At 42.7% G+C, this 144,179-nt stretch overlaps 1 protein-coding gene across 1 annotated transcript; it reads left to right on the forward strand.

Moving 5' to 3' along the window:
* Nucleotides 1-23,759: 23,759 nt before the first annotated feature.
* Nucleotides 23,760-120,541, forward strand: LOC308299735 (uncharacterized protein; the record flags this gene model as incomplete). Its single annotated transcript, XM_080743525.1, has 13 exons — nt 23,760-23,778; nt 40,579-40,652; nt 52,660-52,806; nt 56,213-56,325; nt 70,170-70,228; nt 72,818-72,967; nt 84,791-84,940; nt 101,081-101,131; nt 101,433-101,537; nt 111,133-111,257; nt 111,487-111,643; nt 115,222-115,369; nt 120,513-120,541. The coding sequence occupies exons 3-13, from the start codon at nt 52,787-52,789 to the stop codon at nt 120,539-120,541; spliced, it is 1,107 nt and encodes a 368-aa protein (XP_080599651.1). The 5' UTR covers nt 23,760-23,778; nt 40,579-40,652; nt 52,660-52,786.
* Between the last annotated feature and the right edge of the window lie 23,638 nt (nt 120,542-144,179).

Raw genomic sequence — 144,179 nt, forward strand, 5'->3', positions numbered from 1 at the left:
TCATCACATACAATTTGGTTTACACGGCTCTCCCTGTACTTGGTATGAGTCTCTCTCTTTGACCAGGTAAGCAAGCACAACTTGTGTTAACACTGTAAGAATTGCAGTGGTTTCTAGACACCTGTGTCCTAAATAAAATAACAGCATAAATTCACAGTTTATGTTAGTGTGCTCTGTGTATTGTGTAGACTCACTAGACTGTATTGTATAGTGCTATGTAATAGTGTGTACTTTATGTTTATTTACATGGGACAGTACTGTGTATTATCTGAAAACAACTTAATCTTCTATTTCCCTCTCTGGTTCATCTTCTCTCTCCTCTTCCGTCTGTCCTTTGCTCTCATGTCCAACCTTCTCTCCCTGCTCTCTGGCTATATCTCCCTCCTCGCTCTCACCCTCTCTTTTGTCATATGTGACTGCATGACATAATCTGTCCTCCTAATCTATCATGGCCACTTACAAGGATTTGAATGACCGGTGGAGCTTCCAGTATCCTCAGCTCTACGTTCCTGGGCAGCTGAACCAGTACTTCAGTAAGAAGGCCTTTGTCCGCTGCATGCTGCACAGTGCATACAGCTCCCTCATCCTCTTCTTCATCCCCTTTGCGGCCATGCGTGACACGGTCCGCGACGACGGCAAAGACATCGTTGACTACCAGTCCTTCTCCCTGCTGGCCCAGACCTGTCTGCTCATTGCTGTTAGCATCCAGGTGAGGACTGGAGACATAATAGCCCTCCCCGCAGAACATGGCAGCTCATGCCTGCTGCAATAGTTCTCGAAGTGAGATCTGGGGACCCCCAGCGGTTCCATGTGGTCCCCAGCTAAATGAGGAACAGTTAAACATTTAATCCTTGTTTTATCTTTTGACGGGTGTTGACAAATGTTGGCAAATCTTCCCTTATGGGGGGGGGGGGGTGCCACGTTGGCACACCTGGTGGAGTGCATACTAAAAGGCTTATTAACCTACTTGTGCAGCTAGCTCTGGTTCAAATCTGCTCTGAGTCTCTTTCCTGCTTGTACTTCCCCATCTCTCTCTCCTTGTTTCCTTTCTCCCTCTCAATGTAACTAGTCGTGTGTAGCCAGAAAACTATTCCACAATCTCCGAATGCTATGACCGCAAGTATTAGAAAATTGTGGTAGGCAACAGTCTGGCCACCTGAGATATAACATTGTTTGAAAATGAAGAACCACCACTGGCCTATTGTAATTGTATGTGTCACTCAAGATAGCTGTGTGTCTTGATTTCTTTAAGCTGTGCCTGGACACCCATTATTGGACAGCGTTGAACCAGTTCTTTGTGTGGGGCAGTCTGTCGGCTTACTTCGGCATCACTTTCACCATGTACAGTAACGTCATGTTCTTCATCTTCACCTCAGTTTCCCTTAGGTGAGTAGAAATGTAATTGAAAAGAGTCAAAACTAATGACATTTTCAACTAATAACCTTGGAGTGGTATAATGTCTCTTCCTTTGCTGTGTTTTATTTTTTTATTTTAATGAAATTATAAATACATACATTTTCAGTAATAATATTAACGATACCCCAGTAAACAATTCGCACCATCCATGCATAGAATGTATCCTGAGATGATTTGATTTTATGTGTTCGGAAATACAATACAATATTTGTCGAAGTGTGTGGTATGTACAGTATTCTGTAACCTGTAACCATATATTCTGCAGTAGAATTTTATAAAAAAAAATGCATGTGTACAAGCGGTCACCAAAAAATGTACATGTATACAAAAGTCACCAAACATTAAAAGTTACAACCTGACTTTAAAAAGAGAAATACTTGTAGCTAGTGGTTTTGTTTTAAATACTCCAGTCTTGTTTCTAACTTACCATGTCACCAAGGATAGAGGTGTCTACTTTACAATCTGATCCATTATCAGCCCTGCACCAATCAAAGATTCTGGATTGGTTTAAAAAGAGACTCAACAAAAGACACTGGTGTCTACATGACAAGAAAGAGACTCTGGTGTCTACAGTATATTGACAAGACAGAGACAGAGGAGAAAGTGGTACAGTCAGCTGGGGCATTAAGGCCACTATGGCCTCAGGGAATAACATTTTTAGAGGGGCACACGGCCAAACTGAGGGGCAACGATGGCCATGCATGGCCTTCTGCCCTGGTTGTGAGAGCTTGTAGATCTGAAGACATGAGGCTAACTGATCTGATCTGGTCTTTGTGCTTGGTAAACATTAGGTGTGGCTGCAAACTCTTTGAACCAAACTAACGTGTGGCTGACAATTCTCCTCACCTCCACCCTCTGCGCTCTCCCTGTGGTGGCCTATCGCTTTGTGCTCATTCAGCTGTCACCGACCATCAACGACAAGGTGAGTTCATTAACCACTTAGTTTAAACAATGACATCCCAATTTTGGTCATGTCATTAAAGACGAAAGGAGAAAGGTTTGAAAGAATTAAAAAACAGACATACAATCTCACATACAATCTCACATTATGTCGCAGTGATGATGAGTGGTGAGCTTGAGGTCTTGTGGGTTTTTTAATTCAGAAAGATTGTGTGGTTAAGTGGTTAATCAATAATACACAAGAGGAGGTGCTACAGTACATTGTGAGATATGTTGGCTTTGGTGTTCTATGTTCATTGATTGGTTATAGACCGGTACACTAGGGCTGATCTCTCATGACTTGTGTGTATTATTATATTATACCACCATTTAATATTGATATTTATAATTGATGTCAAGAAAAACTGAAGGTTTATTGCACAAAGAAAAGTTGTTCCTTCATTCCTTTTATTTTCCAGTAGATCCATGTCCTCATTTATAAATGTGAGTACTCCAAACAATTTGGGATATTTTTAGGTTCAGACTGGTCATCCAGTTTTAGATTAATTGTAATCAAAAACTAATTTAATTCTAATTTGTTCCAAGCCAACATGACAACATACATGTTCTCCTAGTAGCAATGAATGCTGGTTTAAGTTAAAAATGTTATGGCAACTGGTATAATAATGTAAATAGAGCGTAGTGATAGATAAATATGATCTTGGGACTATGTAACTGTGGTACACATACATTTAGTAATGTGTGCTATCCCACAGCTGGCCTCACTATTTCCTGAGACGTTTCTCTTATATGTTTCTCCTCTTAGCAACTAACCCTTGCTGAGAATTTTACCAGACCATCTGCAGCAACCATGTTTAGCATGCTGATTCGTCGACTTTTCTCTAGGGAAAATATGTCTTTAGGTTCCCTATTGGTCAACTGCTATATTTCCTAGGGAAAATAGTGCCAGTCAAAACAAGCGTATGCATCACAAACTTGATACATATTCACATTATATAGATTCATATTCTTCATCCCATGGCTGACTTATTTATTTATCTTGGCTTTGTTATTATCGAATGACTATATTTTATTCCAATTTACAAACTGTCCATACATCGAGGACAGCGTACACTGCCCGCTATGACCACTACTGGCTAGCATGTGACAACTACTTGAAAGTTAAACCACATTGAAATACAGTATATTTTCAATTAAACTACAATCTCTGCCCTAATCCCTCTCTAGGTGAGGTACAAGGTACGAAGGGAGGCCATACCAGCTCCAGCCCCACGCAGAATCCCTGTCAGACGGATCAGCACCCGTCGGTCGGGCTATGCCTTCTCCCACACCCAGGGCTATGGTGATCTGGTGACATCCTCACGGTTCCTGATGAGGAGACCTCTAAAGACACGGCTAGCACTGTTCACCCATACAGAATCCCCTCTCTCCCAGAGTCAGCCGCAGCACTACCGCACCATCGCAGAGGAGGGGTGCATCTCTCCACTCCGACATGTCTCCTTTCCGACATGTCTCCATTCCGACACTAACCCTATCTCTAACCCTAACCCTAAACCTAACCCCTATGGGAGTGTCGCCACTCCGACAATAAGAAGTCAATTTCGGAGTGGCGACATGTCGGAATGGAGAGAGCCTCCCGCAGAGGAGCATGAAGAGCCTCAAAGCACTTAGAAAGGGATGTCAAAATAGTATAACTAGACTGCACTCTGTCAAGATACCAACTTGCGCCTTTTGTTCTCTAGCACATGTTTGCTGTAATTGTGCATCAGCACAGTTTAATTTGAAAGTACTGTATGTGTGTGGGCAAGCTGGTACTGAAACCTGAAAACAGTACTTGCGCCTTGCTTAACTGGTTGGCACAAGTAATAATAATATCTCAAATGTATGTAGTGCTTTTCTGAGTAACCAAAGACACTTTACATGGGGCCCAATAGAGAACTAAGAATAAAACAACCTTTTAGAGGGGAAAACAAAACACTAAGACTAAGGAATAAAAACTATAAAAACAATGGAATGAGTTAGAAGGGGAAGTTTTGGAGGGTGGGGGCATCTCTGAGGGTTTGCATTCGCATTCCACAGGGTTGGGGCAGCAAAAGCAAAAGCTCTGTCGCCCCAGGTAGCCTACGGTTTGTGGTCTTGGGAACATCAAGGAGGTTTGTGTCACCAGACCAGGGGGAGCGGGAGGGGACATGAGGTTTGAGGAGATCGAAGAGAAAACGAGGGGACCTATTAACTGACACCCTTGTTTGGCATGTGGATTAGCCGGAGTTGTTTGAATGAATGTACGGTAAGTCTGTTGCCTGGATGTCTGGTATTAAGGCAACACTGTAAAACCAGATTTGATTTAACTTTTTATTTTTTAATGAATGGGTATACAGGAAAACACTGTGAAAAACACATACTAGCCCCTGGACACTTGGATGTTGTGAGATGTATTTGTCTTGTATTTTATTTTTATTTTATTTCACCTGATTGTGTGATTGTGGTTGCTGATCTAGTGATACCAACATTACCACACAGACTACAAAACAAGGACGCCTTTTATATTTAATTTCTCTGAATGCCCAATTGACCTGGCTGTTTGTATTCAGGGCAAAGGGTAAAGCAGGGATTTTATATTTATGCACTGGTGAACTTCTTATATGATTGTCAAAAATGTTATTTTATTTTGTGCTGAAAATCATTCTTGGGATTCATTCTTTTCTAAATTGTAGGCTGGTATGACTTGTTGTAGTATGAATTGGTCGTCATTTTTACATCAATATATTTGCCATCTCATCTCATAAAAATAAACTTCCTTAATTACACAAAAGTAAAACTTTACTTCCATAGTGTATTGTGTCCTTATTTACTGAAATCAGACTTTGTTCTTTGAAAATGTTGCTTTATTGTATTAAACAGGAAAGTTGCATTTAAAATGAAGATTATTTTCATAGGCCTACTGGGGGTCTATCTATGGTATCAGTGAATGAGACCATTTTCAGCTCATCTCTTTTTAAAGCCTACATGTATGCACCCATGAAGGTTGTCATAATACAAAATAAATTATATGTCGTGACTGGCACCGCATTGATATGAATACAATAAATGTTATGTAGAGTGGTGTGTTCTCAGGGGTTCTCAGGGCACCCCTGAGAACCTAGATCCTAGGGGTTTTACCTCTGTACCTGTACAAAATATTTAACAATAAAGTACCCCTTGGGGTGCTTAGCTAAATGTTAACATTGTTTTCTCACTCGACAGTAAGCAGACCAACATACAGTACAAGTGTATTTCTAAAGTGACAATTTAAGGAATTTTAATAGGCTACCTCTAAAATGACAAATTAAACATTGGTCAAATATCAGAGGAAGAAATTGTGAAAATAGACTATCTACATGCACACAACATGTAGATCTGCTATTTTCACAATAAACCGTGTTATAGGGTGTACAACTGTACGTGCCAAATGTAGTTCTAAGAGCGGCCATTTCTTGGGTAAACACAGCCTTACACAGGTGTTCTGATTGGAGTAAAGCATTAGTTCTATGCAATCAAACAATTGAAACACCTGTGTTTTGTCCCAAAAGATGGCCGCAAAGGACTACAATGGCGCAGCCACTGGCACACACTATACAAAATGTAATGCCTTAACTCCTAGTGCTTGTCAGTGTGGGGGGTCCCCAGTTAAAATATGATTATTTTGGGGGGTTGCAGCCTGAAAAGGTTGAGAACCACTGTACTAGGGGGACGGGGGCGCTAGGGAAAACCGGGCAGCATATTTTTGCGATGACTGGACATCTGGACGAGTGGGCACCTGGACAACTAGGCACCTAATCCCCCCCCCCCAAACACCAAGTCAAAAGTAGGCTACAATTGTTATGGTTTCCTAATGACATTTTATAAATGTGTTTTCTATTATTATTATTATAGTGCCCAGATGTGCCCAGATGAAGTGCCCACCTCTCCAGATGTGGATCCTTTTAACACTATAAAAGGTTCTAATTGGTTGTCCAGTTTCCATCAACATGTGGAACGCCCTTCCGCAAGCCTATGCAAATCCATACCCCACCCCCTTTTTTTCTTCCCCTTTGTCTGCTTTTGTAATTGATGTTATCCTATGTAAAGTAGGCTATTATTATGTTCTATCCGTCTGTCTTATATGTTATATGAGAGACATAATAATAGGGTATATATTAGGCTATAATAAATATATTATAATAAACATTATATATATATATATATATATATATATATATATATATATATATATATATATATATATATATATATATAGAGAGAGAGAGAGAGATAATATAAAGTGTCTCCTTTGTAAATAAGCCATATAGGCCTAAAGATGACTAGGATCTCCTTTTAGTTGACCTTGTACCAGTGATAAGTGCTGTCATGAAACTACCCTTTTCTATTGCAAACTGCTAATAAACTAATCGATCAATCAATCAATCAATCAATCAATCAATCAATCAATCAATCAATCACCAGCTTTACCCTTCAACGTGACATCAGCAGCGACAACTTAGTTTTAACTTTACGTATATAAATTATAATATTATAAAGATACTGTACTTTTACTTTTGGTGCTTTAAATACATTATGATGCAAATACTTTTGTGCTTTTACTCAACTACATTTTGAATTCCGGACTTTTACCAGCAGTTATTTCTACATTGCAGTATTGATAGTTTACTTGAGTAAAAACATTTGAGTACTTTTTCCACCACTGCTTGGACGTGGAGTTGCAAGCAGAGATGTAGTTAAGCATTTGAAAATAATACACTGTTATGTCTATGGACACGTTTTTTATTTTTTCACTCCAGCAAACTCGAACATGGCCTTAAGGTAATACAAATCCTGATAATCTGTACTTAAGTACTGTACTCGAGTAGATTTACTTGAGAAATAGCCACGCTGCATTCTGGGAATGTTTGAGTGTTGCCAGTTTGGGTGATTATCCTCCCAATGGGCTAGTTTAAGACCTATTGAGCTAGACAAATTGTATTAAGCAGACACTTAAAATTTGGTCTAGTTTTTAACATATCTGGTGGGTTTTATTAACCTCACAATCACTCTTTTTTTGGCGCAGTGTGTAAAGCCTGGTTTATATCTTCTTCTCATTGCTTTGATCCATCGTATATGGCAACCCTGCCACATGGTTGCAGGAAGCTGAAAACGAAATGCTCCGTAGTTGTCTGACTACACTCTACTCCATGGCTGTCTGAAGTGGTGAGTGGTGACTGTGGGTGGATACCTATAAAAGATAGTTACATGGTAAAATAAATTAGAACAGGGTTAAAGAAAAAAGTGTTTGCAATTACAGGGGAGTGTTTCATTGGACTGAATGATTTAAAATGGTGTAACTTGTGTGGCTGTGGAACTTGTTTTGTTTGCTAGCAAGCAAGCTGTTTGCTAGCTGTAGCATGCTAGCTGTCAAAAAGGCACAGTTGCTATTTGCACAGTTGTGTGTGTGTGTGTGTGTGTGTGTGTGTGTGTGTGTGTGTGTGTGTGTGTGTGTGTGTGTGTGTGTGTGTGTGTGTGTGTGTGTTGCTAAGACACTTAACTAGTGCACTCAATGTGTAAACATCCTGAAGTTACAGGTCTTTCTTTTTTTAACAGAATGAATGACAACAGATCGATTGACAGTAAAAGAAGATCCTGGTAAGCTTTTTGGCTTTATGCTTTTTAGGAACTACTTTATTTATCTCATATAGCATAGATACCTTTATTATCCCAAGGGGGAAACTCAGTTGCCCAGTGGTAGCACAGCAGTATACAGTCATTTACAAAGTTACTGAGAAGTAAGAAAAAGGTACTAAGAAACAAGAACAGCACTGTTACAGTAAAGAGAAGGTGCATCAAAAGGGGGGGGGGGGGGGGGGAAGACAGATGGATAGAACACAGTACTTTGCATAGGGAATTGTCAAAAAATAAAGCTATTATTTTTTTTATAGCATTTTTATAAGATGAAGCGCTGGGTAAGATGAACAACCCCCTTTATTTTTTAAAACTATACACATGAGTTGTCATTTGACCTTAAAAAAAAGAACACAAACATCATTTCCACCTGGCTGTGGAGTTGACAGACACATGGGCAAAGTGGAAAGCATATTTCTACCCCAAAAAGTGTTTTTTGCAGGTCAAGTAACTTTTGGACTTTTATGGTAAAATGATTTTTATGTTAAAACAAATGTACCCAGGTCTAAACTTATATATCATGCATGTTGGTGATATCCCAATGTATGAAACTATGTGAATCATTTAGCTAAAGATGAGCCTTAAGCATTAAGCTAGGAAGGTTTTGTCAAAAATGGTGGCCTTGGGGCAAGATGAACCACATGCCTTGGGGTAAGTTGAACTATGTGAATCACCATTCATATTTTTTATTAGGTCTTTGCTACTCAAATTATGCTGAATGATCTTTCATTTTGATGAATACACTAATTTAAGAGAAGTTTTTAATATTATATTAATAATTGCAAATATTAAATGGTTCTGAATAACAAACTGTATTTAATAGACCCAATTCACAGCCCGCCCACGCATGTGCACTCAGCGAATTTCTCAGCAACTTCCTTGTGCTGACGTCAGCTTTGGAGGGTAAAATAACATAGAAATAGCTGGACTTATAGCCAACAAATCATTATTTCGAACGGTAAAGTAAATTATACCGCTTGGTGCCTTTTACTATCTTGTGTTCCTGATCATGCTAGCCGTATTTTATACATTACTATTCGGAAATTGCATTAAATTTGCGATTTCTGTGTTAACTCTATGGGATATTAGTAGTTTTTCCCCTTCTACCGTGACGTCAGCGCCAGGAAGTTGCGTAACGTGAATTTGGTCAATTGGTTTTAATAGTTTTTCTTGCGGTTTAAATAACCGTAAGAAAGGCAATAAGACTATTTGCAAAAGGGAAATGTGTAATTAAAATATTTCTGATAAATAAATACATTCTTTTTTCAAGTTTAAACTGTTAAAGCTTAGAATATCACGTGGGTCAACTTACCCCTTTACTTGGATCAACTTATCCCTCACCTGGGGCAAGTTGAACCACATGACTCACTTTTTTTAATAAGTCATACTTTGATGGTCCTTTGTCATAGACACTTACTTATAATTTCAAATGATAGCAGACATCCTGAAATATGTCTAGATGTTTTGAATTTACTGCCATCTCACTTTTTCTTTCTTCTGCTGGTGTGTCATGTACTTCTAATTCAGTTCAGTCCAACTACTTCCTGTAAGTAGACTTGCGACACGTGATGCATGCTGTTTGGATAAACAAAACATCATTCACGTGGATTACTGGCAATAGTTTGGCTAAAGTTCATATGTAAGAAAACCATGCTCCTGTGGCTTAAACGATGTACACCGTTTGGAAGTGTGTTAGACCTTTGGGACCTCCGCTGAATCACAGTACGTGAGTGGTGGTGTTATTATTTCATGCTGCAAAGTAATGGTTAAATTGAGACGTCCCCACAGCCTCCGCTCTTATAAAGTTGTCAGGTACACAACATTTAGTTATATTCTGTTTAGTGTTATATTTTATTATGTTGTCTTGTACCAGCGACGATCTGGTCTGCAACTGCAACACGTCGTGCTCCGTTGACATCGGACTTTCATAATCCTCCCAATTGAAATAAGCAGTCTGCCGTCTACTCTAGCCCTGGCCCCTGAATACAGGACGGTCATATACATGACTGTGACCGTCCTGTATAGGTCTGTGTAGGGCTATCTGCCGTCATACTTAACGGATTCATTGCTTTTAGGATGCCACGAATCAATAACACTAGTCCTTACCCGTTTGATGTGCTTCAAATTATGTGCAGTGTGTACAATATATGAGGGATTGAAAGTAGGCTTTCTGTGTCAGGCTGTGTTTGGGGAATTGGTAACGCAATTGTAGATTTGTTTAACCCATGGAGGAGTGCAATGCATGGAGACAGACAGTGTTGGTAAATCTGTAGAGGGGTTGGTTTATTATACATTTGAACATACTTTTTTTAAAACAATATATCTATTTGTTTTTTTCACAGAAAAAAAAAAAATGTATACACTTTCAAAAAACAACAACTCAATTACATGACAGAACAGAAATTTGAACATACTTGAGCAGCAGAAAGGGAACAACAGTACATCATACTTTGCAATTACAGTATCATGACTACCAATGGTGTCATAGTTGTGCAACAATATAGAATATGTTTATGATGAATAAAAGCAATGAATACTTTTTGGAAAGTATGGAAGGCATTATGTATGGGTCAATATTTCTTTGTATACAACATTGGTGATGTCGGTGCGTTTGGTGTTGTCGTCATTGAGTAGCAAGATTCGGAGTTGCAGGGGGTTGCCAACTCGGCTTGCTGCCACGTAGAGTTGTCCATGTGAAAAGAAGTCCTTGACAGAGTATACACCCACGCGTGTCAGTGATTGACCTTGTGACTTGTTAACAGTCATGGCAAAGCATGGGCGTACAGGAAACTGTTTGCGGATGAGAGTGAAGGGGAAAATATTCTCAGAGGGTGAAATGGGAATCCTTGGGATGAGTAGCTGGGCGCCGGCATGAATCCCAGATACCAGCTGTGCAAGGAGAACATGTGGGCAGACTTGCTGCAGGATGTAGCGTGAGCCATTACAATGGCCATGGATTGTGTCAAAGTTCCGTAGGAGCATTATGATCATACCAACCTTCAGTGACAGGCGATGGGGTGGCATGCCTGACGGACAGAGTGTGTTGAGGAATTCCACTGGGTAGTTATGGCTGTCATGTGCTTGCACGGTATCCACACTGTGGAGGATGTGCTCCTGACCTGGGAATTTGTGGGCAATGTACTGATTGACCGTGTCCACTTCTGCATTAGTTGGGCAGAGGATTGCCCTTTCATAAAGCCATTGGTGGTTGTGCATGTTTTGGGCAAGGTTCTCAAATACCCAGTCGACCATATCATGCAGAGTTGATCCTGGTAGGAGAAAGCGATCCATAATTGCAACAGTGAATTCACCCTTTTCTTGAATTGTGGGGATCTTTCCCTCTCCCAGATCAAGGAGAAACTGGTGGAACAACATGTCTTCTTCCATGTTTCCTGCAGTCGCATGTGTTATGCGCATGTTGATTGTGAGTTGCATGGTGTGAACATGGTTCCAAAGAGGGGAACTCTTCAGGCATCGTGAAATGATCTGCGGTCGTGTGCCATGGGGAACGACTGGTAGGATCTGCCGCCAGTCTCCACTGAATATGGTGGTAATACCTGAGGGTGACAAAGGTGTTACATTAGTTACACTTGTTATGAATGAGATTATATAATGTGTTGTTTTTGTAGTTGTTTTTCTTGTAACAATTTGCTGGCACAGATGTAGGGTTAGGGTTAGGGTCCAGAGAATTAAATGGTTGCAATATAGTGTAAATGTAGACATGTCAGAATGTAAATTGTGCCAAATGTAATGAATGGTGCAGGTTTTAAAAAGGCATTACCTCCAAATGGAAGGTTTGGGCATTTTCTGAGTTCCCGGAATGTTCGATCTGCAGCTTCGACAGCACGGCGATCCATCATGGACACCTCATCGATGACGAACAGGGCGCATTGCATGATGAGTTTTGCTGTACTGGATCCTGTGGTGATAGCACACATTGACTCTTCTGTGAGTACAATGGGGCACTTGGTGCGGCTGTGAAAGGTGGTTCCTTTTGGAAGTAATGTTGCAGCAATGCCACATGAGGCTGTTGCAAGGGCTACTTTTCCAGCAGCACGCACAGATTTGAGGATGAAAGTAAGAGTGAAGGTCTTGCCAGTACCGCCACTTGCATCAAGGGCAATAAGCTTTCCAAGTTCAAGGCCTACACTTTCCAGGACATAGTCAGCTACTGCTCTCTGTTGGTCATTTAGAAGGTGTTGTGTGGCCTGAATATAAGCCTGCAGCTCGGGGACATTGTGTTGTGTCTCATGTCTGATGTCGTGGGGGTCTGCTTGTCGAATGAGAGCACGATTTGGCAGAGGGAGATTGAAGTTGACAGCTAGGTCATATCCATGTCGCTCAACATGATCCTGAAGCTCCAACAGCACCTGGTTAATCGATTATGTTGTCATCTGGCTGTGTTAGGCCTGCAGCATGTGTGAGGTCTTCTGAAATGGAATGGTTGTGTCTTTGCCAGAATTGTAAGTAGTCCTTCTTTAACACAAACATTATTATATTTGCGAAGATCTCACGTAGTTGAGGGCCAAATGTAACAGACGCAGCTTCCTCCATGACCTTGTCCACTTCATGGTCATCCTCACATATGCCTCTGGCAAGACATGCAGCCACATATGTTTCATGCAAAACTCCATTGACAGTGCGTAGGTCGTTGTAGCAGGTTGGGCCCTGAACACGGTAGAGCAACATACGCATGAAGTACAGCTCAGCGTTGTGGGGAGTGAAGGCCAGTACAGGAATGCGACCAATCATGTCAGAGAGCTCCTCTTTGTTATGACTACGACTCAGTCTGTTTGTCCTGCGGTTGAAGGTCTTGTTTGTGAAGGAGAAATGCTTGAAGACATCTGGATATGTGATGTGTCTCTTATCAGGATTCTCTTGCATTGCTGTGAAGTAGGCTGTGAGGGTTGTACGTGGTGGGCCGGATGCAACATGATCATGGGCTTCTCCGTCATTGTTGAACATGATGATTTGCTCTCCTTCCAAATGGATTGCCAACTGTTCAACAGGTGGATGTTTCTTTTGGATAGGGAAGTCATACATTCGCCAGAATGCTTCAGAGGCACTGATGTAGCGACCGACTTCATATCGTTCGATTTCATCATGTTGAATGTCCTGCTCTGGGCCTCCAACATAGACCATGCATCTGTCGGGACCTTTATCCAGGTATTTGTAGAGGTACTTTACAGCAGACACAGAGCACACGATTTCAACATTGATATGTGCCTCGTATTGGTGACACAGGTATGGACTATATGGAACAACATACTGATTTGTGACAGGGAGTTCTATGCCACCCTGGATTTTCTTTGTAAAAGAACGGCCTGGTGCTCCATCTGTGTCCTCGCGACGCCTATAGAAAGGGTAGGAGCTTTCAGACATGACCGTTTCTGACCTGTACTGTTTTGGGAAGTCTTTTTTGCATTTGCCATTGACCATACAGGGAGCCTTCTTGTTCAGTGAGCCACATGGCCCATGTATCATCTTTTCTTTGACGATCCTATGCAGTGTAGGGTTAACCGTGGCATCAGGGATTTCTGCTGACACAATGCGATCAATGTCAGCAGGGACGCGAGGTTTGTCAGCAGCCACCAGCGTGAACAGTGCATGTGTATGTGGGAGAGTGCGCTTCTGTACTTCTTTCACTGTGACATATGCATCTACATGGCCGAAAATGTCTTTCTGAAGTATTTCATGGAGCACAGCCTCCCACTTCATGTAGAAGACCCTTGCGACGATGTCAGGACGATCTTCAGACAGTTGGCCTGGCAGGAGTGACTGTTGAATTTCTGGCCATTTTGGATTGCAGGTGAAAGTGATGAATAAATCAGGTTTGCCTTTTTCACGAACAATAGCCATTGCATCTTGGAACTGGCGGGCATACCAACGTGGTGAACCGTAAAGAGTAGAAGGAAGAATTGTGATCCTTCCTGGAAGGATAGGTTCATCAGATGCAATCGCATCTTGTACACATTTGTACTTCTCAGCTTTGATGGTCTTCTGGTTGTAGCGCAGGAATTTGAGTCTCTGGCTCTCAATTTTTGCTTGCTGGTCACATACGAATTGCATGCTTAGTTTTCCTGTAGGAAGAGATGTGAAATAAATGTAAGTTTATATTGCGGACACAATGGCATGATGAAATATGGGGATAAGGATGGAGGGGAATGCAATGGAAATATTGGCAGTAATACGTTTTCAATGGAGTGATTGTATTTGATGGCTTTAATTAAAAAGGAGGTACATGGGTGTTAATGATATTAAATACCTGCACGGAGTAATAAATTGAAGTGTGTTGCTGGGTCACGTATTTGAAGGTGGTAGCGATAGAAATCTGTGACTGAGATCCCCCTTCTACCATCAGGTTGTCGTTGATTCAGTGACAGATGATAGCCATAGTTGCCTTCAGGGTATAGTAGCACATAAGCGAGCGGGTCATACAGTGGGTGAAGAGAGTCGATGTGCTTTAAACCACCACCACGAAGTTGTAGCTGTACGTGGAGACGGCCAAACTGCTGGCTTTCAGTTGTGCCTGGCACAATGACAGCAATATCTGTGCCAGTTGGAAGGTTTATGGTACCTGTGGGGGGAGAAGTTGTATGTATGAGTAAATGTATCATGGTAAAGAGTGGATATTGGAAAAGATGCAGTGATCCTATCTATAAAGGCTATATTTTTTACGGAAAAGCGAAATAGAGCAACAGCAGTAGACTTCCAGAGCAGGGTTTTGGGACGTTAGTGTAGGGAGCATTGTATGTCAAGTTTTAATTTGTAATATTTTAGTTGAGAAAGTGTAGTTGAGTTTAAAATGTGGGCTATGTCAATTTGAAAGAGTGGATTTCTATTAGAGGAAAGCAGCTGTTGGGTACAAACCTGGATGGATGTTCTGTGGAGCGTTGTCATTTAGGTAGATGTGCATCTCTGAAGCAGGATTGTTAACAGCAAGCTCGACAGCTGATTTGAACTGTTGTATGAGATGGTTACAGATGTGCAATGCTTCCTGTGCTTTCTCCAGTAGACTTTCGTCGAGGTGTTGATTTGATGCATGCGCTCTGCGATTGCGTAGTTCATTCTGTGGATCGTACACATACAGTTGTGCAAAGCAGGGGGTTGTTGAATCTGAATCAGGAAGCAGGCTGCCAATAAAATGATGCATCTTCCCTTGGATACGCAGGCCTGGGTTGAAGTCTGATGGTCCTGGTGGAAAGATTTCCTTCATACCAATAGAGGCCATTGCTAGGGCGTTATTGTAATTTCTGGCGTTTTTGACGAATTGTGGGTTTTCAAATAAGTCTCTGATGGTCTGTGGAGGTTGTGGAGGGAGTGAACCTGGTTGGGGATGTTCAGGGTCATAGCGGAGATCGACACGACCGTTTGAACAGCAGAATCCCTTTCTCTCCTCTTTCCAAGAATATGCGCCACAATATGTGCACTTAGGGCATTGGAAAAGACTGACTGTACTGAGTGTGTGTTTTGCAGGATACAGAGTCTCGTTGAAGTATTGCACGTCATCAGGACATGCTGTGCAGCGTTTTTGTTTGGTTGCTTGAGCCAACCTCTTGGAGTAGATTGCTGCTCGCGCTGTGGCTCGTGCAGTGGCATCAGCACGTCGATGTCTTTCCCGTTGGGCAGGTGTTTGTGCTGCGCGTGCTGTAGCTTGTGCAATGTTAGTTGCACGTCGATGTCTTTCCCGTTGGGTAGGTGTTTGTGCTGCGCGTGCTGTAGCTTGTGCAATGTTAGTTGCACGTCGATGTCTTTCCCCTTGGGCAGGTGTTTCCGCTGCGCGCGTCGTGGCTCGTGCAGTAGCATCAGCACGTCGATGTCTTTCCCGTTGGGCAGGTGTTTGTGCTGCGCGTGCTGTAGCTTGTGCAATGTTAGTTGCACGTCGATGTCTTTCCCGTTGGGTAGGTGTTTGTGCTGCGCGTGCTGTAGCTTGTGCAATGTTAGTTGTACGTCGATGTCTTTCCCGTTGGGCAGGTGTTTCCGCTGCGCGTGTCGTGGCTCGTGCAGTAGCATCAGCATGTTGGCGGTGTTGGCGTTGGACAGGTGTTTCCGCTGCACGCACCGAAGCTTGTTTTTTGGTGCGTGAAGAGCTGAACTTAGTTCTTGTCTTTGGCCTTCTGCGTGTATTTGGGGCAGCACTGGATGTTGTTGAGTTAGGGTCACCATCAAAGACAGCATTTTCTGGAAAGAAAGTAGGGAACATTGTAAGGCACAGTAATCGTGGAGTGAATGATATTATTATTATTATTATTTTTGAGCAGAGACAAAATGTCTGTTTTTCTAAAAGTAGGGCTGGACTGTCATCTAAAGGGGTACTGTCACTTTAAAAAGTAATCTTATGTATGATGTCATTGTGAGAATGCGCAATAAGCCAATCAAATTAATTTACTGTACTTAGACTACATACTGTACTGGTTAGCTGTTGTTGGGGAGCGAGGGGCAGATTACACTGTGACATGAGTTTAATAGTTTCAGACCGTTTTCAGAGACACCACATGACCTACTGTATCATACTATTCAAATTTGGGGGCGTGTCAGCGGGCCTTTAAGTGATAAGATAAGGACTTCAGGACTTACAGAGCCAAAAAGTACTAATCTAATTAAGAAAGTATCTCTAAACTAAACCCCCTAACAAAATCAAAATACAATCCACTACGGGCAACCAAAACAAAAATACCAAACATTGGTGGAACAATAAAAGTGATCAATACTAATCAATGAATCAATAATATTCTATAGTAGGCAACTGAAAATTAGGAGGGCTGGAAATTATAAACTAAAAATGCTGAAAATACATCTCCCAGACTCAGTCTGTAGTCAAAGTTCAGAGTTTGTTTAATGAAGAATTGTGTGCAGGATGTAAAGTGCATCCAGATGTGAGGGGACTTGATGTAATTGACATTCTTCTTAAATATTGATTTTGAAAAGAGAATCCTCTATATTACACATTATTCCAGTGTGGCCGTGATTAACCTCCCCTGTGGCAATGTTGGCACCCATGTCTAAGGTTGCCTACCCCTGGTGTAATTGTAGTGCATGCTATTGAGTGAGTGGGGAAAAGAAGCATGTATTGTGAAAGGCAATGACAAAGATATAGTAGTAGGGGGAAGGGGTGATAGGGCTGAAAGAATGTTTATGACACAGCAAGCAGCGGGGGTAGGGACAGTAAACACACATTCTCCACATCGAGTACAATGGGGAGTGCACACATACTAAAAAGTATCTAATCTAGAGTAGGTCTGAGCTAGGCCAAACAGGGCCAAACACTTAATAATGACTGATCACTCACTGACTTTTCATTTAGACCACCAGGATATAGTTGTAATACATGATAATAGATTATATTGTGTTATAACCACTATTATAATCTAGTGTATTATAATTATCATAGTAATATTGTATCATATTCAGAGTACTTTTGTGTAATGGAAAATGTATTTGTATGTGTTGCGGTGTGGTGTGGTGTGGTGTGGTGCTAAAGCTAAAGGTTATACATGCATAGAATTGTGAAAAAAGAAACAGCATTAAACACAAATGCAACCTTCGAATACATTCTTCAATCAATGCAACACATACACGTTCAATGTTGAACAGAATGAAACACATACATGCAAACAGCGCGATACACACAGAGTAAAAATAACGCACATGCTTGTACACACACACACACACACACACACACACACACACACACACACACACACACACACACACACACACACACACACACACCAAAGAGCAGTGAAATGAGTACCTTTTAGTGCTGAAGCTGGGTTTAAGCTTGTCATTTTTTGAGAGGTTGGTTGTGGAGTCTGAAGTGAGTAGATGTTGTCGGTCGTGTCCATGCGCTGTTGTGATGTGTTTCTTTCCATGTGAGCTGAAAGTGTTCTCCTCTGTGGGCAGTAGTCCCGCCCATAGGTGGCCAGAGCCAGTGGGATGGTCCCAGTGGGGGGGTCCCATAGCGCCCCCCCCCCCACACACACACACACACACATGCAAGCACACCCCCCTTCCCACACACACACACACACACACACACACACACACACACACACACACACACACACACACACACACACACACACACACACACACACACACACACACACACACACACACACACACACACACAATAGCACACACACACACACACACACACACACACACACACACACACACACACACACACACACACACACACACGCACACGCACACACAAACACTCACACACATTCCTCAGATAATAGAAGAGACAGCATTCTTGAGTTAAGAAAGGTCTTGTAAATCCTAACAGTTTGATATATAGCATGAACAACATGCTATATATCAGTGGTTCCAACTTTGTCATGTCAAGGACCCCAAGTGATGCGATTTCAGATCAATTGCTCCAGGCCTGTTCAGTTTAATGGCTACAGAGATACTGTGTACCAATCTGCATGATTTTTGGACAACATCTGTAACAGGGCCAGACACCCCACAGGGCCAGACACCCCCCCCTGCTGGTTAAACATGGTGCCTCATGCTAGAAGCAGAATGGATAGTAGATACACCATAAAAATGCTAATATACAGCATATGATTTGTGAAAGTGACAAACGGGCTTCACAGTTATGTCAGGTGTGCGATTTCAGATCAATTGCTCCAGGCCTGTTCAGTTTAATGGCTACAGAGATACTGTGTACCAATCTGCATGATTTTTGGACAACATCTGTAACAGGGCCAGACACCCCACAGGGCCAGACACCCCCCCCTGCTGGTTAAACATGGTGCCTCATGCTAGAAGCAGAATGGATAGTAGATACACCATAAAAATGCTAATATACAGCATATGATTTGTGAAAGTGACAAACGGGCTTCACAGTTATGTCAGGTGTGTTCATATGCTAATGGTGATGCGATTTCAGATCAATTGCTCCAGCCACTGAGGAGAAACGCTGTTTCAGACACTCACTCAGACACTCACTCAGACATTTGGTGAATTATACTCACTCAGACACTCACTCAGACATTTGGTGAATTATATGTTAGATGACAGAGCCTGTGTGTTATCATTTAAGCAGGGGTCTTCAATGTTTTTCAGGCCAAGGACCCCTTAGCTGAGCGAGCCTGAGAGTTAGAGATGAAGCAGGGACCCCCTGTCCATATTGTATATAATTGTGTTAGATCAGTTGTTCTCAACCTGTGGCTCGGGACCCCCCAGTAGGGTCCCCAAATTATTTTGGGGGGTCCCCAGAAGATTAACTTAATGTGGATCATTGTTTTCTCTCTGAACAGTAAACAAACCGAACATTACATAAAGTTTAAGTGTATAGAGGGTATATGCACATCTCTAAAGTGACAATTTAAGGACTTTTTAATACCTCTAAAATGACAAATTAAACATTGGACAAACTGTCAAATATTAGAGGCAGAAATTGTGAAAATAGCCAATCTACAATGTCCAGTAATTTTAGGCCAAAATTAGGCTAATCCTAAAACAAATTGCAATAGTAGCAAACTCAACTGATTTTGTATCCTCAATATGTCCTTAGTGAGAGAAAAAAAGTCCCAAGGAATCCCATCAGGGCAAAGTTTTTAAAACGACCTACCTACCTTCACTTACTATACACTACAATATAAAGGAAAAAATGACTCCCAAAAAATCTGCTTTAAGTGGGATGTGAGGGGTCAAACTAGGGGTTTTTAATTATTCTGAATCCATTGCAAGCATTTGTTTTGCACGAAAAACATTCCTTGGGCAAGAAATGGCCACTCAAAACGATGGTTTAGTGATGAGTCATCAATTTTCACAGTCTTTTGGGGTCCGTTTTTAGCCCAAGGAATGTTTTTCATGCAAAACAAATGCTTGCAATGGATTCAGAATAATTAAAAACCTCTAGTTTGACCCCTCACATCCCACTTGCAGATTTTTGGGAGTCATTTTTTCCTTTATATTGTAGTGTATAGTAAGTGAAGGTAGGTAGGTCGTTTTCAAAACTTTGCCCCGATGGGATTCCTTGGGACTTTTTTTCCCTCACTAAGGACATAATGAGGATACAGAATCAGTTGAGTTTGCTACTATTGCAATTTGTTTTAGGTTTTTTCATATAATGACTGGACTAAGGCATTGTGAGCATGTAGATCTGCTATTTTCACAATAGAACCGTGTAATACAAAAAGTAATGCCTCACCCTCAACTAGAGATGTTACCGATCAATCGGCAATGGATCGGATCGGGCCGATCAAAGCGTGATCTGCGATAATCGGTGGTTTAGATCAAAAGGTAAATTCACCGATCCGATCCGATCGGTGCATCCGATCAACCAGCCGTTCAGTATGCCCACTCGAGGCCATTTTGGGGTATTGATTTCCACAGTGCTGAAGGAATAATTAGTTACTGCTATGATAATAAATACATAGTAATGCTAGTAAATAACTATAAGGCAAATATATAAATGAATTCATGAGTGAATTAATGAATTAAAGTTAAAACATTAACATTTAGAAAATATAAATAATAACTTGATCGGATCGGTGATTGATCGGGATCGGGTGATCAAACTTTTGTGATCGGTGCTCGGTGATCGGTTCCAAAAAACCTGATCGGACCATCCCTACCCTCAACCCTTAGTGCTTGTCAGGGTGGGGTGGTCCCCAGTTAAAATATGATAATTTTGGGGGTCACGGAAAAGGTTGATAACCACTGTTGTTGATTAAACTTTTTCATAGATGGAGTCATAGACTTGTTAAATGGCTCTATCATCAGTGACAGTGTTGTATCAATGAATTCATTTCTATTAATATGTGTGAAGTATATCTGATCAGACCATAATGCATAATACTTTGTCATAATATCAATTATTACAATCTAAGCGTAAGTTGACCAGTCAGACCACCAAAAGGTAGTCTGCCCCCCTCAAATCCTAAGTATGTATTTAAATCTTGCTCTTTGTTTGAATGACCTCCTGGGGACCTAAAACAGTTGACCACAGATAAGTGTTTGTGGGAAGTCATAAAGACAGTGAGAGTGACCCCAGGGCATACTGTAGGTTGATTAGGGTGTCAACAGTTACTTGTCTTATCTTTCTACGAAGACATTCTAAAAATAAAGCGGCTAAATAATCAATAAGTTGGTGAAATGTGGAGTAAAGCACACAGTGGTAGTAGGTAGAGTTAATCATTGCGACCGTAGGTCGCACTTACTATCAAAACCTGCACAAACTGTCAGTCAGTCTGTCTGTCTGTCCGTCTGTCTGTCACACCTCACACGTCACACGTCACACTATTGCCCTGCTCATATCTCCGCAACCGTTGCCCCGATCCATGCCAAATTGTGCACACACGCTCCTTGCCTGCCAAACTACAACCTCCAAGGACCCCCGGAGCTCCACCTGGGGGACCCCCAGATGTAAAAAAAGACCAAATGTGCAAAAATGACCAAATGACCACCCCAACGGGGCTGCTCACGGGAATTCCCGGGGACCACCGACTCCTGGTGCTCCAGAACGGATGCCAAAGTGGTGGCGCCCCCAGTGGAGGACCCCCTCCACTGCAGCTCACATAAAATGCCGTAACTCGGACTAGGAGGGTCCGGGAGAGCCGGGGCCGGTACCTATTCGTCCGCCAAGGCAACGCGGAGACCCCACCCCTCATTTCTCACATGGCCCTCTTCTAGCGCCACCATGAGGCCGATTCTTGCAAAACACATTTTTGGACACTGCTCCTACAGATTTTGCCCTAAAATCACGCACATCGGTACACAGTATGTCTACACATTGCCCACACAACTAGGAACCAATGGCAGTTACAGCCCTCTTTGTGTATACATGTGACCTACAGTCGCTTATCTCCCGATTAGGGAGTCTTACTGGTATCCTATGTGTGATATCTGTGATGCACTCAAGAGACCATATGGAGATCTTGTCCTCTTGACATCTACATTTCTTAAGCACAATATTAATTCAAGGTTTACACTCTTTTAAATTGTAAGATGCAAACACATGGTTTTAAGATCTATATACGTGAGACATATACACATTGAATATTAAAGTAGACATTATATTAATAAGAGACATTTACATGACATTTGCTTGGAGTTAAAAATAGTGAAACAAAGTTTGGGAGCAGAGTAGGTACAGGCCGTGCCTACTTTCTCCAGAGCCTGCAGGGTGTCGACTTAGCGGGGCATCGACAGGCCATTCTATTGTTAGATCAGAGACAGCTGATTAGATGACCTAGGGGTTTTGAACCCTCCTCTGTTTTTTCCCCCAAGGCTTGTAAGATGTATAAAAATGTAACTGAAATGTATCTTAGAGAGAGAGAGAAGCCGCGAGCGCCGGAGGGCTGACGGAAAAGCTGGGAGCTCCTGCTCCAGCTACTATGGAAACTGACCAATACTCACTGTCAATAAAGGAACCAACTCTACAACACTACTGCCTTCGTCTTTCATCTCAAATCCTGCCTGGACCTTTCAGAAATTCAGTCTAATCAGGGAGTCTAATTTAGGAGAATTCCAGGAACCTCAAAAATGGTACCGGAACCCCTTGGAAACATCATGTGCATTTGGGCATTTAAAACCCTAATTTGACCTTTGGCTCTGTTCTTGATCTGCTCTTTTCCCACTCTCTACACCAATTATATCTTTGCAGATCTTCAAGCTCATTGTGAGCCTCATGTGTATAAGTGTATTCCTCTGTTTAACAAACACACTGCTGCAATAAGCACTATGTGGCTGTAAAGCCAAAACCTACAGTAATAATTTTAAGATCTGAGAATTTGAATTGGCCTGACTATAGCAACAGAATGCAACATAACTTAATAAGCTGCTTCTATAAAATAAAGCATGGATTGGCACACACATTCACAGTGAAGGCAGTTGAGAACTTCAGGGAAAAAACATTTTACCACCCCAAAAATTGGTGCGTGCTGGTTGCGCCATCAAACATATAATTTTCCGAATGTCTGAGTGAGTGTCTGTCTGTCTGTAACAGCGTTTCTCCTCCGTGGCTGGAGCAATTGATCTGAAATCGCATCACCATTAGCATATGAACACACCTAACTTAACTGTGAAGCCCGTTTGTCACTTTCACAAAGCATATGCTGTATATTAGCGCTTTATGGTGTATCTACTATCTATTCTGCATCTAGCACGAGGCATTATCTATTCTGCATCTAGCATGAGGCAACATGTTTAACCAGCTCTGTGTGTGTGTGTGTGTGTGTGTGTGTGTGTGTGTGTGTGTGTGTGTGTGTGTGTGTGGCCATTAAACGAAACGGGTATTTCTTACATTGATGCTCCTACATATTATCATGCATGCATCCCTCATATACTGTGTGCACAGTGCACATCCCATAACCCACACACTGCACATAATTTCGGAGCTCATATCTTTGAACGGGTAAGGGCTAGTGTTATTAGTTTTACAGCTCTTACACCGACTTGTATCCCTATTTAGGACAGGTCGGGGGGCTGTCGCTTTCACAAGTCACATATTGGGATAAAATCATTTTCAGTCTTGGGATTTCTTATACCCAACACTTGTAACAAAGGAGATATTTTTCAAAAGCAGCCATAAAAATTTAAATAACATGGGAAAAATAAATAATAGTATCTCCTAATTGACGCCTCATATATGGGAACCTGAGCCCACTTTGAGAACCATTTAACTTAAATACTTTGAATTCATGTTGTTAGTTCTAAGGTGAACTGAAAATGACATTTTCTTTTCTTTTTCACTTTATAGTTGCGAAGATGTGGACCGGGGAAGGCGTCATAATTGGCATACGCTTCAAGGTAAAGTACATAACCAAGCTGTTTATGATTCCTTTCCTCATCACCTCAGTGACGGGGCGGCTGTAGCTCAGGAGGTATAGCTCAGGAGGTAGCTCAGTAAAGATATTATTGAACTCAAGTCTCCATGGCGTGAGTAACTAATAGAAGAAAAGTCATTTTGGGGGTGAACTACTCCTTTAAGCTTTCCTTATGCCTGGTTTTAAGGAAAAGGTAAGTTGTAGGCCAGCAGCAAGGAACAGCCAAGCTGCTGGGAGTAAGCCTTGATGAGACACGGGGACGGGGTTCAACCGCCAACCAGAAGGTTTTGTTAATTTATCCCTTATCCCTTAAAGGAGTGGCGACACCGGCCGAAATTTAACATTATGATACAGTAGGTCACGTGGTGTTTCTTCAAACAGTCTGAAAAGGAGGCGGGGCCGTATCAGTTAGCAGTGAATGTATACTTCGTCCGTCGTGCCGTGCCGTGCACAACGTGATGTGTTGTTGTTAGCGTGTAGCAGCGCCGCACCGCAAGGCTATTTTGGAGAGCTATTGTGTGTGTACACACACACACATGCTACACACACAGAGTGTATGAGCCACGGACCTCAGTCCTCCGAGACAGCAGGACATATGTCTGCTAAAAGGGCTCAAAGCTGACGAGGAGGAGGAGATCGCTGGACGCTCGTTCTAAGCTTGCTCCGGTGTCCCGGCCAGGTCCTCCAGTCAGGTTTAGCGGAAGACACAGCAGGATATGGCCGACAAAACCGTCTCATAGACGGGGAGAAGCGTGTTGACCCTTGTAAGGAATCTGACACCTTTTTTGAAGAAGACATGTACTTTTTTACCGGTCTAACCATTGATTTTATAGCGAATGCTGTATAGTTTTTACCCCTAGAACTGATAGTTTTAAAGTTGGTTTAGAAAGTCGGAAACACACCTCGGACAGCTTTTTTGGGGCAGTTTCAAAAGATAATGATATGGATAATCCACTCCGCCCCTCCCCCCATATTAGCGCAATCAAATGTATTTATTTCAGTTACTGTACAGAAAGTACTACTTTCAGTACAGTAACTACAATAAATTAATTTGATTGGGTCATTTAACATGGGGGTACATGACATCATTAAAAAAATGGCTAATTTGATAGCCTTAATTAGCTGTTTTGGCCATGTCACTCCACCTTCAACTATCTGAATGCAGCCTACCAGTATTATTACTATTATAATATTTATTATTATTGTTGTTGTTGTTTTTGTTGTTATTATTGTTGTTTTTGCTGCTGGTGAAATTGGCTTGGCAATCCTTTCTATTACTGTCATTTGTGGCTTCTAAAAATCTCAGCCAGTTTGCTGGTGTGATTCTCATATACAGTAAACTAAAGAGCCATGCACGACTGTTGCAGGAATTACGGTAAAACTTGGTTTTGAACTTTGTCTGTACAAACGTGTTGCGTGCTAATCTACAAGCCTACAACTGGTCGCATCCTTGGGGCTATGGGGGCTTTTAGATCATCTATATGCTCGCTGATGCTGCACCGCACAACACCGTCGTACCGAAAGAACTTAGAAGTATAACCAGTTACCAGTTCCATGCTTCATCCAATGGTCTCTGCATGCAGTGGCGTGCAGTCTGCTCTGTGCTTTGCATCACAGCAACGGTTCAGATGAACTGTAGCAGAAATTTAGTTATTTATATGAGACGAGCGGACCGTTTGTTTTTAAGAGTTAAATAAAAGACGATTACTGGAGAAAAAAGAAAATACAACGCCACACAGCACGGGAACTGTGAAATGAATGCCAGCTTGCATGGCTGGTTGTGATGAAGTTGATTAGATGAACATAAATAACGTCTTGTATTTTGGAATATATACTGTAGGCTATAGGTTTAGAGATGCCAAAAGTTAAACAAACAATTGATTTAATTACAATGTGTCCTACTCCTATATACAAACCGCTCGTGCTGCTCACTAAACGTAGGCTATAGACCAACACAGAGATAGAAAGGAACACCCATAAACGTCACATCCGGTTTTGGCATGGAGGAAAACATTGCACTTTCTCCCATGTAGTTAATACAGTGTACACAGTACACTATCGTTTTAATCACGTTCAGAGCGATTTTTTGGACGATAGAAACATTGACAGACAAGAAAAATCCATCAGAAGGACATCTGGAACGCAATTGTTCACTCACTGTCGGAAGGTTCACTTATTATTAAGATAACGAGCCTATTAATGGCTGGCTGGCGCACAGCAGTGCTGCACGGAGCTCGCCACCTCATCCTGCCTCTTCAAAACCTCTGGAATAAAACGGGACCCAACTACAATATGCTCAAGCTCGCAATTGGGTTATGTTCCCCCTGGCATGATAGGATATAGAAGTCGGAGTTCAAGTGGTTTGTAGTCAGATTAATATATTCACCGCAAATTACACAAGCACTGACTGAGATGGAGATCTGTCGTTTCTGTAGGCTATCTCCAAGTTACACAAGCATGAGATGAGATCGAGATCTGTTTTTCTCTCTCTCCATCTACTCTACTCCCTTTGTTACAAAAAACATGTTTGCATTATATGCAGTGTTCAATCCTGGTAGAGACACTAATATTATGAGAGATGATCAATTAAACGTGCCACAATATAAAACCAACAGCCAGGCCCATTAGTCATCAATAGATTTGAAACGTGGATATGGGTTTGCCTGTGCTATATGTAAATCCATTCCCATTCCCTAATACATTTCCAAACTATGGCGTCCTCCTCCTGTCTCCTTGGGATTCACTAAAACGTGTTCCATAAACATCATTGATGAATTAATGGCCTTTGTTTTTTGATATTGTGATAAGTGTAATTGATCATGTTCATGCCAATAGAAAATGTGAAAGTGTGTCTCTTACCAGGTGATATCAGTCAGATAACCATGATCCGACCAATCCAATAAGGACAATAACCAGTAAGACTCCCTAATCGGGAGGTAAGCGACCGTTGGTCGCTTATCTCCACAAATATCACAACCTCCACCTCTCACGTCATACGGGCAGCCATAGTTACACCTGGAATGTTGAATCTCCATATATGGAGATAACCTACGCATCACACAAAGTCTGACCTCACCAGCCCATACTTGGGCATGGACGACTTATATCTCCATATACGGAGATGGCCATATATGGAGATACGATGACATCACAGAGTCCACAGCTGATGATGTGGCGTGATGTCATACAATACACATGCCAAACTTTGCACACACACTCCTTGCCTGCCAATCCACAACCTCCACCTCTCACGTCATACGGGCAGCCATAGTTACACCTGGAATGTTGAATCTCCATATATGGAGATAACCTACGCATCACACAAAGTCTGACCTCACCAGCCCATACTTGGGCATGGACGACTTATATCTCCATATACGGAGATGGCCATATATGGAGATACGATGACATCACAGAGTCCACAGCTGATGATGTGGCGTGATGTCATACAATACACAAACAAGCCCTATATAAAGGGGCAATTCTCACCAGGGAAGAGAGCATTCCCCACTAGCTGAGTATAAAGATGGTTGGATGTGATGATAAGCTATAAGCTTAGTTGATCCTGGCGATAAGGTCTGAGTCGAGGAATGCTCTCTTCCCTGGTGAGAATTGCCCCTTTATATAGGGCTTGTTTGTGTATTGTATGACATCACGCCACATCATCAGCTGTGCACTCTGTGATGTCGCCACATCATCAGCTGTGGACTCTGTGATGTCATCGTATCTATGAGTTGGGGAAAAGTGTGACGTGTGACGGCCGGACGGCCGGTGGAGGTTTTGGTAGTAAACTGCTCCCTGACGGTCGCAATTAATCCTGATGGTAATGCATATAGTTTTTTGTCCATTAGCAGCAAGGAATCAATGTAATTAAGCGGTTTATAATCAGACTCAGATTATCCCCCATGCATGCATCAAAGTTGCACAATAAGCACCCGTCGTCCCCCTCTTCCCTCTGTTACAAAACCTGTTTACATTATGTCTTTAATCACCTGGTAGAGATACAATTACAAGATATGATCAATTAAACTTACTATAATATCAAAAACCAACAGTCGTTAAGTCGTCAATGATGTTTATAGAACACGTCGTAGTGAATTCAAGTGAGACCTGATCTTTGAATATATGGCAGGATCGACGCCAGTTTGGCAAAATGCCTTGTTAATTAACATCATGCAGGATTTACACACTACTACACTACTTTACCTCCGTATTCATTGCCATGTTTTAAAAGTATTTTCTGCAGGTTTGAAACTAGGATAGGCTTGTGTTGTGTCGTGTCAGTGTGTAAAAACATGATAACAAGCTGTTAATGCCTGCAGCTTACTGGAATTAAATTAATGTGCTCTAAACATCATTGATTAATTAATGCTTTTCGTTTTTCATATGATAAGTTTAATTTATCATATTAGCTAAGCAGATTAATGGGTCATTTCATCGAAATCGTTCACTTTGTGATACAAGCGTGAAACTTGGTACATATGTGACGGAGAGAGTCGCAGCCCCAGCCTTGAAGCCTCAAACGTCTAGTATCTCCCCCAGACCAAAGAGATGTCTCTTTGGTCTAGTGGTTAAGATATTGGACTTTCGTGTGGGAGACCCGGGTTCGAACCAGGGTGGGGAGGTTTGGATCACCTCCGTTACATTGGTGCCGTGACCCGGATTCGGGCTTCCCCGTAGGAGGAGGTCAAAGGGGGGTGAGTGTGACGGAGAGAGTCGCAGCCCCAGCCTTGAAGCCTCAAAAGTCTAGTATCTCCCCCAGACCAAAGAGATGTCTCTTTGGTCTAGTGGTTAAGATATTGGACTTTCGCGTGGGAGACCCGGGTTCGAACCAGGGTGGGGAGGTTCGGATCACCTCCGTTACACATATACTCTTCAAATCCTGCTCTCTTCAAAAATAGCGCTGGCCACTCAAAATTCCAAGACGGCGGTCCCCAAAATCCAAGATGTCTGCCCAAAAATGATGTTATTCCTTCATAACTCGAATTGCATTCATTTTAAGACCTATAAATGTATTGAAATCGAATATAAAGATGGGCATTGCGGATGTTTTGGTACCGAGTACATGTCTGTATCTATTATGGTTATCGAGATACAGCATATAGTCGGAGCAGATTATTGGCTAATTTCATACGAATCGTTCATTTGTAATGCAAGCATGAAATTTGGTACAAATACTCTCTAAGGGCCACTCTTATAGAAAAAGGCGCTGGCCACTCAAAATTCCAAGATGGTGACCTTTTTTTTCCAAAATGGAAGCCACCTTCTCAGAGAAGATCTTGATATAATAAGAATAAGAATTGTTCACTTTGTGATACAAGGATGACATTTGGCACATTTACTCTGTAAGGGCCACTCTTATGAAAAAAGGCACTGGCCACTGAATCATTTGTTCCTTTTTAAAAATTTGCCTTTAATCTGCTCCGACTATATGCTGTATCTCAAGAACCGTAATAGATACAGACATGTACTTGGTACCAAAACATCCGCAATATCCATCTTTATATTCAACTTCAATACATATATGTGTCTTAAAATGAATGCAACTCGAGTTATAAAGGAAAAACAATATTTTTGGAAAGACATCTTGGATTTCGGGGGCTGCCATATTGGAATTTTGCGTGGCCAGCACCTTTTTCCATAAGAGTGGCCCTTACAAGTAAATGTGCCAAATGTCATCCTTGTATCACAAAGTGAACGATTCTTATTCTTATTATATCAAGATCTCCTCTGAAAAGGTGGCTTCCATTTTGAAAAAAAGGTCACCATCTTGGAATTTTGAGTGGCCAGCGCCTTTTTCCATAAGAGTGGCCCTTAGAGAGTAATTGTACCAAATTTCATGCTTGCATTACAAATGAACGATTCGTATGAAATTAGCCATTAATCTGCTCTGAGTATGTGCTGTATCTCAAGAACCATAATAGATACAGACATGTACCAAAACATCCGCAATGCCCATCTTTATATTCAACTTCAATACATTTATGGGTCTTAAAATGAATGCAATTCGAGTTATGAAGGAAAAACATAATTTTTGGGCGGACATCTTGGATTTTGGGGGCCGCCATCTTGGAATTTTGAGTGGCCAGCGCTATTTTTGAAGAGAGCAGGATTTGAAGAGTATATGTACCAAGTTTCACGCTTGTATCACAAAGTGAACGATTAAACCATTAATCTGCTTAGCTAATAGAAAATGTAGGCTAATAGTGTCTCTTAACAGACGGATATATCAGATAACCCATGGTCTTTGATGATGCGACCAGTCCTTAATAATATAATACAATATTAAATCCCAATGCTGTTTAATTTTAAATGCATAATTCTTTGTCCATTGGCAACCAAGGAATCAATGTAAGACATTGCAATTAATTAAAACATTGCTATACAATTTAAAAATCAGATTTGAAAAACACAGAAAACCCCATTCTACTAATGGGGGTTGGTGTATGTTTTCCCCCACGCTCGACTCCGCCCCCAGCTATGACGTGCTGATGACAGAACGCCGTGTTGGTGTATAGGCTATGTATGTGTTGGTGCGTTGACATCGCTTTCTGTTTTACATTTTCTTATATCACAACAATCCAAATCATATCCATCGATTCTTTACTCTTTATGTGGCGCAGCAATATTTATATATAGGAAAAGGGGCGGGTATGGAAAGATTTATCTCTCTGCCACAGCTTTTAGATTGGCTCTTTTCCACTAGTTGTAACCCAGATCGACAGTCTGTTCTCTGCCTCATTCAGCTGGTTAATCTCTTCAAATAGTGTCGCATTTTAGCAATTATAAGTTCTACCTGAAAAGGATGATCAGCACTGCCTGTGGTAACTTCTTAAACATTCTAATTTTTATTTTCTGTGGGTATCATGCTGCTGAGTTTGCACACCGTTTGAGCAATGACATTGATATGAGCCAACAGCCTCTACGTCCCGTCTGCGTCCCAGGGGAGATTCATTTGCGTCCCAAATATATATTTTTACGTCCCCGGGAAGTTGGGAGTCCCTTAGTCTCGAGCCCTGCCTGATATTTGTTTTTTGTAGGGTAATTGTCTCCACCAGCCGAAGGCATGGTTGAGAGTATGTTTTCCCCTCCATCCGTCCGTCCGTGCGTGCGTCCGTCTAATCTCAGTCTGCCACGTCAAAATGTTCAAATCAGCCCCATGGTGGCTCTATAACAGGCCAATTTGTGTTTGTACCTATAACTCCACTGATCAGTGTCAAACTTTGTACACGCACTCCCTAGAGGCCAAGGAAAAACCTTTTCACTGCATTTTTCACATCAGCCTTTTATAGCGCCATGCACCTTTGGGCCGACTTATGTAAAACACATTTGGATATTACTTCTTCAGATTTTCAAAAATAACACAATTCAGTACACAGTATCTCTATAGTCATGTGATCAAGTCTGATCCGTCTGATATTTCATATTCCATCCATTGGCTAATATTAGCTTCCAAAGTTTGCAGGATTGCTCTGTTTTTGAACAAAATGCCTCAAATCATCAACGCATCTTGCGATTACCGAGAAATTTGCCACATATATTCCCACTATGTCAAGGAACAAATGCTACCCTTTTCACATTGGCCTGTTATAGCGCCACCAGCAGGTAGACTTTAGCAAAACACATTTTTGGAACACAATGCCTCAAATCATGCATGCAGCGTCCGATTGCCATGAAAGGTCTAAGGTGAAGAACATACAGTATGCCACCCTTTTTACATTGGGCTATTATACAGTAGCAGACCTGTGCTCGGAAGAGCACTGCTTCTAGTTTTTGAATAATTTAGTTTTTCAGAGAACTTAGGTCAGGCCTAAATCAATCAATCAATCAATCAATCAATCAATCAAACTTTATTTATTTTACCCACAACCTTAGCTGATCAAAGTGATCTACAGATAAAAACTGTTTAAAAACGTAACAAGAATACAAATAGAAACATAACAAAGACCTTAAAAGAAACATCAAAAAGATAAAAAGATGGAACAGATACTATATAGGCTATGGGTTCAAGGTTTATTAAAAGCTAAAGAAAAGAGGTGTATTTTAAGTAGGGACTTAAAAATGATGATGGATTGAGCAGACCTGATATGAGGGGGGAGATTACTCCAGAGCTCTGGGGCCGCCACCGCAAACGCACGGTCACCTCTGGTTACTTAAGTGAGGTCTGTTGGCGTAGTCAGCAATGGCTCACTGTCTGGCGGACCTCAGAGCTCTAGGTGGATTGCAACGCTCTACAACAGGGTTCCCCAATTAGTTTTCGCCAAGGGCCGAATTATGTCTAGGGTACCAAGCCGAGGGCCACAACATTGCGGGTGGCGACGGCGGCATTCCTGCTATGAGCCCAATACGGAACTAAAACTTCCTATGATTCGCCGCTAGTTGCGCTGTTTTCCCCCCCTGCCGTTCGCAAAAAGAATTGTTCTCCATTGGACCCCATTCATTTTCCCCTTTCGTTTTCTAACCTTAATTAACACTTTCATACATACTTTATGGTTCCTATCGCTAGTAGGGTTGTCCTCGACCCGGGATTTTTGACTCGAGGGGTTCATTCCGACGTGTCGACGAATCGTTTTATAGTCTACTTTGTGTAAAAAAAAGGAAAAAAAAGTGTTGCTTTAAACCACGTCAACATAATACAATAATACATTAAGATGAATTGAATACACAGTGTTTTCGGTGATATCGGTGCGCGAGCACAAACGTTATCTGTATAGGAGTGTACAACACACCGTTAAAACAAATAAAACATCTCCGCTGTTCAACTCTGCCCCGTCTCGGCAGCGTGCAGTAGAGATGAGACATTCGCGGACGATTCCGCTCTCTTGAACGGCTCTTTTAAATGAACGATGGGATCCAGTCCGCAGTCGCGGGACACAGAGCACTTAATGAGTCAGTGTCGAGAACGGATTCAAGGGAAGGATTACAACACTGGAACAATTCAGAAGCACTTTAATTAGAAAATGTAACTAGTAGCCTACACTTGTGTATGTTAATTTGACTTTAGTAGATTGTTTACTTCGTGGACGTGTGTTTATGCTGTGGCAGGTTATTTAATATGGGATTTTGACAGCGTGCTTCTCCTCGTCTTAACAGAACACCGTCCCGGCTCCGAATGTTTTAACGAAGCGGCGGTTCTGGCCGTTCTCTCACTTTCACCCCTGCGCTGGTGCGAGACAATAAATAACTGTTCGCCAATTCAGGCTTTTGCAAATCCCGCCCCATTCTGCCCTGTTACTATGATGGGACATTAACCCTGGGCAGATTGTTTTTATAGTGGCAGTGAATGGGATTTTTTTTTCTTTCATAGCCTCATTATTGCAATTTAAAGTACCAAAGGAAAAACATCTAGGTGATATTAATAAAAAGGAAAGACAAAGGTACAGTAGTTACATTGCAAAACAGTGGGTTTCCCCGAAAATATATGTTTTAATTTGTTTAATCCCAGTGGGACAGAATCACTATTGCAGATTCTTTTATAGTGGAAGTGGATGGGATTTTTTTTCCTTCATAGCCTCATTACAGCTATATAAAGTACCAAAAAAAACACATCTACGTGATATTAATAAAAAGGGAAGAAAAAGGTACAGTAATTACATAGCAAAACAGTAATTTTCCCCCGAAAATATATGTTTTAATTAGTTTAATCCTCTGGATCAGAGAGAGAATAGAAATCGCGCATTGCATCTTGGGTAGGAAGAGGAGAACTATAATCTGTTCTCCTCACATAATAGGCTGGCTTTTCGTAATTCTGCCCATTTAAAATATATGTACCCAAACGTAACAAGTTAGACCATTGATAAGGTCCATGTGAACTAGTCTGTTGAAGCTTATTCATTACAATGATTGCAAACGCTATGGTCGCGAGCGGCCTGGCCGTGCTCCGCAGTGCGGACAGCCGGTGAAAGACGGCTCCCACTTTCTCCGACTGCAGAACTCCACCCCCGCTTGCAAAAAGTGAATGTATTTTTCTGGTTGGCCAGTCAGGGAGTCTCAGGGACCAATCAGAAGGCTGACAAACGGTGAATTGCTACTTCTCTCAATTGGAAGTACATGACACCAGTCCAGCAGTGCACTGCAGTAGTAGGCTAACTAATACAGTACCTGGCTTAAAGTCCTGCTCGCAATTTGGTGTTAGGGGAGTTTCTCACCTGAACTGAGTCAGTGGGTCCCTAGACATGAAAAATCACAGAGGTGCTCGTTCGCCATAGTGGCACGAAGGGCGCAATGGCCATATCAAAAATGGCTGCCATCGGCTATGATGAAAATCCAACTTTTCTGTTTCTGGGTATATATGCACATGTAATACCTCTATTTGGACTAATTGGGGTGTGGGGAATTCATTTCTGACATTGTTTTGACCATTTTGGGTGATTTGGACCTCTAAGAAGGTCATGGTCAAGGTCATTTTGCTATTCCGAAGACCGTGGCCATAACTTGGCTATTGTTAGGAGTAAAAACAGGTGCAATAGGTCTAAATCAACTAATTCTGACATGTATAATTCATTTCTGACATTGTTTTGACCATTAAGGATCATCTTGTCTTTGAAATATCAATGTCAATGCCATTTTTCAAAAACGATTTTGTTCATTACTTGCACTTTTATAGTATTTTTTCATAAGTTTGTTTTGTTTATTACAAAATACATACTAGTGAGAAATACATACAAGTAAACATCCCCATTTAACTTTAAGGGGGGGGGGGTTAAATGGGTGTTTAAATGAGCAAATAAGACCATTTACGAATAAAAGTGACAAATAAAATCACACAACAAAAATCACACAACAAAAGCACACACAAAATTAAATAACAATTTCTCTCAAAGTGCACCAGTATTGTGATTGTGTGCTTCCAAGTTAGTATGTTTTTACAGGATGGATTTGCCATTGTTCCATGGCAAAATGTGATGCACCGAACTCCATCAGCAAGTCAGCTGTCGAGTATCTAAGTGTTCCTTGCATCCATCCATGTTCCATTGGTTCTAGTCTTTCCTCAGGTTCCTTGGCTGTTGCAAGCAGGTGGCAAGACATGCACTAGAAAGGTGCCGTGTTGGTCTCAGCAGTTGTACTTCTCTGCTACCAATGCTGTGTCTTGTTCTGTCAAGGTCTTTGCCTCTCAAAAGTTTGTTAGATATTGTAGCCAAGCCATAACTGCATGTTTAGTCCCCACCTGGCCCATGCACATGCAGTCATCTCCAGTCTCCAAGGCATATGTGCCTTGATAACTGTCGTGGCTAGTGGTGCTCCAGTCCAAGATGAGAGACTGCTTGACGCTGTGGAAGCATATGCCCTAGAGCCATACTGCTACCAGATCTACTTCATCCCCAGTGCTTGGAAGTATGCGGTGTAGTATAGCATTAATGCGAAGGAGACTATGACTCTCTGGGGTCCACTCATAATCCTGGGGTCCCATTATTCCGTCCATTAGGTTAGGGTTATGGATAAATGTAGTAATAATGGCCAGTTGACTCCACATGTACCACCAGCTTGGTGTCATCCTCCTCAACCTAGTTCAATCTTTGGGATCTCTTCACCACCAGCCCCTTATCATCAGAGCTAACAGAGTCGACAGACGCACCCATCCCTCAGCAACTTTACAAATTCTGGGTGTCTGAGGAGAACACCAGCTGTGTGTTCGGAATATGGTGTCCAATCAAGCCTGTGGCAATGCTACCCACATTGTTGGGCGACAGTGGCTCAGTAGGTAGAACGGCTGCCTTGGAATCTGAAGGTTCCAGGGTCAATTCCCGGCTCCTCCTGGTTATGTATGGAAGGTTCCTTGAGCAAGACACTGAACCCATGCTCCTGATGAGCACCTTGCATGATTTCATGGTGTGAATGTATGTGTGAATGTGTGTGTTAATGGGTGAATGTGAAATACATAGTAAAGCGCTTTGGAGAAAAGCAATACTGTAAAAGCAGTCCATTTACCATTGTCAGCTCTGTTGTCTCTGGTGATGATAACATAGGTGGCCCAGACATTTTGAATAGGATTGAGAAGGCTGACACATGGTGCATGACTGCATGTACTGACTCCATTATAACTAAGCCTATCCCTAACTTTCACTAACCTAATGGTCGGAATAATGGGATGTCGGAACTATGAGCGGACCCCAGAGAGTTGTTGTCTCCTTCGCATAACTGCTATACTACACCCCATATTTCCAAGCTGGGGATGAAGGAGATTTGGCAGCAGTATGGCACTGGTGAGAATCAGCACATGCTTCCACTGCATCAAGCAGTCTCTCATCTTTGAGTACCAATAGCTAAGACAGTGATCAAGGCACATACTGTAGGCATATGCCTTGGAGACAGGAGATTACTACATGGGCCAGGTGAGGATTAAACATGCAGTTATGGCTTCTGACCGAATACAATATCTAACAAAATGTGTAGAGGCAAAGACCTTGACAGAACAAGACACAGCATTGGTAGCAGAGAAGTACAACTGCTGAGACCAACAAGGCACCTTTCTAGTGCATTTCTTGCCACTATGGCGAACGAGCACCTCGGTGATTTTTCATGTCTAGGGACCCACTGACTCAGTTCAGGTGAGAAACTCCCCTAACACCAAATTGCGAGCAGGACTTTAAGCCAGGTACTGAAATATATATTTTCGACTCAAACAATTGGCGTCGATTCCCGGGGCTTAAAACGATGCGTCGATTCGTCGATTTTAGAGGACAGGCCTAATCGCTATTTAAAAATTTCCTTTCAATCACGATGATATGCATTTTGTGAAAATAAGGTCCCATTTATGTTAAAATTGATGATAAAGTTGCGGGGGCGTGGCCATGGCCAACTAAACTGATACCAGCCGGCTGTGTTCTTCTTCGTGTGCTGTATTTCGGGAGGCTCCGACCACATTCTCCCATGTATCCCTGCGGTTGCACATGACCGTTGGCAGCCCATAGCATCCTCTGGTGCCTTTACAATCTATGATGGCAACACCCATGCCAAGGACCCATATTGTGTCATTTGCGCTGCATAGAAACCAATGGCTTCGCTTTGTCCATATCTTTTATACAGTCTATGACTTAAACAGGAGTCGAACCCGAGGCTTTCCCTCATCAGTCGAACATACAGTCCGCCAAGCCAACAGCACTGGCAATAATCCTGAAGTAGAAACCAAATGAACCCTCATCGTGGGTGTAACTCAGAGAGTGTACAATTAAATGGTCCCATTTGTACATGCACGTAGCAGGCTACATACCCAAGATGAGGGTCCATTTGGTTCCTATAACTTCCTAAGTAAATACAACAGCCCTGCCAATAAAATACAGCGCTCGATTGGCGCGACGGCTTGTGTGTTGGACTGACAAGTTGAAACTCCGTAGCCTGACACTCAGCCTGAATTGACATTTCGTTTCACTTCATTATTCAGTCTGAGGTCGCTCCCGCCCAGGGCGATTGCTGGGATGGGCGTTGCCAAACTAAGTAAAGTAGGCTTTCAACTCCCTAAATCCGTCTTTGTTTTGGTGAGTAGCGAAACGGTATATTATATTGTTACTACAGACGAGAGGGTCTGCAGCCTTTCCTGGCTGCAGTAAGTAAAAAGTAACACATTTTTGGAACAAAATGTCTCAAATCATGCATGCAGCGTCCGATTGCATCAGTAACGTCAAAGAGACATTTTGTACTTTTATAGCCATTGTTTTTTGGCTTGAAGCGAGCCCACAATTGTTTCGAAGGAACAATATTTTCTAGTTTATCTATCAGTCAGTCAACAGTTCTCCTCAATACTTCGGTTCCTTTCTACTCCTACATACTTAGACAGAAAATGAAAATAAAAACATCAATGTGTTCAGCTTACTGTGGCGACGTGTAATATTACTTTTTACAGCAATCTGCCAAATGGTGGCGCTGTAGGAAGCCTTAGAAGGTGCAAACTTTGAACAGGTATAGCTCATGCTCTGTTTGAGGTACAGCCATGAAACCTGTATACACGTATGCGTCTCCTCATGCCGAACAACTTTTACGCTCTGACTTTTGACCTCTGACCTTTCAATCCCCCACCATTTTGAATTATAATAAAAACAGTAAAAATCTATCTCCTCCTAGGATTTTTGCATTACGCGCACAAAACTTTTTTCACATGAACTTTGGACCAATACGGTCAAATTGATCAACCAGATTTTTTTTTAAAGTGAAACATTATTTTTTAATAATTCACTGAATATTGCGGTTTTATGCAAATTATTCTTTTGCCTCTAAATCATACATGCAAAGTTACACGTTCATGGCATTGTGCAAAGATGTAGAGGGTTAGTCAAAATATCACTGAAACCAATCTTATTCCAATCGGCCAAAGGGGGGGCGCTATACGAAGCGTTTGAAAATTCAAACTTCAAACGGGCATAAGTCATGACTCGTTTCGTTTGAAGACATGCAACTCGCTTACACGCGTGCTTTGAATCAAGCGGAAGACATCTGTATCTTTGTTAAGTAAGCTCCGCCCTTAAATTTTCCGCCATTTTGAGCAGTTTGTAAAACGCTTAAACTCGCTTTTATTCTGGAATTTTCGCGTCACGCGCACAAAACCTTTTTTACATGAACTTTGGACCGATATCTAAAGATCTGTCAGATCTGCTTTTTTTAATAATTCAATGAATATTGCAGTTTTATGCAAATTATTCTTCTGCCTCTAAATCATACATGCAAAGTAACATGTTCATGGCATTTGGCAAAGATATAGAGTGTTAGTCCAAATATCACTAAAACCAATCTTACCCCAATTGGCCAAAGGGGGGCGCTATATCATTTTGAGCAGTTTGTGAAACGCTTAAACCCGTTTTTATTCTAGGATTTTATTTTGTAATTTGCATGAAACATTCTACACACAATCTAAAATAAATAAAGTAAGCAATTTACCCCGAGTGAGAGGACATTATGCTCTCATAATGTCCGCAGTGACAGTGTTATCGGACGAGGCGCAGCCGAGTCCGATAACACCGTCACTCAGGACATTATGAGAGCATAATGTCCGACCCCGAGTGGTAAATAGCTTTTCTACCACTTTTTCCCGTATACATGAAAGAAAACACATAGTTGTAACTTGCAAGGATCTTAAGTTACAATCATTATTGCCTATAAAACTTCCGCGAGACAGCAGATAGTTCCACAAACAACATCTTCTACTCACCAACAGATGGCGCCAACTCCATACTAATCCATGCGTCTAGCTTACAGCTAAGCTAACGTCAGTTAGAAGTACCGTTCCGGCCGTAAATAGAGGCTGTTCGCTTCCAGAAAGGCATAGGTTCAGAGAAAAGGGGCTTTAAAGTTGGCGGATTGCATTGGATCCAAATAAATCGGCGACTATAGCATGCACGTTAGTAAACATAGGACCGTTGCGACCTTCATTTGTTGGTTGGGGGAAAGCCTCCTGAAGTCCCCGGATGTACACTGAGGCGCATTGATCTCGGACACACAACTTTGCGGAAGTTGTCGTCTCATAACCTCCGGAATTTAGCCAATCAGAATCCAGTATTTGAACACGTGACTCGAAAAAGTGGTAGAAGAATAAATATAGCTGCAAGCAGCGATAAAGTGAACACCTCAAATCATGAACACAGCCTGCAATGTGTGTGAAATCTGGCAAGCACATTCCCACTAGGTCAAGGAACAGATGCCACCCTTCTCACATTGGCCTGTTATAGCGCCACCAGCGGGTCAACTTTTGCACAACACCTTTTTGGAACAAAATGCCTCAAATCATGCATGCAGTGTCCGATTGCGTCAGTAACGTCAAAGAGAGCACTGCCTGCGATCTTGACATTTTGTACTTTTATAGCCATTGTTTTCTGGCTTGAAGCCAGCCCACAATTGTTTCGATGGAACAATATTTTCTAGTTTCTTATTGGGCTTACTTTCTAATATTTTTTAAATCAGTGCTTTTCATATCAAGGACCCCAGATTAACATATTTGTCCACATGTCGCAGACCCCCATCTGAAAATATGTGGTGCCAGGGACCGCCACACAGATTTATGTTGTTAAAATGTTTCAAAAATATTCAAATTTCTTTTTTCCCCTCAATATTTATTAAATTGCAAATATACAAGCTCACAATGTGTTGCAATGTGACACATTGTGAGCTTGCTGATCTGCTATTTTCAATTGTAAATGTAAAGTAGTATAGCCTAGTTGCTTCTGTTGGGCTTATATCTTTGGCAAAATCTGGCAACAGACAATTCTGTGTCACTTCCTTACTTGGGAGGAAGTCAAAATATGTTTTTTGAAGCAGCACACAGAGAAAAACTCTCTAGCGCCCTCTGTCAAAGTGGCCGCTGTGGTGACCCTGAAGGTCGCCGGCTCGGGCGCCCTAGCTAAAACATAAGAGCAAGCCCTGGGCTACATCTGTGCAACATTTGGCGCTTTTAGACAGACTGATTTGCACGAAATGAGCATTTGCTCCCCTAAGTGCCCCGCACTAAGATTGCTCTGTTCTGAAGACGGCGAATAGAGGTGGGGTTTGAAAGGCAACTGTTTTGAATCTCTATTATTGTTTATAATCAACAGAAACAAAGGATTACAGATTGTGAGAAATCCCAATAAAAATTCTAAGCATTCTTCCTCCTCACTGGGAGAAAAACAGCATCTGAAAGTATGATGGAATGCATTTTAAAATTTTAGTGCCATTCATTGCATCCTACAGTATGGGTTTTGGTGTTCCTTTGGTGCTGACCTGCACGCGCATACCATCATCAGTGCATGACAAATCATTTCACCCTTTGATGTGACAATAAAGCCAATTCTGATTCTAATTATTACCTTTCCCTCTGCAGAATGGAATACTCTTGGCCTGTGACAGTGAACCTGACGGGAGTTCTAAGATCTATAAAGTGGTGAACAACATCTTGTAAGTGCTCTAATCTATTGTATATAAAATTATTTTATTGGGCTTTTCAGTGCAGTGTTAATTTTGTCAGACTTCAGACTAAATCATACAATTTAGTCTTAGTCCGGTTTAGTCTTCTGAAATTGTTTTAGTCTAGTTTTAGTCTAGTCGACTAAATATCAAATAATTTTAGTCTTAGTCTTTTGGGGTTAGTCTTAGTCTTTTAGTCTTATGCTGCATTCACACTGAGAGAAGCCAAGCTAATTGTTGGCTTGGTAATTCAATGTAATCTCTATGCAAACCAGCTTTTAAAATGTCCATGCTCGAGAAAAAGCATGGACATTTTTTAAAGCTGGTTTGCGTAGAGATTACATTGAATTAAGCCAATCATTAGCTTGGCTTGTGAATGAGGCATTAGTCTTTTAGGCCAAATATAACCTCATGACTCTGAACAAGTAATTTTTCTACTGTCTGTTACTCTGTCAGTGCAATATCAAAATAATTCAGAGAAAATACAGTGCAATTCTGAGTTCTCAAAAAATAATAAACAAAACACCATCTTGGCTATAATGCCATTGCACTTTAATATACAGTAGCAATTACAATAATATGTTAATGTTCTTGTAAAACTGCTATGGCTAGGCTACAATGCCTAGTGTGTGCCACAGTGCCACGGCCAGGTACAAAATTTCTGCTCTTCAAATAATATAGTAACAGTATCAATCACATCTGACAGTGACACTGTCTACTATTCTCTGTTCAAAACCAACAAGATTTGAAAAGATAAGTGCCTACATTCTCAATTGTAAAGATAAAATATGTATTTGGGTTTAATTCCATTTATATTAATCTTAGACTTCGATTTAGTGGAGTTTGCATGTTCTCCCCGTGTCTCCTAGCGTAGGTACCCTCAAAAATAACATGCTGTAATCCTGGGCGCCTGATGGAGGAATGAAGCAACTGGTTGGAATAATATGTCCAACTAGGGAAACTCTGTCAGGTGAAAAGAAGCAACTCCTCATGCATAGAAGGAAGCATGAGGTCAGTCCGTTGTCTCCCCAGGTTGGCAGAAAGAGTGTAGTGCCCAGGATTACATTAGATAATTGACCCTGGGTGATAGATCATTTTAAGACTTAGATTTAGTCTTAGTCTTAGACTTTTTTATAATACACCAGGGTTTCCTGCAGGAAAAAGTCTTGACCAGGGGGGAAGCATATTCCGGAAGCATTTCCGGCTTGCGCGCGGAAATCTTTGCTTAATTAATTAATTAATTCGCTTAATTAAAATGCATTTCTTGATTAATTTTTATTATATTAATGCTTATGTTTGCCCTCAAAATATTAAGTGAAGTTAAATAAGAGAGAGAAGTTGCTCAAACAAATCAAAACATATTTCGATTTTTGATTAAATCAGTTATCATTTTTGCCCTCAAAATATTAATGAGTTGGTGTGAAAAAGGAAAATGCAACTACATTATGCTATCATTATTCACATTTATTCAACATTGTGTAGCAAAACCAGTTTAGCTACTTTGACCCTGTACATCTGCTATTTGAAAATAGCTGATCTACAAGCTCACAGCATCACACAGCTAAACCAAACGTTGGCGAGCTTGTTTATATGCTACTTTACATTTAAGTACCAAGCGTTCTTATTTTGTTTTGAAGTCCACCGACCGGCTCTTATTTTGAAGCCTATGTATTGACTGGGGTAACAGGTTTACGTTGGTTTGACATGACGAACGATAACATAGCTACCTAGCTTGCTAGTGCTACTGTGTGCTGATGATGACCAGTGATCGGACACTATACTATCGTCGTAGGGTTAGGTAACGTGGTATTGGCGCTGCTATGTTTAATCTTACACATTAAACCAACGTAAATAGTAAAGCTCTTCACACGGAAGGCTTTATTGAGCACCCGCACAAAGTCCAGTGAAACGAACTCACGGAGTGGTGCGTGATTCTCATGCAGTGTATACTACACAAGTTCACAACACGTAACACATCCCTCCCGTGCTAGAGTTAAATACTTATGCAAGTTTTTCTACGTGAGTCGCAGGTAACAGCCAGGATTTCCACGGCGGAGGTAAAGGCTCAGCCATAGATAGATAGATAGATACCTTTATTATCCCACAGGGGAAATTCAGTTGCCCAGAGGCAGCACAGCAGTTAAGGTTACACGTTACAGAGACTTAAGAAAAAGAAAAAGAGTACTGTAGTATACAGTCCAAAGAGCAAGCACAAAAAAAGATAAATAAAACAAAGTGTCGAAAGCTATTGCAAAAAGAGAAGAAGAATATATACATAAAGTGACCACGAAACATTCAACGCTCATAAGTGACACGTCACACACACAAAAAAGCTATACTCAAGCATAACTTAGCAAACAGTGCCAAACAAAAGAGTGCACATAACAGTCACTGCTAGTCAATGCAGTCATGCAACACAAGTATCGCACCGCCATATCAACACCGCAATAATACACAGTACAACCAACACAACCCAGTTCCAGCAAGCCATCAGCCGCTCAGGGCAGGGCGGCTGGCTGCATTGTGCCACCCTCTCCTCCTCTCCTCCCCGTGAGGAGAAACATGCTTGCGGGCGGCGCCGCAGCGCAGTGTGGTGTAGGCGAAATGTGAAGTCCATCTACTGTATATTAGTCCCAAATCGCAAAATGTACTATAGTGGTTTTAAAAGAAATCTACATATTTTCCGTGCACCGTTAAAGCCCCGGTGAACATTTGTGACGGTGGGCTGCTCTGGACGTGTGTATGTGATGAAAACAAGCATGCACTGGTGATGTTTAGGGCTTTTCGCTATGCGTCTTGGCCGGGCGCTAAAGATTTTAGGCCGGGTGGCCCGCCTGGCCAATAAAGCACTGCAGGAAACCCTGTACACATTTTAGTCTAGTCTAGTCTTAGTCGACTAAATATCACAAACTTAGTCGACTTAGTCTTTAGTCTTCGTCTTAGTCAACAAAAATAACACTGTTTCAGTGTAACTGACCTTCGTAAGGTATCTAATTAGATACCTGATTAAACCATTAAGACTTGAGGCCGACTACAAATGTCTTCTAAAAACTTTCTGAAAAATGTATGTTTCTACATTGTGGAGACGGAACCAAACCAGCAGACAAAAGTCAAGTCAGAACATAAATCATCAATAAACATAACAAATTCTTCCCGGGTTTGGGGCTTGGCATTAATCTTCTTCTGTTTCTTTTATGGGTCTGGGTAAGTATGGTTTGATTACGTTAGGCGATTTGGGTGAGTATAGGGCTTTTTTTCTCTCCTCAGGGTTCAGATGAGTAACTTTTTGCTTTCACAGGGCTGTCCAGGTGAGTACCGTATTTCTCAAGGTAAGTATTAGGTATAAGGTGGATTGTCTCCTTTTCCCAGGTTTTAGGTGAGTACGGAATCCATAAGGTTTGGGGGCTATTTCCCCCTATAGCCTATAGCTGGGGACGAACTGATCAAAAATCATCAATTTAGTGCACTTGGTGAAGAGTTTAGTAGCCAGAATGTGACCCCGGACATTTTGAGGACCCCAACGTTTTATGTTAGAAATTGAGTAAGGGTTCCCAGCATGTAAAAACTTGTATGTTGAGCAATTTTCATAATTTGTCACGGTCCGCTCCTCAGGACCGTGGACTTATTTAGTTTTTGGACTTTAACCGGGTATTCCTGTTCTGTTTGTATTCTTGTTCTGTATTTACTGTATTTCTGTACACTGCTGTGCCTTGGAGTTTTTGTATCTTATTTTGTAGTCTTTGTGTTCCTGTTTCCTAGTTGCTGTTTGAGTTTGAGTTTACACCTGTGTACCTTATTTTGTAGTTTGCTCCCAGTGTTTCCTGTCCCTGTGTTTTCTGTTACCTGCCTTGTCTCACCTGTGATTAGCCCATTGTTTGCACCTGTGTCTAGTTAGTCCTTGTCTATATATATATAGACAAGGACTGTTTTCAGTTCCTTGTCAGTTCGTCGTCGTATGTGGTGTGGTAAAGTCCTATGTTCCTTGTGTATCCTAGTAATTCTAGTCTTTGAATATTTTGTATTCTATAGTGTTATTTCCCAGTGTTTGTCCCTAGTTTTCCCAGTATAGGTTTCCCTTTGTTTTCCTTGTATTTCCTTCGTCAAGTTAAATAAAACCCCAGCATCTCCACTTCTGCCTGAGACTGTTGTATCTGCACCTGAGTCCTACACCTCCATTTTCCACACCTTGACAGTACGAACTGACCATTATGGACTCAGCAGAAAGACAGCTCTTTAAGCAGAAAGTAGAGGAGTTTGACTCTGCAGTGGAGTGCCTCATAGCTTCACCTCCCAGCCAGCATGCTAAGCTTTTGGGGAGGATCACAGCCCAGCAGCAATGGCTCAATGAGCGACCATGGGTGAGCCACTTTGTTCCTCACCTCGATGTGGTCCGGAAGAGGCTGAATGGCTTTCAACTGTCCAGTTCTGGTCCCATTGATTCCCAGCCTGCTACTGACCAGCCCATGCCCCAGTCAGTTAGACTTGGGTTTGTGGGCCTCCAGCCTACGTCTGCTCCTGCCTGCCCCAATCCTGCACCACGGAAAGACCAGCCTACGAGCCTGCTTGCCTACTTTTGCAGCCAGGCAAAAGTACCCGTCTACCCTGAGCCGGCTCCTGTCCAAGACCCTTTTGAGGAGACTCACTTGGCTGTGTTCAGGGGAAATCGTGGGTCCTCCAGGAGGGGCCGAGATCGTCATGGCTCCCGCCAGCACCAGCGCCACCTGCTGCCCAGTGTCCAGGAAGCTCCACGGCTGATGAGTGGTGGTAAGGCTCCACTGCTGGAGAGCGGTGAGCCTCCACTACTGAACAGCGACGGTGAGCCTCCTCTGCTGTCCAGCACCCGGCCTGCCCTGCCTGCCTTGTCGGCCGCCTCTGCCGGCATTCCACCCGTCTTGTCTGATGCCTTGTCAGCCGTCTCCGCCGACATCTTGTCTGTCCTGCCTGAACCATCGGTGGTCGTTCCAGCTGACCATCTGCCAGAGCCGACGACCTGCGTGCGCCTTCTGCACCATTGTCAGCTGTCCTCACCGATGTACCTCCTGTCTCGCCTGAACCCTCGTCTGCTGTCCACCCCAACGTTCCTGTAACCTCGTCTGCTGTCCACCCCAACGTTCCTGTAACCTCGTCTGCTGTCCACCCCAACGTTCCTGTAACCTCATCTGCTGTCCACCCCAACGTTCCTGTAACCTCGTCTGCTGTCCACCCCAACGTTCCTGTAACCTCGTCTGCTGTCCACGTCGATGTCCCTTCTGTGCCCTCGTCAGCAGTATCTGTCAACGTCCTGCCAGAGCCCTCGCTGCCTGGCTCCTCGCTGCCCGGCTCCACGCTGCCCGGCACCCTGCCGTCCTGCTCTGCGCTGCCTGGCTCTGTGCTGCCCGACTCTGTGCTGCCCGGCTCTACCCTGCCTGGCTCTGTGCTGCCCGGCTCTCTGTTGCCTGGCTCTCCACTGCCCGGCACCAAGCTGCCTGGCTCTCCGCTGCCCGGCACCAAGCTGCCCACAACTCTGCTGCCTGACGCTACAGTGACTCCGCCCCTAGCCCTGCCTGAGCCGTCGCCGGCTGTCCCCACTGGCGGCCCACCTGTCCCACCTGTGCGCTTGTCCGTTTTCCCTGCGGACACCCCTCGTGAACTTTGTGAACTGTCCCTTGTTACCACTGTCAATACGGACAAAGCACTCCTGCTGCCGGACCCCAGGCCTGTCCAGAGATCAGAGCCCGGGCTTGCACAACAGCAGCAGGACCTCGGGCCTGCACTCCAGCAGCTGGCCCCCAGTCCGGCACGCCAGCCGTTGGACCCCGAGACTGCTCTCCAGCTACCTGAACTCTGTTCTCCTCTCGCAGTGCCAATGTCTCTTTGTGCTCAGGTACCCCAGCCCTTATGTCCCATGCCTCCTAGTCCCATAGCATCCCTGTCCTCTTGTCCCCTTGAGCCCATGTGTCCACTCCCTCTTGAATCCATGTCTCCTTGTACTTTAGCTGGCACTGTTACTAGCCCTGTCTGTAGTCCCATTTCCTGTCCTGTCTCTAGCCCTGTTCCCAGCCATGTTTATAGCCCCAGTCCTAACTGTGCTCCTAGCCCTCCTGTGTCCCAGTGTAGCTCTCCTGTCACATTGTCTGCCAGCCCCCCTGTTTCCCAGCGTAGATCCCCACTTTCCCAGTCTGTTAAATCCCCCCAGTTCCACGCTAGAACACCCCGCCCTTTGGCCAGGGGTGTAGTTGGTCCTTCCACCAGCCCATTAGATGCTCTCCCTATCTGTTTGTTTACCTGTCTCCCAGTCTGTGTATCAGCCTGCCAGTCTGCTACTCTGCTCGTCCGTCTTTCTAATCTCCAGTCCACCAGTTTACCCTTTTCCCTGCTGTGTCAAACCTCATGTTTGTCTGCCTGCCTGCTTGTCTGTCAGTCGATCTGTCTGTCTCATGGTCTGTCTCACTTTCTCCCTATCTGCTTGTCTGTGTGCTTGTCTGCATGTTTGCCCGCCTGCCTTTTTGTGTGATTCCCTCTGTAGTTTTTGTGTTTCTATGTTTTTTCGCCCTGCCCAGTCCCTGTTAGCCGCTGAATTTTGAATTAATTCAGTTCTGTACTTCTAGTCTAATTCTTTGCCCCGTCCAGTCTAGTATTTAGTCCTGTGCCCCAGTATTTTTCTGTGGCCTTTTTTCTCTTCTTGCCCCTGTGCCCCTCCTTTCCTGGCCCCCACCACCCACCCAGCTGGACTTTACTGGTCAACAGTGTGGGACGTCTAGGATCCGTCCCTTAAGGGGGGGGGGGGGGGGGGTACTGTCACGGTCCGCTCCTCAGGACCGTGGACTTATTTAGTTTTTGGACTTTAACCGGGTATTCCTGTTCTGTTTGTATTCTTGTTCTGTATTTACTGTATTTCTGTACACTGCTGTGCCTTGGAGTTTTTGTATCTTATTTTGTAGTCTTTGTGTTCCTGTTTCCTAGTTGCTGTTTGAGTTTGAGTTTACACCTGTGTACCTTATTTTGTAGTTTGCTCCCAGTGTTTCCTGTCCCTGTGTTTTCTGTTACCTGCCTTGTCTCACCTGTGATTAGCCCATTGTTTGCACCTGTGTCTAGTTAGTCCTTGTCTATATATATGCCCCTGTGTTTTCAGTTCCTTGTCAGTTCGTCGTCGTATGTGGTGTGGTAAAGTCCTATGTTCCTTGTGTATCCTAGTAATTCTAGTCTTTGAATATTTTGTATTCTATAGTGTTATTTCCCAGTGTTTGTCCCTAGTTTTCCCAGTATAGGTTTCCCTTTGTTTTCCTTGTATTTCCTTCGTCAAGTTAAATAAAACCCCAGCATCTCCACTTCTGCCTGAGACTGTTGTATCTGCACCTGAGTCCTACACCTCCATTTTCCACACCTTGACATAATTAGCATAATTGTGGGCTTGCCTGATGTACTTTAGATGTTGTCATTATTGTGGGCTCGCCTGAAAGGTGAGCACACTTTAGATATTGTCAATCTTGTCAATCAATGTGTTCAGCTTATGGTGGCGACGTGTGCTATTACTTTTTACAGCAATCGGCCAAATGGTGGCGCTGTAGGAAGCCTTCGAAAGTGCAAACTTTGAACAGGTATAGCTCATGCTCTGTTTGAGGTACAGCCATGAAACCTGTATACACGTATGCGTCTCCTCATGCCGAACAACTCTTACGCTCTGACTTTTGACCTCTGACCTTTATGAATTACCATTTTGAATGATATGAAAAACAGTACAAATCTATCTCCTCCTGGGATTTTTGCGATCAACCAGATTTTTTTAAAGTGAAACATTATTTTTTAATAATTCACTGAATATTGCAGTTTTATGCAAATTATTCTTTTGCCTCTAAATCATACATGGAAAGTTACACGTTCATGGCATTTGGTAAATATGTAGAGGGTTAGTCCAAATATCACTGAAACCAATCTTATCACAATTAGCCAAAGGGGGGCGCTATATCATTTTGAGCAGTTTGTGAAGCGCTTAAACCCGTTTTTATTCTGGGATTTTTTTGGCAATTTGCATAAATATTCTACACACAATCTAAGGACCTTTATCTAACATGCCTATGAAGTGCACAAAAAATAATAAATAAATAATAAATATAGCTGCAAGCAGCGATAAAGTGGCCAAAAACACCTCAAATCAGGAACACAGCCTGCGATGTGTGTGAAATCTTGCAAGCTTATTCCCACTAGGTCAAGGAACAGATGCCACCCTTCTCACATTGAGCTGTTATAGCGCCACCAGCGGGTCAACTTTTGCATAACACATTTTTTGAACAAAATGCCTCAAATCATGCATGCAGTGTCCGATTGCGTCAGTAACGTCAAAGAGAGCACTGCCTGCGATCTTGAGATTAATTTTGTACTTTTATAGCCATTGTTTTCTGGCTTGAAGCGAGCCAAAAATTGTTTCGAAGGAACAATATTTTCTAGTTAGATTAATTAGCATAATCACCTATATTGACATATATTTCAGCAATAGTTTCGGCCTTATGGAGTGGTTTACGTGCTACACACACACGTTTTGCTATGGCAACATGCTGAGGAAAAAGGCTACAGACACACGACATATGACATCACTAGACAAACATGATGCTACGTACACACATTTTACTATGGCAAAACGCTGAAGAAAAAGGCTACAGATATACAACATATGACATCACTAGACAAACATGATGCTACGCACACACATTTTACTATAGCAAAACGCTGAGGAAAAAGGCTACGGACATCACTAGACAAACATGATGCTACGCACACACATTTTACTATAGCAAAACGCTGAGGAAAAAGGCTACAGACACACGCACAGCCACTTACAGGAGCGGTTTGCACCGCTCAAAAAGTAACGAACCCTGTGCTGTAAGTGGAAAGTATTTCAAGTACTGTAAGTAAATGTACTTAGTTACTTTATACCACTGCACACTTCTCACAAGTGAAGAACCTGCAGCAGCAACAGCAAACAAACTAAACCAAAACCAACCAACAGCAGAAACACAGTTCAATCCACTTATTCTAGATGTAAGTCTAAATATAGTCACATAGAGAGCACTGAAGACTACAGCTAGTCAGCGACTGTCTGCGACAGGCAGCGAGTGATGTGAGAGATCGGATTACAAAACAAATGCAGCACGCACTAGTGTTTAAGATTTTCCAGGAAATATATAATTTTAAATCCAGGGAATATTCTGGCCTTTTCCCAAGCTTCCCGGGATTTCCTGTTAAAAATAATAATAATAATTTTCAATTAAAACCATGGAATGTGCCTTTAACCAAGCTGAAATTCTTTATAGATCCTATTGGGGGCCCATGTCGGAATTTCCATGTGTCTATGAAAACAGTTGATCTGTAAGCTCACAACGCCTCGTAGATTAAAAGCTATGTGAGCTTGCAGATCGTCTATTTTCAGCATGACACAACGCTCGCATGACAAACTATAGCCTAATCAAGCTTAATGGGAGATGGACGAGGTTACGCACAACTCTTCCCAAAAAACAATGTTCCAAAGAAAGCAAGCTATAGAACACAAAACTTGGCTATTACTTACAGAATATTATGCTGTGTCTCTGTAGTGGTAAAGGGACTGTCGGAACACAGTATTAATGAGCTTTTAATGAGCCACCACGTTATATTTAATCAAACAACAAGTTTATCTAGTATCTGGGACGTGTAGAATTCCACAGCATTCTCCATCCACCGCTTCCCATGATAGCCAAACCTAACTTCCACTCATGCTGAGAATAGGCCAGAAGAGAGAGTAGAGCTGTGAAAGAATATTCGATATTCGAATATTCCTTCGAATGTTAACAATAAATAAAATATTCGAAAGTAAAAAATTGAGCTTCGAATTAATTTATATTGAATTAAAACAAATCTGCCGCACTTCTCGCGAGATTCTGGGCGCATGTAACGTTAAGAGGCAGCTGGTCTCGCGAGGCAGAAGTCTCCATTCGCCGCTGCAAAAGTGGGCTGATTTACAAGTCCACAATGCGTCGCTGATCCAATACGTTGTGGGCTTGTAGATTAAGGGTGCATCTTTAGCGACACCGTCATACAGCGAAGAATAAACCTCCAGCTGCTTAACTTTCTCTTCACACTGACTGTCGTCCACCTACTGTACTGCGCCTAGCAGACACAGTGCTTTCTGAGTTAAACGTGCTCACGTTTAATCACTCAATGTAAATTTAATTGATTCAGAATGATAACGAGTCAAGCTGAAACGGGAGACTCATTTGGTAGTGATGGGAAGGCAGACTGTTTAGTGTTTACAACGAGACTTCTCCACCGAAAACATAATGTAAAAAAGCATGGATTTCTTTTCTCACTGAGTCTCCCCGGAGTCCCCGCACGCAGCCACGGTAACGGTAAAACTCCCTCCGTCACAACCAAAACATAATCCATTGGTGTGATTATAATTGCTTGTTTCATGTCGTGGCTGTTCCAACCTCCATCACAGCTGCAGTGCTGTGACGCCTCGCATCGACGATGCGATGCTGCTTTTGCTTTTAATAACGCCATAGATAGAAGCGACAGTCTAGAATAAACATCTTCAGGTTTGGGGGGTCGCTAATGTCGCCTAATACAGGTCTATTTACATGCATATAGGCTCGTCGGGTGCGCGCGACCCAAGACATAGGCAACAATGGCTGTATTGGTGTGAATATAACGTGTAAAAAAAAGCTCAGAAGCTCCGAAGCTCAGAGGTGCGAATGCTTCGAATTTTTTGAATTATTCGAATTATTCGAATTTATTCGAATCAACTTGGATTTTAAAGCGAATATTCAAGTGCCATTTTGACAGGCCTAAGAGAGAGTCAGAGAGAGATTCATTTGCTATTGGAATTGGCAGGATTATTGGGCTTTAGCAGGACAGGACTGGGCAATTCTGATATATTTTTCCTGTTAAAAAAGGAGGCGAGGATAATGTGACATGCAGCCAATTTGCCTTTGCTCTGTAGTAGGCCTTTCTAGTAATTAGTAGCAATTTCTAGCAAGAAAAAAAATCACACTTGTGTGAACTGAGCGGTGAAGGCTGCACGTGTGTGTGTGTGTGTGTGCGCGTGTGTGTGTGTGTGTGTGCGCGCGTGCGTGTGCGTGTGTGTGTGTGTGTGTGTGAGTGTGAGTGAGTGTGCCTTGCCTGGCCTGGCCTGGCCTGAACAACAGCGCCCCTCCCTTAACATGTGTGGTCAGAAAAGGTACTGCAGGCTAAATACAGACAGACACGCACACACACATACCCACACACACGGCCACGTATAGGAGACGGTGTCACCACAGCTCAAAAACACCTCCGGGATTCCCGGGTAACAAAGCCATTTCCCGGGAGGCTAAATATGTTTGTTTTTCCAGGGAAGCAGGTATTAAACACTAGCACGCACCAACCTGGTACACAAAGTTACACAAGTTAGAATTGACAGTGCAAGTTGAATGTTCATTTACCTGATTGCTGTTGCCGCAGTTTATGTTTGGGAATGTGCGGTGCGGTACGGTGTACCGCTGGGTTACTTGGAATCGCACATGAGTTCTGGGAAAATCCCACCCACACTGCTTATAACCCCCAACGTCATTGAGTTGAAGCAACGCTGATTCGCCGTACGGATTTCCAAACGAGGAGAACCTTCAATGAGAGCACTTCCAGACCTGAATCGCCAAAACAATAAATGTAAAGGGGTGTGGCTAGCGATTCAGGGTCTGGAACCAGGCAACCCATTTTGAGATTATTTTAATGAAATGCAATCACTTACTATGCCTTTAAGCTTGCAAACTGCTATGAATTATGACTTGTTTTTTCTTGTTTCCATCCAGTATTGTATTACTATTTTTTATTGTGTCATTCTGTTTATCCAAAGTCCCACTAACATTTTTCTGTTTGTTCCTTTGTTTGTGTGTGTGTGTGTGCACACACACGTGTGTGTGTGTGCACACGTGTGTGTGTGTGTGTGTGTGTGTGTGTGTGTGTGTGTGTGTGTGTGTGTGTGTGTGTGTGTGTGTGTGTGTGTGTGTAGCATTGCAGGCGTAGGATGGACTGAAAGGCTGAAGTTTCACAGATATCAGCTTGCACATTCGGACATTACCAATCTTGGCCAAGTTGAAAGACATTTGCAAAGGATTTGCAAGGAGGACACGTTGAGAATGTCCATACGTCTCCATGAGTAAGCACCCCAACATAAAACATGCGGTAATACTGGTCTCTATAGTGCCTCCCCATGGTCAGCTGGGACGCCTGATGGAGGGAAAAGGAACTGGTTGGAATAACATGTCCTACCAGGAACCTCCCCCCACTGTCAGGTGATAAGAAGCGGCCAGCGCACTCCTCATGCATTGAAGGACGCATGAGCTCAGTTCGGGGCTCTCCCCAGGGTGGCAAGGCAGAGTAGCGGCCAGGATTACAATTTGGGCAATTGGCACTGGATGAAAAATGGGTTACAAAAATCGTGGGATAAGAATTTTATAAAAAAGAAATACCCAAAGTTACCAGTTATCAAGCAAAAATAATTGTAAACTAGAAGTGCTCTTCCGAGCACATGTCTCCACCAGGCCACGCGTCCTGGTGTTGCTATAATAGGCAAATGTAAAAAGGGTGGCATGTGTTCTTCACCAATCTTAGACCTTTCATGGCGCCACCATGAGGCTGATTTGAACATTTTGTAGTGTAATTTCTTCCTTGGCCTTTTGCCAATGTGCTTGCACAATTTCATTACAATTGCACGCTGTGTTTGATTTGAGGCATTTTGTTCGAAACGGATCAATCCTGCAAAGTTTGGAGGCCAATCTTAGCCAATCAGGAGGGAATATTTAATATGGGTCAGATCCGACTTGATCATATGACTGTAGAGATACTGTGTGGGTAAAATCTGAAGGAGTAATATCCAAAAATGTGTCTTACATAAGTCGGCTTCCTGGTGGCGCTATAAAAGGCTGATGTGAAAAATGCAAGAAAATGTTTTTTCCATGGCCTATAGGGAGTGCGCTTAAGTTTGAAACTGATCGGTGGAGTTATAGGTAAAACCACAAATTGGCCTGTTATAGCACCACCATGAGGCTGATTTAAAAATGTTGAAGTGGCATTTCTTCCTCGGCCTAGTGGAAATGTGTGTGTGCGATTTCATGTTAATTGCACTCTGCGTTTGTGATTTGAGGCATTTTGTCCAAAACGGACCAATCTTGCAAACTTTGAAAGCCAATCTCAGCCAATCAGGATGGAATATGGACAATCAGACAGATCCATGTAGATCACATGACTGTAGAGATACTGTCTTCCGATTTGCGTGATTTTTGGACAAAATCTGTAGGAGTACTGGCCATAAGGTAGTTTTGCACAAATTGGCCTCCTGGTGGCGCTAGAACAGGCCCATGTGAAAAATGTGGGGCAGAGGTTCTGAATTGGCATCCAGGGAGTGCGCTTACAAAGTTTGAAACTGATCGGTGGAGTTATAGGTAAAACCACGAATCGGCCTGTTATAGCGCCACCATGAGGCTGATTTCCGAAATTTGATGTGGCATTTCTTCCTCGTCCTAGTGGGAACATGTGTGCGCGATTGCATGATAATTGCACTCTGCGTTTGTGATTTGAGGCATTTTGTCCAAAAGCGACCGGGCTAACGGTGCCGGAGATTAGCTGGTAACAAACTCGGAGGACGGACGGACGCACGCACGGACGGACACACGGACGGACGGACGCACGGACGCACGGACAGGGGCGAAAACATACTCTCCCTCAGCCTTCGGCTGGTGGAGACAATTAATTGAAATTAGGAGCGGTCAAATAGATAAAATATTCTTTATTGTTGCGACCGAAGGTCGCATTATACCCTGAAAAACCTTGTCGCTTGTCTGTCTGTCTGTCTGTCTGTCTGTCTGTCTGTCTGTCTGTCTCTGTCTGGCTTTACAGGAAGTGATGTCAGTGTGATGTCAGTGAGTCACAGGGATGTGGTACAGAATGACTCATATATGGGCATAAAAAGGATGTCACGGGACATCACTTCCTGTACTGACAGTCAGACAAGCTACGAGATTTCTCAGGGTATAAAAGTCCATATATGGTCATTCCCAGAAAAAGAAAAAAACCTTTCATGCGTGACATCACTTCCTCTACTGACAGTCAGAAAAGCTACGAGATTTCTCAGGGTATAAAAGTCCATATATGGTCATTCCCAGAAAAAAAAAAAACAAAAAAAAAAAACCCTTTATGCCATTACATGGAGATTTCTGATGTCATAAATCCCAGGCCGAAAATGAGAATGTTAGGGTACCCCATTATGCCCATATATAGAGATCCACAGGCATCAAACCAAGGCCCTAACTCACCAAGGCCCTGCTTGGCATTACTAATTAACATACGCTTTATGCCCATTTATGGAGATTCCTATATTGTCAATATTAAGGACATTATTAAGGATATTATGTTATCAATATTATACATCACTGACCAGATGGCCAAGAATTGGCGCGACCTCCTCCTTTAGGGCAAGGTCGCATGTCACCCTGAGGTCGCAAGTCACCCTGAGGTCGCAAGTCACCCTGAGGTGTCTTACTATTATTATTGTCTCCACCAGCCGAAGGCATGGGAGAGACTATGTTTTTGCCTCCGTCCGTCCATCCGTCCGTGTGTCTGTCCGTCCGTGTGTCCGTTCATCAAGTTTGTTACCAGCTAATCTCCGGCACCATTGGTGCGACTGCGGCCAAACTCTGCACACACACTCCCTGGATGCCAATTCAAAACCTCTGCCCCACATTTTTCACATGGGCCTGTTCTAGCGCCACAATGAAGCCTACTTATGTAAAATATATTTTTTAAATTTACTCCTTCAGATTTTATCAAAAAATCATGTAAATCAGTACCCAGGATCTCTATGGTCATGTGATCAAGACAAATCTGTCCAATTTTCCATATTCTATGCTGATTGGCTAAGATTGGCTTTCAAAGTTTGCAGGATTGGTCCGTTTTGAACAAAATGCCTCAAATCATGAACGCAGCTTGCTTGCTTGCTTTACTCTCATATTCCTACTAGGTCAGGGAACAAATGCTACCCTTTTCACATTGGTCTTTTATAGTGCCACCAGCAGGTCAACTTTAGCAAAACAATGTTTTGGAACAAAATGCCTCAAATCATGCATGCAGCCGTGAAAGGCTGAAGAAGACATGGCACCCTTTTCACATTGCCCAATTATAGCACCACCACCAGGCCAAAATAACATACCTGACCTGGTGGAGACCTGTGCTCGGAAGAGCACTGCTTCTAGTTTAATTATATTTTTCTGTTGCAAAGGCTTTATTGTCATCCAAACCCTATGAGGGGCCAATCTGCGAGTTACTTCTGTGTGATGCTGTAGTATGCTGTAGTATGATCAAGTAGGGAAAAAACACAGAATTAAAATATATGGAGATGGGACATATCTGCCCGACAACAACGAAATTAAGTGCTGTGTGTGTGTGTGTGTGTGTGTGTGTGTGTGTGTGTGTGTGTGTGTGTGTGTGTGTGTGTGTGTGTGCGCGCGCGTGTGTGTGTGTGTGTGCGTGTGTGTGCGTGTGTGCGTGTATGTCACGTGAACTATCAGATATGGAGAGCATAGTATGACTCACATGCTAGCTGGATTTGATGGAGCAGGATATCCTCTTCTGCAAGTCATTGATGAAGATGGAATGCACCGCGAAGCCTACTTTGCCATGGGTCAGTCCAATGTCTCTCTTAAAGCCCCTTTTTGTTGAACCTGCTCTTTTCTATCTTCTGTCAGCCCTCCTTCCTTCCTGAATCCCCTCCCTCCACCTCTCTCTCCCCTGCACACACACACACACACACACACACACACACACACAGACTCACTCTGTCCTCCTATTGGCTGGGCTTTAGACAGCCATAACTCAGGTTCTTCACCTTAATTGGTTTAACTTAGCCCCGCTCCCTCCCCGGATTGTCCGAAACCTTATTTGCTTTAATCATCAACTGTTTGTCGTACAAACTTGTGGGTGATGTCAATTCATGACTACCGGGTGCTCCGCCCCCACCTCTGCGCCCTCGTTACTGTTGCTATGTATGACAATCTTTGAAGTCCCACAGCCCTCACTCAGTCATTCACTGTCAGCACCATGGAGGAGAATGTCACACACAGACACACTACATGTTGCGTTTTCGTCCCCAAATCTCTTCCAAATCCGTCAACAAGACCTGGCATGCATTGGAAAACTAGAAAAGAAAATTTCTAAGAAGTTTTAAGTGTGCCTGCAGCTCGCTAAGTGTGTGCAACCTTGTGTAGCGGTTGATGTTAGCATTAGCGTTAGATTTTTTTGGTGTTAGCATTAACGTTAGATTAGCGTTAGATTTTTTTACGTTAGCATTTTTTCCATTTTTCCAGCTTTAACATTATCGTCTGTACGACAAACGGTTCATGAGATATAGAAGCACTTCCTGTTTGGCGAAAGGCACTTCCTGTTTGTCCAAATAGGCCCCAATTAAGGTTAAGGACTCTTAATCAAGTCATATGGCGCCACCCACGCGTCTGTACAACAAATGGTTCATGAGATATAGGGTCACTTCCTGTTTGGGGAGGGGCACTTCCTGTTTGGCGAAATAGGCCCCAATTAAGGTTAAGGACTCTTAATCAAGTCATTTGACGCCACCCACAAGTCTGTACAAAAAAACGGTTCATGAGATAAAGGGTCACTTCCTGTTTAGTGAGGGGCACTTCCTCTTTGGCAAAATAGTCCCCAATTAAGGTTAAGGACTCTTAATCAAGTCATATGACACCATCCACACGTCTGTACGACAAACGGTTGATGAAATATAGAGGCACTTCCTGTTTGGCGTAGGGCACTTCCTGTTACAGAGGGGTCGGGGCTTAATCAATTACAGCTCATCCCTATTGGCCGGAAAATAGCAAAGTTGTGTGTGCATTTTAAAGGTTGATACACCATGAAATTTCACTTTTCCTATTTTAAAACCTTTTTTTGGGGTCCCACTAGCACTTTCTATCCTCACAAAGTCCCATTTCTGACCGTTGTGTCTTTCTCTGGTTTTGAGAAGGCGAAGGTTAAAAGTATCCCACGGGTTCTCAAAACAGGCTATCCAGATTTTTTTTTTTTTTTTTTTTTTTACATTTTTTTTTTCAAAAAAACATTTATTTTTTTCAAAAAGATTTTTGGGGGGTGGCGCAGTTCAGGCCAAAGGTGGTACTGCAGCTGAAAATGCTCTGAGAGCCATTAAAAAAATGAGAGGCTTTCTATTCAGGAGTGGTAATTTAGCCTCAAACCTTTTAAAAAAACGTTTTTGGGACATAAACAATATGACATAAATACTTTTTAAATGCATGGTGTATCACCTTTAAAGTTTAAATGACGTTGCTAGGCAAAAGTATGGCAGAGTTATGTGGTGCCAAAGTTTCTGGGTTTTTTCCTGGAGTCCCCCATTCAAAGTCAATGTTTTTTTTTGCGCGTAGCTTTTTACGAATTACGTCGCCATGGTAACGTGGATCGGAAAGAAAAGTAATAGCACCCCATTCCCGGCCGAGCCGCACGTTTTGATGTATATATTGCGGGGTTGGCGTAAACCCTGCGGCAGTTATTACGTGCCGAAATTTGTGGGATCATTATTAAGTGTGCCTGCCATGCAATGCAATGGCAAAACACTTATTGTAATCCGCCATACTTAAAGGAGTAGTTCGCCGGTTTTCAACCAAGTCTGTGTTCTTTTAGTCAACTACGTTCATGCTAAAACGCGTCTATTTCCTTACATTACTGTTCTGTGGCCAGTAGGGGGCCTTCCTACCATGTACGTCATAGACTGATTCGGCCAATGAAACGCCTGGGTCCCCGGAGGCTATGACGTACAGTACGTGGTAGTAGGTCGTTGTAGCTATTGAAACTACAATATGATTGACCCGGTGCGGTTGCCGTAGCTCCCCCTCAATACTAGTTAGCACAACAACAACAACAAACAGTATGGTTGTTTCAGACATGTTTTCTAGACATAGGGACTTGCTGGCAGAATCTTCTCTATCATATATGATATATAATGAACTGGATTAGCTTAGAAGAAGAAGAAGAAGAAAAAAAAAAAGCAGCGACGGGAACCTGAGAGGAAAGACGAGGCGTCTGCTGGGAAGCTAACGCTAACCTTATACAGACACGTATGACCATTATCTGCACTACACCCAACGGTATGTGTTTCATTTATTTATAGCTTATTTGTGTGTGCATACAAATGTTTTTACACTACAGTAATGTTCTTATTTTAATCCCAATTACTGAATGTAAAGTCTCTACGTTTTCTTTAGAATATGTATGATGGCACTATGCATTGCACATTAGGAGTCCACCAGTACAGTGGTTCTCAAACCTTTTATTTTCCAGGAACCCCTATGGGTCCATTTGGTTCCATTTGTACACATTCCAACAGAGGTGTAAAAGTACTAACATAGCAACGAAAATACCAGGTTTGCAAGCTCAAAGCACGTCTCATCGGCAAATTGAGCTTGTAGATTGTCTATTTTCCAATAGCCTGAGTATAAAATAGGGCTAAAGTTCATTAATGTACATTTTATAGATAATACAATTTATAGGTGCCTTCAAGGTCTCTCTGGTAATATTTGTATGTCCATGACAAAAATGGACACGCTGGTATGGCGATGAACCCTGTGTTTTGTGTGTGACAGAGACTATACAACATATTTCAACTGTCTTTTCTTTTCTCACAGCAGGCAGCATCTATGGAGTGGGTCCTTCAAGCGGAGTCTGTATTATACATAACAAATGCATAGAGATGTGATTGAAAATCTGTGATCCTTGTCATAATCCTAGTCATAATAAATAATAAAATAGATTCAAGACATTGGATTTTTTTTACTTCTAAAAAAAAGATATATAATATATAATGTACACAGTTGTAGTATTGAGTGGTGTGTGAACCTGCCATTTGTAACACAGTAAACCCAGTAAAATCAAACTGTGGATTGTAGCCTATGTGCAGTTTATCAAACACATCAAGTACTTTTCTCAGTTATTGTCTGTTTCAGAGGAAGCATTAAACTAGTGCAGTGGTTCTCAACCTTTGGGTCGGGACTCCCATGTGAGTGTGAGCTTGTAGATCGGCTAGTTTCATATTTTTTATCTGTGGAACTGAGTCAAGCTAAATGCAATGCCTCAACTCCTTCAGTCAGAGTGCTTATCAGGGTGGGGTTCCCCAGTTCAAATATGATTGCTTGGGGGGGTCACGGCTTGAAAAGGTTAAGAACCACTGCTCTAGTCCAGCAAATAATGGGTGATAAAGTCAGGCATAAAAAAATACTTGAATGAAATCTGAAATATGACAGTTTGCAACGATTAAACCAAAAAAGCTCATGACAATGTAATAGCCTATATTGTTTTTATTCACAATGTGATTCTTTGTTTGCCTGTAGTATGCCTTTTTGGTGTGTGGAGTCCACCTGAAATTGAAACAGTTATTGTTCTAAGAGTTTGTGCTGTCATACAAAGGACAGGTAGAATGGATGTATCTTTACAGAAGGAAGGTATCTTCATAGATACTACTGACAAAGATATGGACAAAAGTGTGTTCAATGACTGCAAGCATGCCTCATTCTCTCATGCCAGTGTAGGAAGAGTAGGATCTCTGCATGTATTAAGGTACGTGTATGAACATATAAATGTACACAACGTGCACTTCAAATAGCACAGGTAAGGGTCAGTCTAAATAGTATAATATATCAAAAACATTTTTACATTGAAAGTATATACCATGTTATCTAAATTACATTTTAACCTTTGCATAAGCCTGCAAGGGCTAAGGTGGAGTCTGGGACCTGTGTAGCTCTGGTCCATAGCGTTAGTGGAGTTCTCCCTAACGTTATGTTCCTCTAACTTCGCTCCGGCTTGGCAAAACCGGAAAGCTGTCTCGTCTGGTCAGAAAATAACAAAAACTGTTTCGCCCCTCACCAAACCAAAAGTAACATTGGGGTGTTGAAAGCTTACTCTACTTAGTGAACGCAATCTGAGCCCCCACCACACGCTTAAAATATATTTCTAGGGCGAAAAGAAAAATATTCCAACAGATGGAGACATAATTTCTATTTTTTTACTATTTGTCCTTGCCATCACGTTGCCAGCTCAGTACTTCCGCACAGGTTAAAGGACCACATTAACAGAGCATTAGTCTCGCTGGGTGTTATTCAGCTCTATGATGTTGGAACGATAAAGAGTGTCTCCATCCGGTGGAATATTCATCATTTCACCCTTGAAATGTATTAAGCGTGCATGGTGGGGGCCCAGACTGCGTCTACCAAGGAGAGTAAACTTTCACTCCCCACTGATACCTTTGGTTTGGTGAGGGGCAAAACAGTTTTTGTTATTTTCGGACCAGACGAGACGGCTTTCCAGTTTTGCCAAGCCGGAGCGAAGGTAGAGGAACATAACGTTAGGGAGAACTCCACTAACGCTATGGACCAGAGCTAGGACCTGTGGAGCGTTGTCCTGGATGGATTAGGGAAGGTTCGAACAGCTTCCCTGTGTTAGCTGATCTAATTTAGCAGAAACGTAGTCTGCAGAAGGGCACGCTTCTTGCTAAAGTATAATTATTTTGCTCCCTAGTCTTACGAATTGGAACAATTATTCTCACACTATTCTCATCTTGTTTCCCAATTTGACTTATTTCAATAACAAGCTCACAATGCTCTCCGGCCATCAAATGACAGTCTATCAATTCTCAACAGAGGCAAAACTAAATTTGCAAGAGGGGTTAGAGTAGTGTTAGTAGCCTAAGATCATTTCGATGTATGAAACAAGATTGTGTGTGCTGCCAGGTTGGATCTGTAAGTTCCACTTCTTCCGCATCTCTTCTGAAGGCGATGTAGACAGGACTGCGATGTAGGACAGGAGGCGTAGAATCACATGCATTTGAGCACTGTGGAAGGCTTCAACAGCACCTGTATGAACATCACGTAATACAAGTAAGAATAAAAGTAACTAGAAAAGAAAATGTCTTCGAAATGTTAAGTGTGCCTGCAGCTCGCTAAGTGTGTGCAACCTTTTGTAGCGGTTGGTGTTAGCATTAGCGTTAGATTTTTTTGGTGTTAGCATTAGCGTTAGATTAGCGTTCGATTTTTTAACATTACCATTTTTTGCATTAGCTTTAACATTATCGACTGTATGACAAACGGTTCATGAGATATAGTGGCACTTCCTGTTTGGTGAAGGGCTCTTCCTGTTTGGCGAAGGAAGCACCAATTAAGGTTAAGGACTCTTAATCAAGTCATATGACGCCACCCACGTGTCTGTACGACAAACGGTTGATGAGATATAGGGTCACTTCCTGTTTGGTGAGGGGCACTTCCTGTTTGGCCAAATAGGCCCCAATTAAGGTTAAGGTTTCTTAATCAAGTCATTTGACGCAGCCCACGAGTATGTACGACAAACGGTTCATGAGATAAAGGGTCACTTCCTGTTTGGTGAGGGGCACTTCCTGTTTGGCGAAATAGGCCCCAATTGAGGTTAAGGACTCTTAATCAAGTCATTTGACGCCACCCACGAGTCTGTACAACAAACGGTTCATGAGATAAAGGGTCACTTCCTGTTTGGTGAGGGGCACTTCCTGTTTGGCGAAATAGACCCCGATTGAGGTTAAGGACTCTTAATCAAGTCATTTGACGCCACCCAAGAGTCTGTACGACAAACGGTTCATGAGATAAAGGGTCACTTCCTGTTTGGTGAGGGGCACTTCCTGTTTGGCGAAATAGGCCCCAATTGAGGTTAAGGACTCTTAATCAAGTCATTTGACGTCACCCAAGAGTGATGGATTTAGAGCTACAAATTATGGTATTGAACTGCCGATGGAATTAGATCTAAAAATCATGGGGATGGGACTGGTTTTAGAATTAGATCTACAAATCATGTGGATGTGACAGGTGATGGATTTAGAGCTACAAATTATTGTATGGAACTGCCGATGGAATTAGATCTAAAAATCATTGGGATGGGACTGGTTTTAGAATTAGATCTACCAATCATGTGGAAGTGACTGTGTGTGTGTGTGTGTGTGTGTGTGTGTGTGTGTGTGTGTGTGTGTGTGTGTGTGTGTGTGTGCGCGCGCGCGCGCGCGTGCGTGTTAGTATGCATGTGTATGTGTGCAACTGTGCATACATGCGTGCGTGCGTCAAATAGCCGATCTACAAGCTCACAAAGTTACACAGTGCAATTTATTGTGAGCTTGTAAATCATGTGAGACCACTGACTCAGCACTGTAATTAAAGTTAATAAGGAGCACCTTTGCTTCTGAGCTGTAGAACTGTTTGTTCAAGATATGGGCCATATCCATTGGTTTGAATTCCCCTTTTAAGTCTGACGTAAATTTGTAGGCGGAGAAAATTGGGGGCTAGGCGTCTCCAGCCCCTATCTTTCACCATTCAAAACAACAATCTTGGAACCCGTGAATCTTTTTTACTATACGCTTATTTTTCAGAAAGGAACCATTGGGAGTTAAAAGGAGTGATAATGCTTTAAACACTAATATTTTATTCATGTAATTGTTCTCCCACGGGGCATAATAAAGGATAGTTCTAGTCTATAGCGTCAATGGTTCGCCCTAACGCTATGTCACTAATGACTGTAATGAGCCCTTGTGCTCGCATTAGCGGCGGTGAGGTTCTCCCACGGGGCATAATAAAGGATAGTTCTAGTCCAGGGGTCCTCAATAGGCGGACCGCGGTCCATGTCCGGACCGCGAGGCACCGCCGACCGGACCCAGGACGAATTATAGTAAAAAAAAAAAAGGGGAAAAATATCTCCACGTTTTCGTTTCCGAGAGAGAGAGAGAGAGAGAGAGACAACGACGCGCTGATTGGCTGATGCCGGGCAACAGAGTATTATGGGCTGGCATCTCTATGACAACCATGCGCTGATAGGCTGTTGCCACAGACCGCGGAAGTTTTCGGAGCAGCAACAACAGCAGTACCTTCAGCCACCAACAACGCAACTAGTTATAAATCAGTGGGGTTTCATTCACGCAAAACATCATCAACGTGAATACGTTTGCAGGATTGTAATCTTATCTCCAGAGACCAGAGTTTGTCGCGACGTGCCACGTCCCGACGGCCCGTGACGGCTGCCTCTCTTTCTGCATGGATGTTGTTCTCCCATGGTTCTCCCCACCGGGGGAAATGGATGTGCTGTGTGGCAGCGCGCCGCATCTAGTTGGGGTTACCGTGCGGCACTTAACGTGCGTCGATACCGTGACGCGACGCTGCACAGCCGTCCGCGTTCAGTGTGTGCTCCCCTGTCTCTGACGCGCGACACCTTGTTTTCATATCGATATTCACGTTGCGACACAAGCATAAATTATTCGAAGATTATCCCAGTTTGTTAAAAGAAACCAGAGCAAAATATCTCTGCTCCACTTTGAACATTCTTTTCTCCCTGCTTTAGTGGGTTGTTTCTCTTCAATCAAGTAGGCCCCCAAATGATTTTGGAGGAGTCCCCAGCCCAGATGACAGTGAAGTCATAATTTAAGGACCCTTTTAATAAAGAAATCAACAAACTACAAAAAAAAAACTAAAAACAAAAACAAAAAACACATCAGCCATTGTAAAAAAATAAAGAAAGGGATCCCTAATTATGTAAGATAAACAATAATGAGGGCAAGTGGCCATGACCTGTACTTTCCAGACGGACAAGTGCCTCTGAGACCATGGTGTCAACCCCTGGTTGGTACTTTTTTGTATCTTAGCCTACTATTTAAGATTGACAGACATAATAAAAATAAGCGAATATAAATATACTATATATATAATATATATATATATATATATATATATATATATATATATATATATATATTAATTGTTTTATTTTTTCCCCGGACCCGGACCTGTTTCAAAAAAATATTTGTGGACCTTCAAGATTTGTATTTGAGGACCCCTGTTCTAGTCTATAGCGTCAAGGGTTCGCCCTAACGCTATGTCACTAATGACTGTAATGAGCCCTTGTGCTCGCATTAGCGGCGGTGAGCCCACTCGTCTGTGGTTAAATAAAAGATAGTTTCGCTACTAACCAAAACAAAGACAGATTTAGAGAGTTGAAAGCCTACTTTACTTAATGGGAACATTCAAAGCCCCCCACATCACGTCTAAAATACACTTTTTATCCAGAGAAGAAAATATTTCACCGGAAGGCAAAATCTGGTCAATGGACATTTCTATTGACAAGATCTGTAGAGGGCGGTGTGGAGTAACTAAAACCTCCGGTGAAAGGGTTTTTTTCTCTGGCCAAAAAGTGTATTTTAGATGTGGGGTGGGGGGATCTGAGGGTTCCCACTAAGGAAAGTAGGCTTTCAACTCCTTAAATCCGTCTTTGTTTTGTGAGTAGCGAAACGGTATATTTTATTTTTACCACAGATGAGAGGGTGCGCAGCCTTTCTGCCTCGCAAGGGCTCATTGGTGACATAGCGTCAAAGAGAACTCATTCTAATGCTAATGGATCAGAGCTGATGAAAGCAGCGCCGTTCGCCGTAGCGTAATAGTTTCAAAGTAGAAGGATACAAAAACAACTTTTTATGGACGACTTTGGGGAAAGTTAAGTAAGTGATTTGAAGGAGGATATATATATTGATGAAATGAATAGTTTCAAAAACGCTGTGTTATTCTCAGCATGGAAGACAGGCTCATGTTTCTCTCCTCCTGTTTCTCTCCTCCTGTCCTGTCCGCAAAAAGTACTCAATTGTTTTACTTAAGTAAAATACTGCAATATAGAACTACTCTGTAAATGCAGTGGAGTAAAAGTACAATATTTGGATCCGAGATGTAGTGAAGTAAAAGTATTGGAAATTGGAAACACTCAAGTAAAGTACAAATACCTCAAGTGTACTCAAGTACAGTACTTGAGTAAATGTACTTAGTTACTTTACACACCAATGCGCTGGAAAACCAGAAAGGGCTAGCGTTTTCCACACTTTTTTCCACCACTGGAAAAATTGCAGCATTTCCTATTCTCTTTCTTGTTGACAGGAAAGTGGTAGAATTATACTTTAGTCGTTATTTTTGTCTCGGATCTGTTGAAAATAGCGAGGGACACAGCACTGCGCTTAACAATACAACTGCTGCCCCCACCCGGAAGTGGCGGGTCTGACTCTCTGACTACAAAATTACGCCACGGCTTAAGAAGGGAATAGGGAGCGCAAGTGTACGAACTGATCGCTATCCCGGAAACACGAAAAGTTGAAAACACATAGTCTTTGCTCGGTGAGTGGCTTTAGATATTGCTCTACGAACGTTGCGATTTTGATGTTAAAACGATCATTAATGTGCTCATGAGAGCAAGCTAGAAATGTTTGGGGGAAAATAAAAAAATTCTGAGAACCAGAAGAAAATGAATGGAGGTGAATGGGGCGTCTGAGGCGCGACCCGGCACTCAGAGGGCCATAGATGAAATTCTGTAAGTCTCTGTTTTATTTTAGTCGCACTGTACGAAACACGACGAGCGTGACTACAAACGTGCCAAAAAACATGCATAAATGTTGAATATTTTGGCCGTGAGGACGATTCGTTCAGAGAACTTCATGACTTTAAGAACAAGTCTCCCACACTCTAGCCACAATCTAGGACTGGTTTTCCCGCCAAAAATACTCCCAAAATACCCCAAACCACTCTACCTTTGAGCTGTGATTGTGAATAAACCGTACAACATTTTCGAATACCGTTTGAACCAGGGAGAAGTCCAAGCACTGGGGATTAAGTAGATCTGGTAGCAGTATGGCACTAGGTGTGCGCGGCACATACTTCTACAGCATCAAGCAGTCTCATCTTGGAGCACCACTAGCCAAGACAGTGATCAGGGGACATATGCCTTGGAAACTGGAGATGACTGCATGGGCCAGGTGGGTGCAGCTATGGCTTCTGACCGAATACAATATCTAACAAACTTTGGAGAGGCAAAGACCTTGACAGAACAAGACACAGCATTGGTAGCAGAGAAGTACAACTGCTGAGACCAACAAGGCAACTTTCTAGTGCATGTCTTGCCACCTGCTTGCAACAGCCAAGGAACCTGAGGAAAGACTAGAACCAATGGAACATGGATAGATGCAAGGAACACTTCGACTCTCGAGGATATGGCTGCCTTGCTGATTGATATCGGTGCATCATATTTTGCCATGGAACAATGGCAAATACATCCTGTAAAAACACATCATACTAACTTGGATGCACAGAATTACATTATGGTGCACTTTGAGGGAAATTGTTATTTAATTTTGTGTGTGCTTTTGTTGTGTGATTTTATTTGTCACTTTTATTCGTAAATAGTCTTATTTGCTCATTTAAACACCCATTTAAAACCCCCCTTTAAAGTTAAATGTGGATGTTTACATGTTGTATTTCTCACTAGTATGTCTTTTGTTATAAACAAAACAAACTTACCATACAATAGTTACAAACTTACAAAAAATACTATAAAAGTGCAAGTAATGAAAAAAATTGTTTTTTGAAAAATGGCATTGACATATATGATATTTCAAAGACAAGATGATCCTTAATGGTCAAAACAATGTCAGAAATGAATTATACATGTCAGCATTAGTTGATTTAGACCTACTGCACCTGTTTTTACTCCTAACAATGGCCAAGTTATGGCCCACGGTCTTCGGAATAGCAAAATGACCTTAACCATGACCTTTTGAGGTCCAAATCACCCAAAATGGTCAAAACAATATCAGAAATGAATTCCTCACACCACAATTAATCCAAATAGAGGTATTACATGTGCATATTACACCCAGTGCCATTTGTGGCACTATGGTGGACAAGCACCTCAGTGATTTTTCATGTCTAGGGACCCACTGACTCAGCTCAGGTGAGAAACTCACCTAACACCAAATTGCGAATAGGACTTTAAGCCAGATACTGTATTATGTTGTCATAGGACCCGTTTTGACCATCTGTTTGCCTGTGTCCATTTATGCCCATATATGGAGATTTCTGCAGACACAGTGCCGGTTATGGAAAACACTGATGTCAGACATCAGCTCTGCATACGGATAATCCGAACCTTTCGTGCAGGGTTCTGGAAAATCGCGTATCAGGTCGGGTCGAGGCGGGCGGGGAACGTGCGTGCCATATTTGAAGCCGGTGGGACGAACGGTTCCCGAGATACTGACATGTCCATTAATGAGTACTGTCCCTGTCAAATAAACAAACTTTCAACTTTTCATACGCGGGTTACATACATATACATTACATACACACTCAGAGATTTTTTGTTGACTCATGTAACGTACGTGATGTCAGAGCCTTTTATGAAGTGATGTCACAATGAGTCAGCGCTTGCTCCGGAACAGCCCGATGTCAGACATCTCTGCATGGAGATTCCGAACCTTTCGTGCCGGATCCGAAAAACTGTGTATTGGGGCCTAGCCAAGAACGTAGGCAAAGGTCTGAGCTATCTGCGTGCGAAATTTGGAGTCTGTAGAACCAACCATGTGCTGTCAGGGCTCTTTCGTGCGATTCGGCCCAATTCGGCCTCGGCTTCAATTAGTAGTCAGGAAGGATTAACAATACAATCCTAGCCAGCTGTTCTCTGGTCTGAGCTCTAATTTGCACTGCAAGCTGCTACTGTGTTTTCCCCTCCAGAGGGCACAGCTGTGCCATATATGGTACAGCTGTGGGGCGGCATAGCTCAGGGTTAGAGAAACCGTTATTAGAGCACGAAGGGTTCCCGAAGGGTTCCCAGTTCGAATCCGGGCTCCCCCTGAGTTAATGTCGAAGGGTCCTTGGGCAAGACTCTGAACCCCACATTGCTCCCGGTGAGAAGGTTGGTGCCTTGCATGGTTTCCTCCGCCACCGGTGTATGAATGTGTGCGTGAATGGGTGAATGTAATGCACAATCTCTGTAAAGCGCTTTGGATAAAAGCGCTATATAAATGCACCATTTACCATGGTATAATTAGGTGCGGTGGTTGGAGTGATACATTCTTTATGTAATTAGGCCCAGGTCTAGCAGTGCAGTAGTGCTCATTAACTGCTCATTAACTGCACTGCTAGATAATGATAGTGCTGCTCTGCTGTTGTATAATAATGTTAATTTACAACAATGTCCATCTTTTAACACAGGTTGTGGGTGGTATTTAAGAAGAATGATCTTTGCTATAGCAAACTGACTAGGCCACTAGGAAGGCATTATTATCTCTTTGGGATAGTTTGGACCTTATTAACGTTCGGGGTTAGCCTGCTTCCAGACCATAGACCCCGCCCACTCTCAGAGTGGACTCTTTCTCTGGTCTGGAGCTGAGTACATGAATCGTTTTTTATTTTCGGCTGCCCAATGAGCGCGGGGGGTGGGGGTGGGTCTAACGAATATCCAATCCGCGCAGCAGTTAAAACGATTCAAACGAAGTTCACACACAGGCAGGCTGAGGAAGGCACACACACACTCACGCACGAGCGCGCTGATTTCACCAATGTTGATTACAATGTTTCTGGTCACAGTTCTGTGTGGAAGCAGTCACTGGCACAGACAGACAGAGAGACACACACACACACACAATCACACACACACACTCCCCGACCGTGCGTCGCGTCCACCGTGCGTCTCGATCACCGTGCGTCGCGATCACTCGCGCGCGGATGCGCGCGTGCACGCTCGCAAAAAAGTCCCTCCCCTGTAAATCGCTCAGAATAGGGCACAGTTTCAGACTAAAGCGTGAGCTGAGTCTGAAATCAGGCTAGTTCGGGGTGCCAATCCCGAACTACTTCGGCTTTAAAAAAAAAAAAAAAGTCCAGAGGCCTTACCGAAGCACCGGGCTAAATTTTCGAGCCGGGCCGCCGGCCGCCATCTGTTTACACGGCCCGCGAGAGCGTCGCGCCGTCGATATTTGCCATCCACTCCAATGCAATCCAGGATCTTTAGAGCTCATTTTCTCTGTTCCATGCATATCCATGAGGTGTGCAAGGTTTAATCACGGCTAAATCGCTGAAAATAGGGCTTCTAAAATGCTTGGTAGCCAATAGCTAACTTCAAGGTAACTTCATCCTGTTCCTGTTCATGCACAAAGGAAAGTGTTCAGGCGCGTCATGGCTGCGCACGGCTTGTGCATATACAGCGTATGTCTATGGTGGATTCTATGGCCATTGGGCGCCCTCTAGTGGTGATTCTGGGCACTGAAAGGGTTATTATTATGCAATATTTCTAGATCTTTTACATTAATACAGGTTTTTGGAAAGAAAACTGGAATGAGGAGCCAGGAGTGGATAATTCGTGAGCAGATCTCACAGAATTGTAAAAGTTTATTATTTAAATGTAATTAACGAATTCATTCATTCATTAATTAATAAAAAAACATATGAATGGGCCAAGCGCCCAATGTAGTAGAAACCTAGATCCGCCTCTAGTTAACACACTGTCGACAGTGTGTCTGTATTGTTTGCACCTCGAAGACGAACCCTGTTCTGTGTGTGTGTGTGTGTGTGTGTGTGTGTGTGTGTGTGTGTGTGTGTGTGTGTGTGTGTGTGTGTGTGTGTGTGTGTGTGTGTTGTGTTTTTTCAGGGACTGGAGGAGATGCTGCTATGTGGTATCTGAAGGAGAATTACAAGATGAATTGTCATGTGAGTACAATACTCAAGTAATCATGCTTGGTTTTCTGGTGCCAAAAAATGTGTCCATCTATCTAAACTTGAATCTATGGAACTGGTCTTTAAAAGGATCCCTGACTAGTAAGCCATGTAGGCCTTAATATGTTATAATAACCAAAATATACAATTTAAAACACTTACAATATCTTCCTTTGAGAGAAAAAGTTCATATTTTTAAATCATGGGGGGAGCCATTGCAGTGTCGGTTGCAAGTAGTGATGACGTTGACGTAGGGTTAATATGGAATGTCAAAACAACGTTCTCTTTACAATATTTAAAACATTCAACATTTAAAACGTGCCCTTTTAGAACACGGACAGCTGCTTCCGCGGCACCGTTCCGATGTGGTGAGTCCGCTGGGCTAAACCCCTAGGCCCAGTCAGTAGGGTTGGGGGCGGTAACCGCCGTACCGCCGTACCGCGCTATACCGAGGTCTACCGCGGTGTCAGTGTGCTTACCGCGGTAAAAAAGAAAAAAAAAAAGGTCTATTTTTTATTGGAAAACAAGCAAGTTTTAAAACGGGGGAGAAGCGAGGACCGCATGCGCTCCATGCCGCTCTGCTCTGGGCCGTGTACCACATGTTTGAAGCCACATACGTCACTCAGGCACAGACCTGCACACAGTGCACAGGGCAGGAGAGTACGGACTACGGAGCACAACTCTATTTTCGGTTTTAGTCCACGCGGCCCGCGCTCCGCCAGTAATCCGTATGAATAAAAAAAGATATGCCACAACACAAGATATGTTTTAACATCCTTGTGTCGAGTGGATTACAGAGAAAGTTTATGCTGCTCCGTGGGCCGAAAATGAAACTATTTTACTTTTTCCACCGCGTCGCACGTTGTGTCCCGTCCGGCGGCGCGTCGGCGATTTTATAACCTTTTCTGTCAAGTCTTGTAACTAAAACCTGTATATAGCAGCACTCAATCACTGCGATTTGAGAGTTGAGACGTGACGTGAGTTTACAGAATCACTGTACACCAGGGGTGTCCAAAGTGTGGCCCGGGGGCCAAATGCGGCCCGATGACACATTTTATGTGGCCCGCAGCTTCATTCCTAAATTGTACAATAAACGGCCTGCCAGCACCATAAAAAGCTTTTATTTTATAGTATAATTTGTCAGGATTCCTTGTTCCCTGGCTATTTTATAGTATTTTTTACCTTGCACGTCTGGTTACATTTGGTAATGTGAGTCACACACCTGACAAAAGACAATTGATGTTAAATATTGATGATGATAGTTAAATAAAATATTGTAATTGCGATGCATATGTATGTGACTTTATTATGGTCAGGAGATAGTCGGCCCGAGGGTGTTTTAATATGTTCTAATGTGGCCCCCTTTGAAAAAAGTTTGGACACCCCTGGCTTACTATGTACAGCATCATATTCACCTGGATAGTTATCCAGGTGAATAGTATCACAGTATGTTATGTCTGTTGCATATACAGTCTTTTGCATACATGTTGTGTAGAGGCCAATTTGTGCTTTTACCTATAACCACCGATTAGTGAAAAACTTTGTATGCACACTTCCCAGAGGCTAAGGAAAAACCTGTGCCCTGCATTTTTCACATCTGCCATTTATAGCGCCACCAGAAGGCCAACTTACAGTATATAAAACACATTCTTCGATATTACTCTTTCAGATTTTATCCGAAAATCACACAAATCAGTACACAGTATCTCTACAGTGATGTAATCATGACGGATTTGTCCAATATCATATTCTATCTAATTGGCTAACATTGGATTCCAAGGTTTGCAGGATTGCTCCTTTTTGAACAAAATGTCTCAAATCATGAACGCAGCCTGCTATGTGTGTGAGATTTTGCACACACATTCCCACTAGGCCAAGGAACAGATGCCACCCTTCTCACATTGGCCTGTTATAGCGCCACCAGCGGGTCAACTTTTGCAAAACACATTTTTGGAACAAAATGCCTCAAATCCCGCATGCAGCATCCGATTGCCGTGAAAGGCCCAAGAACGTGTGGTACCCTTTTCACTTTGGCCTATTATAGAGTCACCCCTAGGCAAAAAAAAACAAAAAACACCTGACCTGCCGGAGACCTGCTCGGAAGAACACTGCTTCTAGTTTTTCTTTGATTTCTTCTTTGCTTTCCCTTGATGCTTTTTTGCTTTCCTGCTTTTTCTGCCTTGGCCACTTTATCGGTGCTTGCAGCTATATTTATTATTATTTTTAGTGTCGCCAGAAAACCATGCCCACTGCTATGACCAATTGGAAAACCTGCAGATACTGCCTAAAATGCTGTTATAGGTATCAGCGGCAATTGTGTCTGTCTATGCCAATCCGATACCTGGTCATTCATCTTATTTTATTCACATTAATGCCTCAGTTGATGTTGCACAACTGTTTTATAGTGAGTCTTAATGCAATATCTGTTATTACTTTACTAACTTGGATCTTCACTTTTATTATTAATTAATGTTTTCTTTATTCCTAGATCAGTGGTTCTCAAACATTTTATTTTCAAAGAATCCTATAACTCGTGATTGTTTCCCATTTGTACTGAAATTTATGTCTGTACATTTGTTCCAGGCTGCTGTAGCAAAAGAACTTGCTGCGAAGGCTTTGGAGTGTGCCACCACCAGGGATGATAGAACAGGTGGCACTTCTATCTGTTTCTTAACCTCCTTGGAAGTGACGGGTACTGGATTCAAGAGTTTGGATTCGTTCACGTATCATCAGGTATGGAAAGAATCACACCTATTTTTGGGAATCATAGCTACAAAAGGATATATTGGTTGTGGAGATTGACCCAACAGTTTTGAAGATATGGCTTATAGAATGATGCCATGCTGAAATACTACTTTTGAAATATTCAAGTTTTAAATACATTTCTAACCTGCAATGACGTGACTCCGCCACATGGGGAAGTAGAGAGCACAATTCAATTCAAAGAAGCTTTATTGGCATGAGAACACAAACGTCTACATACATTCTAACTTGGAGAACTTGGCTATTTGTACTTTAGTAAATCCAATTTCCAATATTTAAGTGTGCCTGCCGTGCAATGCAATGGCAAAACACTTATTGTAATCCGCCATACTTATATAGTTGTGGGCTCGCTGAAGGCGAGTCCACCTTGTTGTACCCCAATTTATGTTTATACGTTTCAAACTTCCAAGGTTCCCCCACTTTCTTCGACGGATTTCAACTCCCTCACACTTTGTGCTACAAACTTCGTTCCAACTTCAACATGTTCAGCTTTCTACAGTGATGTGTGCTTGTATTTTTCTTTTCAAAATATTTCATATTTATTGAAATATTTAACTTTTAAACTTTTATTTTTCCTCCTTATAATGGGAGTCTATGTAGAAAAGTGCCCACTTTTCTGGCGCACATTCTTCGTGCTCTTATATCTCTTTCATACTTTCAGATAAAAACCTCGTTCCAACTTTGAAATGTTCAGCGAGGTTTGAAGTTTCATTGTTGTTTTAGACATTTTTTTAAAGTTTATACTGTTTGAAATATTTAACTTTATTCATAAATCTTTCATTCCATTACGTAGGAACATGATTTAAAGTTGAAAAACGCTCACACGCTTTTGGACTTTTCCCTGGTTCAAACGGTATTCGAAAACGTCATACCGTTCTTCCACAATCGCAGTCCAAAGGTAGAGTGGTTTGGGGTATTTTGGGGATATTTTTGGCGGGAAAACCAGTCCTAGAGTGTGGCTAGAGTGGAGGAGATTTTTTCTTGTTCCCAGATTTTCTGTGAATGTATTGTCCTTACGGCCAAAATATTCAACATTTATGCATGTTTTTTGGCATGTTTGTAGCCACGCTCGTAGTGTTTCGTACAGTGCGACTAAAATAAAACAGAGACTTACAGAATTTCATCTATGGCCCTCTGAGTGCCGGGTCGCGCCTCCGACGCCCCATTAACCTCCATGAATTTTTTTCTGGTTCTCAGAATTTTTTTATTTTCCCCCAAACATTTCTAGCTTGCTCTCATGCGCACATTATTGATCGTTTTAACATCAAAATCGCAACGTTCGTAGAGCAATATCTAAAGCCACTCACCGAGCAAAGACTATGTGTTTTCAACCTTTCGTGTTTCCGGGAGAGCGATCAGTTCGTACACTTGCGCTCCCTATTCAAACCAATGGATATGGCCCATATCTTGAACAAACAGTTCTACAGCTCAGAGGCAAAGGTGCTCCTTATTAACTTTAATTACAGTGCTGAGTCAGTGGTCTCACATGATTTACAAGCTCACAATAAGTTGCACTGTGTAACTTTGTGAGCTTGTAGATCGGCTATTTATCTGGTTCTCAAAGTGTGGTCCAGGGAACACATGGACGCCCGCACGCATGTATGCACACATACACATGCATACTCACACGCACGTGCACTAGTGATGCGCGGATAGGCTTTTGAAGTCATCCGAATCCATCCGCGCAAATTAATTATCCGCCCATTATCCAACCGCATTAATTATATCATCCAATTTATAAATCCGCATCCATCCTGATCCGCAACTTCAAAAGTATTATTATTATTATTACCCTTATTATTAGGCTAATATTTTCTGGTAGGCTATTTATTCCCTTTTAGTTTTCTTAGTTGTGCGATCACAGAAATGCATTGATCTAGCCTACGGAATGTCTCCGTTCGTCTTTTTTCTTTCTTTTTTTTTTTTTTGAGCGGTGGTCCCGCCGCTCCTGTGATTCGCTTTCAAGATGTTACTGGCTGGCTGGCTGGCTGGCTGGCTGGCTGGCTGGCTGGCCGGCCGTGTATGTCTGTCGCCTGCCATACCTCTCCTGACCACACACACAGACCACACACACACACACGTTAAAGGAGGGGCGCTATTGAGCAGGGCAGGCAGACAACACACTCTCTCTCTCTCTCTCTCGTGCACGCACGCACGCACGCACGCACGCACGCACGCACGCACACACACACACACACACACACACACACACACACACACACACACACACACACACACTCAGTCAAGAGATATAGAGCAGCAGCCGCAGCTCCACACAGACACACACGCAGTGAAGGGCGAACGTGAACTGAACGTCCTTTGTTTTCGCTTGATGAACGAATTGTCGAACACGATCATTCTGACGCCCGTGAACGGCGTTCGGCGGCCGTTCATGCGGCGGTCCGCGCCTCCGTGCGGTCGTCTGTCCTCTCGTCTCTCTTTTCATTCACATGCTCCAATAGTACGCACTTCAAGCAGCTCCTCGTGAACGTTGATTATGCGGTGCTGTCTGCAGCTGCACTGTGAATCTCCTCCTCTCGCAAGTAAAGCCTGACTACTTTGTCATGTGTGTTGCACGGCGAAAATAGCTGATCTGCAAGCTCACACACACACGCTCCACTTCAAACGAGGTTTGATTTTTTTTATAACGTAACCACTTAACCACTGTTTTTTTTTTATTGTTTTTGAGCGGTGGTCACACCGTCTCCTATACGTGGCCGTGTGTGTGTCCGGCCGGGAGGGGCGCTGTTCTCACACACACAAACACATACACACGCACACGCACACACACACACACACACACACACACACACACACACACACACACACACACACACACACACACACACACAGGGGGGAAGGGTGGGTCAGCATGTGTGGTCAAGTATTATTATTATTATTAACAAACTGAATGTTTTAGGGTCAAATAAATTAGATTGTGTGAAGAAACTACAGCATTGTAAAGCACACTAACCCCGCTGCACCCACCCAGTAGTGCTGTTGCACAGCCTCCACGACCACCGCTCAGTTCACACGGGTGTGATTTTTGAGTCGGTGCTGCCTGCGTCGATGCAGACAGACATGCAGGCAGACAGACAGAGTCAGACACACGAGAGAGAGAGAGAGAGCGAGGGAGAGAGCGAAAGAGAGAGGAACAAACACAACTTAGTGGGAAGTTTAACTTACCTACTTTACAGTACTTTACAATATGGACTATGGAGCTGAGAGAGATTCACTTTTTAGCGCAGCGCGACCAGAGGTAATGAGTGCGACGATGCATGCCGTGATGCTGTTGCCTTTAAATGGACACAGCTGTTTATCGTGGACTGCACATTGCCTCATGAAAAATGATGGTTAATTTACAAATTATACAAAATAACACACACTAACACAGACACAAGCATACCTAGATTTAGCTTTTTATTGATAGATATATTAGGCCATAATTTATTTCCTGCATTATTTCATCCGCGGATATCCGAAATTAATTAATAATTATATTTGATTGATCCAAATCCGACTGCACCGCGGATCACCGCGGTCCACCGCGGCTAAAACCGCTATCCGCGCATCTCTAACGTGCACACACACAAACACACACACACACACACACACACACACACACACACACACACACACACACACACACACACACACACAGTCACTTCCACATGATTGGTAGATCTAATTCTAAAACCAGTCCCATCCCAATGATTTTTAGATCTAATTCCATCGGCAGTTCCATACAAAAATTTGTAGCTCTAAATCCATCACCTGTCACATCCACATAATTTGTAGAGCTAATTCTAAAACCAGTCCCATCCACATGATTTGTAGATCTAATTCCATTGGCAGTTCCATACCATAATGTGTATCTCTAAATCCATCACCTGTCTCATCCACATGATTTCTAGATCTAATTTTAAAACCAGTCACATCCACATGATTTGTAGATCTAATTCTAAAACCAGTCCCATACCCATGATTTGTAGATCTAATTCCATCGGCAGTTCCATACCATAATTTGTAGCTCTAAATCCATCACCTGTCTCATCCACATGATTTGCAGATCTAATTCTAAAACCAGTCACATCCACATGCTTTGTAGATTTAATTCTAAAACCAGTCCAATCCCCATGATTTGTAGATCTAATTTCATCGGCAGTTCCATACCATAATTTGTAGCTCTAAATCCATCACCTGTCTCATCCACATGATTTGCAGATCTAATTCTAAAACCAGTCACATCCACATGATTTGTAGATCTAATTCTAAAACCAGTCCCATACCCATGATTTGTAGATCTAATTCCATCGGCAGTTCAAGACCATTATTTGTAGCTCTAAATCCATCACCTGTCACATCCACATGATTTGCAGATCTAATTCTAAAACCAGTCACATCCACATGATTTGTAGATCTAATTCTAAAACCAGTCCCATACCCATGATTTGTAGATCTAATTCCATCGGCAGTTCCATACCATAATTTGTAGCTCTAAATCTATCACCTGTCACATCCACATGATTTGTAGATCTAATTCTAAAACCAGTCACATCCACATGATTTGTAGATCTAATTCTAAAACCAGTCCCATCCCCATGATTTGTAGAAATAATTCCATCGGCAGTTCCATACCATAATTTGTAGCTCTAAATCTATCACCTGTCACATCCACATGATTTGTAGATCTAATTCTAAAACCAGTCACATCCACATGATTTGTACACACACACACATACAAACAAACACACACACACGCAGACACGCATACTCACATGCACGTCCGCGCACCCACACACACACACACACAGTCTTTCTATTCGTTCTTCACCTTAATTGGTTTAACGTAGCCCCGCCCCCTCTCCTGATTGGCCGAAACTTTATTTGGCTTTACGTTATGAACCGTTTGTTATACAGACTTGTGGGAGGCGTCAAATGACTTGATTAAGAGTCCTTAACCTTAATTGGGTCCTATTTTGCCAAACAGGAAGTGCCCCTCACCAAACAGGAAGTGACCCTTTATCTTATGAACCGTTTGTCGTACAGTCTTGTGGGAGGCGTCAAATGACTTGATTACGAGTCCTTAACCTTAATTGGGGCCTATTTCGCCAAACAGGAAGTGCCCCTCATCAAACAGGAAGTGACCCTTTATCTCATGAACCGTTTGTCGTACAGACTCGTGGGTGGCGTTAAATGACTTGATTTAGAGTCCTTAAAGGAGTCATCCAGACCAAAACACATATAGGGTTAAATCTGTCTTTTATCATACCCCTTTATACCTGCTTTAGTCGATTTTTTTCATAGCTGCCCCTGTTGCTAGATTTCGGCTGCCCCTGTTGCTAGATTTTGCAGGCCCTCTCATAACTAACAGAGTAGATAGACTTAATACTAGTGCGGTTATTTCTTCAGCTTCAAAGTTAGTATTTTTTTATTGGATTTTGTTTACACAACGTCCTGAGACCAACCAAACCGCTGTTTTGACCTCACAGGCACCCTTACTTGTCAAACGGCTTCTGCTCTGCACCAGAGCAGGGAGAGGAGAGGCTAGAAAGGGAGGGGAGGGAGGGGTCGGTTTGACAAAAACACAAGGGTTAGGCCGCTCTGCTCATCTTAAAAATAAAAAACAAAACAAAATAAAACAAGCTACGCTAGGCCTAGTAGCTTAGGACTTATTCCTTCTTCTTCTTTTTAATTTGTATGTTTCTCGCCAGAAAAACGAGCATATTTACCATGTCTGGCTTTAGCAGAGAACGCGATGGGGTAACAATATTCCCTGCCGTGCTGAACACACGTTCGGATGCCACACTCGTGGCGCACGCACACAAATACCTTCGGGCCACCCTGGACATCAGTGGAAACTGTCGCTGTCCAACATGTTTCCACCACTGTAGTGGATCCTATTCTCCTTTGATCACCTCCTCGTGAGAATATTTCACCAACTCCTCAGCTGCTCGCTCCTCCAGCGTGCGGACTGCTCGGCTGACCGTTACCCTCTGAAGGAGATTTCCCAAAGTTGGTTTGGCCTTTTTTGCGGGGGTTGGCTGAGAAGCTGGAGCAGGCTCCCCTCCTGCCGCCTCACCTACGCCGGCTGCTGCATCGGTTCCCCTCTCTTCTTGTCGCCTTTCCTCTTCTGCTCGCCTCTCCAGGCTCACCCTCTCGGTGTTCAACTGGTGCTTTGTGTCCTCCAAAGCGGCATCACTGCTCTCATAACCCCCGCGATAGCGAGGATCAAGGAACGTGCATTTGCGAGCAAACTGGAGCACGGTTAAGCTGTATTTGGCCTCCAGCTTGGCTAGGATTCCCTGTTTAATGGTCTTGGTCAACGGTAGATCATCGACGTCGTTTACTTTCAGCGTATCCTCTCTGCATAACCGGAGCATGGGAAGGAGAGCCGAGCTGGTCACGTAGTCTTCGGCTGATAAGATATCAGTGAAGTCTCCGACTGGTTCCAGTCCCTTGTAAACAGCTGTTAGGACGTCTATGTCAGCCCATGTTAGTTTCAGCTGGGTTCTTCTGTCAGCAGCCAGAACAATCATGACCGACTCGGCGTGGGTCAGGAAGCGCTTGACCATTTTAAGTTTAGAGCCCCAGCATGTGGGGCAGTCCTGTAAATAAATAAACAAACAATTAGCCTATAGTCAGCTGTAATTTACGTGTTACAGGTGAATATCACACAAATTGTATTACAAAAAATCATGAACATGAACATTCATATTGTATTTAACTTTTGGGGGATTAAGAATATATATATATATATTATAAATAATATATTTATCAGCATATTACCGTTTTCAGACTTTGTATATTTGCCCCCCGTTCTGCCTGCTGCTTGTGTAGCCTCTCTTACGGTTCCAGCTGTGTGAAAAGGCCCCGGCGATGTTACGGACGTTGGCCAGTCGATCCAACACTGGCTTTTTCTGCTCCGCAACTGTGTTGGTAACAGCTAAGTTGAGATTGTGACCGAAACAATTTATCCAGGGCCATCCCAGATCCCTGATTGCGGCAGCAATGTTTGCACCGTTGTCTGTCGTGATGGCTGACATTTTGCTTGGATCAAGATTCCAATTCTCCAGCGCCGAGTTGAGTGCTGTGGCTAGATTTTCCGCTGTATGGTTTTCTGGAAGGTGGCTGGTCTGAAGACTCGAGGTCCCATTCTGGTGTGATTACGTGGGCAGTCAGTGACATGTACAGGGCCATTCTTCTGTCTGACCACATATCAGTTGTGCATGAGTAGCTGTCTGCGGCCGTTAACAGCTCTTGAACCTCAGTTTTCACTTCATTATACAGTTTGGGAATAGCTTATTTTACGAAGTGCTTACGCCCAGGCAGCTCGTACTGTGGATCAAGCGTTTCGACCATTTCCTGGAATGATCCTTTCTCCACCGTGCAGAAAGGGACCATCTCTTTCACCAGGTATCTCGTCACAGCACGGGTGCATGTTTTCCACCGCATACCATCTCTGTTGTACTTCGTTAGTCTCGCAAAAGCACTTTGAACTGATGGCTGTGTTGGTTTAGCTTTGGGCCGTTCTGGGGGAGGGAGCCCCAGCATGGCAAATTCACGGGGATGATGCTTCTGTAGGTGAAATCTCAAATTGCTCGTATTTCCTCCGCTTGCTTTGACGTCTTTTGCGCAAAGCTTGCAAACGACCACATCCAGATTAGCTGGTTCTCCATTTTCATTCGGCTGAAACCCGAAATGCTGCCAAAGAGGACTATTTCCAGCTGTTTTTTTTAGCCACAAGTTTGCTCGGACTCACTCTGCGTGCCACCAAGCGTGCCGCCATGTTGTGTTTACCTTCCTCTGAGGAGCCTGTCCCATGTGACCGCGGCTCTGCTCCGCCCGGCGCACATTGTCAGCGTCACAGTACTGTATGTACAGTAGGTTATTGAATAGAATTATCACACACATATAGCTACAGTGCTTAACAAAAACATCTAGTTGTGTTTAAAACATCTAGTTGTGTTTAAAGGCACATTTTTTTTTTTTTTTATATTTTTTTACGATATTGACGGTATTAATTTTGAATATCGATATTGTCATTTGATACCGCGATATACGATAAAACCGGTATATCGCCCAGGGCTAACTGTATGTTAATATACTCATTTATTTAGATGGATCTGTACAGTATGTAAGTAAGCCTTGCCGAACCCCCTGGACATGACCAGGTTCCCCTCAGATCCTTAAAAAGTTAAGGCTAACTGTATGTTAATATACTAATTTATTTAGATGGATCTGTACAGTATGTAAGTAAGCCTTGCCGAACCCCCTGGACATGACCAGGTTCCCCTCAGATCCTTAAAAAGTCTTAAAAGTTCTTGAAATTAGTTTTAGAAATTCAAGGCTTGAAGGTCGCACCCTGAAAAACCTTGTCGCTTGTCTGACTGTCTGTCCGGCTGTACAGGAAGTGATGTCAGTGTGATGTCAGTGAGTCACAGTGATGTGGTACAGAATGACTCATATATGGGCATAAAAAGGATGTCACGTGACATCACTTACTGTACTGACAGTCAGACAAGCTACGAGATTTCTCAGGGTATAAAAGTCCATATATGGTCATTCCCAGAAAAAGAAAAAAACTTTTATGTGTGACATCACTTCCTGTACTGACAGTCAGACAAGCTACGAGATCTCTCAGGGTATAACAGTCCATATATGGTCATTCCCAGAAAAGAAAAAAAGCTTTTATGCCCAATTGCCCATACATGGAGATTTCTGATGTCATAAATCCCAGGCCCAAAATGAGAATGTTAAGGTACCCCATTATGCCCATATGTGTCCCAGCACCCCCAGCAGCTAGTCATCTCGGGGACTGTCATTATTCCCTGTAGCCAAAATGATTTTTTTTTTTTTTTTTGCTCTTTTTTTTTTTATGCCACAACAGCATCTCATAATATCTAGGCTACATTTCACTTAAACGCCAGAGCTTAACTCTGCATGTAAATAAGACTTTTTTTAATTAATGTGAGAGATCGGTACATAATTCTGTTAGTCCTCCCAGTTTATATTAGCTAAAATGCTAACTAGCCAGCCTTTGTTAGCCGTTTGTAGCCAAATGCGGTAATATCGGGACTCCATTACTTAGCGTTGCAACCCACAGTATTTATCCCATTAATTTAATGCCACGTGTGTTCTGAATGAACAATTATTAACCACGTAATGTATGATTTTGTGTATTATTATTTATTATTCTTCCGCCGTTCTTCCGCTGTTTCTTCTTCTACGCTGGTGAAATGATCCGTTCCTGCCTGGAGGCGTCTGTGACGTATGCGTTTGTCCTCTGTGAAGCTCCGGTGCGGAAGCTTCCTTTGTCACTGAGTTAGCTTAGCATTGAATAGATCAGTGTCGTCCTAAACTATCTAATTCTAACGTTCAGGGTGTTTGTTTTTTTGGACAATAAATTGACAGCCAAGAAAACATGGATGGAATGCAATCGTTCACTCGCCGTCGGAAAGTTGACTTTAGAGTAGACTATTCTGGTTGACTGGCTATGAGTGGCTAACGGCTAACGCTAGCTAGCGTTAGCTAGCGCTAGCTGCAGCGCTAGCTGCAGGCTATAAACAAATAAAACGTGACCCAACTCTATTGTTGCTCTCTTCTACAAGCTCACAACGCGAGGCGGTTAAGCCTGTAGATTGTGTTTTATTATCAGGTCAAATAATCCTTCTGATTGAAGTTACACAAACACTGATTATGCTACATTTAGCACAGTTAGCCCTGTTGCACACGTAATGAATTCACTTCAACCTCGTGTTGAGCAGTTAATCCTATTTGCTACGTACGTCTACAAAAACCTTCATATTTCAAAGATAACGTGCTTACTGAAGTCTCACAGATGTCACAGTATGGTACGCTCAAGCAGAATTACCCGTATCTTTCGTATTGTTTAATAAACTGCATTTTAATCCGATCAGATGCCATTTTCTGTTGTTTTTCAGCCATGCGACCCCATCGGTTGCGAGGTGTACTGCACTTAGATACATTAATACCTTTTTAAGGAAACGACGACCGATCGGATTAAAATGCTCCTCATTAAATAATACGATCATTACGGGACATTCTGCTGGAGCGTACCCTATGGTGACATCTGTGAGCCTTCACTAAGCAATTTATCTTTGTAATCTGACCGTTTGTGTAGACGTATGTAGCAAATTGGTTAAACTGCTTCACGGTTGGCGCACTGTAGCGTCTTTACATTTAGCCCAATAATGCTTGAGATGCTGTTGTGGCATTATCTTTTTAGAGAGCAATAACTAAAGTTTAAAACATACATAAACCACTTTAGCCCTATGTTATACCAAGGCTATTTGAAAATAGACGATCTACAAGCTCACAACGCATTGCGGTGCGACGCGTTGTGAGCTTGTAGATCTGCTATTTTCAAACATTTTGTACTTTTACTTTTGGTACTTTAAGTACATTTGGATACCAATACTTTTGTACTTTTACTAAAGTACATTTTTTATTCTGGACTTTTACTTGTAACAGAGTGATTCTACATTGCAGAATTGATACTTTACTTTATTATAAAATGTTGGTACTTTTTCCACCACTGTGTAAACGTTTGTGTTCTCATGCCAATAAAGCTTCTTTGAATTGAAGATTGAATTGAAGATTGCTCCCCATGTGGCGGAGTCAGGTCATTGCAGGTTAGAAATTTATTTAAAACTTGAATATCTCAAAAGTCCTATTTCAGCATGGCATCATTCTATAAGCCATATCTTCAAAACTGTTGGGTCAATCTCCACAACCAATATATCATTTTGTAGCTATGATCCCCAGCTTTCAAATGAAATGAAAAAATGAAAATGAAAAAAATTGCAATGACTGGCTCCTGGGGAGATTGGGACACATATATGGAGATCCACAGGCATCAAACCAAGGCCCTAACTCAGCAAGGCCCTGCTTGGCATTACTAATTAACATACGTTTTATGCCCATATATGGAGATTCCTATATTGTCAATATTAAGGACATTATTAAGGATATTATGTTATCAATATTAAGGACATATATGGGAATGCCCATATTTGGTAATGTCCATATATGGGCATGTTTTGACATAACATAACTATCATGAAGGGGTCTGCATATATGAGTAACTGGTCCCATATACATCACTGGCCAGATGGCCAAGAATTGACGTCGCAAGTCACCCTGAGGTGTCTTACTAGTACCCTGAAAAACATTGTAGCTTGTCTGTCTGTCTGTCTGTCTGTCTGTCTGTCTGTCTGACTGACATCACACTGACATCACAAGTGATGTCAGTGTGATGTCAGTGTGATGTCAGTGAGTCACAGTGATGTGGTACAGAATGACTCATATATGGGCATAAAAAGGATGTCATCACTTCCTGTACTGACAGTCAGACAAGCTACGAGATTTCTCAGGGTATAAAAGTCCATATACGGTCATTCCCAGAAAAAGAAAAAAAAAACTTTTATGTCCATACATGGAGATTTCTGATGTCAAATCCCAGGCCGAAAATGAGAATGTACCCCCTTATGCCCATATATTGAGATCCACAGGCATCAAACCAAGGCCCTAACTCACCAAGGCCCTGCTTGCCATTACTTACGTACGTTTTATGCCCATATATTGAGATTCCTATATTGTCAATATTAAGGACATTATTAAGGATATTATCAATATTAAGGACATATATGGGCGGCGTGTTCCTCCCTCCACGTCATCAGCACCCACACCCTAGGTGTTAATATGTGCTGTCCCTCCCAAATAAACAAATAATTGAAAGCCAGAGACTGAACTTAAGCACTTTGACCACAGGTCATCCAAAACGCAACGCCATACCAGTTCTCGGATTTCATGGTATTTTCATACCAACAAGAGGAAAACGAAGGCGATTTCGACCTTGATTATGAGGACTACCAGCGTTGTCCCAGGCGCGAGCAGATTGCCAGGAACCACAACTACCATGTAAGTAAATGTGTTATATATAATATATATATTAGGCAAGGTAGGCATGCAGCTTAAGTGCACAAGACACAAGCAGTGGATACTGGATACTTCTCTCTGCACAAAAAGTGACGGACAGTCCTGGTTTCTAGCTCTGCCCTCCAGGTCATGGTCAGTTAGTAGCTCAAAAATCTCCATTTCTACACCTGTACTAGTAGGGGTGGGACGATATGAAAATGTCATATCATGATATTGGTGACCCAAAATATCACAATATTATCATGATATTAGCGCGTTACTTATAATATAATATTTCCAGTGGTTGACAACAGGGTTTCCGCTAGGCATTTTTGGGGGCGGCCACCTTGGCCGGCAGGATTATATTTTACCGGCCAATCAATTAATTTATCGGCCATATTATAATGAACGTCACATACGTGTTTGCAGATGAGATACTGTATGTGCATGGTGCACCCAACTGATAATTACACCATTTTATGTTAGCGCTGGGCTTTCCTCTTTATCACAGATACAATTGCAATCTGTTCCTGAGTTAACGAAATAATAGCCTAACTATCTACTTATGTAGAGGTATCGCTTGCCAAAAAAAAGAAAAGAATTGGCTAAAGTGGGCGCAACAGCTGCAACTCAAGCAAACCGTTTGCGCGCCCTGCCACACAGTGGCCTACAAATTAATAAGTTAACAGTATATGATTTTGGCTTCACGTCTCGTTAAACCTTAATATGCAAACATACAACCTTTGTTTTGTTTTGTGTTGTTAATGTTATGTTATGATGGCGCAAGGAAGGTTGACTTGCCTCTGTTGCTTTGACCACCACAATGGCTTGGCATCACATCCATGCGATCAGAAAGTCATGTGCGTGCTTGTATAATATCCATGTGATTCCACAGAGTTCGGGTCCCTTTTTTATTATCGTCAGCTTGGTCTAGATTACCTCGGAAGAACCCTAGTTCTGTTCGGATCATAACACTAAACCCACGCTGTAGCCTATAGCGCTGATTGTTACAAGCTGCTGGAACTGTCAGCTGTGAAACTTGGTCTTGATGTGTGCTTCTCCTTATGGCCGTGCATATCTAAAATAGCAGACATACAAGCTCACAGCGCGGCGCGTTGGGACGCGTTGTGAGCTTGAAGCTCTGATATCTTCAATGTGCGTAACCATCGTACGACGAATATAGTCTGATCTAATGCGCACAGAGCAGCATGAAGCAGCAGCAGCGGCGGTTCCGCTGGCGCCAAGACTCACAGAACATGACACAAATTTAAAATGATGATAGGTTTTAATGGTTGTAGCTTTACTACTTTAGACAAATAATTGTGTGAATAATAACATTAAATGTTAAAATAGCCTAAGAGGCATTTTCCCAGCCGGCCACGGTGGCCGGTGGACTTTATAATTTCCGGCCAATTAAACATTTAACCGGTCAATGGCCGGTAAATACCGGCTAACGGAATCTCTGGTTGACAATAAGGTCTCACTACTAAATTATGTTTGCTATTACAGTAGTTGTAGTGCAGACTGAAGAAGGTGCTTAACAGTGGTGTAAAGTAAGTAACTAAGTACATTTACTCCAGTACTGTACTTAAAGTAAGTACAATTTTGAGGTACTTTTATTTTACTGGAGTATTTCCAATTTCCAAAAACCAAAACTTCAGTTACTAGTTACTTTGCGAATATAAATTACTAGAAGTTTGCGGCCCTTCGGGCCGAAAAAGTCTAGAGTTCAGGCCGCTGTGCGGCCTTCACCGCCATGTTGCGGCAGTGTGGTGTGTGTAATGGCCAAATATGGGTAATTCTTTTTTTGAGAAAAAAAAAATTGAGAAAAAAAAGTTTTTTGAGAATTGAAAAAAAAGAAGTTTTTTGAAAAAAAAGGTTTTTTGAAAAAAAAATGTTTTGAAAAAAAAAATGAAAAAAAAATTTTTTGGGAAAAAAAAAACACACACACACACACACACACACACCCCTCTGTTGTAATTCGATACTCTACTCTGCTCAGCTCCTCTCCCCCCTCCCTCCCCCTCCCTCCCTCTGTAACTTGATACCCTGATGATCATTTTGAGGTTTCAGCATTGGCCAGAATGTTCAGAATACTATGTCAGGACTGGCTGCTCTGCGTGAGGCGAGATGTTGTTAAATTGAAATAAATGCGGTTCAAAGAGTGGCATGTTTAAAATGTGGACAGTTGTAAATTTTCACGTTTGTTCGACGTGGTGGCTATGTTTGTGAGAGGTGTTTGTGAGAATATGTAGCTAAACATTCTGGTTTAGGTTTGCCACCAATTGCTCCAGTATAGATGCTTGATGATATTCTAAAACATACATTGACCACTTCCAACCTATTTTATACATGGGTTATTTGAAAATTGCAGATCTATAAGCTCACAACATGCATCATGACACTTGAGCTTGTAGATCTGCTATTTTCAAACATTTTAGTACTTTTACTTTTGATACCAATACTTTTGCACTTTTACCCAAGTAATATTTTGAACACAGGTCTACTTGTAACAGTATGTTTATATTGTGGTATTGCTACTTTTACTTTTTCACCTGTTCTGTAGCAGCAGCCACAGAAACGTAACATGTTCTGATGTCGTTCGGATTCACATTTACTCTTTCTATCGCTTCGCTTGGTCCATCTGTTTACTTAGTATTTGTCACCTTTTCCCGTGGCTGGCTTGTGGGGTGCTTGAGAAAGTCATAACTAAAGACTTTTCTCCATAGCATTAACTCCACGTTCGCACAATGAGGCTCACAATAGCATGTTGCTTTACCCAACGTGTTACATCTGATTTATAACTAATCACAGCTGGGTGGGTATTAATTACAATGTGTGCTGCTTGTAGACAGAGTGCACGTCGCAGCTATAGAGCTAGCCAGCAACGAGCTACTGCACATCTGTGTGTGTGTGTGTGTGTGTGTGTGTGTGTGTGTGTGTGAGTGAGTGTGTGTGTGTGTGTGTGTGTGTGTGTGTGAGAGAGAGAAAGAGAGAGAGTAGGCTACAGGCGGACACTGAGCCGCGCTGAAATGGGCAGCAGCTTTACTAACAGTCTAGCCTTACATTAGGTCGATCCTGTAGAAGTTTCTGCATTGATGACGTTTATGGCTACAGGAGCGTCTTAACGCTTTGACAGACAGGTCCGGAGTATGGTCTGCATTAAGTCGCTCCTGTAGAAGTTTCTGCATTGATGACGTTTATGGCTACAGGAGCGTCTTAACGCTTTGACAGACAGGTCCGGAGTATGGTCTGCAAAACTGCTACTGCGGCTCTACACATGCACACATGCGAGACATATCTTCCGTACAAGTTCGTCAAGGTTTTTGCGACTTGTCCGGTAGCCTTGTTTAATGTATTAGTCCGTATTGTTAAATAAAATTAGGAGCGACTTAATGTAAGGCTACCAACAGACTAGTGCAGAGTGCAGACATATAGCAATGCGACTACAGATACAGACAACGTCTTGTATTAAATCCATGCATGTGTCAGACAAGATGGTGCAGATTACCTTTAGATGGTGCTGATTATCTTTGCAATATAAGGATATATTCCATAATCCTGTGTCAATGTCGTCCCCCCCAAAAAGAAAAAAAAAGAAGTGCATCCACCAGGCTTTCCTCCGTCCAGACGGTCTATGCAGGAGTTTACTTTCTCTTTCATAACTGCAACAGCACTGCAAAAGCTGCAGTTGCTACAGAAAAAGACATCCTATAAATGGCCCTTTATTTTAGCCAGTTTCAAAGGAAAACCAACTCTCGTTTCTCAGTTGTTGAAAAAAAAAATCAAACCTCGGTTCGAAGTGGAGCGGTGAATCTGTGTGTGTGTGTGTGTGTGTGTGCGTGCGTGTGTGTGTGTGTGTGTGTGTGTGTGTGTGTGTGTGTGTGTGTGTGTGTGTGTGTGTGTGTGTGTGTGTGTGTGTTTGTGCCTGCACAACAGCGCCCCTCCTTTAACTAGTGTGGCCACTCAAGGTATTGCCAGGCTACAGACATACCCAGCCAGCCAGCCAGCCAGCCAGCCAGCCAGCCAGCCACATAGCCAGCCAGCCACAGACATACCTGTCTATTGGGAGCGCTTTCACCGCTCCAAAAATCAGTTCACTTTGTTGTGGTGTGTGTCTGTCCACACGCTGACGCTGGATTAATCAATGCATGTCCAGGTGAAACCCGTTAAAGATCGTTAGTCCTAGTCTCCTCTGATAGTTTCACAAAGTACATTAAGCAACAGGAATGTAGGCTATACAGTATGTAACAGTCCCGGCCTTACAGAGGCTTTACAATCCAACACAACAGCAGCAGTGTCATGTCATGAGGTAATATTTTGCCCTTAAATATTTGAAAGGAACAGTCTAGAGTCAGATAAGGTACATGCAGCCTTATTTATTTTAGCTTTTAAGACAATCGTTTTGCATTAAGATTTTGCTTGAATAAATTTACATTTTAGATTTAGGCTATTGATAATACATTTATCAATAGCCTATTACTTCAGTTAAACCAATTTAGACCCTCTAATGCCTCATGCTTGCTTTGTAAAACACCCCTGAGTTGCACTATTTTTCCATCAACTCTCTTCACCAAAAATAAGACGATCTACAAGCTTACTTTGGGTGAATATGCTCTTAGAATAAGGATGCTGTAAACGTTTATTTATTTAAAATCTGTCCTAATGAAAAATTAAATGGAGGAAATCATGTTCTTTATTTCCAGTTAAATAAAGTGCAAGCTTTTGGTCATAGGCCTTCTTCAGGCATGCAGCATTAATTGACTGACAGCCTAAATTAGAACACAAATATATTTAAGAAATAGTGAAAATAGCAGATCTCCAAGCTCACAACGCAGTGAGAAGCGATGCGTTGTGAGCTTGGAGATCTGCTGTTTTCACTAGTTTGGGTCACAGGCAAATGTCTAATTTCTCTTTTGGATTACAAGCTATAAAGTTTATCCATGCAGGCTATTAGGTCATTACTAAAAATTACTTAACTAAAAACGAAAAAGTAACTAAAAAGTTACTTTTCACAGTAACGCATTACTTTTTGGTATGAGTAATTAGTAAAGTAACTGAGTTTCTTTTGAAATGAAGTAACTAGTAACGGTAACTAGTTACTATTTGTCAGTAACTTGCCCAACACGGTTTACCATACATGAATTCTATTAATACCAAACATGAATTCTCTGTGAGCTATGACACAACAAGGTTACTTTAACTATAACTACCCAACATAGGCAGGAATATTTATTATACAAAAACAACAATAAATTAAGTGTCTCAAAATGCAGTACGAAAAATAAAATAAAAAGGATTGTGAATGTGGATACAAATAACAACAGGTCACACAATAAATGGGCCCCACTCTCTCACACACACACCTGACTGCAACTTGTAAGTCCTTTAGTAACCCTAAACTGAATGCTCGTTGCAGGCCTGAGTCGTGGCTTGGGTGCGTTGAGGCCTACAAACTGTAGTGGCCGCTTCACTTGATCTCACAAGCAGAAAATAAAATGCACATGCTCAATGTACAGTACTCACAACGCCATGGTTACGTAGGAGGTTACGTTTGGTGAGGGGTTACTGCATGATGAGGGGAATTGCAGCAGAGGGAACAGCAACACAGGTCAATCAGTCCAGAAGAATCACTCCAGGAGAAACTCAGTCCAGAAGAAGAAACAGTAGGGACATCACTCTACAGCTGGGCAAAGTGTTCCACGCTCACTTGCCAGTGTCCTGAAGCAAATACATCAGCTAAGCCACAAGTCCAAAATACTACATCATGAAGAGATAGTGGTAGCTATTGTACTTAAACCAATTACTTAAAATGCCAATGTAACTGTCGCCACTACAGGTTGCCAAGTTCATAATTATTTGATATATGACAAAGTTCATAATTGTTGTTATTTTCCTTGTTCATACAGTAATTAAGAAGGTTAAAATGTCAAGTTCATAAGAAGGTTAAAAGGTCATGTTTATGTACAGTATTTCATGTTCTTTAAGTCAAGTTGTTGTAATGCTTTTATTTTGAAGGTTCTAAGTCAGTTCATGTGTCTCGTTTGGTCTGTTTTCACTAGCTTCACTTCCAAGGGTTTACACAGGACTTTTGCATCAGGCAATTAAGCACTCAAGCCACAAGCAGCAAGAGAGAAGCAGCAAGGTGCAGGAGCTCTGTGCTCTGTTCATTCTGTCAAAGAAGAGACTGTCTGAAAGTTTATAGTTACAAGAAAGTTAAGGGTTATAAGGACCTGAAGACTAAGTGAATGGGTCAGAAGGACCTGAAGACCAAGTGTTCCCTTTTTGTGTTGCACGCAGCCAACGAGGTATTTGTTGTCTGTATTTTACTTTGGTGAAATGTTTGTATTTACATGCTGTGCATGATATTGTGTATGTTATTGTGACGTGTCTGTTTTATGATTATTGTTTTAGTTTTCACGGTGAATTGGAGGACCAAGCCTTCAATAAATCAGTATCAAGGAAACTGTGTCTGTCCGTGCCTAAAGGGAGTTACAGTGAAAACTCGCACTGTTCAACGACGCAGTGTACAACGACAGTCGGCAAGATCAAAGCACCAGGCCAGCTGCACGGAGCCTCCTCATCAAGTCTGCCAGAGGAGCAGCCCAGGCCAGCTGCACGGAGCCTCGTCATCAAGCGCCCCCCCCCCCCCCCCCCCCCCTTCTCTTTTCCCCACTCACACACAGTCACCCATACAGAAGAGACAAGGTAATCTGAACGTTTACAGAACAAAGCAATAAAGACTGGACACTTAAATCAGTGACAGTGATAAAAGAAGAAGACTTTGAAGATACAGTGGATGTGTGGTAAACGTTTTTTGGACTGATCTGCTTTAATAATTTAATTGAATTTCATCATTATAAGAGACATTTAAGTGAAAAGTTAAAAAAGGAACTAAAGTACAAGTTAAAAAAGGACATTTCTCATTTCATGTGATGATAATAATGTTAAAAACGTTTTGGGTTTAAAATAAGTGAAGCACTATTTCATTTGATATTGAAGCTATCTGGTTAACTGCCATTGATATTTGAGTTTTGAAGTGATTTAAAGTGCCTACAGTGCATTGAGTGTTTTGAAGCCCACGCTTAAAGGTTGAATCTAATATTTAAGATTTTAAGGTATTTACATTAGGCCTACATTTAAGTGATATTTACATTTTTGAACGGGTTCATCTATTCATTTACGTAAAAAGTGATCTGGAGATATCATTTATTTTCATTTCATGACTATTTTCTGTTTGGGACAATTTAAAAGGTTTATTTACAAAGTGAGTTCATTTGATTGCTGTTTAAAATGTCGCAACAAGGTGATCATACTGTACAGGTTAGGGACAGTATTAGGGACAGCGGAGATGAACAACCACAACCGAAAGAAGTGAGTGGTGCTGAAGAGGAAAAACAGCAAGATGAAGCTCAGAAGCTGAGACGAAGTGAAAGACAAAAAACCCTAACGGAAAAGGGTAAAGAAATGCAAGCAAGCAAAATGAAGCTTTTTCAACAAAGGTTCAATTTCATTTATGATAAATGGAGACCTCGGGCTAAATCAGCTAAACAGCTATTATCACGAACAGTGCCTGTGGAGGATCAATTGATTATCGACATCTCTGAAGAAGTCAGGCGTCTTGCTATAGATGTCACATGTGCTTACGAAGAATTACGCCAAGTCTCAACTCCCGAGCAGGAGATACGACGAAAGGTAGATCTGTGTGTACAGATCTCTGACTGCATTTTCTCCCGAGCTAGGAGTAGGCTGGATGGAAATATTACAGAAAAAGAGCTAGAATGGCCAGAAGCAGGCTCTCTCTTTGACTCAAGCGTAAGCTCTCTTGCTTCTATCTTGAAAAGCAACTCGGTGCACACCACCAGGACTACTGTAAAACGACAAGAAGCTGTCGCTGACGCTGCTGCAAACCAAGCTGTTCTAAAAGTGCTACAAGAGCAAGAGAGAGAACAATTGGAATTAGACCTCCTTGAGGTAGAAGCTGGAAAGAAGCTAGCTGAACAAGAAGCAGCAGCAAGGAAGCGTCGCTTACAACAAGAAGAAAGTCGTTTACAACAAGAGGAAGAAGAAGAAGCAGCAGCAAGGAAGCGTCGCTTACAACAAGAAGAAAGTCGTTTACAACAAGAGGAAGAAGAAGCTCAACTTAAAGCTAAACTACAAGAAGAGCAGTTAGCTCTACAAAAAACACTGGATGAAAAACGGAGAAAGATAAAGCATTTGGAGACAGTGAAAAGTCTTAATGCAGCACAAGCGAGAATCCTGGTGTATGATCAAGGGAGTGACGAAAAAGAACAAAGTGACATACTACAAGGACATGTGCCTGTAGCAGGTAACCAAGTACCTGCTCCCACAAGTCCTCTGTCCATACATGGGTCTTTCGTACCACAAGCGGTAGCAGGTAACCAAGTACCTGCTCCCACTAGTCCTATGCCCATGCATATGTCTTCTGTACCTCAAGCTGTGACCAACTCCAATGACAGTACAGCAGAGCTCGTTAAGATGCTAGCAGGTGCTTTAAGTGCCAACAGAATCCCAATTCCTGAACCGCCAATATTTAGTGGGGATCCATTAAAGTATAATGACTGGAAGCTCTCCTTTGAAACACTGATTGACGAGAAGAACTTACAAGAGAAAGAGAAGATCTACTACCTACGAAGATACGTGGGTGGTCAAGCTAAGAAAGCACTTGATGGCTACTTCCTGCTCGGAACCGGTTCTGCCTATGTTGCAGCATGGAAGATTCTGGAGGAGAGATATGGAAATCCGTTCACAATTGCTAAGGCATACAGAGACAAGCTCCAAGCATGGCCTAAGATTGGGCCTAAGGACAGCTTTGAGCTCAGAGAGTTCACAGATTTTCTCCGTAGTTGTGAGGCCGCCATGGTCCACATCAAAGAATTGAAAATATTGAATGACTGTAATGAGAACAGGAACATCCTTTTCAAGCTACCGGATTGGCTCACGGCGAGCTGGAATCGGAAGGTTATGGAAATAGAGGAAGCAAGTAACCAATTTCCCTCCTTCAGCCAGTTTGTCATGTTCCTAACAAAAGAAGCGAGGATTGCCTGCCACCCTGTCACTTCAGTGCAGTCACTTAAAGAATTTGAGGCTGACAAACCAAAGCCACAAAGACAACGTTTTGAAGCCAAGTCATTGAACACAAGTTCAAATGAAGAGACACTGACCACAAGCTCCAACAACAAAGCTGTCATAAAGTGCATTCTCTGTGACAAGACAGGGCATGAGTTGCTTAAATGCAGAAGGTTCATGGAGAAAGAGATGTCAGACAGAATCAAGTTTGTGAAAGCCGAGAGACTATGTTTTGGTTGCCTCAAGTCTGGTCACCAATCAAAAAGTTGCAACAATAGGAGTGTCTGCGACACTTGCCAAAGGAAGCATCCTACTTGTCTGCATGAAGAGCGAGTCAAAGAAGACCAAAGCTCACCACAAGTTAAGCCAAGTACAAGTCAAGAAAATCGACAATCATCATCAGAAGAAGAAACCACAGATGTTGTTTCAAATAGAGTAATACTTCACGAAGCAAAGGTACAAACAGCTGCAATAATTCCAGTCTGGCTTTCATCCACAACTCAACCAGCACGAGAAATACTAGTATATGCTCTGTTGGACTCCCAAAGCAACGCAACCTTTGTACTGAGTGACATAGCGGAGAAGTTGGAAGCAGACAAAGAACAAGTTAAGCTCAAGCTCTCGACTATGACTGCAGGAAGTACAGTCATAAGCTCCCAAATAGTAAGCAATCTAAGAGTCCGAGGCTTTTACTCTTGGAAAGGAATCACCTTACCACCAGTCTACACTCGTGGTTTTATTCCAGCCAACAGAACTCACATACCAACAAGTGAAACTGCAAGAGCTTGGCCCCATCTAGAGCATCTCCAAGATGAGATGCCACCTCTGAAGGACTGTCCAGTAGGTCTGCTCCTTGGATACAACTGCTCACAAGCCCTAATACCAAGGGAAGTTGTGTCTGGTAGCAACAACCAGCCTTATGCGCAGCGTACAGACCTTGGATGGAGTATTGTTGGTCAAGGGAATCCATGTGAAGACAAAAAAGATCTCAAGCTACCTGGCGGAGAACGCAAGGTGGGAGAGATCAAGAAAGAGGTTCTTGTGTGTAGCACTAAAGCAAAAGAAGGCAAAGAAGATAAAGGTGTGAAACAAAGAACCAATGAAAGAGCAAGCTTAAAAGAAAGAAAAGAAGAACTTGCTAATGTCAAGAAAGATGTTACCAAGACTAAAGACAGCAAGATGTGCAAGTTGAATCCATTCTTGGATGAAGAAGGAACACACACAAAGCATCCAATGTTGGAGAACAGCCACAAGGAACCAGGACGAAAGCATTGCGAGAAAAGAAAGAACTTGGAGGTCCATCCAGAAGAGGATCTGGCACCTTCCAACCAACAGAGGTTGGTCAGCATCACTGATGTCCAAGCAGGGTCAGATGATAGGGATAAGAGAATACAAGACTTAATAGTACAAGAGTTACGTAAAGATATGACATATGATAATATGGGAAACCCTGTATTTAAAAAGGTGTACTCAGACAACCCTGGATAAAAAGAGGTGTTTTTTCCTGCTTAAAGCAGAGGAAGATGTTTAATGTTTTGCCTGCAATTTCATGGTAAATGTATAAGTAAAAGCTTTATTATTTTTGAAGTTAAAAAGGTTAAAAAGAAATCCCACATTAAGGTTTGTGTGATTTGGTGGGAGTGTAACTGTCGCCACTACAGGTTGCCAAGTTCATAATTATTTGATATATGACAAAGTTCATAATTGTTGTTATTTTCCTTGTTCATACAGTAATTAAGAAGGTTAAAATGTCAAGTTCATAAGAAGGTTAAAAGGTCATGTTTATGTACAGTATTTCATGTTCTTTAAGTCAAGTTGTTGTAATGCTTTTATTTTGAAGGTTCTAAGTCAGTTCATGTGTCTCGTTTGGTCTGTTTTCACTAGCTTCACTTCCAAGGGTTTACACAGGACTTTTGCATCAGGCAATTAAGCACTCAAGCCACAAGCAGCAAGAGAGAAGCAGCAAGGTGCAGGAGCTCTGTGCTCTGTTCATTCTGTCAAAGAAGAGACTGTCTGAAAGTTTATAGTTACAAGAAAGTTAAGGGTTATAAGGACCTGAAGACTAAGTGAATGGGTCAGAAGGACCTGAAGACCAAGTGTTCCCTTTTTGTGTTGCACGCAGCCAACGAGGTATTTGTTGTCTGTATTTTACTTTGGTGAAATGTTTGTATTTACATGCTGTGCATGATATTGTGTATGTTATTGTGACGTGTCTGTTTTATGATTATTGTTTTAGTTTTCACGGTGAATTGGAGGACCAAGCCTTCAATAAATCAGTATCAAGGAAACTGTGTCTGTCCGTGCCTAAAGGGAGTTACAGCCAAGCTATGCATTTACAACACAATACAAAGCTCTTTGATGTTGTGGAAGTGCAAATGGCTAATCACAATTTGCAAACACATTAACTGTTACACTCAAACATTCAGTTACAGCAACAGAAACAATACACAGGCATATATTTACCTCTTGCAGATCAATAATGTTCACACCATCAGGATAACTCGTCGTCAACCAAGGTTACCAGTAAGACTCCCTAATCGGGAGGTAAGCGACCGTCAGGTCACATGTAAAAGAGGGCTGTAAGTGGCATTGGTTCCTGGGTGTAGATGCCTTGAATCGTATGAGAGGATCTGAAGTCTTGCTGGGAGCACTAGCTGAGTATCTTAAGATGGTTGGATGTGATGATAAGCTATAAGCTTAGTTGATCCTGGCGATAAGGTCTGAGTCGAGGAATGCTCTCTTCCCTGGTGAGAATTGCCCCTTTATATAGGGCTTATTTGTGTATTGTATGACATCACGCCACATCATCAGCTGTGGACTCTGTGATGTCATCGTATCTCCATATATGGCCATCTCCGTATATGGAGATATAAGTCGTCCATGCCCAAGTATGGGCTGGTGAGGTCAGACTTTGTGTGATGCGTAGGTTATCTCCATATATGGAGATTCAACATTCCAGGTGTAACTATGGCTGCCCGTATGACGTGAGAGGTGGAGGTTGTGGATTGGCAGGCAAGGAGTGTGTGTGCAAAGTTTGGCATGTCTTGGGGCAACGGTGGCGGAGATATGAGTTGGGGAAAAGTGTGACATGACGGACAGACTGACTGACTGACGAGTATCTTAAGATGGTTGGATGTGATGATAAGCTATAAGCTTAGTTGATCCTGGCGATAAGGTCTGAGTCGAGGAATGCTCTCTTCCCTGGTGAGAATTGCCCCTTTATATAGGGCTTGTTTGTGTATTGTATGACATCACGCCACATCATCAGCTGTGGACTCTGTGATGTCATCGTATCTCCATATATGGCCATCTCCGTATATGGAGATATAAGTCGTCCATGCCCAAGTATGGGCTGGTGAGGTCAGACTTTGTGTGATGCGTAGGTTATCTCCATATATGGAGATTCAACTTTCCAGGTGTAACTATGGCTGCCCGTATGACGTGAGAGGTGGAGGTTGTGGATTGGCAGGCAAGGAGTGTGTGTGCAAAGTTTGGCATGTCTTGGGTTAACGGTGGCGGAGATATGAGTTGGGGAAAAGTGTGACATGACGGACAGACTGACTGACTGACAGACAGCCGGTGGAGGTTTTGGTAGTAAATCCGACCTGACGGTCGCAACAAACATTTATGTCTTGACACAGGCTTCACTGAACAAACTGTGACTTTTCACTCTGGCTGTCTGAGTTGGAATGACTGATTAGAGAGAAAAGGACTGATCTAGTACACCTGTTCCCCTAGCAGCTAGCAGGAACTGAGAACCCACCCTTCCAACTGGAACTGGACTCATGATTGGCTGTCACTTAAAGGAGTAGTTCACCACTTTTCAACCTGTCTTCATATAATAGGTCCTCACTAATGTTCATGATAAAATATCAAATTTTTTTCTACTCAGTCCAAGTCTCCTAGGAAGTTCAGATTCCATCGTCTTGTGACATCATCATTTTCCCAAAAGAAAATGTAATCAATATTTTTGAAAAAAATATTTAGATTTTTATTATCGCGAGAACAATGGCTCCCACTTTAGAATTGCAACTTTTCAGGAATAGAAAGCCTGCAGTTTCTATAAGCTGGATTGGCAATCAATGATGACACAAGACGATGGGTTTCTGCCGTCCTCTGAGAAAAAAAAAAGAAAAGAAAAAGCTATTTTTGAGTGAGGACCAATTATATGAACATAGGTTGAAAAGTGGTGGAGTGCCCCTTTAAGCAGGAACAAATCAAAAACAAAAGAAACACAAGATTTACACATGCTGCTGCTCACAAGCTAGGCTGTGAGACTGCAATCATGTGCTGGGCATGTACTGTACACTTCAAACAAACTATGCCCTTCAGCATGCATTATGAGGTTTTAACTCAAAAGACTATGAATTAGTTTCCCATTTTTTATACATGAAATCCTTTCATATATATTACCTTATTTTAACCCCATTCAAACAATATGAACTCAGTCTTTTTAATACAATGCTTTAAATGTTTTTAACCCATTTATTTATTGCATGAATTAAAGCCAGTAGCCTAAATGAATGGTGAATGAGATTTAGCCAGGGCTACATATGCACTGGGCAGTTGGTAGCAGCATTCCAACCTAGATTCATCTTCTTCCTGAGGTTGAGTAAAGTAAAATGTCCTGGTGTTTAAGAAGGGACACCTCAGTGCATTCAATGACTAAAGGCCAGTTAATTGTTCTGACATTACACTTAAGAAGATCTTTGAGATTCTGGTCCTGGTAGCACTATGAGAGTCATGTTCTTGGACATCAGCGTCTTCAATACCATACATCCACAGCAGCTGGCCCTGAAGCTGTCAGTGATGCAAGTGGATTGCAGACTAGCCGTGGAAGCCACTGAGGCACCAAACCTTTCGTCGGAAAGGTCCGTTTCAACTACAAAATAACATCCCTCGCATCTTCTGAAAAGCATTACCCCAAAATTAGAGTTAGGAAAGCTGCAAGTCGGAAAGACTCTCAGATGAAAAGTTCTGTGGTCGGAGATAGTATGGACAGGCCTAGGGATGGCCAACGGTTAACCGTTACCATTTAACCGATGAGAAATTGTTTACTGGTAAGCACGAACGGTTAATGGTGACCGATAAAAAAGGAAAAAAAGAAAAGCAACCCATGTGTCACACCAAAAGCCACGTACACCAATATCTATGCAACATCAAGTTACCAACCATGCAACTATAAGCGCTCCAGACACACATTTCTGGACACCAATGTCTGTGTAACATCCTTGCACGCACTGCGAGTCTGCGAGTGCGACACTAGATTTGGAATCGTACACGGCACGCTGACTTGTTCATCAGGAAACAAATACTCTGATTGGATTTTCCAAAACAGACCGTCAGATTGAATCCTGTTTAACAACTTCCCTGCCAAAAAAAACGTTCTCTATAATAAAAACGTCTTTTTAACTATGGACCTCCCTGCCAGACGTCTTTTGGACGTCTTTTTTAAATAAATAATAAAAAAAAAAAGATTTTTTTTTTTCAAAAACATTTTTGAAAAAAAAAAAGTGGACCTCCAACAATGTACTAGGCATGATCGCGATCGCGAAATTGCATGTTTAACCCCCATACCAACCACATCTTTCAAACATGGCAGCCATGTTTGTTTACATTTGAAGAAAACATAAGGGCTGTTTTCTCCTGAATGCCTGAACGGATTTCCAAGCGGATTTTTTTGTTTGAAAGCTGTGAAAAGCATGCACATGCATAGTGCATGATCTGTGCACGAATGTGTGCACCCTATTGTGCACCCGTGCACACTATTTTTTTAACCCTTTGTTGGGTTCGAAAACGGCAATATAAGAGGTCCCACTTTAAATATGGCACAGACTGAGTTAAGAAGAGCTTAAAACACAACTTTCTAATGTTATATGACGTGTGGAACGCTAAAGTCGTCTGTCGATCGGTTACAGAGTAGGCATTTTTGAACACATGTGCTTAACGGTTAACGGTTAATTAACCGATAGGGCCTTACGGATATCGTTTAAGAAAAATTCTCCATTTGGCCATCCCTAGACAGGCCTTTAAGTTAAGTCATAAGAGCTGTTACTTAAGACTTTCAAAATAGAGCCCTAGTGTGCAGGGTGGTATCCGGAGGTAGGTGGTGATGTGGCAGGGTCTCATATGGACTGTTCATCTCCCCCAAGCAAATTGCTTTGTGGCCCATGGCATGGATTCTCTCATCAGGTTCAGCCCTTGATCTTAGTGAGTAGTTGTATTGTTTCTGCCTCACTGGGGGGTTAGTTAAGTTGACAAGGGACGAAGAGAGAGTGGTGTTTGAAATTAATGTAATGCAGAAATGGAAAATGCCAGAGGATCAGTGTTGTGTTATGTATACGCAGGCACAACAAAAACAACATAAAGCACCAACACTAAAAGCATCAAAGTGTGTGCACAAATTATTCAACTTTCTTTCCCTCTCTCTTCCTTTTTTTCCCCGTGTAAAAGTCTTTTTATTTTTGTTTTAATATATCCTTATTTTTTCAGTGTAGTCAACAAAAGGAAATACAGCAAAAAAAATATATACATAATAATAATAATTGAAGATTGAGGATACAATCTATACGGGTCCGCATCAGTGTGCCGAGGGGCCGGTATGCCGACACTAAAACTAAACCTAACCCTAACCCTAACCTGTCGACGTTAGCCGGAACAGCGGCCCGTCAGCATATTGAGTGGACCCCATCTATACAAGGTGTCTGCTGATACTCCAATATACAATATAACCCTATGTCTATGACAATTAGTGAATTAATGTGACAATTAAATTATTATTATTTTTTTTATATATACAAAAAAAGACCATTGCTGCTTCAAAAGTAATCAACAAAACAATACTATAACCCTGGTCAAACATTGGCCAAATCATCTGTATAAGAATGTATAAGAAAGAGGCAATTAGTGTGTAAATAGCCCATCTACAAGCTTGCAACGCAAGGTGATGCTGTGTGACGAAAGAAGGTGATTTTGTTGACTGCTACTATTGGTCAAAGTCTGTTGAAATAACTTGAATTTACCCATTAATGTGTCTTTTTATTTCTCTTCTAGCAGAAACAAGACTCCCAACTCCAAGACTTGAGAGCCGTGCCATGTCCCATGGTAAATCCAAACTTTTCAAAATTTTCCATATGTAGATACAGTATACACATTTCTCAGTGGATTTCTTTCAATTGTAGGTTTCCAATGACGTACCCCAGTGAACATGTGGTTTACTGGGTAAACGCATTTGCTGATAGTTGCCCGTGAACCCTTCTTTTCACCCAGTTTTAATAAATAAATTTGTTATAATTATTGTCCATTAAACCAATGATTCTTAACTTGTGGGTTGGGAGATGACAGAGGACCCCCAGGTGATCCCCAGATGACAGTGAAGTGACAATGTCTCTTACTGCTCATTAAGGTTATACAGACTCTTCAGCAGTTGACGCAGCGCTACGTCAGACTTCCTGTTGGAAAGAAATTGGAGGTGATTCATCGTTGGCTGTGTGAGCTGGAATTGCATAAGGTACCAGATGATCTTTCTCAGCTGACTACTCTTCAGGGGTTGATGAAACAAATCGATTAATTTGATTATAAAAATAATAATCTTTATCTATAAAATAATATAATTATTACATGGATTGACACTAACGGTTGCCCGACAGCCCAGTGTAGGCAAATAAAATGGTCGGGCAGGTGAAGTTTGCTACCTGGTTGCCCAACCGGGTAAGCGCACATTTTGAGTAACATAATGCGATAGCCGCCTTTACTAGAAACTTGAACAGGACTAGAGTCCTGCCCCGTCTCTCTATCTCTCTCTCTCCCCTCAGTCCCTCCCTCCTCCCCCTACACACACACACAAGCTCTGCCGCGTGTGTGTACTCCGTCGAAAACAAATAATCTACAAGATCATATTACAGGGTTCCCGCGGATCCTTAAAAAGTCCAAATCCAAAATGAAAGCCATAAACATTTGTGCGTATTCATTTGATTGCGACCGTCAGGTCACAGTTACTGTCAAGTATCCCTGATTGCAGTAGGCAGCTCGGGGCGGGGTTATGTATGCAGGCGGGCCGTTGTGTTTGTGGGCGGGGTTAAGTGATCATCAGTCATCTATACATCAACCCCGCCCACCCCGCCCGTTGCGGGCAGTTTTAATGGCGGCTTAATGTTGATCATTCATAGAATTATAAATTGAGGCCCCCCGCGTCTGTTTCAAGGCGATCTTTGCCATGAACGATCGATTAAATACGTTTAAAGTGGCTTAATGGTGGTCATTAATATAATTTAATTTATGGATCATCTGTTTGTTTTTTTTGTTTGTTTTTTAAGTGACGTTGAATCATTTAATTTAATTAACATTCATTCATTTCAGAACAAAAGCTCAGGCAAAGCTTAATTGTTAAATTTAATATATAATGTGATATAATATTATACATTATTATACATTACATTTCTCAGAGGACCCTGAAATGTGTGAATTCATGCTAGAGCTGTGAAAGAATATTCTATATTCGAATATTCGTTCGAATGTTAACAATAAAAGAATATTCGATACTAAAAAATTATATTTAATTAAAACAAATCTGCTGCAATTCTCGCGTGATTCTGGGCACATGTAACGTTAAAAGGCGGCTGGTCTCGCGAGGCAGAAGTCTCCATTCTCTGCTGCAAAAGTGAGCTGATCTACAAGTCCACAATGCGTCACTGATCCAATATGTTGTGGGCTTGTAGATTAAGGGTGCATGTTTATTGTTTAGCGACACCGTCATACAGCGAAGAATAAACCTCCAGCTGCTGTTTATACGTAACCCCGCCCCGAGCTGCCTACTGCAGTCAGGGGCTTCTCGTTACTGTCAAAACCTCGACCAGCTGTCCGTCTCTCCGTCAGTCCGTCACACGTCACACGTCACACTTTTGCCCTGCTCATATCTACGCAACCGTTGCCCCGATCCATGCCAAATTTTGCACACACACTCCTTGCCTGCCAAACCACAACCTCCACCATCAATTCTCACATGCCACTAGCGCCACCATGAGGCCGATTCTTGCAAAACACATTTTTGGACACTGCTCCTACAATTTTTGCCCTAAAATCACACAAATCGGTACACAGTAAGTGGCCCTCATTTATCAACGTGGTGCAGATCAAAATTTGGGTGTACACCGAAATTTAGGGAAGTCTCGACATTTATCATTTCAACTTGACTTTGACGTTGGCGTAGGGTAGGATAGGAGCAGCATTGTGTAACTATTTGAAAGGCAATGGACACATGTATCCACTCGAAAATGTATATCCAACACAATAATAAATAATCCTGTGAAAATATAACATTTTATAAAAGTATATTATAGCCAGCTACATCATGGACATGCACGCCGATTTTATTTCCAAGTTACAATGACAAGCAATCAAAATCTAGCAACATGGAAGCAATCTACTGTTAAGTGCTTTAACAGTCTATATTTTAAGATTGCAGACCTGGCTCAGAACAAGCACATTATAGCCTACGAACGCATGCGAGAGCATTTTCGGGACCAGCGCGGCGCCGCTGTGATCTACCGTGAGGCGTGAGCCTCCAATTTATACAGTGACGCGAGTCCTTTTAAATATGGATAAAACCCGAAGCTCCAAACCTGGCTGTGACCAGCCCCGCGCACGCACGCTGCGGATGATTTATATGGGGGTCCACGGCCCACCTGGGAGAAGACCAGCCCGCGCAGGAACGGTACATATGATTGCTTGTAACCAAATGAACGCGCTCTGTCTGCGCACGCACGGCACGGGTAGGCAATGGTTTAAATTAATATCCAAAAGTATTCATGGCAGTGACCAGTGACTTGTGTCATTCATGTCGGCTGCGGTGCTATAGCCTCCTTGTCAAATATTGTACCGTTGGTTAATCCCACGTTTCCACTGTCAAAGACTGCTGTGTAAACCAAAATGCTGCTGTTCCAAGTAGCCTAGTTGCTTGTGTAGGTGTGCGCGTGCGTGCGTGCATGTGTGCGTGGTCTGTGTGGGACGCGGACATGGCTTTTCTTTGGTTGTTAGGTCGTATTCGGGTTGTTCTGGTCGTAAAATGGGGGCGTTTCGAGAATAATTAAGGGCGTGTTATTTAAATTTCAGCCTGCGCATTTATCAACGCTGGGATCAAATGTACGCCAGGTGTGTCTGTTTAGGAAGCATTGATAAATCCCGTGCACACGTTGCCCTACGCAAAATTTGGTGAAAAAAATAGACCATTTTTTACACTCCATTGATAAATGAGGGCCAGTATGTCTACACTCATCTTCTGCTCCCATATGAAGACGCGAAAGTCACTTTCTGTCCGGCCTATTCCCAACACTTCGAGTTGTGATGGAAGTCACCATTATGCTGAAAAAACAGAGAAATATTAACTGAACCTAATAGACTTAATGTCATCTTTTCAAAATGCATATTTACTGTATAGTTTGTGTTTATATGCTTATTTCGCAATACCTATTGCGCAATTCTCTGTAGAGTGAGTTTGTCAGTATCATCACGAAAGTATCGGGTTACAAGAGGGAAGGGGGGGGGTCAGCTGCACAGAGGGGGAGAGAGAGAGAGAGAGAGAGAGAGAGAGAGAGAGAGAGGTACAGTATGGTAGAGTACAGTACAGTAAGATACAGTAGATTACAGTACAGTAAGATACAGTAGATTACAGTACAGTAAGATACAGTACAGCAAGGTACAGTAGAGTACAGTAAGATACAGTACAGCAAGGTACAGTAGAGTACAGCAAAGTACAGTACAATACGGTACAGCAAGGTACAGTAGAGTACAGCAAAGTACAGTACAATACGGTACAGTCAGGTACAGTAGAGTACAGCAAAGTACAGTACAATACGGTACAGTCAGGTACAGTAGAGTACAGCAAAGTACAGTACAATACGGTACAGTAAAAGTACAGTACAATACGGTACAGTCAGGTACAGTAGAGTACAGCAAAGTACAGTACAATACGGTACGGTACAATAGAGTACAGCAAAGTACAGTAAGGTAAAGTAGAGTACAGTAGAGTTCAGGTACAGTAGAGTACAGCAAAGTACAGTACAATACGGTACAGTCAGGTACAGTAGAGTACAGCAAAGTACAGTACAATACGGTACAGTCAGGTACAGTAGAGTACAGCAAAGTACAGTAAGGTAAAGTAGAGTACAGTAGAGTACAGTAAGGTGAAGTAGAGTACAGTTGAGTACATTAAAGTACAGTAAGGTACAGTAAGGTATAGTAAGGTACAGTAGAGTACATTAAAGTACAGTACAGTAAGGTATAGTAAGGTACAGTAGAGTACATTAAAGTACAGTACAGTAAGGTACAGTAGAGTACATTAAAATACAGTACAGTAAGGTACAGTAGAGTACAGTACAGTACAGTAAGGTATAGTAAGGTACAGTATAGTACATTAAAGTACAGTACAGTAAGGTATAGTAAGGTACAGTAGAGTACATTAAAGTACAGTACAATAAGGTATAGTAAGGTACAGTAGAGTACATTAAAGTACAGTACATTAAGGTACAGTAGAGTACATTAAAGTACAGTAAGGTACAGTAGAGTACAGTAAAGTACAGTACAGTAAGTGGATGGATGGATGGATGGATGTGGATGGATGAATGGATGGATGGATGGATGGATGTGGATGGATGCATGGATGGATGGATGTGGATGGATAATTGCATGGATGTGGATGGATGGATGCATGGATGGATGGATGGATGGATGGATGTGGATGGATGGATGGATGGGTGGATGGATGTGGATGGATGGATGGATTTGAATGTATGGATGGATGGATGTGGATGCATGGATGGATGGATGTGGATGGATGGATGGATGTGGATGGATGGATGGATGGGTGTGGATGGATGGATGTGGATGGATGGATGGATGGATGTGGATGGATGGATGTGGATGGATGCATGTATGTGGATGGATGGATGCATGGATGGATGGATGCATGGATGTGGATGTGGATGGATGGATGTGGATGGATGGATGGATAGATGTGGATGGATGGATGGATGGATGTGGATGGATGGATGGATATGGATGGATGGATTTGGATGGATGGATGGATGGATGTGGATGGATGGATGGATGGATGTGGATGGATGGATGGATGGATGGATGCGTGGATGGATAGATGGATGCATGTGGATGGATGGATGGATGGATGGATGCGTGGATGGATGGATGGATGGATGGATGGATGTGGATGGATGGATGGATGGATGTGGATGGATGGATGGATGGATGTGGATGGATGGATGGATAGATGTGGATGGATGGATGGATGTGGATGGATGGATGGATGGATGCATGGATGTGGATGGATGGATGCATGGATGGATGGATGGATGTGGATGGATGGATGGATGGATGTGGATGGATGGATGCATGGATGTGGATGGATGGATGTGGATGGATGGATGGATGGATGGATGTGGATGGATGGATGGATGTAGATGGTTGGATGTGGGTGGATCACTGCTGCAACGTAGCTGTGAGCGCCTGCGAAGCAGGCGCGATCTCTAGATGTGAGCGGCCCGAAGGGACGCGAACCTCTAGTCTCATCAACATGGATCTGTCCCATTTAGCGCCACCTTCAGGCCGATTTTTTAAAACACATTTTTGGACACTACTCCTACAGATTTGGCCCTAAAATCACACAAATCGTTACACCAGTGTTTCCCCTGCCTAGGCAGAAGCTGAAGGAGTGGGGGGAGAGTTGCGGGGAGCGGCATAGCGTTCGCGCACAGCGCCGCGTGCAGGCGGAACATTATCCGTGTTTTTCGGGTTGGGTGTGTTTGCGCGATTCTAACTCAGTTAAAAAATAAATATACAGATTTGTATTTTATAACAACATTGGCAATCATCTTCTGATCTTTATTTTATTATCATCAACATTTGCTATCATCTTCAGTTTCAAAGTGCTTTATTTACACACAAAAATAAATACTATTTGGCTTTTCAAACTTAAGTAAATAACTTAAGTTTGAAATCTCTCCCATCACATAATAGTTTATTTGATGTATTAATATTAAACAACGAGAGACCGCTAACAGGCTGCAGCGAGCATCAGTCAGTGGGAAGAGGAGCTTGTTTGTTATTCTCGGCTCCGCCCATTTTGTCAGTACTGTGGTGGTGTGTGTACAGTAGATGGGGTAGATGGAGATTTGTTTTTGAACAAATCAAGCGCTCCTTTTCTCTGCACAGTGGGAAGTTGAGAACGGCAGCGCTCAGACAGTCACAGCACACTGACAATGAGCACAGATTGAGAGAACACAAGTAAACACACTTGGCCTTGTGTTATGTAGTGGACTAATTCTTTTTTTTTTTTTTTTAGATTAATACAATTCGCTTGCATCGCGATGCGTCCTTGTGTGATTCTGCATTGATGCGGTGACGTGACATAATAATTGATGTGTGTTGTTTATTTTGTGTTAGCTACATTTGCTACCGCTATCGTACCTTACCGTACCCCGCTCCTTCTGCCTGTGACTCTGAGACAGAATGAGGCTGACAGTCATAAAATCTTTAAGTCATAAAAGGTTTTCAAAGCGGAGAATCCACCAATCATCTGTGATTTAGAACAGCTGTTCTACCGAGTATTTTTACGTTCTACACACTCATCAATAAATCGCGTCTCCCCTCTCCTCTCCCAACTCGAGTATCGTTCACTAACCTCAGACAGTAATATAATAATAATGTAACTCAGAGTTTGAGATTAACATGAGAAGTGACCTTCCCAGCTGTGATGCCTGTCAAGTCCCTAACTAGGCTATTTTCCCATAACTACCATCTGTAGGCTTTATTATATTTTTCTTTTCTATTTTCTTTTCTTCATTATATTATATGTAAAACAATCTGTGATAAGAGTCCCAATAACATGTTGCTGCTTGTGCGTATGAGTCAGTAAATACGGCATCTTAACACAATTAGTGCTGCAGGGTATGAAGGGTTAACTTTTCTTTGACGCCACGCAGATCTGCCCATTAGCACCCGCTCTTATTGTGAAAGGCCTGCCTGGAATGCGTGTACACGCACGGACTGTTGAATGACATCAACGATTACGTCATCTAGTCACATGACATGTGTCATGTGACAGTGTGTCATGGCGGCCGCCAGGCACACTGTTGCCACACTCTTTGGAGCTTTGTTTTGCTTGTAAAAGTCTTTTTTGGATTAAATGAAGTCTCTTTATGGGCCTCTCCATTGACTTAACACGGAGGAGCTTCACTTCGCGTGCACGCCCAACGTGCATTTTAAACAAATCGCGGACATTACCGATGCGGCCGCGACCGGAGCGACATTAAGTAAGTATTAATACATTTACTGTAAATACAGTAAGATTGACGGTGAGCGCTGTCAATGGCGTCGTGTAGTAACCGGTTTTAATGACGGTGAGGATCGTCAACAGCAGCAGAACAGTTAATTATGCAACAAAAGTTGTAATAAAATTCACAAAGGGTTTGTTTTTGAAACCCACCCACTGGGCTGGCCCACCCTCCCATTAGCCAATTTCTTAAATTACATTTGTTAAGGTCTTAAAAAGGTATTAAAAAGTCTTACATTTTACTTTGAAAATGGTGCAAGAACCCTGCATTATGATGAAGACACGATGAGCACACAGCTGCAACTAGGTATAAATCAGTGGGTTTCATTTGTGCAAAATGTAAATGTGAATACGTTTGCAGGATTAACTGTGGCCGCCTCTCTTTGCAGCGAGACACACAGAAAAGCGAGACCGTTAGACGCACGTTGTTTTCAGATCGTTCACGTTGCGACACAACCTTAAAGCATTCAATGGTCAAGTGCCTCTGAGACCTTAGTGTCAACCCCTGTATTAAACTAACCAAAAAACAAATCATTCGAATAATTGCTAAGATATTCAATAGTTGCAGCCCGATTTCACTTAAAGGTGTATTCAGTGATAATGAAAGTGGCTGGGGGTCATTTTGTCACGGCGTGGAAATGTTTAGTTTTTCATAGATTTTTTACACCATTATGATGTTCTCATTTTGATCATTAGACCCAATCACTGAATATCGCTAGGCCTACGTCTCCAGCTTCAGGATATGTATGATACTGATTTACTACCAGACTGTGGCATTTTATGAGTTCAGTAGTTTACAATCTAGGCATTTAGCAGACGTTCTTAATTCAGAGCGACTGTGGTTCTCAAAACTTTTATTTTGACCATCATAACTAAACATCAGAACATAACTACGGCCATACTCTAACCTGATTGGCCGAGGACTTGCTGGCCACCTCTGAAAACCGAATCTAGCTATGCTCGCAACACAGGCCATGGAAGTCCTTATATGGTCAGCACACATTCTAATGAGGAGAATGAATGGAAAATGTACCAATTATATTTTTATTTGAATGAAATACAATCACTGAATTTACCTTTAACCCATTCAGGCCGGGAACACATTTTACTGTATTACAGTATGTAGCAACATTCGTTTTTGTAGGCTAATTTTTTAATAATATTGTTTTTTGAAAACTTAGGTCAGGCCTAAATCTGACAGGAGGAGGCAGTCCATTTTAGAGGGGAAAGTGACAGCATAGTTGTTTTATTGTTTTATTGATGTATTTTAAATCACAACCTCCACCCCTAATTTCTCACATGCCCCTGTTCTAGCGCCACCATGCGGCTACTTTTTGCTGACAACATTAATGGAAACTGCTCCCACAGATCTTGCCTAAAAATAACGTAAAGTGGTACACACTATCTCACAACACACTATCTCGCAATGTCAGCAACATGCGTACCATTTCCCATATTCCCTCCTGGTAGGCAACAATTGCCTTCTAAAGTTTGCTGGAATATGCCTGTCTGCTTTCTTATCAATGACCCACTGTGTACATACTAACATATCTCCTACTACTTGAACATGACCCCGTTACAGCTAAACTCTGCATTCTCTGGCCCTACCTAAGCAATACATTTGCCACACACATCCCCCTACACCCAGGAACCAATGCCATTTACGGCCAATTTGTGTATACTGACGGTTGCACGTCGATTAGGGAGTCTTACTGGTTAAATATCTTAAATCAGCCTGTCAGTACAGGTATATACCGGTACAATAATCTAATCTAATTACTGGAGTAACACCAAAATCTCATCTGTACAAATTACATAATTTAAAGACTACTTAAAGAGGTGGTGCCATAGTTTTGTACTTTTTCTGTTTTTCATGTGTCTAGGAGGTTGAAAGTACTTCATTAGACCCCCTGGTGTGGTTTTTATGAGCAAGTATGTATTCTCTTGGTATTTGTTTGTTTTCTCTTGGAGGCTGCCACCTTGTGGTCAAAAGTGTCAGTTAAAAAACACACGTACGAAGTATGTCACAGAATCAACTCCTCCCCTAATTACCATTCACCCAACACTGTGGGGTGTGGCTAACTTCAGCTGGGTCCATGACATTCACAATGACATCCATGCATACTTAATGAACTGGGGGTGTGGCCACATAAAAACCCAATTTTAACACTTTCTGTATACTTTTTTGGAAGAAAATCTTCCTTCTAGTATAATCATAATACCTGATAATCATGTTTTAGAGGGGGGGAAATCATGGCACCACCTCTTTAACCTCTGAGTTTCCCCTGCCACTGAAGGAAAGTATGTTGGATCACTGAGTCCCCCATTAATTGTTTGTGACTCATGATAGTCTAAAGGCTGTTCCAGAGGCCATGATTTGTGAGAATGTTTTGCTTCAAAAACATCGCCATCACAAAAAAGGATTGATTGAAGAGTTTATTAGAAGTTTTTCAATAGGAAAAAGTACAGTTTCATGACAGCACAAATCATTGGTACAAGGTCAACTAAAAGGACACCCCAGTAAGCTTTACGGCTTATTTACACAGGAACCACTTTATGTATCTCAAATAACATTGAAAGACAGACGGATAGAACATTGTACTTTGCATAGGATAACATCAATTACAAAAGCAGAAAGAATGGGCTTAAGAATCCATGAATTCCTCATTTGGATGGACAAATGAGCTCATGCATCTCTGCCTCATGCATTACTCATCATGTTTAATCATTCACAGTCACACAAAACTAATATGATGTTGTCCAGGTGGTACCAGTTATCTTTGCAAACACTCCAGTCCAGTGCGGGACGTTGGCCAGGGAACTTGAAGCGTTGATGGTAGAAAACTACACTGTCTTCACCATCCTCGGAGACAACACCCCACAACAACGGTATGGCTCATTAAATTGTATAGTTATACGCTGAAAATTGATGATCTACAAGCTCATAATCTAGAGCTTGTAGGTCTGTTATCTTGGGACAGTTTGGTTGGACATACATAGATCTTACCGATTGCAGCTTTGAGCATAAAAGTGTTCTTTATTTCCCAGCCACACAGAAATAGATTACACTGTGTGGTGTTGTGGTTCATTCCCCCTTCCCCTCTCATCACCTCTGCAGACAGGCCACCTTCGAGGCTTTCGTGCTGACCAGGAATGCGATCCTGGTGACCCAAATCGCCAACGTGGCTGATCTCGATTGTGTTCGGACTATGAAAGCTCACACCGCTGTCTTCAATTACAACATGCCTGAGGACTCGGACGCTTACGCACACAGGGTAGGAATTGAATAAACATCGACCCCTTTTGCTGCACTTTCTGTTACCATTACCTCTGTTGTGCAGTCAGCCAAAAACTAATCAGCACAACATGTTGCTAGAAAAGTTGTCACCAGCAGAACCATTGTTTTCCTATGGTAAGGTACAGTGTTGTACCCGAACGCGTTCAATGATCGTTCACAAACGCGTTCATATTTTGGGCGAACGTGAACTGAACGTTCTTTGTTTTCCGCTTGATGAACGCTATTGTCGAACACGCTCATTCTGACGTCCATGAATGGTGCTCGTCGGCTTGTCCTTGCATCTTTCTTTTCATTCACATTTCACATTATGCTCCAATAACATCCAGCTGCAGACTTGAAGACCTTGCGAAAGTTGATATGTGAGCGGACCGAGCGCCTCGTGCTGTCTGCCTGGGTGCTTCTAGATAGATAGATAGATACCTTTATTATCCCAAGGGGGAAAAAATAGTTGCCCAGAGGCAGCACAGCAGTATAAGATTATTTACAAAGTTACAGAGAAGTATGCAAAAGAAAAAACAAGAACAGAGTTCAGTAAGTACAGTAAGAGCAAGGTAGCGACCGAAGGTCGCATATACTCTGAAGAACCGTGTCGCTTGAGTGACCTTCCTTCCGTATCCTCGTGACCGTCCTTCCGTATCCTCTGTGATGTCAGTGTGATGTCAGCGAGTTGTGACATCACTTCCTGTACAGGGCGGCTACATGAAATGTGGATAACACTATATATGGAGATAGTCCAGTCCATCATGTCATATGGGACTACCGTCATAGAAAGTAGCCATTGTTAGGCCGGAGTCATTGGCTGTCTAAACATGGAGATGTGGATAACACTATATATGGAGATAGTCTAGTCCAATATGTCATATGGAACTACCGTCATAGACAGTAGCCATTGTTAATCCGGAGTCAATGGCTGACTGTCTGTACAGGAAGTGATGTCACATGACATACTTTTTATGCCCATATCTGAGTCCTAACATGGAGATGTGGATAACACTATATATGGAGATAGTCTAGTCCAATATGTCATAATGAACTACCGTCATAGACAGTAGCCATTGTTAGGTCGGAGTCAATGGCTGTCTGTCTGACTGTCTGTACAGGAAGTGATGTCACATGACATACTTTTTATGCCCATATATGAGTCCTTCTGTACCACATATCCATGTTTAGGCAAACTCCACACAGAAAGGCCCTATCGCCAACCCAACCTAGGGTGTGAGCGATAGGGCCTTTCTGTGTGGAGTTTGCATGTTCTCCCCGTGTCTCCTAGGGTTGATACCCTCACAAAAACATGAACAAACTCCCCCCAGAATGACAACAACTAGAATCGTCAGAGAAACGCTGTGGTTGGCCAGATGGTCAAGAATTGGCGCGACCTCGCCCTTTAGGGCGAGGTCATTTGGACCTATACATGGAGAAATGGAGCAAACCTGTTTGGCCTAAACATGGAGATGTGGTACAGAATGACTCATATATGGGCATAAAAAGTATGTCATGTGACATCACTTCCTGTACAGACAGTCAGACAGACAGCCATTGACTCCAGCCTAACAATGGCTACTGTCTATGACGGTAGTCCCATATGACATGATGGACTGGACTATCTCCATATATAGTGTTCTCCACATCTCCATGTTTAGGCCCTATCGCTCACACCCTAGGTGGGGTTGGCGATAGGGCCTTTCTGTGTGGAGTTTGCATGTTCTCCCCGTGTCTCCTAGGGTTGATACCCTCACAAAAACATGAACAAACTCCCCCCAGAATGATAACAACTAGAATCGTCAGAGAAACGCTGTGGTTGGCCAGACAGTCAAGAATTGGCGCATGTCACCCTGAGGTCGCATTCCACCCTCAGGTGTCTTACTAGTATATTTACATAAAGTGTCCTAAAGCACGAATATCAATATAATACAGTGCCCACATCAAAGTGACCATAACAGTCAATGCTAGTTAGTGCAACTCTCGCAACGCAAGTAAAGCCTGACTACTTCGCCGTATGATGTGTTGCATGCCGAAAATAGTTGATCTGCAAGCTCACAACGTGTCGCATCCACAAGACAACGTGAGCTTGTAGATCAGCTATTTTAACCAACGCTTAAACATGCAGATGGGCGCGACGTTTAGAAACCTCTTGACTTCACAATAAGCCCCTTTTCGACTGCAGCTTTACCACCACACCACATAAAAATATCTACATTTTCCATTACACAAAAGTAGCCCTATTGGTAAGAAACAAATTCGGCTTGTATGTGTCTACAGGACGGCATGAGGCATATCGCCCCCTGCTACCCCCGCCTCCCTGTTTTTCGCTCCCAAACCACGCCCCCGACCGTCGCGATTGGCCGGCTGTACTCGATCGGCTGTACTTCCTGGCCGTGTCCTTTGTGTTCTGTTGCTGTCACCTCGCTTTAGCGTGTAGATGGCTATGCATGCTGTAATACTTGCTGGCGTCAATGCTATAGTACTAAAAAGGATGCATTAATACGCGGAGACTTGTCAAAATGTATGAATGAATGAACCATTGTAAAGCGCTTTGAGCACTTGGAAAAGCGCTATAAGAATGCAATTCATTAAAATGAAAATGCGTGTGATTTACAACGCGGCCGACCGACCGATGAAAATGTTGTTGTTGGACCGTCGCTAAATACCATCTAATGATGTATAATTCGATTACTGTACCACATGAATAGCGTGACATTACTGCCCACAGTAAAGCATGATATAGATGTTGCAGTATGCAGTTTATAGCTTCATGTTTGGGGTTTATTTTCAGGCAACACAGTGTGACTGCAGGGCCAATTTTGGGAAGAGAGGGGGAAAAAAACTTCTGGAGACTCCCAAGTAGCCAGCGTGGGAAAAGTAGTAGAAACGGGGAGGCGGGAGTAGCAGGGGGCGATCTGCCTCATGCCGTCCTGTAGACACATACAAGGAACAAATTGACCCTTAACTGTGATTATAATACAATATAAATTTGTATTACAACTATCCTAAATTATAATACACTATAATGGATTATAACTGTGATTATAATACACTATAGAGTATTAATGTATTACTATGATAATTATAATACACTATATTAGATTATGATAGACACAATGGAATCTATTATTATGTATTACAACTATATCCTGGTGGTCTAAATGAAAAGTCAGTGAGTGGTCATTATGAGGGTGCAGGAAGACTAAATATTGTGGGCACTTCAATGTTAAGTTGGATGAAATACAGTAATTGCTGTGTGTGGTTCTATTTGGGCTGTGTCAATAATTTTGACAAATAATAGCTTGCAGCAACGTAAAAAAAAGAAAAAAGAAAGAAAAAACAACATTTGAATAGCCAAAAGTATAAAAATATTATGGTTAAAAAAAGAACTGAAATAACTAAGTTAGTTCATTTTGGGTAACCATGAACTTTAGTTCAAAATGTAGATTTATGAACTAGGAAATTAACTAGTTAATTTTGAAAGTGAACTTTCCCAACACTGGTAAGGTATAACTCAACGACTGCTTGAATCAATTTTTTCCCCAGTGGTTCACTATTTGACCTCTTCTCCAGGTGTGCGGAATATGCAGTGTTGCTATGCAGAGCATTGCAATCACATTTGTGTCAACTGATGATGAGATGAGGAGGCTGCAGGAGGTGCGGTTTCGGTTCGCAGTGTACATCCCCGCCGTCATGGGTGAAAAAAGCAGCATCAAGGAACGTAAGTATTTGGTGGAAGTTACATTTTCACACAACGGCAGTCGATGGTCCGCTGATATTAGTGTAATGTGGCTAATAATGATGGTACTAGGTGAAATGGACAAACAAAAGTGTAAGTACCAGTACTGTACATGGCTTCTTATTGGCAAAATCTGGTTTCTTTGGTTCAATTGTGCTAAAAGTGAGAATTGTAGACCTATTACGTACAATAATTCACCGTGCAGTGAGTGAATAGAATCACTAGTTTCCTCACTCACAGAAGCTATGAATAAAGAGTATTTACATTATAACTTGTAATATATACAGTAGATTCTACTGGTAAAAAAGGGAGGCTCCTCTGGGTTTGTCTGTCGCATCTCAGTTTTAACCTGTCCCCCCCTCCCGCCTGTGTGTGAGTTATGGGATATCTGAATTTCCTCTCAGAGATCAATATAGTATCTATCCACTAACACTGCTATGTTCAAATACTAGACATCAGGTATCAGTTACATTGTGAATCACAAGTGATCTTACACAATACTCTCCTACACCAGCAGATCTGCAAGCTTGTAGGTCTGCAATTTGTATAGATGCTAAGTTAAAAGTGGTTAACTGATCAGTCAGTTTTTAATTTCTTCTTTAAATATATATATATATATGTGGCGGAGAGAGTCGCAGCCCCAGCCTGAAGCCTCAAAAGTCTAGTATCTGCTCTCGTTCCATAGGGATGTCCCTTTGGAGTGATGGTTAAGATAATGGACTTTCACGCGGGAGACCCGGGTTCGAAGCCGGGTGGGGAGGTTCGGATCACCTCCGTTACATTGGTGCCGTGACCCGGATCCGGGCTTCCCCGTAGGAGGAGGTCAAAGGGGGGTGAGTGTGGCGGAGAGAGTCGCAGCCCCAGCCTGAAGCCTCAAAAGTCTAGTATCTGCTCTCGTTCCATAGGGATGTCCCTTTGGAGTGATGGTTAAGATAATGGACTTTCACGCGGGAGACCCGGGTTCGAAGCCGGGTGGGGAGGTTCGGATCACCTCCGTTACATATATATATATATATATATATATATATATATATATATCTATCTACACTAGCCCTTACCCGTTCAAAGATATGAGCTCCGAAATGTTGTGCAGTGTGTGGGTTATGGGGTGTGCACTGTGCGTATATGAGAGATGGAAACCCTAACCCTTAACTGGTGCTTGCATGATAATATGTAGGAGCATCAATGTAAGAAATACCCGTTTCGTTTAATGGCTACAGAGATACTGTGTACCGATCTACATGATTTTGGACAACATCTGTAACAGGGCCCCCGCCTGCGCGCGCACACACACACACACACACACACACACACACACACACACACACACACACACACACACACACACACACACACACACACACACACACACACACACACACACACACACACACACACACACACACACACACACACACACAGCTGGTTAAACATGTTGCCTCATGCTAGATGCAGAATAGATAAGCCTCATTGGAAAATTATATGTTTGATATGTGTGTGTGTGTGTGTGTGTGTGTGTGTGTGTGTGTGTGTGTGTGTGTGTGTGTTTACAGTTACAGTTTGTATATATATATATATATATATATATATATATATATATATATATATACACATACATACATACATACATACATATACATATATATATATATATATATATATATATATATATATATATATATATATATATATATATATCCCTCCTAAATCGATTCAAATATATAATCTATTTATTAAATCGATCAGTTCTGTTAACTGTTGCACAGCTAGAATGAAAATGCAGTGCACATTAATATGCGTTTCCCTGACCTCAGAACAGAACTGTTTAACTTTATCTCCCTCTTTCCTTTCCTTGCAGTTACTGATTCCTGGAAATGAGGACACAGATCCCATTTCTTTGTGTGCAAAGCAGTTTGCACACTAACTTACCGAAACCATTTTGACTGGAGTTCAGTTGTGAAGCCAGAGATCCCGGAGGATCATTCATTCTTTCTTTTTTTTCCAGTAAAAGAAGAGAAATAATTTAGGTTTTTTGAGACATTAGGATTTGAAGTCACTCAGACATTACTGTGTGCCATAATTATATCGCCATGTCAGTGAACATCTAAACCTGGCAAGAGTTATAATGTATGTTTTTTTTGTTTTTGTTTTTTTTTGTACAGTGTTGGTATGTAATACTCCAATTTCAGCAGAACGGAGGTTACATTAAGAGGAATATTCAGCTGAGGGAAATTGGAGAGGGATGTTAACGCCAAAATGTAATGTTCTAAAAAGGTTGATCATATTTGTATCCACTTTGCAGGTTTGATGAAGGCCTTAGAACACATGTTGTCAAAAGGAAAGGGCATGCCATGCAGCTAATTTCATACCTTTCAGTGTATGCTCATAGGAATATGACTTGGCTTGTTATGGCTTCAACTTAAAAAAAAGCCCAGGTTTATATTTTATCAGTGGCAAAGGGGAGAATGTTTTGTACTTTGCATTTTGTACATTGTGTTTTGTGATTTGTTAGATGAGTAGTTCAAGCGTTCTTTCTGCTCTTTGTTGTTGGCCAGTCTAAAAGTGGTTCTCAAACAGTTTCATGTCCAGGACCCCCAAGTTATGACTGACTGCGGGCCCCCATCTAAAATGATTTTGTACCAGGAAAAAAATAGTTTTTGTTTTGTTAAAAGGTTTCAAATATAGTAAACTTTGTTTCACTTAATAAAAGAAAAAAAGTAAGCAGATGTAAGTTTTTAAGTGGTTAAACAGATTTTGAGGCTATATTAACCAGCCAGGGGACCGGGGACCCGACTTTGAGAACCACTGGTCTTATCTCACAGCTATAGTCCTGCATACAAAGCTGATCATTATCTGCATTTAGTCAACCAGCATTTTGTGGTCATACTTTGGAATTGGACAGCTCTGATTTGTGACTAAATAAACATTTTGTAAGTTGTATATTGTTCGGCAGTAACAGTGATTTGTTTTCTTTTTTAAATCTTATAGCTGAAGTGCATTTAAACTACCCACAGTTCATAGTGTTACCAGGGGAATCCTCCCAATGTATGCAAATTAGTCATGAATCGCAGTTAGAACGTCAACAAACATAACAGCAAACTTAAATTATTACAGAGCAAATTATGATTCTCTACACTGCCCCCTTGTGGTCAAGCTACACAAAAGCAAGTTTATAGAAGTTTAATCTCTCGAGACAGCCTCAGAGTCGAGAGACAGACCGAGTGGGCGTCGCCCTTTCTTTGATGATGGGTTCCCAGATTGATAGAGGTTTGACTCAAAAGGCCCAGATGGTGCAGGGCAAGTGAAATGTTTATAGCCGCGAGAGTCAATACTTTTCAAGCGATTCTTCGGAACTCAAGTCTGTGAATAGCATCATTGTCAGTATTCATAACCCCATGAAGAACTGCACTAGATATTCCAATAGCTTTGGGAGCAGGGGCGTCAATTGGGTATGGCAGGGGTATGCAGCTGCCATACCCTGGGTCCAGGGGGGAAATAAAAGTTACTTTTAAATATAAATCCATGAATGTCTCTTTGCTATCTGTACTGGTTATTATGTTGTTAAATGACAGTAAAATAACTATGAAATGCAAAATGTAACAAAATGGTCACTTTAACAAGGTATTATAATTATATTCTCCACACTTTTATTCTCCTCATCTTGACAAGATGGCATATTCCCAGGTTCTGCAGGTCAGCTGCACAGGTGCAATGCATTATTGTTAATTGTGGCACGTTTACTAACAGTTTAGCTGCACTTGAGCAACCGTTCCAAGCTGCCATATCCAGCCCAAGAAACCGTATAGAAACGGGGAAAAAAATGTAATGTACTTCTTAAATGTATCATGCCTGTTGCTAAGGTATGGCAACATGACTGGTGTCTTGACACTAATCATGTTGCCATACCTTAGCTTTTTCTGAACTGACGCCACTGTTTGGGAGGGTATTGGTACAATGTCTGTTCATTTGGATTGGCCTTATTTGGAAACGCAGCTTGGCGTCTCGTTGTGTCGTTCAGAGCATAGACTGTGGGCCACTTGTTGCTGTTTGCATTTCGGAAACAAATTTTAAAACCAGCCATTGGAGGTGTAAAAAGTATAAAGATTCGGCAACTCCATGTTCTATAACCAGTTAAAATGTGCAAGTATTTTACAAACAAGCTGTCTGAGCTTTTATCCATGGACAAACTTTCTCCAGCACGGAACTGGTCCGGACCGGAGAAGAATGGACGTGTCGTGACAGTGCGCGCACACACACAACGTCCACACGCGAAAAATAGCAGATCTACAAGCTCACAGTTCGCGACGCGTTGTGAGCTTGTAGATCGGCTGTGTAGCTAGCCGAGCTAATAGCCGTAGAGCCAAAACCAAAGTGTTTACATGAGAAACTGCTGCTGCTACGGCTATTAGCTCGGCTACATAGCTACATAGCTGATATACAAGCTCAAAACGCGTCGCTTTCGCGATGCGCTCTGAGCTGATCTGCTATTTTTCGTGTGTGGATTGTGTGTGTGCGCGCACTGTCACGACAGACACACACACACACACACAGGCTACACTACATAGAAAATAGCTATCAGCGCTAGCCTAGCTAGCCAATCCGTCCATTCTTCTCCGGTTCTGTGGTAAACAGTCCAGAGCTGGAGAAAGTGTGTCCATGGATAAAAGCTCAGACAGCTTGACTGGTTATAGAACATGGAGTTGCCGAATCTTTATACTTTTTACACCTCCAATGACTTGTTTTAAATTTGTTTCCGAAATGCAAACAGCAACAAGTGTTGCCCGCTGCGAGCTTCGCTCCGTCTCTTTCTGTAGAACACAATGATATGCATTGCACGCATATGCACGCATTACTCCGGCCCTCCCCCCACAACGGCAGATAACCACGCCTACATTTTAGACATCTTTTCATGTTCTGAAATCTGATAAAACAAATAAAGAGGCAGGGTTTCTTATCCCTTTAACTAATGATTTAATTAATAACCATCCTCTACTTAACTCATTGGCCGCCATTTTAACATTGACTGTTTGGCTCCCCTGCCATTTTGTTTAATGAAAAAATTGATATATTTTTTTTATATTGACATTTTTCCTAAATTCTGTATTCTGTATTTTGTGTCATACAGGACCTGAATTGAAACAGGACCACCTCTAGTCTCACCAAAAAATAAAACAAATAAATAAAAAGCTTTTTTTTCTATAGTTGCAGCCATCTCAAAATAGCCATTTTTGACCAAAATCCAGCTATAATTGAAACAACTGGAAATATTGACCTTTTTGTGATCGATCGCTTTTCAAGTGGATAACTCACTTGATATTTGTCTTTATGGCTTCAGGCATTATCAGATAAGTGTACTAATGTAATTATGTAATAGGATTTCTTTTTTTTTTAATTTTCTGTTTAGAAAAATGCAGAGAAACATATTTTTATTGGCTATGTCTGACCATACACTCAGCAATTTCACATATATACTACTGTATATTGCAGTATTTATGTGAGCATTTATGTGAGCCCCCACTTGGGGGCGCTTTCTCTCTGTCTCTATGTGTCTGTTTTCGGTCTCGGATGGGTTTTGATCTGTACAGGTGCACACACACAAATAGACATCAAAGGGGGCATGAGTCTTTTTTCTAACATGTCCTAGAATGTGAAAATAGCAGATCTACAAGCTCTACAAGCTCAACACATCGCTCTGTGACACATTGAGAGCTTGTAGAGCTTGTAGATCTGCTATTTTCACATTCTAGGACATGTTAGAAAAATGTCTCCCCCTGCCCCTAAAAAAATCCTCTGCACTGCCCTGCTAAACAGCTCCTCTGCGTCTTTGCTCGTTAGTAATCAACACTAGTTGATCTCTTGCTTTTTTGGAGGAGCGTGGTGGGGGAGCGTGGGAGTTTTGGTGGTGGTCCACGACCACCACCCTTGAGAAGTGTTGGCTGGAGACCAGGCAGGGTAGTGAGAGGACGGACCCCCTTTCAGGGACCACTTCACTTGTCTCTGAATCAACTGGATCGCGTCGTGTGAACTTTATGTAATCGGGCAGTTTTATTGATTGATTTTGTAAGAGTTGATTATCGTGTTCCCACTGCTCTGCTGAGCGAAGCGTTGAGCCCGCGGACCCCCCAGGGACCCCCTTTTGCAAAGGACCGCCTGTTGACAATGGCCTGCTTGGCTGCTTGTGGACCATTACAAAACAATATATTATAGCCTGGATATATGGATTATACAGTAACCTGTGGATACTAATCAACCATCATCATTCTCAGGTATGTTTTAGAAGCATTTATATGGCGAATTGGCGATAATTTTTTTGTGTCTTGAGAGAGAGAGAGAGAGAGAGACAGATCTCTGAATCAGAGACTCTGATAGCACTATTTCTTTATGGGACTGTGTGCTGATTAGGACAGGGGGACCACTGAAACAGACAGTGGTCGTGGACCACCAGCCAGCTAAGAGATGTGCACACACACACACACACACACACACACACACACACACACACACACACACACACACACACACACACACACACACACACACACACACACACACACACACACAGCTGTTTTTTTCTTCTCTTTTTTTTCGGCTGCCAGCCTTTTGAGCTCAAATGCGTCTTTTGCCAATTAACTGTGGTTGGGGAGATTTATACATTTGTATTGCAATTTGTACATTATTACAGTCTTTTTTTCAAACACACTTACTTTGATGTGTGATATTTTAGGTTCCCTTTAAGATAAAAGGCTCAGAATTTGTCACGAGCAGGGGGAGAATGTAATTAAACATTACATTATATAAAAGCTAATTCTCGGGACTATCGGGCCTGGCGGGGAGCGACATTGGGATTTTCTCGGGACTATCGGGGGAGGCGGGGAATGAGTTAAACCAGACCAAAAATCTAAAATGTATCACCAAGAGTACAATTTTCACGAATTCCTCCCCATAGCTTTTGGCCTATAGCCTTCACCCAGTGGAACACCTGCCTACATAGCTCAAGGTAAGCAACCCTGTCTGCAATGGGTAAGCGCTGGCTACTACAGACTACTTTTAAGCTGCAGTTACAGCGATATTTAACCTTCTGGTAGGATTAGCCTAATTAATTACACTTATTTCACCCAATTAGGTACAACTAATACTACTACTAATAACTACTAATAACTTTACTGAATTTCCCCCTTGGGATAATAAAGGTATCTAACTGACTCTGGGCGCAAATTTCTAAACTGTAGGATTTGTTATTATACAAGTTATTAAAAACATTTCCATCCTAATTGGTTCTCTACATTTGTTTGTCATCTTCCCAAGAAAAGGAGCCTTCAAAAAACAAACGTCCATTGGTCGCTTTGGATTAAAAGCGTCTGCTAAATGCCTAAACTGTCAACTTTGCAGGACGTTTGTGCTACAGAACATTTAATTGGCAGCGGTACTGTAGCAGCACTGCATTCTTTTACAGGGGAGCGTTTGATGATGAATCCGGTTTGATCTGTTTTGGTTCTGGTGTGTAAATATGTTCTGCTGGACGATCCATCTGAAAGGAATAAAGAGATGCATGCACCCTGGGGTGACAGTTGGACAGAAGGTGTACTCCTTTGTAGGTGAAGAGGAGAGTGATCACATTGGTGTGCATGTCTTCAACACAGTGTCTTTGCACTGGACAACATTGCCCCCAGTGACACGTGGAAGAGGATGTCACCTTGAGGTTCCTTCCAAGCGCATTGGACACACAGCTGTGCCAATAGATTATACGGTCTACATCTTTGGGGGAGATTGTAGACATTTTACCATCAAAGGTACATACAGGGACAACATTCTTTATGCATATGATGTTGACAACCACAGATGGTTCACGCCAGAGACTTACGGGACTGTTCCAAAGGGGAGGAACAACCACTCCGCATGTGTCCTTGGGAAGGTTATGTTTATACATGGCGGATGGGCCATACCTAAATTTGGTGATGATAGGCGCACTGATGACCTCTACAAGTTGGACACCACCACGATGGTCTGGTCTCAAATTAACACCAGAGGTACTTCTGGTGGTACATCACTTCACTATGCCACCATCTTCGGGACAAAGATGTTTGTAGCGGGAGGCACATGTGGTAGTCACATCAGAGTGTTTGACACAGAGATCAACTGCTGGCTGAACAAACATTCTCCACAGTGTCCTCCAGAAGGATGCTATGGTCATTCAGCCTTTGTCTACAATGGAGAGCTGTACATATTTAATGCAGTGAACTCTAGATTGAACTTCAATGCTCCGTGGAAATTCAGTCCAGAGACCTCCTGGAAGAAGGTTGAACCCAAGGGGAAACACCCAGAAGGGATGACTTGTGTGCACAGTTGGTTGGTGGGAGATCGTGCCATCTTCTTTGGAGAGAACTGCCCTGATGACCTGTTTGTCTTAGACTTAAGTCCTAGCCTGAATATGTTATGCAAGCTAGAAGTTATTCAGTACGATCTGGAGCAGTCAGAGCTCCCACACATCATCAGGTGGGAACTAACGGCCATGAGTAACAAAAGAAGATGAAACTAGACTGCACTCTGTCGAGGTGCCAACTTGCTCCTTGTGCACTCATAGTCACTTTCCAAAGAAAACGACAAGTAATCAAAGCATTGAAGTAATTTTATGAATTTTCAAAGTTAACACATGGCAGGAACCTCCATAGTCAAAAATCAATGGTGGCAGTCAATGAGTGTTAACACACTTGGTGCCAAACACAAGTTTCCAGAGTTTGGGCTGTATATGTCCCTGTGCTAAACACGAGGTTCTCGAGTTGGCCATTTCTTTCTTTCAAACATCTTTCAAACATTTTTACATTTGAAGAAAACACTATAGCCTCTATATTTTGAATGTCTGAATGGATTTCCAACTCCAAGCAGATTTATTTGTTTGAAAGCTGTGAATGCACGTGTGGTGCATCAACCGTGTATTATCTGTGCATGACCCATGCACATTGTGCACATGGGACCGTACCTATGTTCCCCGGGACCGTACCTATGTTCCCCGGGACCGTACCTATGTTCCCCAGGTTCTATGTTCCCCAGGTTCTATATTCCCCATTTACCCCACAAAAAAGGTTCTATTTTCCCCACTTACCAAAAAAAAGGTCCTATGTTCCCCAGGTTCTATGTCCCCCATTTACTCCAACAAAAAAGGTTCTATGTTCCCCACTTAACCAAAAAGGGCCCTATGTTCCAGGTTCTATGTTCCCCACTTACCCCCCACAAAAAAGGTTTTATCTTCACCGCTCAACTTAAAAAAGGTTCTATGTTCCTCACTCATCCAAAAATGCAGGAAACATTGATTTCTATTTATTAATAACAACTCAAAACACACATACTTGGTAGGAATTACGAATACTAGTCGGACAGGCGGCACTACGGACATCTGGACACCATACCTTTGTTATGACTGGGCATCTGGACGAGTGGGCACCTGGACATCTGGGCATTAAGGACATGTGGGTATTTGGACGAGTGGGCACTTAGGGGTGGAGACATCTGGGTACCTGGGCAACTGGGGGTGCCATGGCATTGGTCCGAAATCTCATTGTTCCTACGTCCCATCAGTCAGAATCTGGTGGTGTTAACCTGGTGAAAAATACTATGCCTAAACCTGAACCTAACCCTAACCTCTGTAAAACTATGCCTAAACCTAACCCAAACCCAAACCCTAACCTCAGTAAAACTATGCCTAAACATAGCCCTAAAACCTAACCCTAACTAAATTCGGACTAATGAGATGTAGGACTAATGAGACTTTTCAGACTTATGGGCAGTCCCCCAACTCTGGGCACCTAAATTAGGATTGCCTACACGTTCTTAGTGCCCAGATGTCCCACCATTCCCTGCATTTGAGTTGGGTACATATACCTTATTATTTCTTTATTTTCTTTGGTGGGGAACATACAGAAGATCCTTTTTTTGGTTGAGTGGGGAACATAGAACCGTTTTTTTTGGGTGGGGAGGGTGGGTGGGGAACATAGAACCTGGGGTACTATGTTCCCCACTCATCCAAAAATGCAGGAAATATTCATTTCTAATTATTAATAGCAACTCAAAAACCATAATTGGGAGAAATTACGAATACTAGTGGGACACTAAGATGTGAGCAAACCTAATTTAAGTGCCCACTCGTCCAAATGACCACATGTCCCTAGATGTCCAGATGCCCAGTCATAACAAAAGTATGATGCCCAGATGTTTCACCATTTCCTGCATTTGATTTGGGAACATATACTTTATTATTTTGGTGGGGAACATGGTTGAGTGCGGAACATAGAACCTTTTTTTGTGGGCAGGGTGGGTGGGGAACATATAACCTGGGGAACATAGAACCTGGGGAACATAGGGAGTACCTTTGTTCTCTAGCCCATGTTTGCTGTAATTGTGCATCAGCACAGTTTATTTTGAAAGTACTGTATGTGTGTGGGCAAGCAGATACTGAAAACTGAAAACAGTACTTGCGCCTTGCTTCGCTGGCTGGTGCAAGTAATAATAATATCTCAAATGTATGTGTATCTGTGCTGGGACTCCGACAGGCGAACATATGGGCAATCAGGCGGTAAGAACCACCACATTTATCCTGGGTTAGAAACATAAACATAAACATAAACATTTATTTATTTTCTGTGAAAGCGCATTATCGTAACATGCATTCTACTCACCTCTTTTAGGCTTGCATGGGGGAGCGGAGAAACGCTGAGAAACGCTGAGGAGCGAAACTCTGGAGAGAGCGTACTCACTGGCGACCTGTGGAGAATGGAAAAGGAAAAGGAGTGGGCAGCCTTACCTATCCGGACCCGGGAAGCCAACCTATAAAAGAAACCCATTTTGTTGAGTATTACTCACCTCCCTTTATAAATTTACTGAACGTCCAATATCTCACTGGCCATAGGCCCCTTATTCCCCTTTTTGTTTTGATTAAAAGATAGTGAGGCTATTGGACTTTATTGATGCGGCGGCCCCTTACCAAACCCCTGTAGAGAGAGAAATACCTTAACCGATTTATACTCACGTATTATCTGTTGGAAAGAAATACCTTACCTGTCACCTGTGGGAGAGAAATACCTTAACTGATTACCTGTGGGAGAGAAATACCTTACCGGTTTCCTGTGGGAGAGAAATACTTTACCTGAACTTTACTCACCTAGTACCTGTGGGAAGAAAAGCCCTAACTAACTCGCACCTACCTCTGGCCCGGCTAGAGGAAAGAAGACACGGCAGCCCCCAGCCGGGGAAGAACCTTGGTTGAACTGTTTTGACCTAAGTTGATTTATTACTGTTTTGTTGAAATTCATACTTACGTTACATTTGCCTGCCTTGTAAACCTGCAAATTTGTTAATAAATGCCCTGAGTTGGCAACACTGACTTGGTTCTCCTGGTTTGGTTCAGTCCCCACAGTATACATATAGTGCTTTTCTGAGTGAAGAACTAAGAATAAAACACTAAGACTAAGGAATAAAAATACATTTAAATCAAACCTCGGTTCGAAGTGAAGCGGTGAATTTTTATTCTATGTGTTCTAGAGCTATGAAATCTGTGTTCTAGATCTATACATTCTGTGTTCTAGATCTATACCTACTTTCTATGTGCTTTATTTCTATATTTTTATGAATTCTGAATGAATTAATGATTTTATCTGGAGGGCCAAAATGTGAAGCTTGACCAATCCTCAATTCTGCATGCACTGGACATGTACGGGACAGACAAAGCCTGTTCATTCTGGACTGGAATGACCATATATGGACATGTCAAAACTATAAAAACAATGGAATGAGTTAGCAGGGGAAGTTTTGGAGGGTGGGGCATCTCTGAGGGTTTTGGGGGGTGCATTCGCATTCCACACGGTTGGGGCAACAAAAGCAAAAGCTCTGTCGCCCCTACGGTTTGTGGTCTTGGGTCATCAAGGAGGTTTGCGTCACCAGACCAGGGGGATCGGGAGGGGACATGAGGTTTGAGGAGATCGAAGAGAAAACAAGGGGACCTATTAACTGACACCCTTGTTTGGCACATGGGAACATAGCCGGAGTTGGTTGAAGGAATGTAAGTCGGTTGTCTGGTATTAAGGCAACACTGTAAAAGGTCTAAAACCAGATTTGATTTAAAGGGATATTCCACTTTCAACAGCTTACAGTGGAAGGGTTTCTCTCCACATACACACCCATTGTAACTTCAAACTCCATTTTAACCATAATAGATTCATTAAAAACACCCATTATTGTTTCTGGTGACTCATACTACCCTCCTAATATGTGAGCAGGCCGTGTTTTATCCATAACCTTTTTCATTAATTTGTAACAATTATTTGGTAAAATGGAAAAAATTAAATACAAAGAATAATAGGTGTAATAAAAAAATAATGGGTGTTTTTAATCAATCTATCATGGTTAAAATGAAGTTTGAAGTTACAATGGGTGTGTGTGGGGAGAGGCCCTGGGCCTGGAGGGCCTGATAACATTTACATCAAATATCTAAATATATATATTAGTTAAATATTATAATATTTGCCACCGCAAATTGCACGTTTGATGTAATCAATCAAATAGATGAGGCATGTATCTGTGGAATGAGACTCTCTGAAGCCAGATTGGAACTCGTAGATCAATCTATCTATCTCTTCAAGATTGTTCATAGACAATTTTTTCCATTACCTTAGAGATGGAACTAAGGATTGAGATTGACCGGTAGTTACCAGGGTAAAATTTGCTGCCTTTAGTCCTGGGGGATGCAACCCTGCTTAATAGATAGATTAATAATGTGGGTAATGATTGCGGCAATGGTAGCTGCTCAGTCTATGAGAAATTTTGGGGAGATTTGTCATGGCCAGCGGCTTTGTGTTGAGGTAGGGTGCGCCGTTTTTTAAACACTTCATTAGTTGTCACTGTGGCAAGTTGAAAGTTGTCTTTGCATACCCCAAAGTTCTTGTAGAATTTCAAGATGTGCATAACCAAATACCTCAGATGGAGCCAGCAGTTTTTTGACCAGAATTTTAGCCATGGAGGTGAAGTAGATTTTTGGCTACATCAAGACTGTCAGTGAGGAGGGTGATGGGAGTTTGGATGGATGTTGTTGGTTAAGGATTTGAGTTTGGCGCCGCAGCCTAGTTGGGTTTTAAATAGTTTCCATAGGTCTCGTGGTTTGTGGATACCTCATCCAAGTAGTTTTTTTTTTTTGTGAGGGGTTGTCCGGTTTCTTAGTTTATTGGCCTCTAAACTGACTATTTGGAGTTTGGCTTCAAGGTGTTTGTATTGGGGCCTTTTTTGAGTTTGTAATTACATTTGCGTTTCTCAGAGTATTTTTAGTTTCTGAGTTTTATTGATTCACAGATATCCGAATTCCACCATGGCTGTGAACAGGCTTTAACCCTGACCCTGCGCAAAGGGGCCATTTCGTCTAGGGTAGCGTTGAAAACGGTCTTAAAGCCCAGCCAAGCTTCATTGACCTGAGTGCTATCGAGTATGGGGACCAGTCATTATTCTCCAGTTTGAGATTGAAGGCTTCGCTAGAGTAGGTTTTGAGGTTTCTAGCTTCAACTGTTTTGTGGCCGTCAGCTTTAGACTTATGTATTTTACGGGTGCAGTAAATTATATCATGATCGCTTAGACCACATATGATAGTCCCACTCAAGGTGACTTTAGATTTGTCTGTGGTTACAATGAGATCTATGATGGTTTGAGAATTATCTGTAACCTGGATTGGTGATTGTAGTGAATGATGTTTTATGTCATAGGGCGGCTTGCACCAACACGGTTTAAGCCTTAAACTGGTTTAAATCGAGGTTTATCTTTTAATCAGCTTGCACCAAACCTTAAATCTAGTTTTCATTAATCAGGCTTAGTTTTAAACCATCCTTTTAATCTTGGTTTGAATTTTCACTGTAAACCTGGATTACTGTTAATCCTGTTGCACCACTACTTCAAACTTTGATTTGAACATCAGTAAGGGATTAATTTTAAACCTGCTGTAGAGGTGGTTTAAATGCAAACATGCCATTGACATGAATGGGGGTCCCCCTCCACAGAGGGAAGCCTCACAGCCAGCCCTGCAGGCTTGCATATAACTGCAGACAGTGTTTCACAGCTGAAAACAAACATCTCATATCATATTGTTGTCTTCAATACATCCTTGTAGTACTGTACATCGGCTATTTTAAATTAGCGAACATTTAAATATTTACAGGGACATAATACAGACATTTGTTATGGAAGCTTGTGGACTTCCCAAGCAACATGGAGACGTTTTAATTTTCGAAATCGCTTCATAATTGACTCAAATGTGAATGTGATCAAAACTGTGGTCTTTTCTTGCTTCCTTTCTAGCCGCGCATCGCCGCACCGCACCGCACTGTGTAGCGTCCGAGCGTCATCGTCGTATGACGGAGCGTTATATTTTTTGTTTTGTTTTGGCTGCAGGCGCTCTTCTTAACATAGGCCTGCCCACATTCTCCTAGAAGTGAATAAAAAAGTAACGCTAATGATATTAGGCTCAAGAGAATAGCCCAATAGCATATTCAAGTTTGTTTACATCGAAATCCAAGATGGAGGACATTTAAATCATGAATTAATCACAGTTTATGGTTTTAATCACAGGTTAAGGGTTTAATCACAGATTTGTTAAGCAATGCTTACATTTAAGTGGTGCAACGCACCTAGATTTAAAATAAAACCTAGATCAACAAACCCTTGATTAACCCTAAACTAAGATTTATTTAATCCCTTTTGGTGCAAACCGCCCATAATGTTTTAAATCCTGTAAGAACCCATGGTGCTTGTCATTTTGATATAATACAAAATAAATGATACGTCATGACTGGCACAGCATTGATATGAATAAAATAAATGTTATTTAGGCAATGGACGTGTTAACATTAATTACACACTGTTAACCAGATAGGCCTACAACAGTCACTGTGTTTATTTTATAGTAATATAGTAAACTTTGTTTCACTTCACAAAAAAAAGAAAAAAAAGAAAGGAAAAGAAAAGTAAGCAGATGTAAGTTTTTAAGTGGTTAAACAGATTTTGAGGCTATATTAACCAGCCAGGGGACCGGGGACCCCACTTTGAGAACCACTGGTCTTATCTCACAGCTTAAGTCCTCCATACAAAGCTGATCATTATCTGCATTTAGTCAACCAGCATTTTGTGGTCATACTTTGGAATTGGACACTGATTTGTGACTAAATAAATATTTTTGTAAGTTGTATATTGTTCGGCAGTAACAGTGATTTGTTTTCTTCTTTTTTTAGTCTTTCTTATAGCTGAAGTGTGGGTAGCACAGTTCATAGCGTCACCAGGGGAATTCTCCAAATGTATGCAAATTAGTCATGAATCGCAGTTAGAACGTCAACAAACAACAGAAAACAAAGGTTACGTAGGTAACCACGGTTATGTAACCCGATTGGATTACTCCAATGTGGGTAACACTCCGCAGCGGAGGGATACATTCGAGGTAAGGATTAACTGTTTCACTGCCGTGCGCACCTGTGCGTGCGTGGGTGGGGTTGTGGCCACCCCTATATAGGCACACCTCACCCACGCGCGCCTGCTTGAAGTTCATTTTCGAGGCGCCTCAAGCACCACGACAGGATTGGAGTGATCCAATCGGGTCACATAACCGTGGTTACCTACGTAACCTTCGTTATGTTTCCTCTCATTGGATCACTCCAATGTGGGTATCGAATGACCCGATTCACCTGGAGGTTGAGGTAGGAACAGACAGGTCAAGAAGGCTGAAGCCTAGAACCTACCCCAAGCCGGCTGCCCTGTCTGTGAGGTCAGGAGGAGCCGCCCAGGACTTGCCTGGCTCCAGCCAATAGACCCGCCCACTCTCTGAGTGGACTGTTTCTCTTGGTCTGGAGGTGTCATATGATGCGTCTCTTGATTCGGTTTCTTGGCTAACCGACCAATGAAATCAATGCAAGACGGACAAGGGGTGGGTCTAACGTTTGAAAATCAACAGAAACAGTGGAGGGAGGGGTGGCTCACCAGAGTTCTTAATTGCCTCCTTTGAACTTCAGAAGAGCTACAACTACAGCTCGTTAGTGATTCCCTCTAATCAATGAAACATCAAAGACAATGACCTGTTTGGTGCATGTCACAGAGGGGAGGGGGAGGACTCGGAGGAGGGAATGTTTTGTGTACACAAGTCAAACACAACCCCTCCCACCAGATCTCTTGTGATTGGGAATTTCAAATTTCAAATCCCCTCCCCTTTGTAATCAAATGGAATAGGGACAACTTCAGACTCAAGCTCCAGCGTAGAGTCTGAAATCAGGCTAGCCCAGGACTGCCGACACCACTGCACTAGGTGCCGCCACATTGACGTTGTAGAATCTGGCAAAGGTGGCCGATGAGGCCCAAGTAGCTGTGGCAACACCTCGGAGAGTGGGACCCCCCGCAGGAAGGCCCTAGATGTGGCCATTCCCCTGGTGGAATGAGCCACCACCCCAACTGGCTCAGGCCTACCCGCCAGCCTGTATGCTAACTGGATTGCGTCCACAATCCAATGGGACAGCCTCTGCTTCGACAGGTTTGACCCCAGGACCCGCTCATCATAGCACACAAAGAGCTGTTCTGTCCTGCGCAGCTCACATAAGCTTGCAAAGCCCTCACGGGACAAAGCACACTGGGGGCAGAACCACGCTCCTCCCCATCTGCAGAAGGGGAGAAAGCAGATAGAGACCAGGGACTGTTGACATACCCCTCAGGCAGGACCTTCGGCAAGAAGGAGGGATTCGGTCGAAGAACCACACTCCTCCGATCAGGCCCCATTTGGAGGCACTCCAGGCTAACTGAAAGGGCATGCAACTCACCAACCCTCTTGGTGGAGGTGATTGCTAGTAAAAAGGCTACCTTCATTGAAAGGTGCTTCAACGAAGCTGCCTCGAGAGGTTCGAATGGAGGCCTAGAAAGGGCTGACAAAACAATGTCCAGATCCCAGCGTACAGCCCTCCTAGCTCTGGCTGGACGCATACGTCTGGCCCCCTTCATGAACCTAAAGACCAAGTGGTGTCTCCCCACTGAACCCTCTGGAAGCTGGACATGACCAGCAGAGATGGCTGCCAAGTACACCTTCACAGTGGAGGCAGATAAACCCTTCTGCAGAAGAGAATCCAAGAACTGCAATATGGCCTGCACATTGCAGGATTCTGGGTCCAGGCTGCGCGCAGCACACCAAGAACTAAAGATTCTCCAGCGCAAGCGATATGCTGCATTAGTAGAACGAGCCCTGGCTCCCTCCAGAGTAGCCATAACCCCCTCTTGGAGGCCTACCTCTGTCCATCGGCACCGCTCAGGGGCCAAGCCCGCAGGTTGAGCCGCCGTGGTTCTGGATGCCACAGGGTCCCTCCGGCCTGTGAGAGCAGGTCGGGTCTCACTCTCAGGGGCAACTGCCATGGAGTCCCCACTAATACGGGGAAATTAGTATCAACCTGTGACCTGCCAGCTTGGCCCTGACCAGCACTGCTGGGATCAGGGGAAGTGGAGGAAATGCATACAGCAGTTCCTGCGGCCAGTCGTGGGCCAAGGCATCCAGTCCCAGGGGTCCCGGAGGCCCCGTCACTGAGAACCAGAGGGGGCACTGGGAGTTCGCTGAGGCGGCAAAGAGGTCCACTCGGGCCCGGCCAAACCTCATCCAAAGCTGCTGCACTACCTGAGTGTGCAGATGCCAGTCCGCCTCTTGCGGCCCTGCCCTCGAGAGCATGTCCGCTGCTGTGTTGTGAGCCCCTGGAATGAACGCTGCACGTAGAGAAGCTAGATGCGCATGAGCCCACACGAGCAACCTCTCTGCCACTCTGATGTAGGCCACCACTGTGGCATTGTCTGTCCTCACCTTAGGGACGGGAGGAAAAACTGGAGAGCCAGTTGCACAGCCCTGAGCTCCAGGACATTGATATGGCTGCCCAGCCAAGGGCCCTTCCACTGGCCGCTCGCTGACCTGCCATTGTGCACCACTCCCCAACCTGCCAGGGAGGCGTCCGTGCACACTAGCTCCCTGCGACACACCCTGTGCAGCTCCACCCCTTGACAAAGAAAGGAGCGTGAGCGCCACTTCGGCAGTGCCCTCAGGCACTGTGTCTGTGTCGTTTCGGGTGAAACCTGTGGGAGTTGAACCATAGTTGGAGAGGCCTGAGATGGAGCAGGCCTAAAGGGACCAGCAGTGAGGCTGCTGTCAGCCTCCACCCTTACCTGCGGTCTGTGCATCCAATGACATCCCAATGAATGCCACAGCCTGGGATGGAGTCAAGTGACTCTTCTCGTGGTTTAACACCAACTGCTGTATGTGATGCACGACTTTGCATGTGGCTAGATGCGCTTCCACCTCAGAGTGGGCGCAAATTAGCCAGTCGTCCAGGTAGTTCAGGATCGTTAGACCTCTGGCTGCCAGGGGCGCGAGGACTGCCACCATGCATTTGGTAAATGTCCTCTGCGACAGTGAAAGCCCGAAGGGAAGAACCATGAATTCGTACGCCACCCCTTTGAAGGCGAACCGGAGGTACTTCCAACAAGAAGGATGGATGGGAATTTGGAAATACGCATCCTTCAAGTCGATTGTTGTGTGAACCATAGGCCCTTTGACATGGCCTTTGACATGGCCTGAAGAACACGGGCTGGGGAAAGCATGCGGAACTTCAACCGCTTTAGCCAGCAATTCACCCCTCGCAGATCGAGGATAGGGCGCAGCCCGCCGTTCTTCTTGGGAATTACAAAATAGGTGGAGTAGTACCCACCTTGCCGTTCTAGCGGCTGTAGTATCCTGATGGCATTCTTGTCCAGCAGCACAGGGGGTTCAGGGGGTCGGCCACTGTCGTAGGGTGGATACATGGGAATGGGGGCGGCCGGCCTCGGAATCGGAGTCTGTACCCTTGGAGCAGGGTGGAAAGCACCCAAGGGGACTCCACCCGCTCCTTCCAGACTGCCCTTTGGGCCTGGAAAAAGCGGCCGAGGCCGGGCATGCCGTCAGGCTGACTGCTGTGGCCCGCCACCCCTAGGAGGGCGGCGCTTGGACCTACGATTGTCGTAGCGTCCCTGACAACGGTCCTCCTCCCTGCGCTTCTCGACTCTCTTCTGAGCCGGGTTAGGTGGCGCAGCCAGAGGCTGCCTAGCAGGCAAGGACTCTGCCGTCCTCTTGGGCTGGCGAGGGCCCTTTCGGTCCTGAAAGGATTGCCCTTGTCCCGAGGTGGAGGCATGAAATGCCTGAGGGTCTCCCGATCCCTGGTGGTCTGCATACCGGGAGGCAGCTCGGTCTGTGACAGCCAAAGGTGGCGCCTAGCCACCACAACCTGTGCCAGGGCTCTCCCATTAGCCCGGGCCAAGTCCCTCTGGATCTGGCCAATCAGGTCAGAGATCAGCTTTACCTCCTGACTGAGAGGCCCCTCCTCTGGCATAACCTGGGGCAGCAGATTTTGCAGGTAGGTATGGAGGAGCGTCACTGCATTAGTAAGGCGTCCCACCGCAGTCAGTGAACCATAGACCGTCTTGAGGTCATCGTCAAACTTATTGGGAGGACCGGATTTAAGACGGGGGGTTTTCCCAATTATGTCCTTATCTGGCAGGACCATGGCTGCAACCATGGTGTCCATGGTTGGGTACCCACGGAGGCCAAGGGAATCAGGCTCCGCCATGAAAGCCCATGGCCCCGAATCAGGGGTAAAGTGGAAGCGGGAGCCCTTATCAGCCCAGCCTTCCAACATGGCCTCTTTGAAGGCACTGCACAAGGGCACAGCTGGTGGGCTGTCTTGAGCCCCCTCCTGGGCAATGCCCAAGGCAGCTGTGATCCTCCCCACGATGTCCTGGACCCGCTTCTGCATAGCAGGGGCCACACCAGGACCAACACTGTCCTCCTCAGAGGGCTCAGCTGGCTGTCCGAACCTGCGATTCACAGATCCAGCGTCGTCTCCCAGCCAAAGGCTGTCACTGAGAGGACGTCGTCTTCCTAATGCCAGGCCTGCTCCCTGCGCCCGCCTGAACTGCAGGAAGGGGTAGCGGGATGATGGCTCCCCACACCCGAGGGAGGCAGAGCTGCAGCTTGAGCCACGCGGGTCCGCATGGCAGACAGACGGGGCCCCCCTGAACCGCTCAGAAAAAACTGAGCAGAACAGGCAGCCATTAGGGCGCCTGACCGCCTCCTCTGCATGAGCCAGCCCCAGGCAGTGCATGCAGGACGCATGCGCATCCCCAGGGGGAATGTCCTCCGCACACTGGACACAGCGAGCTGACATCCTGTAGTGGACCTGCTCCTGGTACACCATTGCAGGGTCCCCTCTCCCTATACACTGTAGTAAGGGATTTACCAAGGGAGAGGCCCAGTGACTATGGTCGACCCGTATCACCCACCAGCAACAAGCGCTTGGCCTTGAAGCTGTGCTCCACAAGCGCTAAAAACAATAAACGTACCTTTAGTAAGTGCAAAGGGCTGAATGGGCTTCCAGTTTATGGAAGCGTATTCAGCAAGCAAAAAAGTTGACAGGCTCCCAGACTATGGAGATGCCTGTCCGCTATAAAAGTAAAACATGAGCATACAGTATATGCAGCAAACAAAAGGCTGACAGGCCTCCAGGTTATGGACAGGCCTGTCAGATATGGAACAATGTAACAACCAGCACCAGGTAATGGCAAAGCTGGCTGATACAAAACAATCCAAAACTTATGCAGAAGAATCTCCAAAGTGATTTCTGCAAAACAAGAAAGAAAGAAAGCACAAAAGAAAACCTCAGCAAGCAATGCTATAGTAGAATAAGAGGCTTGCTTAGTGCAGCCAGCTGCTAATGCATGGCATAGCTAACAGCGCTACAAACATTTAGCAACCAGCATAATGGCACACACGGTATAAAACTCAAGTGTCTCGTGAGGAGGGCTACAAACGTAGCAGCTCCAGGCTAACCTTAGCCACTGAGAGCACTTGGATGCGAATCAAGTCAAATGAGCTATAATAGAGATATACTTACCTTCTCTGCTCATTCACCTCCTAGAACCTGAATGTTCCGCCGAGAAATGAAAAATCAAACCTCGGTTCGAAGTGAAGCGGTGAATCTGAGTAGAAAATTGTCTAGAGCTTCAGAATTCTGAACTCTGAATGAATGAATGCTTTTATCTGGAGTGCCGGATTGTCATGTGAAGCTTGACCAATCCTCAAAGTATGGTCTCATTGGACATTTTTAATCATCCAATCATCAGACCAGGACGGACACTACACACATATTCTGGACGTACAGGACAGATAAAACCTGTTCATTCTGGACTGAAATGGCCATATATGGACATGGGGGGACACACATGGGACACACATTTACGGATAGATAAAACCTGTTCATTCTGGACTGAAATGACCATATATGGACATGGGGGACACACATGGGACACACAAAGCCACTCCTTGGAAGCAGCTTTCACCGCTTCAAAAAGCAGGCACGCGTGGTGAGGTGTGCCTATATAGGGGTGGCCACACCCCCACCCACGCACGCACAGGTGCACACGGTAGTGAATCAGTTAATCCTTACCTCGAATGTATCCCTCCGCTGCGGAGTGATACCCACATTGGAGTGATCCAATGAGTAGAAACATAACATTATTACAGAGTAAATGATGATGCTCTACACTGCCCACTTGTGGTGAAGCTACACAAGAGCAAGTTTATAGAAGTTTCACTCAAAAGACCCAGATGGTGCAGGGCAAGGGAAATGTTTGTAGCCGCAAGGAGTCAATACTTGCAAGTGATTCTTCCGAACTCAAGTCTGTGGAAAGCATTATTGTCAATATTCGTAACCCTGTGAAGAGCTGCACTAGATATTCTTCTAGCCTTGGGAGGGTATTGGTACATTGTCTGTTCAATTGTAAGTTCCATGAGTCATGCCCTGTCATGATAACATATACTGACCAATGACCAGGGCTGCCGACATTGGACTGTCAGAATCCAGGAGATTTTAAGACATTAGAATGCAAAAAGTAGGCAAACAGAAATGGATTTGATGATTGTAACCATTAATAACCATCCTCTACTTACACCATACCAAAAATCTAAAACGTATCACCAAGTGCACAATTTTCACAAATTCCTCCCCATAGCTATAGGCCTATCCATGGGTTTCCAACGCCCCATAGTGCATTGCGCAGACGTTGTACCGAGCTTCCGGTGCCACAGCCGAGTGTGATTTACAAGCTCACAACGGGCTGCATCTGCGACGCGACGTGAGCTTGTATGTCTGCTGTTAAACCGGAAGTGTGGTCCAAATAATCTCCAGTAAACTCCTGCGGAAAAAGGTGGATAGCCTTCACCCGTGGAACACACCTGCCTACTGCAGGAACTACAACAGTTCGATGGGTAAGGCTACTACAGACTACTTTAAAGCTGCAGTTACAGCGATGCACAATATTTAGAACTTTCTGGTAGGATTAGCCTAATTAATTACACTTATTACACCCAATTAGGTATAATGACGCTGGGCGCAAATTTCTAAACTGTAGGATTGTTATTATAAAGGTTATTAAAAACATTTCCAACCTAATTGGTTCTCTACATTTGTTTGACATCTTCCCAAGAAAAGGAGCCTTCAAAAAACAAACTTTGCAGGATGTTTGTGCCGCAGAACATTTAAGGGGCAGCGGTACTGTAGCAGCACTGTATTATTTTACAGAGGAACATTAAGATAATCACGATTTGATCTGTGTTGATTTCTGTGTGTAAATATGTTCTGCTGGACGATCCATTTGAAAGGAATAAAGAGATGCATGCACCCTGGGGTGACAGTTGGACAGAAGGTGTACTCCTTTGTAGGTGAAGAGGACAGTGATCATCACATTGGTGTGCATGTCTTCAACACAGTGTCTTTGCGCTGGACAACCTTGCCCCCAGTGACACCTGGAAGAGGATGTCACCTTGAGGTTCCTTCCATGCGCATTGGACACACAGCTGTGCTAATAGATTATACGGTCTACATCTGGGGAGGAGATTGTATAATTATTACCATCAAAGTTGATGTCATTCTTTATGCATATGATGTTGACAACCACAGATGGTTCACGCCAGAGACTTACGGGACTGTTCCAAAGGGGAGGTACAAGCACTCCGCCTGTGTACTTGGGAAGGTTATGTTTATACATGGAGGATGGTCCATACCTGAATTTGGTGGAGATATGCGCACGAATGACCTCTACAAGTTGGACACCACCACGATGGTCTGGTCTCAAATTAACACCAGAGGTACAGGTACTCCACCTACATCACTTCACTATGCCACCATCTTCGGGACAAAGATGTTTGTAGCGGGCGGCTATAGTAGTAGTAAACACATCAGAGTGTTTGACACAGAGACCAACTGCTGGCTGAACAAACATTCTCCACTGTGTCCTCCAAAAGGATGCTATGATCATTCAGCCTTTGTCTACAATGGAGAGCTGTACATATTTAATGCTGTGAACTCTAGATCGAACTTCAATGCTCTGTGGAAATTCAGTCCAGAGACCTCCTGGAAGAAGGTTGAACCCAAGGGGAAACACCCAGAAGGTGTGACTCGTGTGCACAGTTGGTTGGTGGGAGATTGTGCCATCTTCTTTGGAGAGAACTGCCCTGATGACCTGTTTGTCTTAGACTTAAGTCCTAGCCTGAAGATGTTATGCAAGCTAGCAGTTATTCAGTACGATCTGGAGCAGTCAGAGCTCCCACACAACATCAGGTGGGAACTAATGGCCATGAGTGACAAAATAATATGAAACTAGACTGCACGCTGTTGAGGTGCCAACTTGCTCCTTGTGCACTCATAGTCACTTTCCAAAGAAAACGACAAGAAATCGAAGTAGAGTGTGTGGCAGCAGAGTGTGTGGCAGCACGCAGAGTGTGTGGCAGCACGCAGAGTGTGTGGCAGCACGCAGAGTGTGTGGCAGCTAGAGCTAACGAGACAGCGTTTGTTTGTTTTGTCAAGTTGAAGCAAAGTTTGTGTGGAAAAGTTGCTTAATTTCGCCGAGCAAAAGTCGACGAGTCAGCTAAGGTGGTGTACCCCGCCAACGCGAACGCCGTTCGCGGGGGAGCCCGCGAACGTGGACGCCGAGGCGGGGGAGCCCGCCTAAACGCCGACAAACTAGCCTGGGAAGCTACAACAACAAACCGCAACAACAACGCGGAGCCCAGCGCAGCGACGGGGACTTTGGCTACTTACCGCGGCGGGTGACGCTTGGAGTGACACCGACGGCCGGAGAAGGGGGCGCCTGAACCGGGACCGGAGTGACGCCATCGACAGCCGGAGCGGAGAGCGGCAATCGGTACCGAGGAGGGGTGACTGGAGAGCCGCCGTGCAGCCGCGACTGACCACCGGAGCGGGGGACGCCGCAGAGGACCGAGGAGGGGTGACTGGAGAGCCGCCGTGCAGCCGCGACCGATCACCGGAGCGGGGGATGCCGCGGAGGACGCCGCGGATCCAGCGGGGGTTCGTTACAGCACCGTCGGCACCGAAGAAGGGGACGCTTAGCGTGCCGGTGGAAGTGAGGACAGTGGACCGTGAACGGTCAACGGGAGGGACCTGTCGTGTGTGTGTGTGTGTGTGTGTGTGTGTGTGTGTGTGTGTGTGTGTGTGTGTGCGTGCGCGCTTGTTTTGTTTTGTTTGTTTGTTTGTTTGTTTGTGTGCGTGTGAGACAGAGGACCACCAGAGATCACCATGGCTAGGCAAAAGGAGATGGAAGATATAAAACAATCCCTTGACTTTCAGTCTGGCGAAATTTCAAACATTAACAAACAGATGAAAGTCCTCAACGAAATGATGGTTGAGATAAAAGAGCTAAAAAAACAAAATCTGGAGAAGGACAAAAAGATTTCCGAACTGGAAAGGAGGCTTGATGACTGTGAACAATATTCTAGAGTCAATGACTTAATAGTCAGTGGTTTAAAGACCAAACCACTGACCTATGCTAGAGCAGCAGCGGCTCTAAACGGGGCAGATGAGCCCACAGAGAGTGACATTGACTCCATTGAAAACCAGGTTATTTCCTTCCTAGAAGAAAAGGATATCATGCTTGATGAGGAGGACATAGTGGCATGCCATCCTCTGTCCAGAAGAACCAACAAGGACAGTCCGGCTATTATAATCCGCTTCGTCAACAGAAAAAAAAAGATTCAGATCCTCAAACAGGGTAAGAAGCTGAAGGGCTCCAACGTTTATTTAAACGAGCACCTGACGAGAAGGAACGGAGAGATTGCTAGGCAAGCCCGTATACTAAAGAAGCAGAAGAAGATTAAAGAAACGTGGACCTGGACCTGGAGATGACACAAGCCCAATAAGGATCCATATTCACATAAACATAATGTTATATTGTCCTAGAAATACTCTCTTATATATGTATATATACAGTTATTATTTGATAATTGTACTATATCATATATTACATATCATTATGGATCATCATATCTCATATTATTATTATTATTACCCTTATTATTATTACTACATGCATTGTTACAATCATATCTTACTATTATATTACTCGCCTATCTGTGGAATAATATATTACTACTATATGCTTTATTATAACCATACCTTACTTGTATATATATCTGTATAAAAGAATACTACTACTATATGTATTATTATAAACAATACTTAAATATTAAACCATCCATGGGGAAATGTATCAATACTAGTATATGCACTCCTAATACAAAATGATGAGTGGACTCGAACAATATATAGAAAATTATGCTGATTTGAATTTCGAGACATTCACATTTACAGAATATGATCAATTTGACTATGAACAGTATATTGATCCAGATAACAACATATATAATTATTCGACCGTAGGTCGCATTTACTACCAAAACCTCCACAGGCTGTCTGTCAGTCAGTGAGTGAGTGAGTCAGTCAGTCACACTTTTGCACTGCTCATATCTCCACAACCGTTGCCCCCATCCATGCCAAATTTTGCACACACACTCCTTGACTGCCAAACTACAACCTCCAAGGACCCCCGGAGCCCCAGGGGACCCCCAGATGTAAAAAATGACCAAATGTGCTCACACGTCACACGTCACACTTTTTCCCTGCTTATATCTCCGCACCCGTTGACCCGATCCATGCCAGATTTTACACACACACTCCTTGCCTGCCAAACTACAACCTCCAAGGACCCCCGGAGCCCCAGGGACCCCCAGATGTAAAAAATGACCAAATGTGCAAAAATGACCAAATGACCACCCCAACGGGGCTGCTCACGGGGAATTCCCAGGGACCACCGACTCCTGCTGCTCCAGAACGGATGCAAAAGTGGTGGCGCCCCCAGTGGAGGACCCCCTGCCACTGCAGCGCACATTAAATGCCGTAACTCGGGCTAGGAGCGTCCGGGAGAGCCGGGGCCGGTACCTATTCGTCCGCCAAGGCAACGCGGAGACCCCACCCCTCATTTCTCACATGGCCCTATTCTAGCGCCACCTTCAGGCCGATTTTTAAAACACATTTTTGGACACTGCTTCTACAGTTTTTGCCCTAAAATCACGAATATCACTACACAGCATGTCTACACTCATGTCATCAACATGGATCAGGAAGATTTTGGGAAAACAAATTTTTGCCCTATTTGTGGAGATAAGCCACCTACGGTCGCTTATCTCCCGATTAGGGAGTCTTACTGGTTATAATGATAACCAACTTAGTTTGAATATGGGAACCAAACAGTGTATGTCTCTCATCCACTTTAATAGCAGAAGTGTATATAAGAATTTTGGTAGAATAAAAAAATACCTTAGTACTTTCACAAAACCTTTCAGCATAATTGCACTCTCTGAGACATGGCTAAACCCTGATAGAGGCATGGACTCTAATCTGAAAGGCTACGAATTTCACTACATAAATAGAAGAGACAAATCTGCAGGTGGTGTGGCATTATATATTGATGAAACCTTAACACACAAAGTGGTTGAAAATATGTCGGTTGCCATTGAAAATGTAATTGAATGTATAACTATTGAAATCATAATGGAAAAAGAGAAAAACATAATTGTAAGCTGTATTTATCGACCGCCTGGTACAAATATTGAAAATTTCATAAGTTGCATGGAAAATCTGTTTATCAGTAGCCACCAGGAAACCACCTTCATAATGTGGTGACTACAACTTCTTCTGAATCCACACAAACTCAAATCAACAGATGACTTAATAAATAGCATGTACAGTATGAACTTATTTCCTTTGATAACTAAACCTAGCAGAATAACAAGAAGTACAGCGACCTTAATTGACAATATCTATACAAATAACATCGAAGGAAACATTGAGAGAGGCTTGTTAGTAAAAGACATCTCGGATCACCTCCCTGTGTTTGCCTTGTACCAATGGAAACATGAAGCAAAAGAGACCAAAAAAACATTCAGATTCAAGCGCCAAATAACGGAAATCACCACTGAAGCCCTAAAAAGGAATCTTGCTCAACAGAACTGGAGAAATGTACTAAATGAAAAGGACGTAAATAAGGCGTATAACATATTCTTAAATATATTTACTAGTATATATAATGAAAGTTGCCCTATTCGAAAATATAAAGACAAAAACCCAGAAACAATAAAACCTTGGATGACAAAGGGACTAAAAAATGTGTGTAAAAAAAAGAATCATCTATATAAGAAATGTATAAATAATAGGACTATAGACAATAAAAATAGATATAAATTATATAAAAATAAGCTAATAAATATGAGAACTAGCAAAAAAAAATATTACAATAACATCCTAGAAAATAATAGGAATAACATAAAAGGACTATGGAACATATTAAATGGGATCATAAGAAAGGGCACAACCCAAAAAGGTTTCCCAAAACAATTTATCGAACAGGAGCAAAAAATAGAAAACATGAAAGACATTGCAAACGGGTTTAATGACTTCTTCGTCAGTATTGGACCAACACTTGCCAACGAAATCAAAACTCAACCAGATAACAGTGTATGGCAGATGGACCTAGGCTTCAGCAATCAAAGTTCAATGTATTTGAGAGATGTGGAGGAGCAGGAGATCATTGAAATTGTGGCTAAATTAAAAAATAAGGTATCAACTGATTGTAACGACATCAGCATGTCATTGATAAAAAAAAAAATAGATAACATTATCACTCCTTTTACTCACATGTAATCTATCATTAAAAACTGACACTTTCCCAAATGCCATGAAAATTGCAAAAGTATTTCCGATTTTCAAATCTGGCAATAAACAGCAATTCACCAACTATAGACCAATCTCCCTGCTACCACAACTCTCAAAGATATTAGAAAAGGTATTCCTGGTCAGACTGGATCATTTCATCACAAAACACAAACTGTTGTCTGAAAACCATTATGGCTTCCGAGCAAATAGATCACCTTCACTGGCACTTATTGATGTAACAGAAGACATAACAGATTATATAGACACAAAACTATTCACAATTGGAGTATTTATTGACCTTAAAAAAGCTTTTGACACCATAAATCACGACATATTAGTCACTAAACTAGAGAGATACGGCATCAGAGGAGTTGCATCCAAATGCATAAGGAGCTATATTGACAACAGACAACAGTATGTACAAATGGGAGAACATAAATCAAAACTTAAAAACATCACATGCGGGGTACCACAAGGTTCAATTTTGGGCCCCAAATTATTTATACTGTACATAAATGACTTGTGTAGAGTATCAAATATAACAAAATGTGTACTTTTTGCTGATGATACTAATATATTTTGTACTGGAAAGGATATCCAGCAGCTCTTGGAAACCATGACACAGAACTCAGTAAATATAAACAGTGGTTTGACATAAATAAACTATC

This window comes from Nannobrachium achirus (genome assembly GCF_963921795.1).
Source record: "Nannobrachium achirus genome assembly, chromosome: 15".
Lineage (NCBI taxonomy): Eukaryota > Metazoa > Chordata > Actinopteri > Myctophiformes > Myctophidae > Nannobrachium > Nannobrachium achirus.